At 39.5% G+C, this 117120-nt stretch overlaps 5 protein-coding genes and 1 non-coding gene across 8 annotated transcripts; 3 read left to right on the top strand and 3 right to left on the bottom strand.

Moving 5' to 3' along the window:
• Positions 1 to 13163: 13163 nt before the first annotated feature.
• LOC109402152 (tetratricopeptide repeat protein 39B) lies at positions 13164 to 76270 on the top strand. 3 transcript variants are annotated; one of them, XM_029875500.2, is made up of 10 exons: positions 13227 to 13404; positions 13876 to 14444; positions 34268 to 34296; positions 58347 to 58454; positions 58538 to 58879; positions 58942 to 59107; positions 74548 to 74876; positions 74942 to 75448; positions 75518 to 75658; positions 75725 to 76270. In XM_029875500.2, exons 2-10 carry the CDS (start codon positions 14394 to 14396, stop codon positions 75834 to 75836), a joined length of 1785 nt encoding a protein of 594 aa, XP_029731360.2. In that variant the 5' UTR covers positions 13227 to 13404; positions 13876 to 14393; the 3' UTR covers positions 75837 to 76270. The 3 variants fall into 3 exon arrangements, with proteins under 3 accessions (XP_062712217.1, XP_029731360.2, XP_062712218.1); XM_062856234.1 differs by having other exon boundaries at positions 13291 to 13309; positions 14120 to 14444; XM_062856233.1 differs by having other exon boundaries at positions 13164 to 14444.
• Positions 39364 to 48305, bottom strand: LOC134289772 (uncharacterized). Its single transcript, XM_062856232.1, has 2 exons — positions 44050 to 48305; positions 39364 to 40744 (listed from the first exon to the last, which is right to left on the bottom strand). Exon 1 carries the CDS (start codon positions 48187 to 48189, stop codon positions 47227 to 47229), a length of 963 nt encoding a protein of 320 aa, XP_062712216.1. The 5' UTR covers positions 48190 to 48305; the 3' UTR covers positions 39364 to 40744; positions 44050 to 47226.
• Trnaa-agc (transfer RNA alanine (anticodon AGC)) lies at positions 45355 to 45426 on the top strand. Its single transcript has one exon. It is a non-coding gene; the product is annotated as a tRNA-Ala (tRNA).
• Positions 76271 to 83812: 7542 nt separating the features above from the next.
• Positions 83813 to 86865, bottom strand: LOC115267893 (uncharacterized). The gene is made up of 2 exons (XM_062856242.1): positions 86711 to 86865; positions 83813 to 86136 (listed from the first exon to the last, which is right to left on the bottom strand). The coding sequence occupies exon 2, from the start codon at positions 86125 to 86127 to the stop codon at positions 84715 to 84717; it is 1413 nt and encodes a 470-aa protein (XP_062712226.1). The 5' UTR covers positions 86128 to 86136; positions 86711 to 86865; the 3' UTR covers positions 83813 to 84714.
• An 8811-nt stretch (positions 86866 to 95676) lies between these two features.
• LOC134289771 (uncharacterized) lies at positions 95677 to 101922 on the top strand. The gene is made up of 2 exons (XM_062856231.1): positions 95677 to 95831; positions 99753 to 101922. The coding sequence occupies exon 2, from the start codon at positions 99762 to 99764 to the stop codon at positions 101172 to 101174; it is 1413 nt and encodes a 470-aa protein (XP_062712215.1). The 5' UTR covers positions 95677 to 95831; positions 99753 to 99761; the 3' UTR covers positions 101175 to 101922.
• Positions 101923 to 108638: 6716 nt separating this feature from the next.
• Positions 108639 to 110434, bottom strand: LOC115268326 (uncharacterized). Its single transcript, XM_029876356.2, has 2 exons — positions 110344 to 110434; positions 108639 to 110166 (listed from the first exon to the last, which is right to left on the bottom strand). Exon 2 carries the CDS (start codon positions 110163 to 110165, stop codon positions 108762 to 108764), a length of 1404 nt encoding a protein of 467 aa, XP_029732216.2. The 5' UTR covers position 110166; positions 110344 to 110434; the 3' UTR covers positions 108639 to 108761.
• Positions 110435 to 117120: the final 6686 nt, after the last annotated feature.

Genomic DNA, 117120 nt, shown 5'->3' with positions numbered 1-117120 from the left:
AAGAGTTTTCAATTTATTGAAAAATTTACCTATAAATCCATTTTTTATACCCGGTTATGATTTCACAAAACATAAGATCTTTTCAGAAGGCCAATTATCGGAAGTCTTATGGCCTCTCTCTCCTTGTCACTCCCAAATCCAACCATCGATGAAAAAAGAAAACTCACTATTCTTCATTACATCAATAAAGCTAGCCATGAAAATGTTTGACACTTCTCAGGTCATTTTGACAGACCACACACATGCACGAAAAAGATGGATCATATATTCTACTTTAGCGATCTTGTTGCCGTTCTTTTCATGCTCATGTTACATCTGTCAAAATGACCTGAGAGTTGTCAGTCGTTTTGAGGTTAGGCTCGTTGGTGTAATAAAGAATAACTGGACATCTTCACTTAAACAAATAAAATTTTCCATATATTATAAAAACTAATAAGAAAAACTAATGTTAAAACTTTTCGGCGTTTAATTTTCAAAAACTGGAACTATGTTGCATACCGTCTACCCCCGTTGGTTTGAACAACATCTCATGCAAACCAACGGGGTTAATTTTTTAATTTGAACTTCTAGTAACCCTGTGAACATCGAGAAACACACTGATGCTTTTTGCTGTTTTGTTTTGATTCTGCGTTCTGTTTCATCCCGTTCCATGAGCGGAATGACGTTTGAACCATTTTTAGTTTGAACGATGCGCAGATCAGCGGGGGTCAAATTAAAAAGTGTTCAAAGCAGATGCGGTCAAACCAACGGGGGTAGCCGGTAACTTGATATAAAAAGCTATTTGCTCGCTCGCGAAGTTTAATTCTGACAAAAAAGTGTTAAACGTGTATTTCGGAGTCTAAAATTGCGACTACCCTTGGTGCAAAATGCGGTACAGACACGGTACACAGAACAGAAACCCAAAACCTTTCAAATGTGTATTAAGCGTATGAGCAATTAATTGAGCGTAAAAATCGATCGCATGAGTACACACCGTGAGTCATGGCAACACTCAAACCGCGAAATTTCTTGGCGTGTTTTTACAGCGTCCCCGTTTGGACGTTTCCCCCAAAAAATGCAAAACACATTTTTTGCCAACAAAGTTTCAAAAAATGAGAGCTTGGCTTCTACAACGTTAATTGACTACATTTTCCATTTTAGTAGTCGTTCGATAGCTGCAAAATACTAACGTTTGACTTAGCAGACGTAGTTCGATAACTGTAACGCCTGACAGATGTCAACAAGCCACGGTAGGCGCTCAATAAACGTGAATTTTATGCTACTGTTCATTTAGGCTTGATAGAAAACACGAGAAAAGCAAAAAAAACATAGTAACAAATAAAATAGTGGAACACAACCAATTTTTCTTTTTAAAAACACATCAAGTGTGACAAACGAAGGAGTCCTACAAATGCACCTGGGTGACTTATGTATAGCTTATTTATACGGAACACTTCACATGCATGCAGGATTAAGGATTGTGGGGGCCCGGGGCCAGAGTGGATGTGGAGGACCATCGCAGGGACAAATGCCATGAGCAAATAAGCTTTTCTTTGTTTTTGTTAATGTTTAGCAAGCAAAAAGGTTTTTGTGGGGGCCCGGGGCCCTGGCCACCGCGGCCCCCCCTTAGATCCGGTTCTGCATGCATGAGCTGTCTCACGGTGGTGGGCGCTTTGATACGAAAAATAAAATGCATTACAAGTGCTCCACAACTAACAAGGTACCGTAAAATGGGGTAACTTTGGTAGTTTTGCAGCGAATTTTCTCATTATTTTTCCATGTAATAGTATTTCCCCGACTTTTATATTTTTAAAACAAGTAATGGAGTATCAGTTATCAATTGCAATTGAAAGATTCGATAATTTGAAATATTTATGTTGGTTAACTTTTAGTTTTTCATATGAGCGAGAACCAGATTTTCATTATGGGGGGTAACTTTGATAATGCCCTGAAAAACACATCAAATCTCAAAAAATAATCACAGAATGAAAGCTTAGGAGTATGAACATGATGAGAGAAGCCTTGCGGAATATATCAGATAGAATTTTTATATTAAAACATTGATTTTTTACTAAATTCTACATATAAAAATAAGTTTGTGGTGTACTGAGTGGAAAACACAGTGAATTTAGCTATCAAAAATCATTATCTTTGTAATAATATATGCTTAACGGTACATCATCATATGCTAACATGAATAGCTTAGTTTTCTTTTTTTGGGTAGTTTTTTAATGTTTTATTATCACATTTTGAACAACTGAGATTTATTTACATGAAATTACAAGGGCATTGCATACTTTTAGGCGTTTATCAATGTATGGAAATTTATATCCTAATTTAAAAAATTGCTTCCATTTAGTAAAACACGCTTCGTTAAGAGATTCAAGGCCAAATTTGGAATCTACTATGGTAAAGCTATCGAGAATAAGAGCCTATTCATTGGAAAAATAGTTGTAACGAAGTCGTATAGCAGATTGTTTGAAGGGGTTGACAAATGACAAAAATATCAACAATTTTTATTTTTTGTCTAAGAAGTTGTATATAAACAAGGTTTTAATGAAAATACGTCTAAGATGAACTTCCATATGTATAGAATTGATTTACGTTTGCCTTTTCCTTAACTGGTTGAAGGAATCATAGTTATAAGATAAACTATACAATGCCTGCCGCACTATCAAAGTTACCCGCATTATCAAAGATACCCCATTTTACGGTAGTGCAAATAACATAAATTGTCCCCAGTTACCGTCATTCCGGGTGAAATTGATCAACGTGTGGTGCATTTTTATTTGCCACAAATTAGGGGGATTAGGGGCATAATGGACACCCTAAGCAAATGAGTATATTAGGCCTGTATAACAGACAAAAACTTAACATATTATCAGTTAGCTTACAACTTTAACTTGTTTCCTACGTATTTCAATCATTTACAGCAGGTAGAATGCCATTATTGTGGAGAAATAATGAATTGTAAACCGTGTGTTTTTTTGGGGCTGGCAGGAAAGGTACGGGGCGAAATGGACACTCCTGCATATGTTATGCTGTATCTTTGATAATACCGATCAGTTAAGTAATTTGCCGACGGAGATCAATACCACAGATATAATACTCCATCTTAGACGAGTTTACAAAACATCAAAGTTAATTAAATCAATTTTAGGCTAAAATAATCGGATTGATTTTTTCCAAACTCTCTAAAACGCCTAACAGTATGCAACGCGCGTACATCCATTCATAATTGACAGTGCTCATTTCGCCCCGAATCGATTACAATATTGAAATTGCTATTTTGAGTAAGTTCTGATCCAAAATATAATACTTCATCCATTGCTAAATCTTCGTATACATGAAGATAAGGTAACAATTCACTTGTTTTTATGGTGGACACACTCAAACACTCGCAATACCTAATTTGCTGCTTCTTCGAAATTATAAGAAATTCACCATATGAAAAACATACTTCATTTTCATTGATATTTTGGTTATTTTGAAGGAATATAAATGGAACTTTTGAAAAATATAACAATGCCTTGTTCCTTTACACTTGTGCATTAAAAGTGTAACACGGAGAAAAAATATTAGTAAACACAAACAAAAATTAGTTTCATTCAACCGGAATCGCAGTTTGAATTTGGCACAAACAAAATATTAGTTGTTTCAACTACCCTCGTTTGTTGAAACAAACTGTAAAGGAGGTAAGATTTTGCCATTAAAATCGACAAATTTTTAGTTGTTTTTACTATTTTGTAGGTTGTTCAGTTTTGACATTTTTCAGAACAAACCAAAATGTTTGTAGTTTCAACTAATTTGCGTAGTTTGATTATACTGAATTTTGAATTGAAATAAACTAACACTACAGTTAAAATCAAACAACAAATTAGTTGAAAATGCTTGATTCCCTTCCTTCCTCCACCCTCCCTCTACCCTTCTTGTACCCCTACCCTTTCCTTCCGTTCCACCAACCCTTTTCGCTTGAAAATTTAGATCTGAAAATGTTATGTTTCATTTTATTTTGTATTGAACTGAAACTAAATCAAATGATTATACATATTTTCCTAATCAAATTTCAATGCTTTATTCCCCGTCGAAATTTCCATCAATGTTCTTCGGGCAAGCCCCTGGGGATGCCTGCTTCTGCCCGCGTTTGAAAGACGAAGACCTTGAACGTTTCCTTCCTCGCCATCTGGAATTTGTGACGAAAGTCGATGTTCTTTAGCAGCTAAACTTTGTACAACAAATCTGTGTGAAACTCATACTTACTAGCTACTTATTGGAGCCATTCGTCAGAAAATGGAAGCTACATCTGCTGGATATTTCGATCGTAGTTAAAAGAAGGCACCTAAATCTCAACACTAATAAGCTCACTATCACTTATGCCTGATATTGAAGAAACCCGTTGCAAAATCAGTCCAAATGACTGAGGCAGTTGCGGCGGTGGGATGACAGAAATTAAATAACCCAAAATATTAGTTTGTCTCAAACGAAACATTGGTTTGTTATTTCTACAAATAAGATATTAGTTTGGTTCAACCGACAGGTCCGGTTGAATTCAACAAACACATTAGTTTGATTTTACAACACCTCGTTCGACATGAACAAACCACGATTTGGTAAAAACAAACCATATGTTTGTAAAACAAACAACAAATATCATAGTTTGAAATTACCATGACGTGTATATGTAGCTGTCAATTTGCCATTAGTAGAAACAACTAATTCCGGCGGTTGCTTCAACCTAATATAATGAATTAAGAACAACCAAATTTAGATTCAAAGCTACTATTTCTTGAGATTGAGAAACAACAAACATGTTTGTTGTTTCAAACTGGACTGATTTTTGTCCGTGAACATAAAAGTCAACGGTTTCGGCAAAAACAGGGGTGTCCATTATGCCCCTAATCCCCCTACGTTCTAATCTTGAAACAATATGTGGGAAATGGCTATCATCTAGCTCAAGGGTTATTGAATGATGAGTTTACATGTTTTACAGCCAACTAGTCACGTATTTCTGTATTAGATAAATTATTTTTTTTGCTCTAGTAGGCGAATTTCAAAGACACTTTCTAACTTTCCCCGAAATCACGGTAACGTCCTCTATCCCACGTGGAGAATATCATGTTCGTTGCTGGAATGGGCCTTTTCATTTGACGTCTTAAATCAGCTGATTGTTCGGGCGTTTGACAGTTCTTCTATGAAGATGACACGTTCTTGTTAGTAGCTGTTGTTCAAGCTTTGTAAACAAATGCATGCACGGATCTGTCACATGAAAAGGCCTATTATACATATGGGTGCCACATAGTCATCCACTACTGGTTGTTCATACTCCACCTCGAGCTGCTAATGATATGGGTCGGCACAACCCTATTGGGAGACCCCCAGATGTCCCATTTCTTCTACTGCCCGAGGATTACAGTGTGCGCAGCCATGGTGGATAAGGCTGTCACGAGCAGATGTTGATTGATAAATGAGTCAGCGAGTTTTTTGGGACGGCCTCAAGGTCTGGATCTGGACCGTTGGACCTGCACGTGGGTGGGAAACGTAGTTTCTATCAGGATTACCATAAACATCCAATGAGTGTAGAATTAGCATTTAAGTTAAAATACACATTAATAAAAAAAAAAAAATAAACATCCAATCCGTGCTACAACAAGTTGGGTCGACATGGGATTCATTACGCGCTTAAGTGTGAGGTGGGTCTTGAAGAGTACCGCCAACTGTTTCCCTATAGTTTCCGCATTCTTTATGTTTCGGGCTGAGCCCCCACGGTAGGCACCATACGATGTCCTGGACATACGTACATTGAATGCCTCTTGAAAATTGGGAAAAACGATTGCGACTAAGTAAGATCACTGCGCATTAGAGTGGGTCAACGATGCATGGAGAAAATTTAAAATTGATCGTATCAACCCGGAACAAAGATTTTTAAATCTGTATTAGCGTTCAAAACTACTGTGCAAATTTTGGAAGCGATTGGTTGGGTCTCCGTATTTCGCGTTGCGATTGAAATTTGTATGGAAATTAGTATGGGAAAACGTACTTTTTGCATTTTATTTATAAGTTGAATTCTTTTGTCTAATACCATGTAACTAATGACGTTAAAGTATAGTCTAGGATATGCCGAAAAACTTTGCCGAAGACTACAAAGTGATACGACGCATGTGAAAAATGTTATTGGCTTGGCAACTTAGGCCAAAAATTGAGATTTTATTATTGATGTAATTCCTTTACATGTTAAATGTTTAGCACCACCAGGCAATCTACTTATACGTTATAACTTTTTTCACAATTGTCGGATCACTATGCGGTCTTCGGCAAAGTTTTTCGGAATATTCTAGGCTATACTTCAACGTTATAAATTAGATCGTTTTAGACAAAAAATTTCAATTTAGGAGAAAAATGCAAAACAGCATGTTTTTTTCATACTAAATTCTATACAAATTTCAATCGCAATGCGGAATACGAGGACGCAACCAATCGCTCCCAAATTTTGCACAGTTGTTTGTCGCCAAAAGGAATCGAAAAAGCTTTGTTCCAAAAAAATCGACAATGTTGACCGAGTCTACTGCGCATGGACCCTTATTTCTGTTTCCGACTGCAGCACTCTGAGCATGATCGGATTCTCGAACCACACATCGAAAGTGACGATCACGTCCGCGATCAAGGACACACACCACCCCACACAATAGTAAAGGTCGATTTCTTTACCTCGGCTTAACCAGTAAGCCAGGCTTATCCATATAATTGAGGGCTTAAGCCAGGGTGAAGACATCGGGAGGGTTCATCCAATATTACGTAACGCAAAGGGGGGTGGGAGGGGGTCTAGCACTGTGTCACGCTTCATACAAAATTATAAAATTTTAAATTTAAATTACAAAAGTTGTTACGTGGGGGAGGAAGGGGGTCTAAAATTGTAACTTTTGCGCTACGTAATATTTGAATGAACTTACGTCAGCACATTGATCGTTTACTTAACCCTCCAGAGATGTTAGGCTGGGCACACCACAATAGCGCAGTGTTCGTTCAGCGAGCCTGTCTGGGTCATATTGACCTCAGCATCCTTCCTAGTAAATTTCACCTTTTTCCGTAAGTAATTTTGACAACTGATACAGTATGGGGAGAAACCGGAGAAATGTCACTTTTCCTCACGGAATAATAGCACGGACTATTTTTTCCGCGCGGAAAAGTGACAGCTTCATTTGATTTGCACGGGAAGCGTTACTGGCGTTACACTTTTTTCCTTTCTTGTCATCAACGAACAGCTCAAGTAATTTTGAAGCAGAATCATTACTTGATCATTACTTGTCTTATCTTTTTGCACAGTACGTACGAAGTGAAAACTAGCCATAAAGGTAGACAATTTCTTATGGAAGTAATAGACTACCTTTTAGGACCGGACAGGACGGTGGCTGTATAGTTCGCCATTACTTTGTTGTTAATAAGATGGAAATCTTATATTCTACAGTCGACTCTCCACATGTCGATGTTCTACATCTCGATATCTCTCCCTATCTCGATGGTTTGGTCGGTCCCTTCAACCTGCATACATTTTACCTTTCTACATGTCGATATCTCCGTATCTCGATATCTCTCTATCTCGATGCGATCTCGTTGGTTTTTGTTCTGGATTTTCTCTCCATATGTCGATATCCCTTTCGTGACGAACCAGCACAATTGTGCTGTTGAGCGGTAGCATTTTTTCATCTGTTTATACTTTGTTTTATGTGATGTAAACAGTTTCAATAATTCAGCCATTACTTATACTCGTTTGTGTGTAAGCAAACTTTTATTTACGTTGCCGTCAACAAAAAGTGGACAAAAACCGTTAAACCTGAAAAAGTTTTGTCTGTCGCATAATTTTTATTTCCGATTTGTCTAGTTATTCAAAGCAAGAAATCGAAAGATAAAGAGTAGTTCTTTCATATGAGGTAAAACAATTGTTGTTTTGTTGGGAAATCTAAGAGTTCTGGAGAGCCAAAGTTGAGCCAATTGTATGGAGATTTCAATTTTTTGCGATATGCCCGTTTTTACAGGTTAGGGTAAGAAATCAAACTTTGAACTAGTCAAATTGTAATCTTAATTTGAACCATTTCAAAATTCATTAAAACGACGTACTTTTCAGGCAAATATTGTCCCGAAAAAATTGTTAAACAGCTCTCCGTAATATAACCTAATAACATGGACTTTAAAAGCATTGAAAAAAGCGTTTTTGTCATGGAAAACAGACAATTGAAAAATCACTGTGATTTCACCCATTTCCCCCAAGAAAAAGCACATTTTCGGTGCACTCGTACAGCTCATGCATTGTATCACACGCAATATGTGAACACGTCAAATGAAAGCCTATTTATCGTAGAATCGACCAACCGAATAATATTCCGCATTATTTGTCATAAAATTATCAAATTAAAGTAATTCTTACTTGGAGAATGTTATCTTAAGTTGAACCATTTGTAATCTAAATTTGAACTAGTAAACGGATGTGAGCTTCTAGTGTTGGCCTGTAGATTGCGCTAGTGGTTGCTTTGTTTACTTTTGGGGGATGAAAAAATCCAAATTTAGTTTCCAAATTCCTAAAGAATTTCGAACATTCTGAGTTGAGATTCCACCACCTAATGAAAAATAGGTATGAGAATTAGCAGATTCATGTGATTTTTCATTGTTTAGCTTGGAATTGGCTGTTTTGTGAGTTGCTCGAGCAGCTGCCGCCAGTAGTTCAAATTAAGATTTAAATTGGTTCAAATTATGATTACGAAGGTTCAAATTAAGATTTAAATCATTGTTGATGAAAAATCAAATATTTCAATGAAATTCGGTGCAAATACAAACTTTTTACCATTTAACAGAAAGCTTATACCCGTGGCTTTCATGTACATACGATTTTGCCGTAGTAAATTATTTCCATGTGGGAGAAAAAATCACTTCAAATTTGCACTGCTTCAGAAAGCTGCAATTTGGTTCAAATTTTGATTACCTACCCTACTAGATCTCGTTTCTAAGATGCAAAACCTTGTGCAAAACATTCTGGGAAGGTAAAGTGACATCTGTTTGTTGACGGTTTTTCTTAGTTACGGACGGGTTTTCAATCTAGTGTGCATTATAAATTGGATCTTGAATTCGATCTCTCCCTATCTCGATGGTTCCTTCAATATCGAAATGTAGAGAGTCAACTGTATTCCATATCGAAAAATCGATATTTGGTTCAATTTTGAAATCCAAGATGACGGATCATAATCTATATAAGATGGTGACTATCAAATGGTAGATTGAGCTATGATACACTTCAATATGGGTATCTTTGGATCGGGTTATATCAAGCTGGTTTCATGGGTGAACGCGCTACAACGGACCAGATGTTCGCCATCCGCCAGGTGTTGCAGAAATGCCGCGAATACAACGTGCCCAGACATCACTTGTTCATCAATTTCAAATCGGCGTATGATACAATCGATCGAGACCAGCTATGGCAGATTGTGCACTAATATGGATTTCCGGATAAACTGATATGATTGATCAAGGCGACGATGGATCGAGTGATGCGCGTATTTCGAGTTTCAGGGACACTCTCGAGTCTCTTTCAATCTTGCAGAGGGTTACGGCAAGCTGATAGTCTTTCGTGCTTGCTGTTCAACATCGCCTTAAAAGGTGTAATAAGGAGAGCGGGGATAAACACGAGTGGAACGATTTTCGTTCTGCTGCATAGTTTGATATTGATATTATAGCTCGGCAATTTAAAACGATGGTGGAAACATACATCCGACTAAAGAATGAAGTAAGGTGAATCAGATGAGTCATTGATTTTCTTTGCTTGCTTGCGCTCACCTCGCTGACCTAGTGCACATTTAGGGGTCATAATAATCCCAATGCACGATTAGGGTTAATGTGTCGAAGACAAAGTACATGATGGCAAAAGGCCCTAGGAAGCCCGCCACTCCGAATTTCTATCGACGATGATGAAATCGTGGCGGAAGAATTCGTGAACTGGGGCTCACTGGTGACCGCCGACAACGACACCAGGAGACACATTCAGAGGCGCATTGTGGCAGGAAATCGAGTTTACTTTGGACTTCGATCGAACAAAGTTTAATTATCTACAAAACGCTGATTGAACCGGTAGTACTCTATGGACACGAAGCATGGACTAAAGGGCAGAGTACCAACGCGCCCTTGGAGTTTTTGAACGGAATATGCTGCGTACCATTTACGGCGGAGTGTAGATGGAAGACGGGACTTAAAAAGACGAATGAACCACGAACTGCATTAGCTGCTGAGAGAACCAACCATCGTCCACTCCACGAAAATTGGGAGGCTACGGTGAGCGGGTCACATCATCAGGGTGTCGGATAGCAACCCGACTAAAATGGTACACGAGAGTCATCCGACCGGTACAAGAAGACGTCGTGCGCAGTGAGCTAGGTGGGTCGATCATGTGGAGAACGAATTGCGGACCCTTCACGGAGTGCGAAACTAGAGACACACAGCCATGGATCGAGTAGAATGGAGACGACTTCTATGAATAACAGAGGTCACTCAGGCCATAGACTGACCGGTATGGTAAGAGATAAAGATAGAGATATAGATAGAGATAGAGACAGAGATAGAGATAGAGATAGAGATAGAGATAGAGATAGAGATAGAGATAGAGATAGAGATAGAGATAGAGATAGAGATAGAGATAGAGATAGAGATAGAGATAGAGATAGAGATAGAGATAGAGATAGAGATAGAGATAGAGATAGAGATAGAGATAGAGATAGAGATAGAGATAGAGATAGAGATAGAGATAGAGATAGAGATAGAGATAGAGATAGAGATAGAGATAGAGATAGAGATAGAGATAGAGATAGAGATAGAGATAGAGATAGAGATAGAGATAGAGATAGAGATAGAGATAGAGATAGAGATAGATATAGAGATAGAGATAGAGATAGAGATAGAGATGGAGATGGAGATGGAGATAGAGATAGAGATAGAGATAGCGATAGAGATAGAGATAGAGATAGAGATAGAGATAGAGATAGAGATAGAGATAGAGATAGAGATAGAGATAGAGATAGAGATAGAGATAGAGATAGAGATAGAGATAGAGATAGAGATAGAGATAGAGATATAGATATAGATATAGATAGAGATAGAGATAGAGATAGAGATAGAGATAGAGATAGAGATAGAGATAGAGAAAGAGATAGATATAGAGATAGAGATAGAGATGAAGATAGAGATGAAGATAGAGATAGAGATAGAGATAGAGATAGAGATAGAGATAGAGATAGAGATAGAGATAGAGATAGAGATAGAGATGAAGATAGAGATAGAGATAGAGATAGAGATAGAGATAGAGATAGAGATAGAGATAGAGATAGAGATAGAGATAGAGATAGAGATAGAGATAGAGATAGAGATAGAGATAGAGATAGAGATAGAGATTGAGAAGAGCTATTGAAGAAGATTTTGTTTTAAACGCAGTTACGCCATTTTGAAGTAGTGGTGGCAGCTTGTCATAAATTTGATGATTTTTTTTTAACTGTCTGGTTGCAAAACAACTATTTTTATAAAACTTCAAATTGCGAAGCAAGCAATCATTGAAAAGCAAAAAGTGGATGATTACACATTCTATAAAAGATTAGTGATGCACCAGATCACCTTAACGAGTTAGATAAGCACATTTTTTATTCAAAATTTCTTATTTATCTTTTTTTCACCATAATATGAGTCAAAATTATAAGCATTGCCACCCTTCTAACGAATGCATGTTTAATTTTATACAATTCCATGAAGCATGAAATTCAGTGTAGCTAAAATCTTCCATCACCGTTCCACCCCAACCCAATACAACTGCAACGAAAAGGTAAACAAGGGCTACGATAGTCTCTTTCTGGGAGAATATGTTCATGCTCTCCGTTTCCATCCACCAGCGCACAAGTGACGACTCTCACATCTCACTTTACATCTGTTCCGTAGCAAACACAGGAAGTAGAGGAGCGTAATATAATGTGCTCCCCTATTTGAGAGCTTTGACTATAAATACTAATCACTGAGAAGTACTTAGGCGTTGAGTACAATAATACTTTCAGCCAATAAAGAAACATAGAAGCTCCCAGATCTCACATCCTACCCTACTAATCCAGCTGTGCTGGTTGTGGGGATGCAGAATGCTCTCTCGGTCTCTTGCAGCAACAACCACCGCATTCTTACATTCCTTTCCCTTCCCAACTGACTTAAGGACTTGGCCGGCGCCGGTGTTGATCCAAAATATAGGAGCTTCTTAAGGACAGACTTGTTAGAATCCCAAAATGGCCGCCACAATGGCCGACTTTGGTACCTACTCACGATTTCGAGGGCACAAATCTCTTCGGGCCCATATAGCCGAGGCGGTAAACGCACGGGTATTCAGCATGACCTTGCTGAGGGTGACGGGTTCGATTCCCTGTCGGTCCAGGATCTTTTCGTAAAGGAAATTTCCTTGACTTGGGCATAGAGTATCTTCGTGCCTGCCACACGATATACACATGCAAAATGGTCATTGGCAGAGGAAGCTCTCAGTTAATAACTGTGGAAGTGCTCATAGAACACTAAGCTGAGAAGCAGGCTTTGTCCCAGGAGGACGTTACGCCAAGAAGAGGAGAGGAGAGGAAATCTCTTCGTAAACAAAACCAGCACACCTGAGCTTCTCATTTTAAGCTTACTACAAGTGAGCAAGAACAGAATAATAAAATGCACTGTTGTTTGAAGCTTACTTCTTGAGATTTGTGCGTCTGAAGTTCTGACTTTTGAAGCGGGATTCTAAGACGTTTGTCCTTAAATTGCAGTGGAGTGTCTCAGCTTGGGGCGTTTCATTATAGTTTTTGAACCTACGAGGTACCTTGCATCTCCTTTATATTCAGAACATATCAGTGTGGAGGCGCATAGTTGCTTATCTTAGCTCATCGTAAGGTTCTTTGAATGCGGATGCGATATAATGTAAAGTCACCACTGTCACTGCCTTTAGAGATCTGAAAGTGTTCAATTGCGGTGCGTTCTAGATCATTCCACCAGTATTGAATCTAAGATGAACCAGCGCGTGACTCTCCGTCTTTGCTCATTGATGCTTTCCTGTATGTGGTTGTTCGTTGGAGTCGCACAAGGTCTGATACTCGCTCTCCGGCTTCCGGACGGAGAGTGTATACGAGTACGAATGAAATCGGCGACCGCGAGAATAGACTGACTGACCATCAATGGAAGAAAAATTTGCTTCATTCGGGCAGTAGTGACGCTGATAGCCAGACGGATCTCTCACGCCTCGTGCGCTAGTCATTGGATTGGACGCTGCGATATACTTTTTGCGGTTGTTGCGGTACTATAGAAGATTTCCTTCGTGACAAGGAGTGCACGGTATTTCCTTCCGAATGTTGTGGGGCGGCGGAAATTTGTGACACGCTTGATATTTCGGTGAGGATTTCAACCTTGAAATTCGGTGAATCTGTTTTTTTGCGCGTAGATGAACAGTGAACAGTGACGGAGATTCTATACTAGGATTGTAGCAATCGAGATGTGTAATGGTGTGAAAAAGGGAATTCCTTTCAATCACGAGTGATTGATTGAGGTATCTAATAGGAAGGCATTGCATAAATGAAGAATTCGACGAAAACATTAGGATAATTATAATTAACATAATATCGATCCCAACGAATCAATAATTCAGTACAATAGAAGAACGATGATGTTATCCTTTTTCGTGTTTTCTTCTACTATGGACACAGGACGAAAAGCACTTTGAGTGAGGCAACTCTTTGGGATGAATAAGTGTTCGATTAAAATCTACATAATTGATAGTGACTGAATATAAATAAAGCCATTCTCAATAGTAATCGTGATATGAATCTTAAGAGCAAGACGTTATCTTATCAGTTGTGATCTTAGCGAGTCTGCAGGGAAGATTGCAGCGCCATCGACGTCAGTCAACAAGCAAGCAAGAAGTCGGAAGCCAACTGGCACCAATCGATAAACGTAATGAAGAGAGGTAGTAGCAAAATAAACAATAGCAAACTCAGGTTTTGCCACTGAATTTGCAAACAAAATAGCGTTTGACGAATGCAACTCGCCTCAAAGTGATGAATCGTATAATCGTGCAATAAAATACAGTGTGTCTTCAAATTCACAAAAGGTGCTGTCGTTGACGAAAAAAAGAAGCTCAGCACCATTAAAGTGGCGTAAATGGAATACAAAAAAGTGTGCCAGTAGTGAAACATCAGCAGAAGTAAAGTAATAATTGGTCAACCAGGTGATTCGGGGCATCGGAAAACACAGCGAAGCAAAGCAAAAACTCCGGAGATTATAAACACATGCAAAAACAAGGCAAAAATTAGCGGTGTTTGCGTTCTTTGACCAGTCACGACGACGACAACGTTCGCGGTAGGAAAGCGCGAATCAGTGCGACAATGGCTCTGAGCAATTCGCAGATGCAGAACATCGAGGATGATGATGATGATGTAAGTATCGAGTGCCTTCGTTTGGATTTGTTTTGATAGTTTTATTTCCTTGCTAATTCACAACCAAATCAACATGTAGCGGCAGCGACATCCGGTTCGGTGTCAAACAATTGTATTGACAACTCGTAATGTATTGACTTTTTGTTCGGCAGCCACAGTGGAAAGCTTTCACCCCCAACGATGAAAGGGCTTGGTATCTGCCATTATTGGTCAGTTGGTCAAACAATAATGATTCGCTCCTTCTTCTTGTGTCACCACGTGACTTGCTGTTCGGGCATTGTTGAACGGACGGCGAACAAAGAGACCGTCTGTTCATGTCCAGGTATGACCGGTCACGAAGGCTCATTTATTAAGTAAAGTAAGACGAACAACGCCGTTGAACTGTGCGAAGTTGGAGAAAATTGTCGACAGGGGGCAAAGTGGAAGAGGGACATATGATCAGTGAAAACTAGGGTGTTAGTTATTATGCTCATCGTTATGACCACTTTCTTGAACTACTGAGTTATAATAAAAGGAGTTTAAACTAGAAGCATTTTTGGGCATTTTTTTGCAGAAATTCATGTAAGATTTCTTCTTCCTGTAGATACTAAGATAAATGTAAAATTTACTATTGAACCATAATTGGAAATTCTTGGAAACAAAAGTTTACATGATCGAAATGGTCAGCAAATGCATGTTTTTTGTATAAATTTTTACAGTAATTACCCCCTTGTGTATTGGGGTCAATTTTGACCCAAACCCTACACTACATTAGCAAACTGTAGCCTACGTGATGTATTAGGAAGGTTAAAAAGAGTTTCTGATGGGATTCTTCCGCAAGAATGTTAGGTGGAGTTCTTGTGACAGAACATGTGAATAACTGTTTTGCGCAATTCGTTGTGGATGTTTAGCATTATTTGTATGTAGTTAAATTTTACTAGAACGAATTTTCAGATACTTTCCAGGATGAGGACATGGAATATTTCGTGAATCCAAAAATAAAAATTTCAGAATTTTGTGGACAGATCTCTATTTGATTTTCTGGATAACTTCCTTGTCTAGTCTGTGTTACAATAGTTGCGGCTGCGTCGTTAACCTTATTTAAAAAGAAATATGGGCGGAGGCGGGAATCAAACAAAAAAACGCCTTGCTATAATCTAGTACTCCGTGCTCTAACAGGGTGTCTACTCTTTTTTTCTATCTAAGGGGATTAGGGGCATAATGGACACCCTAAGCAAATGCATACGTTAGGCCTGTATAACAGAATAAAACTTAACATATTGTCAGTTGACCTACAACTTTAACTTGTTTCCTACGTCTTTCAATCATTTACAGCAGGTAGAATGTATTTATTGTAAAGAAATAATGAATTGTAAACCGTGTGTTTTTCAGGGCTGGCAGGAAAGGTACGGGGCATAATGGACTCCCCTGCATATTTTATGCTAATTCTTTGGTTACATCGACCAGTTAAGTAATTTGCCAACGGAGATAAATACCACAGATATAATACTCCATCTTAGACGAGTTTACATAACACCAAAGTTAATTAAACAAACTTTAGGCTAAAATTATCGGTTTGATTTTTTCCTAACTCTCCAAAACGCCTAACAGTATGCAATGCGCGTACATCCATTCGTAATTGCCAGTGTTCATTTCGCCCCGTATCGACTACAACAATAAAATTGCTAAGTAAATTCTAATTCATCCTCCATTGCTAAATCTTCGTATACATGAAGATAAGGTAACAATTTACTTGTTTTTATGGTGGACACACTTCAACACTCGTAATACCTTATTTGCTGCTGCTTCGAAATTATAAGAATTTCACCATATGAAAAACATATTTTAATTTCAATAATATTTTGGTTATTTTGGAGCAATATAAATTGTACTTTTGAAAAACCATGACTTTGTTCCTTTACACTTATGCATTGAAGGTTTAGCATAAAAGTCCACGGTTTCGGCAAAAACAGGAGTGTCCATTTCGCCCCGGGTGTCCATTATGCCCCTAATCCCCCTATTAACGAAAATTTTAGCCCTAGGCTAATTCATCTCGGTACCCCCGGTTTACTTCCCTTCCAAAGGAAGAACACACATTTTGTGAGTTTTAGGAGTGGGATTCGATCGGGTAAAAATTTTATCGAACTTGTTATTTTTTTTGCTGAACTTCTTCGAATATAGAACAAAAATCGGTTACGGAATATTTCTATTTTTTTCCCAGAGTTCTTTTAAAAAAAAAATGCAAGAAATTGATTTGACACTTCTACCGAAAATTTCCTTTAAAAATAAATCGTTTAATTGCTAACACAGTTTTCAAGCTGGGCTTGAATGTATATTTTCTGAGCTCGTGATGTAGTAATGTTGGGATTTCGATGAAAATCCAGTGGAAGACTTGATGATTCATTCTTTTGGTTTTCCTCCGGGATTCCTCGTTTAATTTTTTTTTATCAGTTTCCCTACAGGTTTGCTGTAGTTTTTTCTTCTTGCATTATCCAGTTCCCCCAAGTTTCTATCCAGAGGGTTTTTTTTTTACGAATTTACCCCCATGAATAGTTTTGACGTAGGACTACGTCTCTGTTTTCTATAGGGAAGTGGAACCATCTCGGCAGGGGTCGTATTTTGGGCACTTTTCTGCTATAACTCAGCCAATTCTGAACCAATTGACACAATTTTTGGAACGCGATGAGATATGTATAGTATCTAGCCGTGTACAAAATTTCAAGTCAATTGGATTGGAATTGACTGAGTTAAAGCGAAGAGTGCCCAAAATACCGGCCGCTGCCCAAGTGGTTCGCTACCCTACCCGGTGTCATTTCAAAATTTATGAGACCACGAGCGTTACGTTTGAGTGAAAGATTTTAAACGCTCACAGTATCTTTCCCACTGAACGAAATGCTAAACAAATCCCGTTATCCGAGAGATGAAACTCCCGCGTTCAATTTGTAATATTCGGTGAACCTAAAAATCATTGATAAATAGTTAAAAAGTTGTTTTAAAGTCAAACATTGAAATCGCTGAAATCTAAAAATATGGGTAGCGGACTAATTTTCTCGTTCAGTCTACCAACGCTCTCTGATTGGTGCGCATCGTGGGGGCAACTACGATGCAGGAAGAAATGCGATCATGCTAGAGCTGTTCGTCAGTTCCATTTCGACCACCGTCGAGGTGACACCTCGAGCTAGGCACATCGACTCAGCGACGACACTCGGCTATCGTACTGATAGCACCGAGAATCTCATTCACGGCAGCAAGCGGCGGGCCAGTTTTTATCATGTTCTTTCGGGATTTCCGAGTTTATTTTTTCTCCAGAATATCTACATGAGTTTTTCACGGGGTCTCTGCTAGAGTACCTAGAGACTACCTCAAACTATCTCGCTGGATTTCTTTTAAAGATCCTTCCAAAACTTATCCATTCCATTATTATCTTAGTGGTTTTCCATAAAAGCTTTCCAACAGTTTCTTTCGGAATATTTGCGAAGCTCTTGCAGAAATTCTTCCAGGAATCTTGTAGACAGTTTTTCGATATTTTTCAGGGATTTCCTCGCGGGATTTCGCACACAGTTCCTTTCGGGATTTCCCTTTGAGGTTTGTAGAGTTCCTCCTTGCAGTTCCTTAATATTTCCTCCCGTGATTACTCCCTGAACTTTTTTACCAAGATATCCCAATTTTTCTCAGGATTTATTACGAATATTCTAGAAAAATTTCACTTAGATTCCTTCCGATGTATCTTCAGGAATTTCTAACAAGGAATTTAGTAAGTTTTGCTAGGAGGCATTCCAGGAAAAACTCTGCAGGAACTTCGGGAGTAACGATTTCCGGTAGGGATTTTGAGAAGAGCAATGGGAATAATCCCGAGAAAGACTGTAAAAAAATCTCAAGAGGGTCACTGCAAGAAATGCGGTAAAGAACTACGGGAAAAACTGGAAAATGCTCTGAAAAGCAATCACGGGAAGAACTCCATAAGTGCATAAGAGATTTGAGCAAATAGCTACTGCAGAAATCTGAAAAGGCAATTCGGAAAAAAATCTTAGAGAAAGTCCAGGATTGATGCAGAATAACATTGATAGACATCCCAGGACCAACACCGGAATGAATATTATGAGAGAAGTCCCAAGAGAAACTCTTAGAGAAAATCCGAATAAATCTCAGGTGATATAGAAAAACATCTCGCGAGAGCCTTTAGGAAATATCCCTGAAAAATACTGTTCTCATTAAAACAGGCTGATGATCGATAGAATTTTCTTTGGAACGTAAATTCGTAATATGGAAGCCACGGATAAATCATTGCAGTATTTTTAGTGAATCTCTATTACTGCATACCCGCAGAAACCACAAGAGAGAAAACACACCTGTTTCTAATATGGTTTCCAGTGAATATCCTGAAATTGAAATATATTACTCTGAAACAATTCCAGGTTCAATTGATAAATTTAATGAAACTGATCAAAGTAGAGGTCCATTTTCATATCGACACTGATTCTTCATTAGGGCCTAACTGACATTTTCGTTTTCTCTTCATCGATCCTCTCTTTGTGTTATTACGGAAAGTGTATTAAGTTCCAAAGATTTTTTGGTTCAAATGCGAAGACGACGACTACATCTTGCTCCAGAAACGAAAAGAATAATGATTTTGTTTGTTTTGATCAAGTTATTAGCGAAAGAGAGAGTCGACGAAGAGAAATCGATCAAGTCAGTTAGGCCCTTAAGAAAAATCATTGTCGATATGTCAGTAATAACAGTTTAACCCTAGTCGTGCATTGAGGTCATTATAAGATTTCCGGTATCCTAGATAAATGTTTAGGAGAATACTCATACCCGAATAACACATATGTTGTAGATGAGTCTATATGACTCCTATATTACCAAATTTGGTCATATTAGAGTCATACCGACTCATGTATGACATGTGTGCTACTAGGGTATTTGTGCCATTACTGGTGAAATTACTATTGCAGTTAGGTATTTAACCTTTTTCAAGACAAACTTGTTACAGAAGTTTTGGGTCAAGATCTAGATATTTTTTCATGGTTCCATTACAGAAGTATTGGAGCCATATTCAGACATAAAGAGTAGTTTCAGGTAAAACTATTACGGTCGTTGGGGGTGAGAATAGGTCAAAAATGCATACTTCCACATTAATTGTTTGATAACTTTTGTTTCTTTTCATGAAACAGTCCTTTGATTACTGGAATGTGATATTTGGTAATGCATGCATTGCACAGTGGTCCACGAACCAGATTTACGAGGAAAGATGCATTCAACGCCTTCAAATGAGATTTTAGGCAAATATGGTCTTCTACAAAGTTGTCCCTAATAATAAGGCCCTCTTTTCAATATACATGAAAATTAGGGTGGTCCAAATTTTCAAAGAAATTGGGAACCAAACTTTTTTATTTGCAAGAATAACTGTACCCTTTATCTTTTTTGTTTCAAATTTCTCATCAAAGTTGTCTAAGAACCAGTTTTAGAGCTTTAAAAAACGCACATTTTCGTGCGCTGAGAATGTTGCTACGTCATTCCGTTCAAAAGATATTGATGATTTTCTAGAAAAAATAGGCACTTTTCAAGTATTTTTCACTTGAGTTACAAAAATAACACCCCTCTAATTTTTTGATATGTTTTAAAACAACAATTCTTCTTTTGAATGCGGGCAAAATATATTTTTTATGTTTGCCCCAACTCGTCAAAACACCTTTTTAAAAAACTATGATTTTTTAAGAAAAATGCCTATAACTTTTGAACCAAAAGAGATAACGATCATCTCAGCGCACGAAACGACGCGTCTTCAAATGCTCTACAAGTGTTTCTTGGGCGACTTTGATGAAAAATCGAAACTGAATAAGTTAACGCCAGAAAACCGGTTTTCCTTGAACCACCCTAAGCTTATTCAGAAAAATACCTCTAGATCGGTCAATTTTAAAGCTACATAAAAAGTGTCTTCGGCAAATTTGCTCAAAATTGATAAATCTACAACTATTCCAAAGAATGTATATAGTATTCTCGCAAATAAAAAAGTTTGGTTCCCAATTTCTTTGAAAATATGGACCACCCTAATTTTAATGTATATTGAAAAGAGGGCCTTATTTTTAGGGACAACTTTGTAGAAGACCATATTTGTCTAAAAAATCATTTGAAGGCGCTGCATGCATCTTTCCTCGTAAATCTGGTTCGTGGACCATTGTGCATTGCACAAATGATGAAAAAAATGGAGTTGGTCAATATTCCAAAACTACAAGTATACGAAAATTGACCCATTCTCACTCCATCGAGGAAGTGAATATGGTTCACGGGAACCGAATTTGTTCCGTGCTGACAACACAGCAAGTTAATAAAGTTCGGATCAAGGTTGATACTTCTTATCAATAATATATTATATGATGGATTTGAGTTTGAGATTCTGAAATGTATCAATCCACCTAACAGTGTGATCGAGTCTCAAATGTGGCGTTTTAAAAAGGCCATATTGTCAAAAATTAACTAATAGCTCTAGAAACCTAATTTTTGGTCAAAAACTGCTGGCAGCTACGTGGATGACACCATTAAATTTTAAATTAGATATTCACAACATTTCATGAGATAGTTTAGATTTTGTTTTGGCCCAATCTCGCCTCTCTGGCCATTGCCACTCCCAACGACGGTATACGAATATCTGACGACGTCCTAAAAGGAATGTAAATCATTGCTGCTCGCTACCAAATTGAAGTAGGGTATTTTAACCAATGGTAGCTGAATTTTGCTCTGATAGTTTAAAGAATATGGTATCCTAATATTGAATTGTCTCTATCATTGATTGCGTAAAAATTTCTATACCTTTATTACAATGATATAACACACAATACCATACAAATACACCTTATATTTCAGATAAAAGAATCATTTTGATCCTCCTAGTACATTAAATGATCTCGTTTTCAGGTTTAGTTCATTAGGAAAATTAAATCTGATCTAAACTATCCTAGAATGTTGGACATTCCCGGCAACACAAATGGTAGGTTGTTTCTTCATTGTGATACCTTTTCCATGTAACATAGGGTCTTGTTCCATTTAGGTAGGTGTACCTATTTTGGGCACTTGCCGCTATCACTAAGTCAATTTCAAACCAATTGATTTGATTTTTTGCGTAGGGTTAGATACTGTACGTATCTCACCGTATGTCAAAATTGAGTTATCTATATATATATTGCATTTATATATGCAGTGGCATACGTGGGACCGCGCATAACTTGCGAACGGAAGGTCCGATTTTGGTCGTCTTAGTTTTGTTCTGTTAGTTTTCACCCAAGGAAGGTTTATGAGTCCTAAAACATGGACAAATTGGGAGTTTTCGAAAATCGATTTTCCATACCTTTTTCACCGGGGACTTGGGCTTGGCTAGAAACTTGAAACGTCAAAAAACGCAGTAGGCAAGACAAAGTTTGCCGGGTACAGCTAGTTATGTATAAAATTGACTTAGTTATAGCTTGCAAGTGCCCAAAATAGGTACACCTGGCCAAATGGTACAAGACTCTATCGTCTTAGATTTTTGCAATAGTGGTCCCCGGACGTGTGCACATTTAAACAACATTTGTCCTGTCACGGTCGCCATGTGATGTTTCGGAGAAGATTTTCTCGGCAGATTCACGTTCATAATTTAAATGCTTCGTTACCGTTACCTCAGCACCAGAAAGCTTCGTCGAAGATTTCAAAGTGATCCAACGCCTGTGAAGAGTGTTTCACCAACCTTAAGGAAAAGCCGTTCCGGCATCCATTCCTTTGCAGTTTCTTGTGGGATTTCATCTAGAAATTCTAGCAGAAACTGCTTCATAGATTTCTTTGCAGATTCTTTCAGAGATTCTTGCAGAAATTCCTCTATGGATGTCTTCGGTTTTTTCCGGAATTCGTTCAAAATTTTTCGTAAATTTTTCAAAAAATAATACTTGGAGATCCAGTGAGTACCAGGACTAGTGCAGAGTGTTCTTCAGTTCTTCCTACAAAGAACAAAAAAGGGTTAATTTATGTGACATATAATGGGCATAATTGAGGCGTTAGATTTCACAGACGTTTACTAGTTTATATAACACCACAGTTGGAAGTTTACATGACTAAAATGAACTTTACATGACATGCAATCCTCATTATTTTTGTATGTGTAGTACATATTCCTTTAGATATTCCATAAATCAATATTTCCCTTAAGAAATTTACTCAGTGATTCCATAAAGAATTCCTCCGGGACTAATGTTCTCAAAAATTTCAACAAGCTTTTCACTCACATCTTGAGAAATTGAAAAAGAAATTCTTCGAAGCATTTCTCAGGACTGATGTATTTCTAGAAGTTTTTTCAGGAATTGCTTCAGAAAATTTCCGGGATTTTTTTTCTAGGAATCTCCACAGGTATCTCCTGTTCAGGGACTCAGTTCAGGGATTCAGAAAACCCTTAAGAATTCCTCCAGTAATATTTTGTGCACTTTCAGGAAGATATGCTGAAAAGTCTCTGGAGAAATCTTTGAAGGAATTCTAGGTATATTTCTGACGGAATCGCAGGATCATCTTCAAAAAGAACCTTTGTAGGATATTCTGCTGGAATCCCTGAAGGAAATTTTCAAGAAATTTAAGGAAGAACTTTTGGATTAATTTGCGCAGGATTGTTTCAAAGGTAACAGATTTTCATAAGGAAAAAATCCATCGAACCAACTTTTGAAAAAATCCTTGCCAAAATTTCTAAATAAAGCATTAAAATACATTAAAATACATTAAAATACTGAGTCCCTGGAGGTAATTCTGAGGAAATCCTGAAGAAATTTCAGAAGGAATCCATGAATTACCATGAAACTTCATGAAGGGTTTTTTGATGAAATCTTTAGTCTAATTCCTGTAAAAAAATTCCTGATGATATTTTTGAAGGAATCTCAGGGGAAATTTTTGAAGGAATAACAGAAGGATTTTTTTGCAGAAATTCCTGGGGGAACTCCAGGAAATCTTCTTGGGAAACGCTCCATGCATTTGGCAAAATGGCGATCGAAAAACTTGTTAATTTTTCGATTATCTAAAACTTTAATTCATCTTTGAACGGAAACTTATGATTTATGAGTTTCCATACTCACGGACATTTGTACCAAATCTTCAACACAGTGTTGGTAAAAACTCAAATTCTCAAATCTCATGGTTGAGTTTTTTCACGCGCGATTCTTGACGCGCCAAACTTACCGCCGAAAAAATCATGCATGAGTTGACTCATGATTTCACTCATTCCTATATTTCTTGGTGTTCAAAATGTTTACATCGAAGTTTTTAGGATTGTATGATAAAACAAAAGCAAATCTAGCGTACAACAACATTGACTGCCGTTCAAATTTATTTGGATTCGTTTTACAAGCGAACGAGATTTCGGCGCTTGACTCGTGAGTGCGAGATTTTGCATGAAGTTCTCGCGCATGAGAAAACGATTTAGAATCGCGTGCGAGTTTGCTCACGCAGGAGTGGTTCATGAGTGTGCTTTGAGTGTGAGTTTACCAACACTGCTTCAACATTTAAAGTCTTTGGTGAAATGAGTGAGTATTGAAGTTACCTACAAGAATGCCAAAAGTTTTATCAACTGACCGCCTACACCGCCACCTAGTGGCAAAAATCGAAATTTCTGTATGCATTTGGCCAAGGTTCCGCATACAAACTTCAAGCTCGTTGAGCGCTTAATAGATTTCGCTCAAATTTTAAACGTAACTGGTGGGAGTACAAAACAACTGATACAGGAGGTAAGACTTGGCATTTTACGAGTTTTATGTTTTCATTTTTTAAGTTTTTCTTCCAAGACTGAAAGCCATAACCTCAAAACATTTTCATATAAGTTTGAGCCACCCTCATGGTCAATCAAAAACAATGCGATAATAACTGTGAATATGAGAAGTAAGCAATGCTCTACACAGATAAAAATAATGAGATTTACACGTCATGTAAACTTCAGTTTAATCATGTAAACTTAGTGTTATGATGGTTTACATGATATATCATGTAAATTTGTGTTATATGTCATGTAAACACACAGAGTCATGCAGAATTACATGACATATAAGGGAAGTTTACATGATATTTTATGACTTTTACATGATATGTCATGTAAACTTATGTGATATCTCACGCTCCAATCATGTGCATCATATATCACAGAATTTTACACTCTTTTTTCGATCTGTGTAGCTGAGACAAAACATCAGAAGGAAAAAGAAGAATAAGAATAATAATAAGAAGAAGCTTTTGTTTCAACTGAGAGTTCGCTTTGCTTTTACCGCTCGTATTGACACTAGACCTCAAAAAATAACACGCGTAAAACTTGCCAGTGATGTTTAGGGAGTATTCAGCACTAATCACTGTGGGAGAATCTAACCTCTGAACTCTCCGTCAACGCCATAAAGAATGCTTCATTCGACCCACCTAGCTTGCGCTTGCTGTTTGCGTTACTGAAGCGGCGTGAGTTGTAGAACGCATCAGCTAAACTCTAGCGATTAGGCGAACCAATCGAGATGTATTATAAGCTATGCTAATTTGAATGCCATCGTCACACACTACATGATAGAAACTTGACATATGTATATTTCCATCAATTACTGTGATTGACTTTTCAAACACCGGAACTGGAAACGCTGCAAGATTGTGTAATTGGCGTCGTGTGTTGGTGTTACGACTAGATTTGCCGATTGGACAACGTTGTTGTTATCTACCTTGGAAACGATTGAAGCGTATCGCCCTATCGACGTGTAGGGCAATGATGATTTATGGAAATGAATTCCCGATTCCAGGGTTGTGCTATATTTACGTGTAATCCACAGCTGAATGATCAAAGTAATCATAAAAGTACGATTTGTACGGAATTTGTGCTTATCATTTAGCAAACAGTAATAAGCGAATATCATAGGTGCCTTTGATGGTCGCTTATGACGATAGTGCATTCAAATCTGCTGCCTGCAGTTGCAATGCAATCTTGGAGAGCACAACTTGCTGTTACTATGCTAATGAGAATTTGTTGCTATTGATCAAGTTCATGGACGCATAGGAAATGGCAAGTTTATTGCAGATGGTGATTTGAAGGAAATAATTGTTTCTTATACGAGGACGGTTTGATTCGCAGGTGTTCAATTCTGACGCGCCATGTCTTTCACGTAGTCTTCAAGTACCTGTCGCGCCGTTTGAAAAGTTGTATGACCCACTCACAATATAATCCGATTACGTGAGCAATGATGACACTTGGACACTTTCTTCGAGTCCAGTCACGTGTCCAGTTATTTATATAGCTTCGCGCCTGTAAGTAATCGAGTCAGGCTGCTTCCTAATCGAAACACACAAGAAACTTGTATCGTTTGAATTCGCTGCGAAGACATTGTGTATTTGTAGGTATAACAATTCAATTAGTCATAAAGTTTAATGCGTCACCGTATACATATCTCTCTATTAATAGATACAATACAACATAACCTGCTGCCGGCACCAGTCCGATGCTTATGGTACACACTAGTCAATTTAAAGTAGTTAACGTGACACTGAATGACCGGCTGGTCTTCTGGTGTAGGGAGCTTATGTTCTGCACGTATGCTCAGCGAGACGAACAAAGCAATGGTCAAATCCATATATGTAGGTGGAGTTTTGTCGCTGACACTGTGAGCATCGTCTGATTGTCTTTTGAGGGTCTTCCTCCCATATCAACGACGACGATAAGTTAAGGCTTCGAATGATATTAGTTTAGGCGTTTCTTAAACTACGTGCCACCACGATCGTGCGACGAATCCATTTATTTTTCCTTTCACAAATGCATGTTCTGATTTTTGTCGTGAATATGTCATCACACGTATCATAGCGGTAACATACATATATGTAAGCTATGAGTCCGTTTACCGAGACTTTATAAAAAAAACTTTTATTCACTAAAATGAACTAGATTCTACAACACTTCACTTAAAACTAAACCGAAATCATTCGTCAATCACCTTTTATTAACTAAACCTGCTGAATCGGCGTTCCTCCGGGTGGTGTGATTCCGATGCAACCTTCGTTCCCACGACAGGTGGAACTTGCGTAGCTCATCGATTTGTCCCTGCACGTGCAGTTGGCTGGGTCTGGATCTCTGCTGTTGCTATGGGCTCCGGTGAATGTATTGGTGTTGGGTGGTGGCGGGACCCGACATAACGTCTCCCCCCTAAGTGTCAGGCGTCCTCGGTTGACTTCGATGAACCGTCTATAAACGTGAATTTGGCCGGAAAAAATGATGTTGCCAATCTGGATGGTTTTTCTTTCTGTTGATTAGCTAGTTTTTCCTTTGGGTTCTCATCTGATAAATCTGAATTACTTCTCGAGATGCGTAGAGTGACTGTGTCTCCTTCCTTGGCTACGTGAGGTTGACTCCTATACTGACTTTTGTATCTACGAATGCAGAAGATGATTAGTGGTAATGACACGAGAGAGGCAATAACTATTCCTCCAAGTGTCTGAGAGCTGGTCATGTGGAATTTAAGGCTGTTGATCTCCTCCAGATTGTTAAGATTCATCTGATGCAGTTCTTCTATGTCCGTTCTCTGCTTGGTTATTATTATCTCTTTACCAAAAATTGGTGTAAGAAATTCTTGTTGTTCAGAGGGTTTAGGATTACTCTTGAATGTAAAATTCTGCGCTGTAACTGTGCAGTTACCTGTTTCGACTATTGTTGGTGTTGCAATGATGCGTGAATCGCCGCAGGAGTCTTCGACGTGTACCGATTTGTCTGTATCGATCAATATGGTTCCAAGGGTGATCTCCTTGATGATTGGTTGATCTGGTTGATTGTACGTTGAACATCTGGCCTTCTGATTGGTGAGTATGTTGAAGACGCATTCGTCGTTAACTGGGTAGCTATTGTCGCAGATGAAACACCTCTCCTTTTGCTCGTAAAACGTGTGTTGATGCTGAGCCACATAGCGTATATTTGTATCGATCCGGGTTCCGTTTGTGCTGATGGGTTCCAATTGCATCAATCTGTACTGCTTCTGCTCAATTATAGGAATTTTGATGATTATGATGATGTGGTTATTTTGCAAAGAGGCGATTGATTGAACGAATTTGTAGATTTCGTCTTCAAATTTAATATTAATTTGTTGGTTGTCTAATAATTTCCAAATATACTCTCTGTCTTTTAAGCTCAAAATATTCCTGTTTAAGTGGTTTGATTTTGAAAAGACTATCTGCTCTTCTAGGTCTTCTAAGGTTTTAATCAATATGTCAAGATTGAGAATAAGGTTAATCAGCTCTAGATCTTTTGTAAATTTTAAACTGTCTTGATCGATTTGAAGTTGGATTGATCTCAATGTTTTCGAAACTTTGTTGACCGTAGATTGAAGTAAATTGTTAATTTTAATCTGTTTTGACTGATTCTCGACAATTTTATTGTTATTGTATTCTTGTATTTCAAAATTTTGATTGATTAGGTCTAAATCTTCCTGATCCGGGTTACCTGCTATGAATTTAATGACTTTTCCCAAAGCGTTCACAAGTCCTCTTTTAAATCTTTTAGGATAAAAACCGGTCAATTTTTCGTGTGCTTTTCTGATTTTAAACTGGAAGGTTTGTTCTAAATGGTCTGTGATATTAAGTTTGGTTGCCAGATTCTCTATGTAGTCAATGTTCTGTCTTATGTGGTCAAGGTCAACTTTGTGGATGATTCTTTCGTAACCTACTCGTACTCTAACTGTGTCTAATTTAATTGTCAACAGTCCGTTCTTTGATGATACGTCGTGATACGTCGTCGCTATAATCGGTTGTACGAGTCTGAAAAGAGTCCAAGAAAATTATTTCTTAATTCTGTTTTTGTGGACTTTAACTCCAAACGCATCTCTAAAGGTCAACTCGTTATTTTCTTGCACTCTGGATATTTTAAATGGTTCTTTGTCTTTTGTGATTCGTTGGGTAACTTTAACAAAAATGTCCTTGCCCTGGTCTAGCTGTTTTGGTAATGATTTACTCTTGTTCTCCTCTTCTACTTGTTTTTTCCTTTTCTCCATCATTACTAAAATTGCTGACTGAGTCTTTTGGTAATTTTGGAATATGTCATCGGCGTCTGTTCTGTTCTGGTAATTAAAGATTACCTGGCGTGGTTTAAAACCCGTGGCAGAATGAACAGTATTGTTATATAAGTCAACCAAAATGTTTATTCTGTCGTTGAAATCTAAGTCTGTGTGTTTGTGATTCATAGTCCTGAACAGTTCAATAAGTGTAGAATGAAAACGTTCTACTATTCCGTTTGAGTTACTACAACTAGCGTGGTGCAACTCTATGTTCAAATCTTGGAGAAAACCGATAAAATCTATTGATGTAAAGCCAGGCTCTTGGTCGCAAACGATTATTTCTGGTCTGCCAAAAATACGAAGGTGCTCCGTAATTGCTCTTTTAAGATCAATGATTGTTCTTGTTTCAAGAGGGATCACGTTTGCAAATTTTGAAAACGCGTCGACGACAGTAAGCATTTTTCTACCTTTGATGAAAAATATGTCAATATGGATCTTTTGGAAAGGTCGATTTGCATCGTTCGTTTTTTGTATTAATTTTGGAGGTTTCCTGTCGTATTTGCATTTTTTGCAAATAAGACAGTTATTGATGTAAATTTTGAGTTTCTTATCGATTTCCGGAAAAAAATAGTCCGAAAGGATTTGTAATTTATTTTCTTTCATTCCTCTGTGCGCGTACTCGTGCACCTTTTGCACAATTTCGTCTTGTTCTTCCGATCGCCTGACGTCCTGTAAGAATACCTGTGAAATAAAAAGCTTAAAGATTTTGCTTTGAGAAAAGTGTTTCCTGTATGTCTCTTGTAATACTTGAGTTAGCGGTATGGGGCAATAGATGCAATTAACGCCCTTTGGGTTAAGCTTTTCCTTGAAAATTTTGACAAGTGCTTCTTCACTGTAGTCTGGTCTCGAAAAGTTGAATCTATGGTATTTAGGGAAGACTTGTTCATAGGAATCAATGTCTAGTGAGGAAATTTTGAATATCAGTTGAGTTTTAAACATATTAACTGGTTTCTCGGTTGTCCAAATATAGTGGTCGTCGCTAGTGTCGGCTGAGTGTACTGTGTCTCCGTCACTGTCGTTGTTGTCTTCGTCATGGTCATTTTCCGCCTCATTTTGACTATTGACGTTTACTTCGGTTGGTTTAATTCTTGAGAGGGCGTCTGCAACGACGTTCTCTCTTCCTGGTTTATAAATGGTTTCGAAATCGAATTCGCTCAAGTCTATTTTCCAACGCAAAATTTTTGGGTTCGCACTAGTCATTGAATAGATTAATGGCTGATGATCAGTAATTAGTTTAAAACGTCGCCCATAAAGATAAGGGCGGAAATGTTTCACTGCCCATATAATGGCTAGGAGTTCCTTTTCGGTAGTACAATAATTTTCTTCTGTTTTGCAAAGTGTCCTAGATGCATAAGCGATAGGGCGATCTTTGCCAATTTGGCCTTGTGACAGGACTGCGCCGATTGCGAAATCGCTCGCATCCGTAGTAAGTATAAATTCTTTCGCAAAGTCGGGATAAGCCAAAATGGGGTCCAAAGTTAGAAGAGATTTGCATTTTTCGAAACATTGGATTATTTCTGGGGTGAATGTAAAATCTGTATCACTTCGCAGTAATTGTGTGAGTGGTTTAACCATCTTAGCAAAGTCTTTAATAAAGCGGCGATAGTAGCCGATTGTTCCAAGAAATTGTTTAAGCTCCTTTTCGTTTCTGGGTATTGGCCAATTTTTGATAACTTCGATTTTATCACAATTTGGCTTGACTCCTTTTTCGGTAACGGTATGTCCTAGAAACTGAACTTCTCGTCTAAAAAAATAACACTTGTCTAGCTGTATTTTTAAACACGCTTCTTTGAGTTTTTGAAGAATTTTCGTAATATCTTTAACGTGCTCTTCGAATGAACTAGAAAAGATTATTATGTCATCCATGTATACTAGACAACATACTCCAACGAATTCCCGAAGAACGGCATCCATAACCCTTTGAAAAGTCGCGGGGGCGTTCTTGAGACCAAAAGGCATTCTGGTGAATTCGTATTTTCCAGAACTCACGGAGAAAGCCGTTTTCTCGAAATCATTTTTGTCTAGCTGGATTTGGTGAAATCCTGAAACTAGATCTATCGTAGAAAAATATGTGGCTCTACCAAGTTTGTCTAATATTTCCGTGATATCCGGTATTGGATATCGATCGGAAATGGTTTTTTCATTAAGTTTGCGATAGTCAATAACTAATCGAAACTTTTTTAGTCCTGATGCGTCAGCCTTTTTGGGTACTACCCACACAGGTGACGTATAAGGTGATATGGATTCTTTAATAATCCCGTCTTTCAGCATCTTTTGAATTTGCTTTTGTACCTCGTTTTCAAATATTTGCGGGTACCGATATGATTTGGTGTGGATTGGAATATTGTCCACCGTTCTGATTTTATGTTTAATCCGATGGGTGAATGACAATTTTTCTTCTTCGAAGTATAGGATTTCAGAGTTATCGGAAATAATTTTTTCTAAAGCCTCTTTTTCTAACTTGTCAAGGGAATCGTCTTGTATTTTGATTTTGTTTTTCGTGAGATATTTTGGGCCTTGAGTTTCAATAAATTCGTCGTTTTTAAAGCTGATTTCATTAACGTTGATTTCCAAATTTAATTTACTATGGTTTTTTACGGCTACGCAGGCAAAGTTATTTTTACTGTTGTAAATGCCAGGCAAAATAGAAAAATCTCCCATGTTCCTTTCTTCTCCTATAATAAAATCTCCTTCATTAAGTGTTTTTATCTTGATGAACTGAATTTCTTGCTCATTGAGATTAATTTTCTGTGTTTCCGGGAATCTTTTCTTCAATTCGATAGTTTTCCTCCCAATTTTCAATTTATTTTTCCCAATATCTAATTGAGCGTTTAAATCACGCAGTGATTCGTACCCAATTAGTCCGTCAAAAAATTGATGGAACTTAAAGACGTAAAATTTCAATTTTTTGTTTAATGAAAACGGGTCGAACGACACTGATCGGTCGATCTCGAAGGTACCATTGATGTTGGTGACCTTAAGGCCTTTTTCCAGTTTTGCGTTTTCTACATTAACATGTTCGGGAGAGATGTAATTTTTGTTAGCCCCTGTGTCTATTAAAAATTTCATTTCACCCTTCGTTGTAGAAATAGTAATGTATGGGATGAAATTGTTTAGCCCTTTGTTTTTTCGCATCCGACTATTTGAAAATTTATCTCATCGCCTACGAAATATTCGTCCTCGTCGGATTCTAACTCATGTGAAATATTTTGCTGTTCCTCCGGCTCTTCCCTTGATTCTACCTCATGTTTTTCTCGTTTTGATTCGTTATTGTTGATCTGCATCTTTGAAATATGTGTTTTCATGGACACGTCTTCATCGTTGTTTCTTTTAAACTTGCCGGAATATGTTTTTTGTTGTCCTGAGTTATTAAAATTTTGGTTTCTAGTAGTTTCGTTTTTATTTTGGGATTTTGTGTGAACATTTGCTGCGGAGGAGCTAGAGGAAGTTTGCCTATTTTCCATTTTTTGCCTAAAGGAGGCGTTTGAATGGGCGATTGTTATTTCGTTAGCCTCCTCCAAAGATTTTGGCCGGTAACTCCTCACGTACATCGCTAAGTTTTCCCCATTAAGTCCATCGATGTACCTAGTGAGGGTCATCAGACTAATTAATTTGTTTACTGCCTCGGTGAACCTTTTGTAGTCCTCCATCTGTGCAGCTGTTGTCTTGATTGCTGTGTCAATTGCCTTAACTTTTTGGAAGTACTCTTGGAGAGTTTTCTTCCCTTGCCTCACGTAAAACAAAGATTGTATATGAGACGTTATGTCTCGTTTATCCCCAAAGGCATTGAGAAGGATTTCCTTTATCTCAGCCCACTCCGAGGGATTTCCGGAAGCTATAAGCACTTCCCTTGCTTCACCGACTATCTTGGATTTAATAACCCTAATAATTTGCCTGTACTCAGGTTCGAGTTCGAATTCCTCGAATTGATCGATTGCCTCCTGAGTGTCTTCGATCCAGGCTAGGGCTTCCTTACGGTTTCCGTTAAATTGGGGAATGATCTTAATTTGATCGGGGATGTGGAAGCTCGTGAAGGGGTTCTTTGCCCTTTCTTGTAAAGCGTTAATTGTTGCGATTAAATTCGCTTGGGTGTTGGTCAGCTGAGCCACTTGCTGGATCAGCTGTTCGGGAGTGATTTCTGTAGCCCGAATTTGAGCAGATGGCTCGGACATGGTGTGTCTGTTTTTATCAAATTTACACACGGGTGAAATAAGATTCTTTCGCTTGCACTCCCTGCCGCCGTATGTTTTGACTGGGTTTCAAAGCGTGTGGTTGTTAGTTTGTCGTTTTATTTTGCACTTTTCGCGTGGGTCGCTTTATTGCGTTTGATTCGTTACCCTTTATGAGGGTTTAATTTTAGCACTTCAGGATCAATTAAGGAAGAACAATGTTCGAGTTCGATATTCCCTCTCACTCTAAAAAGCTTCACTATTAAATCACTTTAGCGCTTAGGGTTTCACTAAAAGGTCACTTAAGGTTTTAGTAATAAAATACCGTGGTGGTTTTTACTTACAGTAAGATCAGTATCATCTTCCTGGAGTTAAAAGTTGTTGTAGAAATCCTTTTTGGGATGTTGGTTCCTGTCCGTGGGTCTTCCTTCGCTCTGATGTACTCTACTCGGATGATGTTCCCTCACCGATGGTCTCCCGGTACATCAGCTGTTCTCACTGAACTTTGCTTAGTCGGGATTCGCGATTTCCTAAACACTTTTCGGAATTACACTACTTCCACAGACTACCGTTGACTGCGCCAGCTATGAGTCCGTTTACCGAGACTTTATAAAAAAAACTTTTATTCACTAAAATGAACTAGATTCTACAACACTTCACTTAAAACTAAACCGAAATCATTCGTCAATCACCTTTTATTAACTAAACCTGCTGAATCGGCGTTCCTCCGGGTGGTGTGATTCCGATGCAACCTTCGTTCCCACGACAGGTGGAACTTGCGTAGCTCATCGATTTGTCCCTGCACGTGCAGTTGGCTGGGTCTGGATCTCTGCTGTTGCTATGGGCTCCGGTGAATGTATTGGTGTTGGGTGGTGGCGGGACCCGACATAACGTGTATTATTAATCAAAATAGTGCTACACTTTAGCAAAAATTTTGGCCTGTCGTTGTAATGGCGTTTATTTATAATTTAGGTTAATCATTTCCTGTGATATTTTCTATAGTTTTGTAAAAGAGCATAAGGCGAGCAATAATTTACGAATCTATTACTGGACACACAACATAACTAAAACGCACTTAGCAAATACAATTTTTTGCACCCATTTAACACTTTTTGTTTCGTATGTGAACAAGAACGTATTAGGCTAACCCAAACTTGTTGAATTTTCAGATTTTCAAAATCGGAGAAAACCCAAATTTCTAGCATAACATATGAAAAGGGTCTAAGTGCTTTTTGTAAACAAACATGTTTTGGTCGCTGTAGGGCTCGTCTCGATCCACCCACGCACATCGACACCCTTATCAGAAAGAGAAATCTTCGGGATATCTGTTGAAATTTTCAAGTTGTAAAGTAAAATTATATGACTTTTGAACATTCAATCCAAATGGCCATAGAATCAGTTGATCGTTGATATTTCACGTAGCAAAGTGTGATATTTAATCTACTCAATTATCACAGTCACGTGCAATCTATTATGTTTAACTCGTCCGGGAAAGTCAAATTTGTCATAAAAGATAGCTCAGCGAACCTTATACTGCTTTCAAATACTCTGTACTTAGCCTTAAGTATGTTACGATCATTCCAACTGTCTCATAAAGCTTTTCTTTTTGTTTCAGTTCCAGGATGCATGTGATGAAGGTCCATCGTAAGTATTTTCTGCTTTTCTTTTATACTGAGGATGATTTAAATTAAAAAAAAAAATGTGCATAAATTAGAAAGGGTATAAAAAGTGGGAATGTTGTGCATAAATTAAATCAGAGCTTTGATGAGGAAACTTATAGTTAGCGAGACAGGGTTTGGTCCTGAGAATTTGACATGGGACCAAGGGCGTTTCCACAAAGTTTCCATAGAGCCCAAAAAAGTGACGTTCAGGGATTTCTTTCAGGGGATTTCGCGAACCTTTTACGGGCGTTCCGACAGGTTTCGATGGCGTTTCAATGCGATTACAGGAACTTCAGAGACGTTTCAATTGTGGATTCCAGTGACTGTGCGATTAGCGTCACCAAGTGTATAACCGTAGACCGGCCCACATTTGTATGAAGCGAAAAAAAAGTTTTCAAAATTCACGGGGCACCCTCTAGAATCGTGCCTTTGGATGAGAAGATCAATCTGTGAAAAATTCAGCTCAATCGGTTGAAAAATGAGCTGGCGCAAATGAGTTGAAGGTTTGTATGGGATGTTCAGTCCAAATATATGGGAAATTGGATGACCTCCAGTCTCTCATACAGCACGCCGGTTTGGCGAGTTCGATTCGGCTCAGAATTGAAAGAATAGCAGTTGATACCCTAATGAACAACTTTGTAGAAGACCATATCATGATAAAATTTAATTTAGTTGCGGTTTTAGCCAACGATATCAGGATTAGGACATCTTCCCCCGTTTACTCTCGGTTGTTACATGCAGCACGTGTTTGCCGTTCGAAACTTGTCCACTACATCATAGGCGGCTATGTTGTCCTTCATTTCCATTGCTCACGCATGTGGGTGAGTATCGAGACAATGTAGAATTACATAGCTGCCTATGATGCAGCGCGCAAGCTACGGCCGACCAACACGTGCTGCATATAATAACCGAGAGTAAACGGGGGAAGATGTCCTCATCCTGGTTTCTTTGACTAAGACCGTAACTAAATTAAGTTTTATCATGATAGGGTCTTCTACAAAGTTGTTCATTAGGGTATCAACTGCTATTCTTTCAATTTTGAGCCAAATTGAACTCGCCAAATCGGCGTGCTGTAGAAGAGACTGGAGGTCATCCAATTTCCCATATATTTAGGCTGAACATCCCATACAAACCTTCAACTCATTTGCGCCAGCTCAGTTTTCAACCGTTTGAGCTGAATCTTTCACAGATTGTTCTTCTCATCCAAAGGCATGATTCTAGAGGGTGCCCCGTAGAATTTTTCGACATTTTTGTACTTGGGCCAGTCTAGTATAACCGCGCTATTTCATAGCGTGAGGGTTTCGGTTCCCGCTTCCCGATCAGAAAGGCATAACAAAAACATAACATAATTATATCAACGGTTGATATCTATATCAAGGTTTGTTATATTTAGATATATTTGTTGGAACCGGTACGAAAACTAGTTTGTATTATTTCAAGGTTCTAACAAAGCCAGTTACAATAAATGAATATGTGATTTGATCATCATTACATCAACATTATAACAAACTCAGTAATAATTTTTAAAATGCAATGTGTAACTAATCAATATTTTTTTTGGTAGTGTTTAGTACGTAAATAAACCGCTGCATGGCGCCATTGTGTTTAAAAAATACACAATTGTTGATATCATCCTTCATTATATGAACTACCAAAAAAGCTCATGTCTTCATCAAATTTGTACAGAAAGCTTGTGACTTTGGAAGGTGGAAAATGTGAAAAGCAACACCACCATTACGTGATGATATTGGGTAATTTTAAATGGTTCTTATCATGCTTCAGATCACCTGCACAGTTCGTATGTTCAGCAAAGTTGTTCATGATTCTTGAAATTCTCGAATGGTGTAAAATTTTATGCACAATTTCACTACTACGAGCTATTTGATATGTTAAATCTCATTATTCTGCTGTCCTGGGAAGTTCGGATCATCACTCATCAGCAAAGTTGTCGAGAAGTCCTTGGCTCTCAAGTGGAAAATGTTACATGTAATAATTGAACCGCGGCGTTTACATTTGTTCAGAGGATTTTGTACATGTCTTACAGGTTGAATGTTTATTATGGATGGCGGAGTACTTTCTGGGAATATTTCTAGAGATATTAAAAGTATTTCTCTTGTAGTTTTTCTAGGGTGCTCACTAGAAGTTCTTCCAAAGATCTCTCCGAGAGTTTTCTCAACGATTCTTACGTGAATTCTTACTAACGATCCTCCAGTCAAATATTCAAATATTTCTCCAAAAGTTCTTAAAGAGATTTCCCCTAGAGTTCCTCTAGAAATTGTGGTTGTAGAATTCTTCAGCAACTTCTCCAATGATTTCTTAAGAAAGGCTTCCGATGATTCCTACAAAAAATTACTCTAAAGATTTCTACGGTAATTCCTCCAAGGAATTCTTCTAGAGATTTTTTCCAATAATTTTCAAAGAATTCCTCCAGGAATTTCTGCAAAAAATCCACGCAATTCCTCCACGTATTCTTCCGGGTAATACTCTAAGGAATTCTTCATCAATTCGTCCATGACTTTTTCCATGACCTCCTCTTTGAATTCTTCAAAGAACTTTGCCCCAAGGATTTGTTGGAAGATTATTTCATGTACATGATCTCAAGGAAACCACTCCTATGAACCTTCATCTCTGATCATAGAACACGAAAACACATTTCTATTCACCAATTATATTTCACCGACCAGATCACGTCGCCTTTGATCTGTTGGAGCACTCAACTTAAACTACTAATATGATTTCAAATGTACAGTATACAGATCATTCGTAATAGGGATTCCCCGCAAGGTTTAACTTAAGTTTAAAATCCAACATACATTTCCTCCCTTGAGAATTTCTTCAGAGAATCCAAAAGGGAGATTCTTTAAGACATTCTTAGCAAATTACTCCAGCCTATGTATCACAAATTCCTTATAGGATTCTTCATCAGGGAAAATCCATCAGAAATTCTGAAGGATCTCAGTAATTAATTAAGTTCTAGTTTTAAAGTTAAACTTTTCAATCCAATTCCAATTTCTTCGAAATTTCTTAGTATTTGGTCACTCAGTCTCTGTTGTGAATATCACTACAATCAACTACAGCTTTTTCCGCATAGATAATCGGTGTATGCATATCTGCCGACCGAAATGGTTATGTACTAGCAAATGAAGTGTAGTTGTTTTGTTAGAGTTAATAAAATATTCAGTTCAACAGCGAAACGAAATGTTTTGATACCCCTTTGAATTTCCTGAACGCTCTGTGTTCGAAAACGAATTACTTGAAGTATTTATCAAAAGGTTTCTTTACAAATTTTACCGACAATTACACCAATGACTCATTATGGGAATGCTTTTTTCTATCCTTTTAAAAATTCATTCATAAATTCCTCCAAGGGAATATTCCTGCAGGAATCCATTCCTACCGAAACATTCATTACTTAAGCGCCATAATACTACTGAACAACTTTGCAGAAGGAATAGCCTTAATTAATAATAATGAAATAAAGCATGCCAAAAAACGCTTTAAACATTTAAATAAACGCTGCACAATGGGAAAAAAAAGGTATAAAACGCGAATAAATTCAATATCTCTTCTCGGAGTGAATGGATTTGAATGATTTTTTGACACAATCTGTAAAATTCACTATAGTTTCAGATAAGGAACGTGTCATTCGCCGCACCATGCTGGAAGTCAATGTATTTAGCTCGTTTTACCCCACTCTCTCCCTTTTTTACCTTTCTCGAAAATTTCTGAAGTGCAAAATAAATAGTTTTTTAAGCCGTGATTGTGTAAAAACTTCCGTAGTATCGAATGGAGCTGATTTGGCTCACCGCACGGCTTTAAAAATTGAAATATCTTCAAATAACCCCGATATCCTCTATTTCTTTGAAATTTCACATGTATCTCCGCCCGGAGTGGAACGCAATCGATAAGAGCAGTACCAACCCTATGTTAAATTGCCGATTCTATGGAAGTTTTTACACAAATACGAGTTAAATAAGTAATTTATTTTGAACGCCAGTCGGGAATAGATGAGGATTTTCTCAAAAATGTGTATGATAGAGAGAGTGGGGTAAAACGAGCTAAATTCACTGATTTCCAGCATCGTGCGGTGAATGACACCCTCCTTATCTGAAACTGTAGAGATTTTTGCAGTTTGTGTCAAAAATTCATTCGAATCCATCCACTCCGAGCAGAGATATTGAATTTATTCGCGTTTCATACCTATTTTTTCCCACTGTGCGCTGGCGCAACTAGTGCTTAGTTCCACACTTTTCACTATTTGATAGTCATTAGCTATCTGTTCAACTCAGTTAATAACACGAAGATATAATTGCTATCAACTATATTAAAAACAGTTTCGTATGACGTCCATTTGCGTAGGTACAGCGATGTGGGCTCCAGCTTCGAAGAAGTGAACACTGGCTCTAGTGCACAACGAGCGCACACGACATCGAAGCTGAGGGACTAGATGGGCTAGATGTGTATGGTGACATCATAACTGGGTATGGTGACGTCATACTTTCCCTCTCCGGTATGTTGGATCGGCGAGTCTATTTATAGAGGAGCTACCAATATGAAGAACCATTTCAGCTTATATCGCCCCTCACTTCAAGTGTTGCGATGGCCTCACTGGTAAAAACGACGAGCTCCTGTTCTAGGTTCTAGCCGTCCTAGGTTCGAATCCCTGGGTTTTATGTATACTATGTGGAGAAGTTTTTTGATGCCAGTAACTTTTTACTAAAAATAAAATGTCACTCTAAAAATTGATCACCCAAAAATGAGTTAATTTGTACACTACTTAATTTTTACCCAATATATTTATATCTGGTTTATAACAACATGTGATATAATTTGATTGATTTTTTATATCACATTTTGTTATAAGCTTGTTATAATTGTATCAAGATCAGTTATAATTATGTTATGACTAGAGCAATTTAAGTTATATTTTTTGTTATTTTAACACCTAACCGGCGATTTTTATAACTCATTCTGTTATGAAAAATCTTTGAAATAAATAACTTAATCGGTTATAATTTTGTTTTGCCTTTCTGATCGGGTTTCGAGGCATTTCAGGGAGCTTTCAGGATCGTTTCATGGGGGTTTCAGGGTTGTTTCATAGAGGTTTCAAATGGATTACGGGTATTTCGAGGGTGTTTCAATGTGGAGGTTTCAGGGGCGATTCGAGGCATTTCTACAAAGTGGCAAAAGCCACTAAAACCCCCTGAAACGTCCATGAGACCCTTGATGCGCCCCTGAGGCTCCCATGGAATCCCCCAATGTTGCGTGAAATCGACCCAATAAAGGTAGTTGGTAATATTCGTGTATCATGTAACACTTTATAAACCACGTTTTAGACTTTTTCTTTTCATTTTCTGTGGTGATCAATTTGCTGCTGTCAGGGGCACCTGCTTTGCAAGGATATACTGTACGCTAGCACACCTGGAGAAACCCAAACGGCGAAGTTTGTAACCAAATCGACCATGAGCTGGTAGATGGCCGACAATTCTCAGACGTTGTTAATGTTAGAACTTTTAGGGGGCCCAACATCGACTTAGATCACTATCTCGTAGTTATCAGGATTCGAGCTCGGTTATCAACCGTGTCGGACTCTAGGAACCGGCGATCGATGCGTTTCAACGTATCTGCGGTAGCTAACTATCGCCTAGACCTGGACGAGTAGATAAGTGTGATCAACAAGAGCGATAATCTCAACACTTTGTGGGAGACTATCCATGGAGCGGCAACGCGTGAGATGATAGGCGCTGCTGAAGGATGAGACGACCTAGGAAAGGGGTGGTTTGAAGAGGATTTTTTTGTGTATTTTACGAGGAGTGCCAAACCCAAGCAACACACATGTCATATAAGAGTTACGGCAGTGCAAGTTTCGAAAGTATAGAAGTTAATTAAACGTAATTCTAGTAAAGACTAGATTTAAAAAAAGTGGGACACACAAAAATACATTATGTGTAGCTCATACCTTCAAAATTTCATCAAAATCGGTTGAGTGTTGGCGAAGATATTGTCGAAACAAGAGTCTTACCATTTGAAAACCTTGTGCAAACAAAAAAATATCACTTTTTTTCCCAAAAATACTGAACCGATTTAAATGAAAATTGTTCTGTACGTAATTTATGTATGTAGATTAAATTTGATCTAACCCCCAAGCAACCAAAAGTTCGGATTTCACTTGAAGCGCGATCTCAGAAGTTTAAATTTGGTTCAATTCTGGCTTCGTCGAACCTGATACTACAAAAATTACTCATGCATTGTTTATGAACTTCGAAGTACATTTACATGCTTTTGACTACTCTTCAAAACGACATTAAAGTCGAAAACAGGTTCAGAAAGAACTTACGTTGAACTTTAGAGCAGAGTTCAATCAAATGTTAACCGATCTCACGTTGAACTTTTGCATGCCTCTATAGTTCATTCGGACATGTTCCAACAAACTGAGGAATTCCACGGAGTCATGTCAGTCGATCCTGAGCGACCATTTCAAAAATATCTGAAACTTTGCACAGTTTTTCAATTTCATATAAATCGCCATTTTTTGATATTAAACCTTCATATTCACTCACGACTAACTTTTCAAAAGGGTGTATGCGAAAATAGTTCTAAAATATTCTAAAAGCTGTACAGCAAAAACGGATTGTTCGATTGTTATAAATTTTTCAGCAAAGTTAGATAACAAAATGATGATTCCTTAGAAAATATACACTGTAAAAAATTTCTTTTTCTACTTTGAAAAAATATGATATTTGTCACAAAAACTCAAATATCTCAAAACCCTATCTTTTTACCAACTTCAATTTTTTAGGGGAAATAGCCCATTATATCAGCTATCTACCATAAAATTTTGGTGATGGTAAACTGATAAACAAAAAAGTTATGACATTTCAAACATTTCACAATTTTTACATTTAGTAACAAAAAAAAATTTTTTTCTGTGTAAATTATTTCGAGAATTATATTTTGATGCTGATTTTTTTGTAAAGGCTACCGCCTGAATTAAACAAGTTGTTTTCATGATACTTTAGTTTGATTATTCGTAATTACTATAGTATCTATTTGAAACTTAGACGCGATCCAGTGTTGTGATCAAAAATATTGAGATTGTCATACTTTTTATTGTACGTGACTGGTGAAAAAATCCCTTGATAGTGTTGAAAAGCTGTTGATTATAAGAAAAATGGAATTGAATTTATTTTTAAGACAAAAGCTGTATAATAAGTTTTTTTATACGCGTATACGTCTAGTTTATCCGCAAAAAAAAATCCCTCTTACACACTTATTTCTGAATTGCCTGTTCGGTACTTTTTTGACGAGATTATAACAGCAGTACGATCTCGGTAGTTTCGGTAATCGATTTTACTGAGGCTCAGTAAAACAACTGTCAAAATCGTATGGAAAAGGTAAACAATGCATTTTTGCTGAACGAGTTCGGTGCTCAGAAGTTTTAATCTCGTCAAAAAATTACCGAACTCGGTACACGGCGTGTGTATGGGAAAGGTTTATAACAAAAAATTGGGCATCGCCAAATTTTTCGCTATTCAAAAATAGAGACTTCCAGCTTTCATTTGCACGGTCCCTCAAAAAAATCCACCGAGGGATCTCGAACAACTTTTTCAGAATACTGTTTTTCCCCATACAAAATGAACGGTTCCAAATTAATCCCTATTTCTACTTAACAAACATACCCAATTTTTGTATGAAAAAGTTCCCCCGATGGAATATTTCGATGTTGGGCTTGAATGAAAGCTAGTAGCGTCAACTTTCACGTAACGTAAAAATTAGCGATGCCTATTTTTTTGTAATAAATTTCTTATACCAGACACACCGTGCGGTAATCAAAATTAAGTGTGTAGAGAACAGACTTTATGATCGGAAGAATGCGAGTAACTTCAACAACAACAAATGCATAAGAGGTACATACCACAGACAAACAGACGAAACGCCTAGAACAATTTTAGTGAAAATTCATCGCCCAGTTCACACTATCACCACCTGGTGGAAATGTTTCACGAAACACTGCGTTGTGCAATATCGTCATCAGAAGGCGCTAGTGTGAAACGTCAAACGCAAAGGAAAACGATGAGCGCTCTTCTTGCTATGAAAGCCACAACCAAGATTCAAAATGATCGTTGAAGGCGTGGTCAATGAAAATTTCGCCAGTGTTACGTTTGTTTGTCTGTATACATACCTGACAATGCTCACGAAAAAAAACAAAAAAATACTACCGCTATGAATATTAAAAATTGTATAGTATTTTTTTTCTTCAGCCACCAACACCAAACAAGTAAGTTAAAATTAATAAGTGATTTTGTTTATTATAATCTAACGAACAAGATGAACAGTCGCTTTCTCAAAGGTCTTCAACTCAACGCTCTCTTGTAGACCGTTTGATGAAAAAAAATGTTCGAAAGAGTTACGAAATCTCACCGAAAGCACCATAGATAAACTGAAAGAGACTGGTTATGCCCAAATGTCCACATTGTGTACAAAATTACGCATTTGCACGTCCTGCCGTCTAGAATTTGACAAACGAGCCATCTGTATATCATCGGTAAAGCAGGGCGCAGGAAGTTCGAAAACGACAACAACTGAGAAATTGCCATCAGCGACATCTGTTTAAACAATTTAATTACGCCCCTTTTCAAAAATGCCCTGTAATATTCTTCAACATCTATACCCATTTCAATATTTTTAACGTTGCAAAACACGCTTTCAACATTCATCTTGAAGAAGAGGGAAAACACTTGTCCTCAAATGTAACAGCAAATTAATGAATAAACGACTAATGCGCGGAGGGCGTGATAAAATCGGAACATTACGGTACATAGTATATTATATTATATGTATATATAATATATAATAAAAACAACTTGTTTTACTCACGCAAGGCCATTAACAATAAAATCAGCATCAAACTTCAATTTCCGGCCGAAATAATTTACACTAAAAAAAATTATTACTAAATGTGAAAATTGTGAAATGTTTGAATTGTCATAACTTTTTTGTTTATTTTCATGGTAGATTGCTAATACAATGGACCGTTTTCTCTAAAAAATTACGTTGGTAAAAAGATAGGGTTTTGAGATATTTGAGTTTTTGTGACAAAAATGATATTTTTTAATGTTAAAAAAGATTTTTTTCACAGTGTATATTTTCTTAGGAATCGCCATTTAGTTATCTAACTTTGCTGAACAATAAAATCAGCATCAAATCACGATTCCCGGCCGAAATAATTTACACAGAAAAATTTTTTTTTACTAAATGTAAAAATTGTGAAATTTTTGAAATGTTATAACTTTTTTGTTTATTAGTTTACCATCACCAAATTTTTATGGTAGATTGCTAATACAATGGACCGTTTTCCCTAAAAAATTCAAGTTGGTAAAAAGATAGGGTTTTGAGATATTTGAGTTTTTGTGACAAAAATGATGTTTTTCAATGATAAAATAGATTTTTTTTCACAGTGTATATTTTCTTAGAAATCACCATTTAGCTATCTAACTTTGCTGAAAAATTCATAACAATCGAACAATCCGTTTTTGCTGTGCATATTTTTGAATATTTTTGAACCATTTTCACATACACCCTTTTGAAAAGTTAGTCGTGGCTCTAAATAAAAATTTGATATCGAAAAATGGCGATTTAGATGGAACTGAAAAACTGTGCAAAGTTTCAGTTCAATAGAAAATCATGAATTAAAATTTTTCCTTAATTTTGATGCTGTTGCTTGGAATCGCTCAACTTGAAATGTTCCGTTCCGAACTTGTTTCGAACTTTGAACTTACTACTCAAAGTTCGGATAAATATTAACCGTACCAAAAGTGAACTTCACTTGAACTTCGGCGACAACGGAGCTGGGGAGAAGTTCTCATTCAATTAAATCACTTGGGAATCGAACGAAAGAGCCACAGCTTGTGTTATTTTCACAAGTACACTTTGTTTCCCTATAATATTTCAACATACTTACGCAAAACATCCATATTGTGTAGTTCGAAAGCTGCCCGAAGCGGACTACTGGTAAAACAGGATTCTGCCGGAGTTTTTTTCGGCAGCAGATAGAAGTCTTCCATGTTTTCAACGCTGTCTCACAAGTCGCACCAGCGCGCCGGTAATCGGCGTGATCGTAGACACTGAAAACTAATATTTTTTTTCTGAATTATTGGCACTGGCACTAATTTATTGCTTTGCACTTGTTTAAATTACGAACCAAAACAAACTGAAAATGTCACACTGTGTAAGTTCACAAAAAGTTCCACGTAAACTTCTTTCGAACCTTCGGCTTCAGGTTCAGAGAAAGTTCACACGCGAACTTGAGCTCTACTAAATGATATCAGCACATTAAGTAAAATCCAACAGTGCCTAACAACACATACACGGAGTAGTGGTTAGGCGACGGCTTTCAACGAGGGGAACCCGAGTTCAAATCTCAGTAAGTAAAAAACATCAAAAAAATTTTCAAGGTATTAGTCAATTTGGATTCCACATGTACTTAATGTGTCTTAAAAATAAATTACTTTTGAGGATTAAGCGCATTTTTTTTTCATTTTTTTCGAAGCTTATTTTTAAGCTGAATAGCGTTACTTTCAGCAACACTAGTGTACTTTTTGTGAACTCAAGTTCAGTTAATTACTGAAGTGAGCAGAATAGAATGCTATTCATCTTCCTTCGAATAGCTGATTAAGCCCAAACATGCTATTTTATCCGAACTTTTGGTTGCTTTTTTTTTCTCTGTTCGAGACATAACCACTGCGACCAATATTTTATCTATTGTGGTATACCCCGTGTCCTTTGTATAGTGCATGTCGTATTACTTTATCACCATTGAGAAATTATAAAGTATTCGGTAGCAATTGTTCTTCCTCTACAAGTGGTTGAGGAAGCGGTGCCTGTATGATAGGCATACAGTTTCAAACAATAAACAAATCGCTTTCGCTCTTCGTACATATGTACAACAGAGATGGTTATATTTGCGGTTTAGGGGAAGATGATATAGATCGATGAGATTAGAATTGAACCTTATGACAACTAAGTTGCCGGGTCATTAATTGGCTCGGTAGCTTAGTTGGTAAAGCACTTGTCTAGCGAATAAGAGTCGTGAGTTCAAATCTCACCTGAGCTGTGGATTTTTCCCAATTTAACTAATAATTTACCCATCTGCACATATGTACGTTGAGTTATTTGAAATTCATATTCGGTTTTGTTACAGTAGTCATTTTCAACTTAATCGTAAGGAAGGATTCTGATTGATAGGTTCCGCTTTTAAAACGCTCCTTTTTCAGTCATAATCGGATCCCTTAACGAGAATGTCAAAAAATGATACCGATATTGACCATGCATCGGAACCCTAGTCCTTTCTGTTTCAAACCAGTGAACACCGAATAAAAGATTAGGAATACTAACCCATTTTTCCTTGTTTCAAGATCCATCTCGGCCACACCTAAAACCGTGGCCCATCACTTTCAACAAGGTGTGAAATGTAATAAGGTCCAACGTGTTTTCCTTTGATTACTCAAATGTGCTGCTCCACTAGCTGGAAGCGGTTAGGACTGGGGTTCGGTATGGTAGATCTTTCGCCGCAACGCAACCCAAAAAGGTGATCTTACCCACGCTACGGGCTCCGTTAAAGATCGAGCATGTTTTAAACCCCCTCAACCATTCATCTATTACACTAGTTTACAGCATTTTTGAACTCGGTAAGCTGATGATCATTTTTGGTGTAATATCAAAAAAAAATACAGTAGAGCGGAAATGATTTGAAATCGATTTTTGTTTTATTTTTAAGCATAGTCGCTCACTTCAAACATCTTATTCTGCGTAATCAATGCTCCGATTGAGCTGAAATTTTTACTGTAGCTCGCTTACATATGATATGTCAAATAAACGTCGAGAAAGAATTTTTTAATTTTTTTTCTTATTGAAAAAAATACATATCTTCAATTTTTTTTGGGAATTTTGCTAAAATTTAAGGAGAACGTCCCTAAAACTCGCCAATATCTTGAATTTCATCAATCTGACGCAAAACCTGTATTCAGATGATCGAATGGTATTGTATTCAGCTTTTAATTTATGGAAAAAGATTTAAAATTGGTTGAACAAAACACAATATATTTGAATTTTAGTAAATTACATATTTTGAAAAGTTGTAAAACTCGATATTGAGCTAAAACTCAAAAACTGTTCTACTTCAAATTTTTTGAAGGTCGGTTTCGAAATCAGCGCTAAATTGTGCTTCAAAAATTTTGGTCGTTGACAGAAGTTCACGACTTTCGTTTTATTTTGTAAACTAGTGTTATTGATGAATAGAGATCCTGAGTTACAGTATGTGACTCCCCCATTCTGGCGAGACTAGCTTTATGAAGCCAACCACGTCCTTGGGAGATAAGATCCATATGTCTGCAGGCCCTAAAAAGGGCTTACTGAGAACTTTGAACCTACGTTGGGTGAGTGCATTGCAATAGCAGAGGATGTGTTCTGATGTTTCCCTCTCCTCGTCACAGAAGCGGCAATTTGAGGTTTGGATTGCTCCGATCTTTTGTAGATGGTATCTGCAGGGGCAGTGTCCAGTTATTAGACCGGTGTAGATGTTGAGATCCCTTTTGTTGAGACCTAATAGTTGTTGGGTTTTCTTGGGGTTAATCGTTACGAGCCTTTTGGATTCGCTCGTATGGGGAAGTGCATTCCAGTTTGATGTGATTTGACTGACCATATTTTTGTTCAGTTCCATTTTTACAGAGCAGTCTGAGATCCCGCAGAAGGGCTCAGGGCCAATGAACCTTTCATTAGATCCATTTCTGGCTAGCTCATCAGCAATCTCGTTTCCCTCTAGACCCGTATGTCCTGGGATCCAATATAGGTAGACTCGATTGCGTATGGATAAGTTTTTCAAAGCCAGAATGCATTCCCACACTAGCTTTGAGTTTCAAGTGTAGTTATTAAGCGACTTAAGTGCCGCTTGGCTGTCACAGAAAATACATATTTTTGCAAACCTATACTGTCTCCTCAGGCATAATAACACGCATTCTAATATTGCATATATTTCCGCCTGAAATACTGTGGGCCACTGTCCTAAGTGGACAGAGATTTTTGTTCTAGGGCCATAGATTCCATTGCCTGTCAGATTATTCATTTTCGAACCATCTGTGAAGAAATTTATAGAGCCTGTGGGAACGCTGGGTCCACCTCCTTCCCACTCCTGGCGGGAAGGAATGAACACATCGTAAGGTAAGTCATAATTGACTACCGTTTCCATCCAGTCACTACAAATTCCTATTGCGGGATTTATGGCAAATTCATTTAATATGCTGAGGTGACCCGTAAGGTCTCCCGACAGCAGTGTTTTTGTTCTCTTTAACCATAGAGCACTTTTTTCCGCTTCCAGCTTTATGAATTGATCTAACCGGGGCAGGTGAAGCATTGCGTCTAGGGCCAAAGTGGGTGTACTACGAACTGCACCAGTGATGGCTATGCAAGCGGTGCGTTGGATTTTGTTGAGCTTATCCCTTGCAGCAGCCTCATTAGTTTTAGGCCACCAGGCAAGGGAAGCGTAAGTAGTCCTGGGATGGACAATGGTTTTATATATCCACATGATCATACTTGGTTTTAGGCCCCATCTTTTACCCAGGGTTTTTGAACAAACCCAAAGAGTATTGAGACCTTTCTGCACAACTGATTGGAGATGAGAGTTCCAATTCAGTTTTGCGTCGAGTATGAAACCTAGATATTTTACTTCGCTTGAATAAACTAGTTGTGTTTGATTCAAGAAAAGGGGTTTCAGTTGGACTTTTCTCCGTTGGGTGAAAGGGATAATGGAAGTTTTTGTAGGATTTATGCCTAGTTGTTCCTTTTGACACCAGAAAAAAGTGTGATTTAGGGCAGATTGCATTCTTTCCACGATAACACTTTCGAATTTGCCTCGTACAATAATGACAACGTCATCGACATATCCAACCACTTCAAAGCCTCTTCTCTCTAAGCTGTCTAGAAGCTCATCCACCACCAGTGACCACAACAAAGGAGAAAACACTCCGCCTTGCGGACACCACTTTTTTTTTTTTTTTTTTTTTTACGGACACGTTCAATGCTTCCAGTGAGCTATTTGCTCTTTGAAGGAAGCACGACACTAGACAACGGACTAGCATGCAACGCCCAGTGGCACAGCCGAAAACTTTTCCTGACAGCTGCGGCGGGAATCGAACCCGCGCTCCTTAGCACGATGTGACTAAAGGTTTGGTGACCTTAGCCGCACGACCACGAAGCCACACCTTGTTGCTTTAACAGTAATGTACAGGGGATACTCAAAATAACTGGGACAGGTAAAATTTCCACTTTTCAAAAAATGTTCAACTCGCTGTAACTTTTCGAAAAGGGCATCAAATATTCTCAAATTTTTACTGTAAGTTCATCAAATAGTTGTGTATCAGTGGTCAAAATTTGGAAAAGATCGGGCTATTCTACACGAAGTTATAAAAGGTTCTAGAAAAAGGTATAATTATTTGATAGCCAACTTTGAGCTGTTATATCTCCGGATTCAATGAACCAAATGCAATGAAATTTTGATCATTCATGACTAATATAATGAACTTTGAAAAACATTTGACTAAACTTAAAATTCTTAACACGAAAGAAAATTATAACGATTAGATATTTTTTCTAATATAACACCATTTTATCCAAAAATTCATCATCGTTTCTAAATTCGAGATAGTAATTATTGTTTATTCAAATTCCTTCTAATTGAATTGAATATATTTATGTTTCAAAGGAAAGCAACCAAATAGCCGGCATAAAATTGAAAAAGTATGAACCGCTAAGCTCAGAGGAGATTTTTCGATTAGCCAGCATAGCATGCACCCAGGTAACAATGCATGGATCGAATTTTCTCCTCAACATTGCTGACCCTATAGACGAATAAGAAGCGTTATCGAATGCGCCCTCAATATCAAGAAATGCTACAAGAGCAATTTCTTTTGCATTAAGTGTTTTTTTGATCTTTTGAACTACCGTATGTAGTGCCGAGATCGTAGATTTTCCACTTTGATAAGCGAATTGGTTTTTTGACAAAGGCATTGCTTTCATAAATTTGTGATTTATGTACTCGCATAGTACCTTTTCCATAATTTTGAGCATTGCAGAGGATAAACTTATCGGCCTGAATGCTATGGGGTTGGTTTTATCTCTCTTTCCTGCCTTCGGAATGAAGACAGCCCGGGTTTGACGCCAATCGTTAGGTATATGCCCCAAAATCAGACTCGCCCTAAAAATCTCAACCAAGGGTGGAACCAGTGTTTTCTCCTCTTTTTGGATCAACGCTGGGAATATTCCATCCATGCCAGGGGACTTAAATGGCTCAAAAGATCTCACAGCCCTCTCAACCCAAGTGAAAGCTTCCTTTGGGTTCATTCAAATATTACGTAACGCAAAATTTGCCAATTTTAGACCCCCTCCCTCCCCCACGTAACAACTTTTGTATGGGATTTTTTTAAATTTTGTATGAAGCGTAACACAGTACTGGACCCCCTCCCTCCCCCTTTAGCGTTACGTAATATTTGAACGAACCCTTTGCAACCTTTATTGTGTCTTTTTTAGATCCAGAAACCCATGATTGGATCTCTTGTGGATCTGAGACAGCAATTCCAGTGCCTCGGTCGCCGATGCTCGACTCAGGGATTGAATCAAGGAAGTGGATCTCTAACAATTCGCTCAGTGTATCGCTAGGCTCTACAGTGAGCGAACCATCCGTCTTTCGGAGGCTACCCACACCATTGGAGTGGTCTTTTGAAAGAGTTTTTTGGAGTCTGGCCACTACGGGTGTATTCTCTATGCTTTCACACATTAGAATCCACGATTTCCGTTTGGCTGACCTTATTTCTTTGTTGTAGTTCGTCAGGACCTTTCTGTATAGGCTCCAATCGCCGGTTCGCTTGGCACGGTTGAATTCCCTACGCGCAGTTTTCCTAAGCTTCTCAAGAGTTTTATTCCACCATGGAACGTCTCTACTCGATCTAATTGATTTAGTTGGACAGCTCTCTTGGTAGGCATTAAGGATTTTGTTTTTAATGAATTTGGACGCATCTTCCAATTGTGTTATGGACTTTCTATGATGTACTCTTCGGATTGTAGGATAGCTGAGTAGGATTCCCAATCAGTTTTCTTAGGATCTTTAAACGTTTTTTCTATCGTTAGACCCCCTTCCCATTCGAAGATGATGTGTTTGTGGTCTGACATTGATATTTCTTCAGAAACATGCCAGTTTTTTTTATTTTATCAGAGATAGACCGACTACATAGAGTCAAGTTCAAAACTTCCTGACGAATGAAGTTTTCAAACGTGGGCTTGTCACCAACATTACAAATGTCAATGTTCTTGGAAGAGAGAAACTGTAACAGGTACTCACCTCTGGTGTTTATATTTGTACTTCCCCATACGGTGTGATGTGCATTTGCGTCACACCCTATGACGAAGGGGATGTTGTGTCGGTGGCTGTAGGCTACGAGCGCAGCTATTTCTGGAGGAGGGATTTCGTCCACGTCACCTGGGAAGTATGCCGAGACCATCAAGATCTCTCTACTCCCTCTAGCGGAAGGTACCTCCATCCTGACAGCTACGATGACCCTTTTTGTGAATTCTGAAATTGGAAAGTATTTACAGTTGTTATGTAATAAAATAGCCGCTCTAGGAGAAAGCTGGCTGTCATCATATACCAACTTACATGAGTGTTGTGGAATACCTTGTATTCTGGATTTATTGACCCATGGCTCTTGAATGAGGGCCACGGTTAGATTCTCTTTGGTGAACCTCCGACAGAGCGCACCCGTGGCGCTCTCAGCATGGTGGAGGTTCACTTGCAGAACTTTAGTCGCTATTTCCGGGGTTCCCGCTTTTTCCGGACGACGACTGTCCGGCTTTGGATGTTGCGGATCATCAGGATGTCGTTTGATGTTACAGTTTGGGTTGTTTCTCTTCCCTGTAGCGACCTGGCCCGCCAGTTTCGCCTCTGTGGTCAAACTGTCGCTTTTTGCACTCTCTTTGCCCTGTTTAGATACCTTTGGTTTGGTACCACTAGAGCAGGGAGTCGCATGTAAGCTTCGAGTTTTTCCTTTAGAGGCGGACTGACTAGCCTTTATGGTGCTTTTGGGTTACTAACCTAGCCCGAACCGGAGGCTTCCTCTGATTTCTCTTGGGTCGGCCTTTCAGTTAGCCGAACCTTTCCCGAATAGGAGGCCTCCTCAGATTGCTCTTGGGTCGGCCTTCCAGTCGGATTGGCGGTTTCGGCAGTCGGTTGATCTTTAATTTTCCTTAGTTGGATTTCACCAAATCGGTAGTTGAGGGTGTATTTGGACTTCTTCAACTTTTCCATCGACGCACCCTCTACTGTGAAGATCCATTCGACATGAATGTCTTTCAGAATGGATCGTTTCACAATACGCCAATTAGTTGTTGTGATGCCATTTTGGCTTTCTATGAGAGCCTTTATTCGGTCGTCGTCTTAGCTGGAGCTTTGTGGGAGGAATGCTCGGATCATCTCTGGACGTGGAATCGCCACTTCGTCCATTGTCATCAACTCTGCACCTTCCCAGGGTTTCATGGATGGGGATATTCTCTTTAACCACTCAGCAGTCTCTTGATCCTTACAGATTAGAACCATGTAACCGGACTTGTAGATGAGGTTGTTGAATTTGGGTTTTATTGGCTCGTTTCGCTGTTGAACTACTCTGAGCAGGAGTGCTTCTTGTAGAAGGTCTAGCTGGGCTGTAGTGAGTTGGACGGTGGGAAAGTCTTTGGGTATTATCCCGACCTTCATGCTTTTGGCCATATCACTGTAGCTGATACCAGCTGTTTTCCTCATGGGTGTGTTTTGTTGTCCAGACACGTTTTTCTGAGGCGCGCTGTGTGAGGTCTGTTGGGCGCGCTCTCTCGGATCCAGATGGTGCTTCACCCTTTTTTGTTTGGGGTCCTCTGTGGCGCATTTGTCTAGGTCGTTTCTCGAGCGTTTTGAGGAAGTGGGCTCGTTCTCCTTATTCAGGATTATGGACAAGGCCTCATTCCGGTCTTTTCCCTTCTCCCGGAGAGTTCTAAGCTGCTTCCTCTGCGAGCGTGTGAGTGTGGGGAATTTCTTGCTCGGAGCCCCCTTGGCTTCCGTAGAACCCTTGTTATCTTCGGATCCTTTGTTACTTGCCAAAGATTCTTGGGGGTTGATGACGATCCTTATACCATCATCTTCGTTATCTTCCATGTCCAGCAGGTTGGAGTCGGTCGATGAGGGGGGTTGTAGATCTGGATCAGCTTTGTCGAAACATGTGCTGCTCCGGGTAGGCGTTGAGGGGCAGGATATTTCCATCTTCTCCTGCGAACTACTGAGTAGCTGGTCTTCGGTAAGGCCAAGCTAACCCAGAGTGTTCTCCACTTCGCTCTCACACGACTGAGAGAGGCAGTCGTCAACTTGAAGGTTGTTTGTACTCATTTTTGGTCCCACGAGTAGCTAGGGAAATAACTGTCCGCTGCACCAGTGCCCCGCCGTAGTGCAGTAAGGGCTGCTTACTGGGGTATTCGCCCTGGTGCACCCCAGGCTCCGTTCGCGGTTGAGTATGTTTAGAACCCCCTCAACCATTCAGCCCTCGGCACGGGTCGCATGATACCTTGGCATTGGACTTTATCCATTTTTGCTTTACACGATGGCCATGAATAACAGCCATCGCAACCTTCCTCCTTTACCAGGGCTTAGGACCTGTAGCTCAAGTTCTCAATAGTTTCACAATCTTTCGGACATGCAACTACGGAGAATCTTCAGCTAGCGGAGTCCCGAGCAGAAGGGAGTACCAACAGCCTAATAAAATGTGTTATTTTGGCAAAATAACTGAGTATCGCAAAGAGTTATTTTCATGTTATTAACATTACATACCATGTAATAAACTGGCCTGTCATAAGCGGCAAAATAACAAAAATCATAACAAAAAAATGTTCCTGGAAGACCAGATAAACAACAGGTTTTGTTAGTTTCATAACAACTTGATAACAGTGAATTTATACAATGTTTCAATAACAAATTTTGATATTAAAAAGTTATTGATAACAATATGGATGCAAAATGAATTATATTATCAGATTCATAACAAAGATTTATTTTATCCTCGCAAGGTAGGTAACCTAAATTCGAGCCATGACAGAGGAAAAATGAATTTCTTTTGGTTCCATTTTGAAAATAAAAAGTAATAAACAGCCATGCCTAAGGCCATAACCCACTATAGCTCATAAGCCAGTCATTCAAAGAGAATGGCACGCTTCCAGTCTTCCTGGTCCAAACGGCCTTGAGATAATTTCAAAATTAATTTTGTTTATGAGTTCTGGTGGATCATGGTTGTTAACTTTTTTATTTCCAAAATAGAACCAACAGAAATTCTACATTTTTCCACTGAAATGAATCGAACTAAAAAGAAATAAAAATTACAAGTAATTCTTAGTTTCATGTCAAAAGTTCAGCTTAACCGATTCATAGACACCGAAGATATGGCTCATGCATAGACTCCAAACATGGTTTTTGGTATGGAAATCAGCAAATGTTATTTTTTTCATTTTTTGCTGTATATCTTGCATGGGCCTGTCCATAAACTACGTAGACTCTTAGGGGGGGGGGACGGGGGGGGGGTCTGGCCAAAGTCTACGCTCCATACAAATTTCGAAAATTTTGTATGAACTAAAGTCTACGAGGGGGGAGGGGGGGTCTGAGATGGTCGAAAAAAGTCTACGTAGTTTATGGACAGCGCCCATGGTGTAGTTGTGATTGCAAAACTTTATTGTTGCGCTATTGATGATCAAATAATGGTACACTCTCAATAATAAAATAATAACAGAACTTGTTCTACAACAAAACATCTTATTAAAATGTTATTTAAAGAACATATATCAATAGCAGGATCATAACAAAATCAGATTGCCCAACAAAACTTGTTATGGAAAAGTTATGCCTCAATAAGATAATAATAACAAACCAAGATATAAAAACAGGTTTTGTGATGCAGTTATTATTTTGATATTCTCCTCTGCTCGGGGTTCTTAAGAGTTCAAGGAAACACATGCGTTTTTTTTCACTCTGCTGCCCATGACGAACGAAGATAAAACTCGCGTTGCACAAGATTCTGATTGTTTAGGTCGCTTTATACGGCAGTGAATCGTGGAAGTTGAGAGAAATTGATCAGAGAGGCTTTGAGTTTTTTGAACTTTAAGTGCTGCGAACAATACTTGACTTTAAATGATATCTGGTGGCGTACAACGAACTTTGAGTTGTACCAAGTATATACAGAGTTGGATATAGTGAAGCGGATTGAACATGGCAGTCTGCGGTGGGCTTGATACGTCGCTTATATGCAGGATTAACGACAAGCTAAAATCAAATTCAACAGAGAACCAGGAATGGGCCATTGGCTTCGTGGAAGGCCGTGCATACGTTGACTTGTCGCAGTTGATTTTTTATGTTTTTATTGCAACATAACTGCCGTTAAGAAAATTATCTGAAGATTTTAACTGTGTGATGCTTTGACCGTTATGGGTAGTACGCAGATCTCAAGAAATTTCTTGGCCTATCTCGATGCGTGGAAAATTAAGGCAAGGAATCGCTCAAGAAATGATAAAGCGTCGCTTTATTCCGGATCCTAGTACGGAGCTTAAACGAAACGTCAAATCAAATGGGGCTTCCTGTGTTAAATTTCTTGAAAATTACTTCAGCGATTCCGTTTGAAGTGCATACCTTGCATTAATGGATAAAATATCAATCATTCATTGAAGCTTTGTATGCAGGAATATAAGCAGCAGGCCATTTGTACTTAACGTTTTCTTAAAGATGTCAAAAATAAAATTTTCAAAGTGTTCAAATTGAAAGTTTTAGGTGAATTGTTGTATAAATTATAACAATAAATCGTAATTTTGTGTGAAAAGTTATTATGAAGAGTACAATCAGAAATGCTGCAGTCTTCTTGTAAAAATTCCATTTCAACATAATATGAAGAAGTTGTGATAGTTAACTGTGAATTTTCACAGTAAGTCTTGCAGTAAGTACCGTTGTATTGGATCACTTAAGTATACGAAAGTGTTATGGTTAATAGGGGAAATTGTGCATTTTCGGCAGTTTTGTTCTCTTCGTATTGTGGGTATTTTTGAAAGCTGTTGAACTCAGAGTTAGTCTCAAATCCTTCCCAGCCAAGCTGGATTATACGTCCAAGTTTCAGAAAATTTGGCTAATAAAAACCCCTCATGACAAAGTGAACAAACCTGCCGATAATACCCATCGTCACCCTATATAATAAAGCCAAAAATTGAGAGAACACAATCCGACAACGCGACGTTTGGTTTTTTAGATTTGTGGTCTTGCAAATTCGTGATATTAATATTAACCTTATGATGAAATCTAGACTAACATTTAAAAAGAGCGTAACAACCATTGCGAATTTCTGCTTTTTCCGTCCCTCCTGAGCATATTTCCCATTATTCATGTTATCTTTGACCAATAACAGTTAGAGTAGACTCCCTTCTATCAGATAACTGGAAAAATTTGCATAAATAAATTGAAATACGCCTAGGAGAGACGGAAACAGCAGAAACGTGCAATGGTTGTTCCGTCATTTTTAAATGTTGGTCTAGAAATAGCATCATATCTACTAGCCTGGGACACGGTTATATGGGAAATGAAATAAAAAAAATCTTGTTTCTTTATATTTTTTGATCTCTATGTTGATTTATTAAGCCAGATCTGATCGATAAAATAATGAGATTTTATTCTTTATTCTGTATTCTGAAATATAGTTTCTCCGATCGCGCTGACATTTTGCATGGTTAACATGGGGCCAAAATGGAACCCAGTGAAGGAGTAAAATGTTTTTTTCTCTGTCCCAGGCTAATTTTACACAACTTTTTGGAGTCACATTTTAAAGACTACGAATTGTATTACCCATGAAGCAGTCACCTAGGAACATATTGACAATATGTTCACATAAGAAATCCTTCTATAATCTTAGAACGTGAACCTATTGATTAAAAAAAAATTTTTTTTTGTAATTATTGATAACTTCCGGTCCCTACTGGTTCTACATAAAATTTTGGTAGTTGATGCTCGAACTTACTTTTAAATTATCATTATAAACGGCTACGCAGTCTTGAAATTAGTAAACGATGTTGTTCGTGATATGAAAACTTTGACTGATCTGACTGAACAGTGAACATACGCAGTGGCGACCGATGCTAAATATCAAAACTTCAAAAGTCCAAAAATACTATTCGATTTCTGTTATATCCACAGCGCATTAATTACCCATCACTTACATTGAGTGCTGTCCTTGCAGAGGACAGCTTCTCTAAGCCAGGTGATACGTTCTTATGCCATGGTTATTGAATTACACACGTGTCGCGCCTACCTATACATACCTAGTCGCATCACCGTTGGAAACCCAGTTCGAAAATGAAATTGAAATCCATTTTCCGTTCCGTTTGTTTCACACCACCACCGTACCGTATCAATTGTCCTTCGCCGTGGTTGCACTGGCACGGCGACTACGGGTGACGACCGCCAATCGGCTCCGGAATGCGCATTAGTGGTTCATTCGCCTGCATGCACGTCTGACGCGAAATGCCACACGGAATTGATGTGTATCCTGTTTTATCCACCACCGTACGCCCTATTTCCATTGCACAGTGGCTGCTTTGTGGGTCACAATTCCAAAAAATGAAAAACATGACAACAAAAAAAAAATAATGATAAATTGCTACTCCAGTATCACCAGGTAGGCTACAATGTACCGGTAGACTTTTTCGGCTTTCAGTCTTTAGAGCAGTCAGAACTAAAGCAAATTTTGTACGCCCGACGTTTCGATTGTATAATCAATCTTCTTCAAGGGTTAGACAAGTTCCGTTGAATATACAATCGAAACGTCGGGCGTAGAAAATATGCTTTAGTTCTGACCGCTCTAAAGACTGAAAGCAGAAAAAGTCTCCCGGTACAAACTCCCAGCAGTCGAAAGCATCCAAGTAGGCTACAATTACGCAAGGAACCAATGAGATAACTGCTTGGAACCAATAGGCTCTTCCAGTGCGTAGGCTAATGTTGATGGTCATCTTCTAATCTTTTCCAAGGCGACAATGCCGCCTGCTATGTCAGATTGTTGGTCAATGTGAGTACACACCAAAATTTTTGAAATGCTTCCAGCACGCCAAAATTCAGCAAAAGAAATTGCTGAATTTCAGCAATATTTTTGCTGAATTTCAGCACAACTTTGCTGATCAACTGTCAAAATTGCTGGATGGTTCAGCAAGTTGAAAAATAATTGCTGATACTCAGTAATTTGTATTGCTGAATGCAATCAGCACGCCAAAAATCAGCAAAGTTTGCTGATTACCAGCAAAAATATTTTGCAGTGTAGGCGGGAGAAATAAAGTGATGGTGCAATCGCTCGCCTACGGCAGCTCCTCCATACCACTGCGTCTGCGCAAGTTCATGCGGATGTCGGAGTTTTTAGGAGATGTCTGTATGACAGAGGGTTCACGTTTGTGTGTGGATTGCCGTGTGGAATGCGTAAGATGGTTAAGATTATTGTGAAGATGGTGCAGCACAGTTCGTGGGTTGCTGATTTGCAGGAGTAATATGGTAATTTGCTTACCCTGTGCTGTGAATTTGGAAGGTGGTTTCTGGTACTAGCAATCACTATGAACATAAATATTATATCAGTTGTGTATGTAGAGAAGAGGGCAACGTTCTATCCCATCTCTGTGATTCTATCTTTGATTGAGATAAATAGTAGGTGGAAATAGAAATAAATCCAGGACCTTTGCGTATGAATCAGAAGCGGTAGCCTTTTGACCACCAACTTGTCTGTAAGCACACATGTTTGAAGTGATAAGAAAAAAAGTTAGAAGTTATGTATGGGCCTGAGAACTTGTCAAATTTATATGACCACCTACCTCTAGTTCCAGAATCGCTGTGCATCGGCGAGCAATTCCTGTAAACATCGATTTAATTGATTTCCACCTTGTTTCACCCTATATCTTCCCTCCCTTTAGGCCCCTCTGCGCCATGGACCTGGAGGCGGCCCTAACAGAAGCCAAGCTGGCCGTCAATCTGTTTTTCAACAACAAATTCACCGAAGCGGAAGCACTGATGAAACCATGGTATGTGTGTCACTGTCGATTAGTGTATGGTTCCGACGGTTGGCTGATAGTGTTTCTTCCCTTCCCTTTTCCTGTCCCCACAGGGCCACCTCAAGCATGTACCACTCGGTGGGCCACAGCGTGTTCGCCTACCTGGAAGCCATGCTAACGTTCGAGCAGCAGCATATTGCGGCGGCTTCCGATGCGCTGAAGCAGTGCTTGGGCGTGTGCAATCGCTACCGGAAGAAGAACACCCTGACGGAAACCATCGGAAAAACGTTCAAAAAGGTAAACTACGACCAGTACACGGACGTGGAGGCCCACGCAGAGCTGTGCACGGCGGAGGCGATGCTACTGAAGGCGATGCTAACGTTCATCGAGGACGAAACGTTGACCAGTTTGATCAAGGGCGGCATGAAGATCCGGAACTGTTTCGCCATGTACAAGTAAGTGTGATTGGTGGATGATTTTATGACAGATATCTTAAAGGTGATTTTTCTGCGAACAGAGAATGCAACACCATACTTAATCAGAGGCGATGGGAGTCGGAAAGTTCCAGAGTGCATTTCGAAAGTGGAGTCCGGATGGGCTTAGGGACATTCAATCTCATGATCTCGCTGCTTCCGGGAAGGGTAATCAAACTGTTAGAGTTTATAGGATTTTCCGGAAATAAGGTGAGTTTCTTCAAGAACTTAAATAGAAACATAAACTTAATACTCAGTTCAAAGCCAACCCGAATCAGATTCAAAGCCAACTTAAAGTATGTATAATATTAAGCAAATCGATTGCATAAATAATACTTAGTAGATCCAATGCCAATAATAAGCCGCAAATAATGTACACTGGAACCTCTTTTTATGCACCTGGTTGGGGGGTGCATAAATTAAAAATGTGCATAAATCAAAAAAGGCATAAAAAGAGGGAATTTTGTGCATAAATTAGGTTGAGCTTGTAATGAGGAAAATTAGTTCGCAAGAACTGGTCTTGCTCCTGAGCGTTTGAGATGGGGCCTAAGGGATTTCCCGGAAGTTCTCGGAAAATGGGGTTGTAATTGGCTTCAGGGGCTTTTTAACCCTAAAAGGGATACATGGGGTCCATTGGACCCCAGGCACCTTTCAGAGCTTGTCTTTGATGGAACACACTCAGCGAGGTGATGAAACTGAGGCCATGAATGTATCCCTTTTAGGGTTAAGGGCGTTCTGTCAGGTTTTGTTGGCGTTTTAATGGGATTACGGGGATTTCAGGGCCATTGCAATACATAGTATTAATGATTACAGGGACTTTAAGGGCGATTTAGGGGGTATCAGGAGCTTTTAAAGGGCATTACAAGGGGTTTCGGGGCGTTTCAAAGAGTTTCCTCTAAAACTTCCTGAAATGCTTCCAAAATCCCCCTGAAACCCCCTCGGACCCCATGTAACGCACCTGAGGCTCTCCGAAACCCCTGGAAACGCCCCAGTAACGTCTTTGTAATTCGCTGAAAATCCTCTGAAACCTCCTGAAATGCTTCCAAAATCCTCTAAACCCCATCGGACCCCATGTAACGCACCTGAGGCCCTCCGCCCTCCGAAACTACCGAAAACGCCTCCGTAATGCCTTCAAAACTCGTCAAAGTCCTCGGAATCTCTGCAATGCCTTTGAACCCCCCCTCAGATCACCGAAAATGCCCCTGAAACCTACTCCGAAAATCAATGTCTTCATAACCTAACAAAATCTCCACCCCTGAGACCTCTTGAATTGCCACTGAGACTCCCTGGAGCCTCCTGAAGCCCTTTGATTGGACCCTGGATTGAAATGCTTCTGAGATTTCCTTGTACCCCACTGAAACTCCTTGGGATCCCTGAAATGCCCCTACAACCTCCCTTTGCTTTTACCTATGAACGTATCCTAGTCCTCGTTGCCATAGTGACCGTCATTATTAATTTTTTTATGCGAAATATTGGTGCTGAGTAGTTCTCCCTCTTATTAAGCAGGGCATATAAAAGGTGCATAACTTATAAGTGCATAAACATAACCTGCATAGAAAGAGGTTCTAGTGTAAAGCCAATTCTAAACCATATAAGAATCCAAAACCAACTTTCAGTCAATTCACATCTCATAAGGTTTGCGTCAGAAATACTTGTAGGGAAATACCTTCAAAGATTCATTCCAAAATACGTAGAAGGGCATATAAATATCATAATGCCTACATGGATTTCTTCAGGAATACCTCGAAGGATTTTTCGCAAATTTCTTCAGGAATACCTCAGGGATTTTTTCAAGTATACTTCTAGCTATTACTCCAGGGGTATTTCCAGGGACTGCTTCAGAAATACCTCCCTTTTTCATGAATACCTCCAAGGATTTCTGCAATAACATATTCAACCTTGTATTCAACGATTATTCCAAACCAACACGAGAGGTACCTTTCAGAATTACCCCATGTTTTTATGATATGTTTCCATAAGTTTTTCTTTTGAAAAAATATCATCGAAGATTATCTTCAAATGTTGAAGGTTATTTTCACCGGAATCTCATTTTTTTACAGCAGTAACTCCTTCTTGGGAATACCTTCTCGTATTTCTTCTGGGGTACATCCACCAATTACTTCAGGAACCCCTCCTCAAAATTTCTCAAGGAAGTCTTACAAGCGTTTTTCCAAGAATCCTTTCAATATTCAATATCTACGGATATTCCTAGAATACGTTTAGGGGTGTCTTTAGATATATTCATAACGAGTGTCCACGATGAAATTGGCACACAGAAAATATTGTATAACTTTTGATTGCGTTCGCCAAAATAGCTAATTTTTTGACCATGAATAGTATATTATGTGTAGCTAATACCATAAAATTTTCATTAAAATCGGTTGAGTATTGGCGGAGATATCGTTGAAACAAGGGAATTGGCACATGAGAATCTTGAGCAAACAAACATTTTGGAAAATATCACTTTTTTGCCGTTTCAACTCTGGCGCCAAAAATACTGAACCGATTTCAATGAAAATTTTTATGTACGTAAAGTATGTATGTAGAAGTAATTTGTCAAAATTTCATTCAATTTGATCATACCGTTGAAAAGTTATAGCCATATATGTCGCACTGTGTCACAATAAGCAGATGTGGTTTTTGGTATAGTGAAATTCAAACTGATCTTACTTTGAAAGTACTCAACAAAAATGGCTGAAATTTTCACTGTAAACAGTTTAACACAACAATTTTACACTGTCAAAGTTTTATAAAAATCGGGTCAGTGTTACCAGTTCTACAGTCAAAATAGTGCACGCAAAACTAAAAAGGGTCAAAAAGTACCTAAAATTTACTTTGAAGCGATTAGAGCTTTGGATATTTACTAGAAAAAAAGTACTGAACCGATTTCGATCAAATTTTTACCACTTTATTGATACTGTGTTAAGAATATCGAGTGGAATATTCAAACGTTTTGATGAGGTAACAAAAAAGTTATAGCCTAAGCAATTTTTTGAAATGGGTGCCCACATTTTCTGAAATCTCATTTTATGATATCGACAATATCTACGCCAATACTCAACCGATTCTAATAAAAATTTTATGGTATTAGCTACACATAATATACTATTCATGGTCAAAAAATTAGCTATTTTGGCGAACGCAATCAAAAGTTATACAATATTTTCTGTGTGCCAATTTCATCGTGGACACCCTTTAGAGTTTTGTTCGATTTTTTTCAGATAATATGTAAATAAAATGTTCAAAACTAGCTACATGAATTCCTCAGGTGATTTTTCAGGGATTTCTGTTGAACTTACATTTGGAAAGCATCCGAAAGTTCCATCAGAAATACCAACAGGAATTTATTAAGAAAAAACTATCAAGATTTCTCCGGGAAAATCATCAAGAAATTTCTCTAGATAATTTTCTTAAAAAATCGGAGAGAAATTATCAATAAAAAAATCTTGAAAATTTCTACAGGTATATATTTAGGGATATCTAAAATAACACCTGAATAACATCAATCTAGAATAATGTCAAATGCCAAGGGTTTTTTTCAGAATCACTTCCTGGGAATCCTTTTAGAGTGCCTGTTTCAGCATAATTATTTGAAAATCTTCGTGGATCTTATGGAATAGTTTTGTAGAAATCTGTTTAAATAAAAATCTAACTTGCTGTCTGGAAGGAAATGAAGTTTTCTTAGTAAGATAAGCGAAACCAATATCTGATGATATAACAATGGCAAAAGAGAACAATTTTAATACAGATTTCCAAAGAAATTTCTGGCTTGAATTTAACGTTCATTATCCAGATTTTCTTTTTATTTATTATTCTTAAATTTCTAGGAATATTTTTTCATGTTGGTATTATGTGCTACATTAAACCATTGCACAATGAACAAAGTAGAAAATGTGTTACAAGAAATTGTACATAGCAGAATTCTTGAAGAATTCTTGAAGAAAATACCGATGGCAGTCCCAGAGGAATCCTTGACGGAAATCCTGAAAAAAATACCGTAGGAATCCCTGAAGGAATTCCGGAAATTTGGCCAGTCTACGCGGTTTATGGACAGCCCCAAAACTCTTGTATGACTGAATTTGGTCATAAATAGTTATATGCATTTCTAGAATATGTGTGCTACTAGGGACCGAATCCCTGAAGGAATACCTGGAAGGGTTTCCGAAGAAAACCTTGGAGGAATTCCGGATGGAATCTGTTTAGGCCTAGTAATATCAGCCCTTCTGGCAGCACGGACGAGTTCCACAGAGCCTTATCACCAGTGGTCTCGTTTTATCATTCGTAGATTGATCCCTTCCTTATCACTGCTAGCAGGTAGAGTAATAGGAGCGATCGGCTCTAGATCGTATGCGATACTCACCACTGTCCCTCGGTATTACTGTGCATACCGGGCAGTAGTCAGTTGAAAAAGCACCGTGCGCGAGATCGCATCGAATAGATTGTCGTACCTACCAAGCAATAAATCACGTCGTTTGAGTTTAATAAACAGTAGTGTAGTCATTGCAAATTACGTCGCGTGTTTTTTAGTTCGAAGAACGAAAGTGCCTACGTGTCCGAAGGGTTTCTCCGCGAGCCGGTCCGAATAGTGTACATAAATTTTGGTCCTTCGAGCCGGATTCGTCGACCGGTGACCAACGCGCTGTGCGAGAAAACCGCGGACAATAGTGCGCATAGTAGTGCCGGACAATATCGTCATCGCCATCGCGGTCCGTGTGTGCTTTGTAAACGCGGGTATTGTGCCGTGTCCAACGGGCGCCATCGAATAATCGAAGAAAGTTGGAGGAGCGACGCCGTTCGACATCGTCTAGAGGAAGGCAGGACTACAGGGATTCGAGTGGAGCAGCCAGGCGGCGAGAATCGGCAGGATCGAGACGGAGCTGGACAAGACGACCCACTGGACAGGCGGTTCCAAGATAAAGGGAAGTAGTGTTGCATGTGTGCATGTGGTTAGTAGTGGCGCCAAGCATGAGGGTCACTGCCCTACTGTGATGTGGTAATAAAGAATAGTGGTTGAATGAAATCAATGCTGTTTTCGTCTTTTGCATGCGAACTGCGAGTTGGTCCTTGAGTTGGGTTCTCCGATTGACGGTTGGTCTTGATTTCCGCTGGAATTTCTTGTGCTTGTTGTTCGCTTGGTCGGTTCCCCTCGCTGCAGTCAACCTATTCTGCCTGTCTTCTGTCATACGTGGGACGTCGAGTTGAATCGCGAGTCGCGGGTGAATGTTCGAGTGTGCAGTAATAGTGCTGATTTTCTAGTGCACAGTGGTCCAAAAAGCTGTTTTGTGCAGTGTTAAATTAGTAGTTGATTGCACCTGCAAACAATTACATTGTACCAGTGACTTGATAGTGCTCGACTACCCATCAGTGAAAGTGTTTCCATTTATTTGGCAAAATTAGTGAATGCAGCGGAAGAAAAGGGTGAAAATGACCAGCGAGTTGAAGGATCTACTGAAGCAGGAGCGGCAGCTTCGCAACACCGTCGATGGAGTGCGGAAGTTCATTGCCAAATATAAGCCGGAGAAACATCTTGACCAAGTGGAAGCCCGACTAGACATGCTGGAAATTGCTATGAAGCGGTTCTACGTAGTTCGCCGGAGAATCGATGTTCTTTTGGAAGAAGCCGATGAAAAACAAGTGTCCGAATCAAAGGAAGATCCAGACGAGAAGGCCAATACTCTAGCAGATCTTATTGAGAAACGGCAGACCGAGAGCTTCGAATTGGTTGAAATGGTTGAGGATACCTACTGCGAGCTGAAAGCCAAACTGCGCAAACTGTCAGCTACTGCAGATCCTCCTGCAGCGACCGGTCAGCAGGCAGCTCCCGCTGCTTCCAGTGCGATTTCCAGAGTGAAGCTTCCCGAAATCCGTTTACCTAGCTTTGGAGGTCGCATCCGTGAATGGGTCACATACCGTGACATGTTTAGGAGTCTGATCCATCGGAATGACCAGTTGACAGAAATGGATAAGTTCTCCTATCTACGTTCGTCCCTAACCGGTGAAGCGTTGCAAGGAATTTCGTCGATTGAGATGACTGCTGCCAACTACCCTATAGCGTGGGACAGCCTCCAAGAGCGATATGAGAACAAAAAGCTCATCGTCAAGGCACATCTTGATGCTTTGTTCAGCGTGGAATCAATGAAACGTGAAAGTTATGAAGCGTTAAGCCACGTTATCAACGAATTCGACAGAAACCTGCAGCAGTTGACGAAAATCGGCGAAGACACGACCGGGTGGAGCACAATATTGGCTTACATGGTGTGCTCCAGGCTTGACACCACCACGCTTCGTCAATGGGAGTCGCATCACTCTTCTACAGACGTCCCTGGCTACGAAGATTTGATGGAATTTTTGCGAAAGCAGGCCTCCGTTTTGCAGTCTTTGTCGTCGTCGAAGCCGAGTCAGCAGATCGAGTCTAAGAAGCCTAGATATACGGTTAGTCACGCCACATCGCAATCTCCGAGAAATTGTCCGTTTTGTGGGGAGAGTCAGCATTCAGCTTTCAGATGCCAGAAGTTCCTGAAAATGAAGGTCCAAGAGCGTTACGAGAAGGTGAAACGGAGCGGATTGTGCTTGAACTGTTTTTCGTCGTCTCACATGGTTCGATACTGTACGAGCGGAACTTGCCGGAATTGTCACCAACGGCACCACACCCTATTGCACATCGGATCAACCAACAGCGGAGCAGCGTCCCCGCCGGCAGCGACCGGTTCCTCCGTCCCACTTGTACAGAACCGACCACAAAAAGCGAATAATCAGAACACACAAGCTCAGAATCAGACCACACCCACTCAAAACCCTGGATCACTCACGAACTCACACCCAATAGCCAGTACAAGTTCGCATCAACCACATTCACACCCATCACACGCCACAGATCGCACACTAGTTACGCAAACAAACTCACTACCCTCCAGCGCACCCTCGCCCACTCGGCAAGTGTTGCTGTCTACCGCTATGGTGATAGTAACCGATCGAAATGGCAACTCGAAAATTGCTAGAGCACTTTTGGACTCCTGTTCAGAGTACTGTTTCGCCACTTCAAAGTTCTGCCAAGGTCTGACGTTGGCCGGAGCGGACAGCCATCTCGCAGTTTCTGGAATTGGTGGCTCCGTTGTACGGTCGTCGAAGATGGTCGAAGCAGATATATCTCCACGGTTCCCCAGCATATCGTCGTATACCGAAACCGTTCAGCTTCACGTTCTTCCCAAACTCACGGCTACATTACCAGTTGATCGAGTTGATGCTGGATCGTTATTAGTTCCTGAAGACATTGTTTTGGCGGATCCTGGATTTCACGAGCCCGGGCCAGTAGATTTGATCATTGGCGCCGAGTTTTATTTCGATCTGCTGAAGGAAGGCCGCAAGAAAATGTCGGATGATGGACCCACCTTTCAAGAAACTGTCTTTGGATGGGTAGTCTCTGGTCGTGTTCCTGGCAAAGCGGAGGAGGTTTCGAGAGCAGTGGCTTACTTGTGTTCAACGGTGGATCTTCGAGAATTGTTAACCAAGTTCTGGGAATTGGAGTCCTGCTACCACAAGAGCACACTCTCCGTCGAAGAATCAACGTGTGAGGAGATTTTTCAGCGAACTACAGTGCGAGATGAAGATGGAAGGTTTGTCGTCACGCTTCCCAAGAAGCAATATGTCATCGATCAGCTAGGAGACTCCAAAACAACTGCACTTAGGCGCTTCTACGGACTGGAACGTCGTTTCGAGATGAACAACACGCTGAAGGCTTTGTATTGCGATTTCATTCAAGAATACTTGGCCATGGGTCACATGCGCGAAGTCTCTGCTGAAAATTGCGAACGTCCATCGTACTACTTGCCACATCACGCCGTCTTGAAGCCGGAAAGTACGACAACGAAGCTGCGCGTCGTGTTTGACGCTTCATGCCGCACGTCTACTGGAATGTCACTGAACGATGGATTAATGGTCGGACCCGTCGTCCAGGACGATTTGTTGTCGATTATCCTACGGTTCCGGTTCCACAGATTCGTTGTTGTTGCGGACATTGCCAAAATGTACCGCATGGTCAACGTGTGTCAAGCCGATCAGCCTCTTCAGCGCATTCTTTGGCGAAGCTCGACCAGCGACCCTGTGAAGGCCTACCAGCTTACTACCGTTACGTATGGTACTAGCTCTGCTCCGTACCTTGCAACAAAGTGCCTTCAACAGTTGGCAGCAGATGCCGAAGCAACGCACGGAAAGGCAGCTACCACAATTCGGAAGGGATTTTACGTTGATGATCTTCTAACGGGAACAGACGACGTAGAAGAAGGAAAGGCCCTAGTAATTGAGATCTTGGACCTCATGAACTCCGCTGGTTTCACTCTACGAAAATGGAGCTCCAACTGTGCCGAGATCCTTTCAAGCATTCCCGAGGAACTACGAGATGAACGAGCTACTCTGGAATTGGATTCGTCGTCATCACCAGTCAAAACTCTCGGCCTCATTTGGGAACCTGCTACCGACATGTTTCGATATGCTGTGCCACAGTGGAACCCTCAAACTCCAATCACCAAGCGAATCGTGCTTTCTGACACTGCACGGATCTTCGACCCGCTTGGTCTTATTGGCCCAGTAGTGGTACAAGCCAAAATATTCCTCCAGTCGTTATGGAAGCAAAGCTGCGATTGGGATGATCCGCTTCCGGAAGAATTCCAGAACTATTGGCTTGAGTTTCGTCGGAATACTATTGCGCTCGAATCACTCAAGATTCCAAGGTGGACCTGTTACACTCAAGGTCTACTCAGTGTAGAAATACATGGATTCTGTGATGCATCGGAGGCAGCATATGGTGCATGTTTGTATCTTCGCTGTGTGTCGAATAGCGGAGAAATCAGCGTTCGGCTGATTACGTCAAAGTCCAGAGTTGCGCCATTAGAAGACCTGACCCGCAAAAAGAAGAGACAGTCGATACCGCGCCTTGAATTGTCGTCGGCTTTGTTGCTGAGCCACCTCTATGAAAAGGTTACTGGCAGTCTTCAACTCCCGCATCAATCATTCTTCTGGACCGATTCGATGATTGTCAAATGCTGGTTATCGTCATTACCTTCCCGTTGGCAAGTTTTTGATGGAAACCGTGTTTCTGAAATACAGCACATTACCAAGGAAGGCGAATGGAACCACGTTGCCGGGGTCGAAAACCCTGCCGACATTCTCTCTCGTGGTACAACGGCTGCTCAAATACAGTATCAGCCGTCGTGGTTCGAAGGTCCCATTTGGCTTCGTCAAGATCGTTCAACATGGCCGAAACCCTCGTCAACACAACCACCAATAGATAGTGCACTGCTGGAAGAACGTAGCACGATATCTCTCCCTTCTCGCGTGACTCCGCCAAACGAACTTTTCTCGCTCCGGTCATCGTTCACTGATTTGGTTCGTCTAGTGGCATGGCTTCGTAGATTCGTGCACAATAGTTCACCACGCAATCGCTCAACTAGGCAGGAAGGACGCCTGTCCCTGAGAGAGTTGGATGACTCGCTAACTCACCTCGTGCGCATCTCTCAAAAGGAGAGCTTCCCAGAAGAATTTGCGGATTTGACGCGGAGTCGGCAGCTGAAATCATCCTCCAAGTTGTCGCTTTTGAATCCCGTCGTCATAGATGGAACACTCCGCGTCGGCGGCCGGCTGGCAAATGCACCGATTTCAGAATTTCGAAAGCACCCGATGATTTTGCATCACCAACATCCGTTAGCTGCACTAGTAACTCGGCATTATCATCTAAAACTCCTTCATGCTGGTCAACAACTTCTCATCGCTTCAGTCAGAGAAAAGTTCTGGCCTACAAATGCTCGAAATCTGGCACGCAAGATTTGCCACCAATGCGTGGACTGCTTCCGCAGTAAGCCAAAGGTGCAGGAGCAGTTAATGGCAGATTTGCCGGCTGTCCGAGTAAACCCCTCAGCAGTCTTTTGGAAGGTAGGAGTAGATTTGTGTGGTCCCTTCTACATCAAGTACCCGATCCGTCGAAGTCCAGCAGTCAAGTCCTACGTAGCGATTTTCGTTTGCCTAGCGACAAAGGCGGTCCATATGGAGATAGTTGCTGATTTGTCTACTCAGGCATTTCTCTCCGCCTTCAGGAGATTCGTCGCGTGCCGTGGAAAACCACACACGGTAATGTGCGACAATGCGACTAACTTTGTCGGCGCCAACAGAGAGCTTGAGGACCTCCGTCGTCAATTCCTGGATCAGCAATTCCAGCGCACCATCACTCGTTCAGCAGAAGACGATGGCATTCGGTTCGAATTCATTCCTGCACGTTCTCCAAATTTCGGAGGATTGTGGGAGGCGGCCGTGAAATCGTTCAAGGGTCACTTCCGGAGGACCATTGGTACTAGGCAGTTGAGCTACGACGAGCTGAACACTATCGTACAACAAGTTGCAGCCATACTGAATTCTCGCCCGCTAACGCCTCTGAGTAACGACCCCGACGATTTTTCGGCACTGACTCCCGGCCACTTTCTGATCGGAAGGCCTCTAACCGCTGTTCCGGAGCCCGATCTACAAGGAATACCGGAGAATCGTTTGGCTGTGTGGCAAAGGTCCCAAGATTTCGTACAGAGGCTGTGGCAAACATGGAAAACCCACTATCTGTCCGATCTCCATAACCGGACAAAATGGACCAAACAGCGCGACAACCTGAAGATAGGCACAATGGTGCTTGTCAAGGAGGACAACCTGCCACCACAGCGATGGCAGCTAGGACGAGTAGCAGAAATCTTCCCTGGATCGGACGACAATGTCCGAGTAGTAACCGTCCGCACAAAGGATGGGTCCTTCAAGAGGGGCATTTCAAAAATTTGTGTGCTCCCAATCCGGGACAACGCGTCTACATCAGAAGAGTTCTAACACTCTTTCGTCGCCGGGACCCCGGCATCGCGGAGGTCGTCCAAAAGGAGGCCTCCGCTTCCCAGTTAAGTATATGTATTATTTTGAATTGCAAAAAGCTTAAGGAATGTTTGTCCCCCATAGTCGCTCCACATGTCCCACAATTGGGACATTCATCGAAGACGTCATCACCAACACCATTTCGTCCATTCCGTCAATCGCTGGGAGAAGGTCGTCCCGTCCCGTGTCGTCTAGCATGATCGTTGTGTGATGTCCCAAGAACCAATTAATCTATCTTCAGTCCGTCATCATCACGTCGTCGAGGAGAACTTTCTCCAAGTTGTACCATCATTAACTTCCCCACTTCTTCAGCACCACAGTTCGCCATCACAACTCGGAGTAAAGCACCAGAGCATCAGGTACCGATGCTCGACCCGCTGTTGTCGCACCGACAAGCCTTCATCAGGGAGTGATCAACCCATATCGATGGCCCGTCAACCGCAGCAATGGCACCCAAGAACTCCAGTGATGCAACTTGTGACCACTATTTTCGTAGTTCGAACGACATTCCAGTCGCCCTCATCGGTGCTTTGGGCACCCGCGGAGGCCAGGAGGCCTCCGCATCAGGGAAGTCTTGTTAATGTTCATTTTTTCAATTTAAAAAGCAGCCTCTCATCTGCAGATTCGAAAGATTCCCGCCACGTCCGTCGACGACGATGGCAACGAAATTGATGACGACACTGACGACCACTACCAAGAGCTCCAGACGACAGCCCAGCGAGTAGGAAATTCCTCCAATCGACCCTTTTCGAAGCAGCAGATGCCCAGCAGCAGTTCTATACAGTCCACGTTCATCCTACAACCATCAGCGAAGTTTCCACCGTCCACCGTCGCAGCAACCACCCTCGGCGAAGGGTGAGGTTCCATCCAGCGTTCAACATCCGTCCAACAACCCGGCAGCGGCGAAGTATTTATCGACAGCCCGCCGGCTTGCAAGAAGCTGCAGCCATCCACTAGCGGAAGCACCCAACGTCTATCGTCGCATCTACCAAACGTAGTAAACAACCCAACCAAGAACTCGATCGGCAGCCACCGAGGACAAAGGCCTTTGGTGAAGACTAGGTCAAGGTCATCGAAATGTTATCGAAGCAATGTTGTGAAGCAGTAGAAGTAGCAGATTTAGATACAAAAACAACCCGAAGAGAATTGTTGAAATTTCGTAGCCGAACGCAGTAGGTAGTTTGCTAGGTTGTACAGTGTAGGCCAAATTTGTTGAATTCCATTTGAATTGAAATGCAGAGATTTCAAGGCGGCCGGCATGTTTAGGCCTAGTAATATCAGCCCTTCTGGCAGCACGGACGAGTTCCACAGAGCCTTATCACCAGTGGTCTCGTTTTATCATTCGTAGATTGATCCCTTCCTTATCACTGCTAGCAGGTAGAGTAATAGGAGCGATCGGCTCTAGATCGTATGCGATACTCACCACTGTCCCTCGGTATTACTGTGCATACCGGGCAGTAGTCAGTTGAAAAAGCACCGTGCGCGAGATCGCATCGAATAGATTGTCGTACCTACCAAGCAATAAATCACGTCGTTTGAGTTTAATAAACAGTAGTGTAGTCATTGCAAATTACGTCGCGTGTTTTTTAGTTCGAAGAACGAAAGTGCCTACGTGTCCGAAGGGTTTCTCCGCGAGCCGGTCCGAATAGTGTACAGAATCTCTGGAGGATTTCCCGAATGATTCCGTGCAAGATTTTTCGTATAAATCTCCTGGATTCATAGATTCATCAGGATTTTTCCAAGTGCTCATTCCAGGATTCTTTCTGAGTTTTCTTCCAGGATTCTACCTACGGTTCCTCCAGGGGTTCCTCCCAGGATTCGTTGCACGATTACTACAGGAATTCATTTAGGGATTGTCCATGGGATTCACGTATGCATTAGAGATACTACATCAAACCATTGCATGATGAACAAAATAGAACGTGTTGTATTCTGGAAGAATTCTTGAGGAATTCTTGGAGAAATTCTCGGAGGAATCCCCGAAAGAATCCAAGAAGGAATTACCGAAGAAATCCTGAATCCCTGAAGGAATTCCGGAAGATGCTCTTAAAATTACTTGTGAAGGAAGAGAAAGAAGAGGAAGTTCTCGAAAATAAATCTGTGGAGAAAAACATTGAAGGAATCTCCGAAGGAATTTCCGAAGAAATCCTTGGAAGAATTCCGGAAGGAATGTCTGGAGGAATTCCCGAAAGAATCCATATAGTTTTTTTTTCGGATGGATGGCGGTAGAAATTCCTTGACTCCCTGGTGAAGATTTATCAAAGGAATCTTTACAGGAACCCCGATGGTGTTTACGAAAAAATCTCGGTAGAAATTCTTGAAGGAATCTTCGGAAGAATTTTTTAATGTATCCTCCGAGGAATTTCCAGTGCAATCCCTGGATGACCCTTGACCTAAGGAATGACTCGAAGAATTCCAGAGGGAATATTTGGAGGAATTCTCAAAGTAATCCGTGGACGGATTACCAAAAAAAAATCCTGCAGAAGTTCCCGAAAAAATTACTGGAGAAATTCTCAAAGGAAGAGTTTCCGGAAAAAAATCCTAGAAAAATTTCCGATGGAATCCCTGGAAGGAAGCATTGTGAAATTTCCAAAGGAACGCATCGAGTAATTCCCAAATGAATTCCTTCAGAAATTCCCGAAATCAGAAGACTTTTTGAAGGAATTTGTAGAGGAATTCACTAAAAATCCCCTGGAGTACGAAACTGCTAAATAATCCATGGAGCCCTGGAGAAGTTCCCAAAAAATGCACCAGATTTATTTCCTGAAGAAATAGTTTTAGGGATCCCTGGAGGAATTTGCAAAGGAATCGCTGGAGGATTGGTAATCGAAGGAATTACTGGAAGAGTTCTCGTAGGAATCTCTAGAAGTATCTCTGAAAGAGCTCCAGAAGGAATCTATGTTAAAATTCCCGGAGGGATCCTTTAAGGAAGTCGTTAAGAAATTCCGGAAGGAATCATCACAGAAATTTTCGAAGGAATACCTGATGAAATTTCTTAAGGAATCTCTGGAGGAATTCACAAATGAATCGCTGGAGCATGAAATTCTGAAGATATCCCTTGAGCTGTGGAGGAATTCTTAATGGAATCTCTGGCGATATTCGCAAAAAATCACTGGATGATGGATCCTTGAAGGAATTCCTAAAGGAATTCACGAAGGCTTTTTTGGAGGAAATCTCGAAGGCATCCCTGGAAGAATTCCTGAAGGAAATAAACTTACTTCAGAATTGGATCCCCTGATGGTGCCAATAATGTGGTTGCAAACATAACATATGACTGCGTTTTATGATCGAATTTTCCCGTGGGAAAGATGACACAACGCCGGTTGGCGGTATATACAACCTTTTAGCTCCCTACAGATTGTTTTCCGAGATTTCTCCCATGGTTCCTTCATAGATTCCCCAGAATTTTTCCAAGTACTTGTTTCAAGATTTTTTTTCTCCCAGGTTTCTACCTACGATTTCTCCAGGGGTTCCATAATATATCCCTTGACCTCTGATCAAATTCACGAAGGAATCTCTGGAGATATTCGCAAAAGAAACGCTGGATGATGAACTCTTGTAGAAATCCCTAGAGGAAATAATGGAGGCAATAACAATGGAATTTTTGGAAAATTTTCCCGAACGAAATACTTCAGAAATAGAGTGATGTTGTAAATGTGATGGCAAAGATTACATATGACTGCGTTTTATGTTCGAATCTTCCTTCTAGCTCCCTACAGATTTCAGTCGAAATTCCCACCACGATTCCTTCAGAGATTCCTCAAGATTGTTCCAAGTACTCATTTCAGGATTCCTTCTGAGTTTCCTCCCGGGATTGCTCCCGGGATTACGTCTATAATACCTGTAGGGGTTCCTCCCAGGATTCGTTGATGATTACTACAGGAATTCCTACAGGAATTGCCTCTGCGATTCCTCCCTGAATTCCGACTGGGACACCTCCAGGGATTTTCCCGGTTTCCCAAGGATTTTTCCAGGGATTTTGCTCAAGATTTCCTCATGACATTTATTCTAGGATTCCTTCATGGATTCCTTTTGGAATTTCTCATAGGGTTATTCTAGGAATTTCGACCGGGATTCTTTCAAGAATTCCTCCCAAGATTACTTCGGGGATTCCTCCCACGTTAAATCCAGTGATTCCTCCCAGGATTCTTCGCAGAAATCCTCCTACGATTCCTTCAGAACTAACTTCAGATAGTCCTCCAAGTACTTATTTCGGAATTCCTCCTGCAATTTCTCGAAGTTCTCACAGCGATTCTTCCCAAGACTCTTCCTGAGATTCCCTTCCAGGATTTCTTCAGAGATTACTCTCGCAATTCCTCCACAGAGATTCCAGCGTTCCAGGATTCCTGGCACGATTTCCCCTTGGAACTGCTCCTGGGACATCTTCAGAGATTCCTCCAGGGATTCCGGTCGGTGATTTTCCAAGGATTCCTCATGAAATTTATTTTAGGATTTCTTTTGGAATTTCTCGTTGGATTCTTCTAGAGATTTCGATAAGGATTCTTTGAGGGATTTCTTTCGAGAATCTTCACGGGTTTTCTTCTGGGACACTTCCCGGGGGTTTCCCAGTTATTTTGCCAGGGATTACTTCAGGGTTTTTCTCCAGAGACAACTTTTGAATTGATTCTCGTATGGAAAATGAAACAGTCGAAGCAAATAAATCTTGCGAGCTTGGGCGTTAATGGGTCAAATTCAGGCTGGATTGAATCCTTTTTTGGCCTTCAGCACCATGACTTGGAAATTCTCTTTTTTTGCAGCAATCCGGCATGCAAGACTTAATCATAGGGTCGCAGAGCCTTGGCATCCGACAGGTACTCTGCGTTATGACCCTCCTAGGGTACAACCTAATCGTATGCTACGTCCTGAGTCACAAGGAAGGTGACCTGAAGTACTGCGACGAACTGCTGGCCAAACAGCTGAAGCAGTACCCGGACGGTGTTTGGTTCCTGTTCTTCAAGGGCCGGCTGGAGTTCATGAAGGGCAACCTGGACGATGCCCTGATGTGGTACAAACGGTCCTGGAAGTCGCAGAACGTGTGGCCCCAGTTCCACCATTTGTGCTTCTGGGAACTGCTGTGGGTGAACTGGTAAGCTTGGGAGGGGGAAGATGTGAAGGAATGATGATAACTAACATTGAATGTTTGTTTTACAGCTTACGACTAGACTGGCGAGAATCGTTGCTCTTTGCCACGTACCTGGTGGAGCACAGCAAGTGGTCACGTACGATCTACACATATCAGAAGGCATCCATCATGTGCATGATGAAGCGATCGGATCTCACGTCCGTGGAACTGCGCACCCTGGATGGACTGATGAAGGAGGTTCCCAAGTATAAACAACGAATCGCAGGAAAATCCCTACCGATGGAGAAGTTTGCCTGCAAAAAGACTGACCGTTTCTTCGCCCAGCAATCGTTTTTGTACGTGCCAGCGCTGGAGCTGATGTACGTCTGGAATCTGTTCAAAATTCTTGGTAAGCATTTCCATTTGGCCGATGGGGTGTTCCGGATAGTGGAAGAAAACTTGAACGAATTGGAGGAACGACAACGGAAGAAAACTAGCAGTCCATTGAATGCGTACGATGTGGATAATAAGGCGCTACTGCTGTTACTTAAGGGAGCCTGTCTTAGGCAAATGAATAGTCCACTTCAGGCGTTGAGGTAAGCTCAGATTCGATTCGTTCAGAATTAACGAAAACCTTCATCACTTCAAACTTCTTTCGCCAACAGCTGCCTCGAAACCGTGGTTGCGATGTTCAAAGATCTCAAAGAAGACTTCTACCTAGTACCATACGCCATCGTGGAAATTGCTCTCATCTACGTGGATCAAGGCAAAAAAGAACAGGCCATTCTGGCCCTGGAAGATGCCAAGTAAGATGCAAACAAAACCAACTTCCATCAAATGCTAATGTTTTCCACGATTTCTGAATTCTGCAGGAAAAACTACAGTGGCTACTCGTTGGAGTCTCGGTTGCACTTCCGCATCCACACGGCCCTCATCGAACTGAAAGGCAAAAGCTACGAAAACATTCCGGCCGGTGGAGATTAGGCTTACGATTACGATTTCAACTCTAGTGAAACAAATTTTCTTTTACATTTTGGGAACTGAATCAAAGAAACGCAAAGGAATCTAGTCCAGTAGACAAATTGATGGGTGATACATACGTAAAAGGACAAATCGACAACGCGTAGTGTACTTAGACAAGAATTGCATTTATGAAATGGGTGGACAGAACCATTTGGATCGAATTTATCGCAGACGATACAAAACATATTTTGTAAAGATGATTAAGAATGATAAACGCTTGATCGTAGAACGATTTGCATATAGAGTAGGTGTTAGTTTTCTGTTATGTTTGAAACGGTTGATTTCTGTTAAAACTCACTTATAGCAATGGCCACGACGAGAGTAGTAAGTCTAAATGAATGGATAAATCTACCAACAAAAAAACATCTGAATAAAGTGCACTCCATTGATGTTTAGTTAGGAAATTTAACGGTTTTTGAAAGAAAATCCACGGTAACGAGGTTTTCCCTTTTTAGATTCAATGGAATGATTTGGTTGCTGCCATCCGATGGAGTTTTCCATGTAAAGTGTTTCGCAAGTATATCTAGTATATCTACATTTTTGGGTGAGTTATGTTCCTCCTCAGTTGCATGTCAGACTACCAATTCGCACGTATGACCCGGTTATACGTACTTTTATGCGGTAAAATACATTGCATAAGATACAGCAAAAGTGGACGCGATATACGTGCATTGGCTATATGATGTGAAGCGATATCTTATGCGATTTATGGTGTTGCGATGTAATATACCATCTTTATTTTATTATAAAAAAAAAACAATCCTTGTCACTTCCATGTTAAACTAATAACTTTTGGATTATCGAGCCATATGTCATACTTAACACCAAAAACTACTTATGAAAAAAGCGAATTAACTATCAAGTGCTGTCCATGAACTACGTCGACTCTTTTTCGGTTATTACCGGCAACTCTGACGGTGAAACCACCGTCTGTTCCTTCACAAGTGAGCGGCGGACAACACCCGAACGGTGTTTGTTCTGACGATCGAAAAAAAAGCAGTTATCGTAGAACCTCCCTCCCTCCTGTAGACTTTTGTCCACAATATTTTTGAAATTTGTATGGATCGTAGACTTGGGACCGAAACCCCCCTCCCACCCCAAGAGACTACCTAGTTTATGGACAGGTCCTCAGGACATCCCAATCACCTCAGTGTTTGTTTAAATGCCTTGGTTTACTTGCGCTGTGCGTGTTTGGCAACTCTCTGAAATTGAAAACGACGAAGCGTGATTTCCAGTTTAAACGACGAAGCGTGATTCCTGTTTTCACAACCCTTATTTGGACCACAAACAAAAATGATGACTTTGTTATCATAACGATGGCTGTTCTCTTTTTGTAGCATTGTGAGACTGCAGCTGCAATGGAACAAAAGCTCTTTCATTAGTATCACTTAACAAATCGCATTACGAAAACATAAGTAAACGATTCTAGCTTATGCGAGTTTATATGTACACTTTAACGAGTTTATTTGTACATTTATGCGATTTCATTCATACAGCAATATGAGTTCAACTGGCATAATAAGAAAAGTACCAAGTGAAGTCGTATAATTATTGTAGCATGCAAATTTGCACTTTGCGGGTTAACTTATGCGAAGAAGTTGAGTTAATTGCAATGAAACATCAGAATATCGTTTTCAACGATGTATTCATGCCTTCGTATTCTTAAAAGACTATATCAGATATATATAAAAAAAAAACATCATATGCGATGAAAATTGTCCCTTCGCCGTACAAACTCTACCTGCCAAAAGTATTCCATCACCCCCTTCAAACATTTTAGCATTGCCTGAAAACTAGTAAATTCATGCTGCTATATCTCGAAATCCTGATAATATGTATGCAAAAGATAACGTCTTCTCACGGTCCCGATAAAAAAAATATATTGAAAATGACTTTTCCAGTCTTGACAAAATTCAAATACAGCTATTTAATTTTGTCCGACGTTTCGGTCACATTTAGGACCTTCGTCAGGGACTCTAAAATTGATTATTTATTTAATGGACGTTTTTTACATAAATAATAATTACAACAATTTTTACCAATTATTGCCGATTCTTCGTGCAGCGTTGTTTTATCGAACAATGATTGTCGAACGATTGAGATTAGACCTAGGATTAGACCTTATTTAAAAAAAAAACTTTCCTGCGCATTTTGCACTTTTCCCACCATACTTTTTTCCACACAGTTTTTTTTGGTCTCGGTGAACACTCATTCACAATTATGGGTCACTCAAGAAGCAATCATTTCATAATATGAATCGTTTTCCATACAAAAATAACACTTTCATAATTTTTATTTTATTTTCTTATCATTGAAACTCCTTTTTATTTATTTTATTTTATCTGTATTATCGGGATTTTTAGCCCTAGGCTTGTTCATCTCGGGACCCACGCTTTATTTCCCTGCCGAAGGAAGAAACTTTCCATTTTGTGAGTTTGTCGGGAGTGGGATTCGATCCCAGGTCTTTTATTGCTTTATAAAAAAATCTGCTTGTAAAATTCACTTTACGTGGTGAAAATTACTACAAAGTTGGTATATAATGAAAACCACAATAATGGATGGCTTTGTGGCTCCGTGGCCTTCGTGGCTTTGGTTTGCAATTCTGCCGCTAGGTGACGCTAGTGAGCAAGTAAAATTATCATTTTAACCAGCTCTATCTTGCGATTCCGATAAGGGAGCGTCCATAAATGACGTAGCATTTTTGGCCCATTATTTACTCCCCCTCCCTTCTCATAGCATATTTTCCCACCGCTAGGTGACGCTAGTGAGCTTGTAGAAATACGCATTTTAACCAACTGGTCTATCTCGCGATAGAAAGTTTAAGTCTTCAGTAAAGTTGTTTAGAAAGATGTTTGCTTCATAAAGACAAGCAGTTTGGTTCACAATTCTGCCGCTAGATGACGCGAGTCAGCATTCTGGTCCGATTCATTTCACATTCAAGTGATACAGGTTTGACGCAATTCATATTCAAGTGATACAGGTCTGATTCACTTTATATTCAAGTGATACAGGTCTAATTAATTTCATATTCAAATGATATTCAAGTGATTCAGGTCTGGTTCACATCATATTCAAGTGGTTTAGGTTCGATTCACTTCATATTCGAGTGATTATGGTCTGAATTTATTTCATACACATGTGATTTACGTCCGACTCACTTCATATTCGAGTGATTCAGGTGTGATTCACATCATACTCAAGTGATTCCGGTCTGATTTACTTCATTTTCCAGTGATTTTGGTCTGATTCACTTCATATTCAAATGAAGCAGGTCTTGTTCACATCATATTCATGTGATTCAGGTATGATTTCATTTTCATTCATTTTCAAGTAATTCAAGTCTGATTCACTTCATATTCGAGTGATTCAGGTTCACTTCATGTTCTAGTGATTCTTATATGGTTCCATAATATTCAAGTGATTCAGGTCTGATTCACTTCATGTTCAAGCGATTCAGGTCTAATCCACTTCATGTTCAAGTGATCCAGGTCTGATTCACTTCATATTCAAATGTTTCAGACCTGATTAATTACATCTTGAAGTGATTCAGGTTTGGTTCACTTTTATAATCAATTGATTCATATTCATGTGATTCAGGTCTGATTCATTTCATATTCAAGTGATTCAAGACAGGTCCACTTGATATTCAAGTGATTCACATGTGAATTACATGAATATGCGATACATAAAATTGCCCCGATTTTTTGTAACCATTACCATGATTGACTAACTTTGTTCCGGAGCTCATCAATGAATTTCAGGAAATTCACAATGTCGGTTCAAAATTCAAAATGGCAGCCTAAAATCCAAGATGGCGAAGATGCTTGTTTATGGAGTTTCAAGCTATAAAACAGAGCAAAAATGGCATATTTCAAGCTTAACTTTACCAAACACCGTATGTAACATATGTAAACAAAAAAGAGATTTTCTCATGAGGCGCTGAATTTCATTAAGGACTACTTTCATCACTCACCTTTGGGGATGACTTGTGAAAAAATACCCGGATTTTTCACGTTTCTGAAATGCTCAATGTATGAGTTGCTATGGGAACAGCGAAGTTCCCCTTCGATTTTCTCCGTTCGTAGATATTGTTACATACGGTGTTTGGTAAAGTTGGGCTTGATTTGATATAGGAACATGTCCAGAGTTTGGGAATGTTGACCAGAAAATCCAAGATAGCGGCCCTAAATTCAAAATGTATATTCAAAATTCAATGTGATGGCTGTTTTCTGAAGTTTCTGGTTATTACACCATGAAATATGGGTGTATTTGGTATGAGAAAGATGTCCGGAGTCCAAAAATGGCAAACAGAATTTCCAAGATTTCCAAAATAGTGGCCAAAAATTCAGGATGGCGCCTGTACTTTGAATAGATGCCCACACATGATAACCAGGCGCTGTTGTAAGCCGCTCATAATCAGGAAAACAGACGTTCAGGTTTGCAGAAACAAATACATTGTAACCGTTTAGTTACAATTATCCCAATATTGTTTAGAATTTGTGCATTTGTTGACAAACTATATTGTTTTTATAGATTTCATTCCATGTTGGGTTTTTAGGGTTTGATAGATATTGTCAGGCCCGGAATAAGGATTGTGGTGGCCCGGGGCCCGAGCGGATGTGGAGGTCCCTCGGAGAGATGAGCATAAATGTTTTTTTCCTTGTGTTCGAACAGTACTTGAGCAATATGAAAAATAAAGCTAATGTTAGCAACCAAAACAGGTTTTTGTGGGGACCCCTAAAATGTGGGGGTTGTTCTGCGTAGCCCATCCGAATTACCCAGTAGGATGCCAACCCTGTAGACCCAGCTCTAGGGGTCTCATGCTGCTGAGCTAGTTATCTGGGAGTCTTGGCTTAGCCACTGGGTCGATTGAGCAGTCTGTAAGTCTCAGTTATTCTCAACATCTTCCTTCTCTGTTTGCCTACGATCAAATTTCCCACCGAAGTTGGTTACCCGATCTTTCATATGGTTGCTCATAGCCCGACCGGTGCACATTGGAGTAAATCATATCGAAACTTGATCATAAAGTGGAAAAAAAACTCATAATGAATCAATTGGGTTTTCCGTTGTGTTTTGGTCCAGTGTAGTTTTCAAGTAATCATTTGACAGCTAAGCAGTGTGCAAATGTTTTGTTAACGCTTATCAGAAGAGGTTTAGTGAAGCTGAATTTTAACCGTGTTCTGTTATACATATAACTCACAGCGCGTGCAAGTTTTGACCGTACAAAGTGAATAAAATTGATTTGAAATCAATTCAACGATGCAGTTTGTTAAAGAAGGTTAATGTTGTTATTGCGCATTTCCCACCCCACTGGACCCCTTTCGCAGTTAGTATAAGTGCGGGATCGTGAATAAAACTGCGATTTTGCATCGAATCGTGTCGGTGTCTTCTGCGCACGTATGCATTACAAGGTGCTGAATAAGTGCGCAGAAGACACCGAAACGATTCGATGCAAAATCGCAGTTTTATTCACGACCCCGCACTTATACTAACTGCGAAAGTGGTCCAGTGGGGTGGGAACTGCGCAATAGATATTCTGTTTATTTGAAACCCAAAAAATTGACGTTAAGTTTTCGATACAATGTACAGGGTGTTAGGCTCGTGAGTGCAAACTTTTTAAAGAGTGATAGAGGACCATAAATGGTGAAAAAAAATGTTCTAGGCATATGGTCAAATCTCAACCGTTACGTAGTTATTGAACTTTCCATGTTTTTGATTATGATTGCCTTAAATGACTATAACTTTAAAATGGTCAAACTTATCGCAGTTTTTTTACCCTTATTCGAAAGATTATTGAATTTTCTATCAAATGACTTCTTTGAATCGATTGGTTTATTTCAATACCTAAGTTTTCTAGAGCAAATAGCTCAAAAGTAAACACGCTACTACACCAAACTTCTAGCTCTTATTGTTTTCTTGCAATTTCGATTTAAATGTGCGGCACAGTGCGCAAAAAAGTGCTTACCTTGGCAATTGCAAATTTATGATCTGAAATGCGATGTTTAAATCAAAATTGCATGAAAACGATAAGAGATAGACGTTTGATGTCAAAGAACGAATTGTAGAGTGAAGCAAGAGTCACAACTTTGCCTAAGAAGAAATTTTAATTTATTACGCATTTTTTCAAAGATAATTGACAAAAACAAATTAAAATACACTACTTTTGAGCTATTTGCTCTAGAAAACTTAGTTATTTAACTAAACCAATCGATTCAAAGAATTCATTTGATAGAAAATTCAATAATCTTTCGAATAAGGGTAAAAAAATTGCGATAAGTTTGACCATGTTCAAGATATAGCCAGTTAAGGCAATAAGAGTCAAAAACATGGGAAGTTTAATAACTACGTAACGGTTGAGATTTGACCATATGCGTAGAACATTTTTTTCACCATTTATGGTCCTTTGCACTCAGGTTTGCACAAAAGTTTGCACTCAGGAAACTAACACCCTGTATGAAAAATAATGAAAAAAAAATATTAGATGAAATCTTTTACCGTACATTCAAAATAAAATAAGTAGATTTTCCGGCTGTTTCCGGGAAACCTTTTTTTAGTGTATGATAAAACTATTGTTCCTCTTTCAAGTGCAGAACGAAAACCTTCCGGATGCTTCCGATTTCAAAAGTTGCAACACTTTGATAAAATCGTGATAATTATATTATTATATGACATTATTTGCCTAGAAACACTATTTTGCCCTCTCAAAATATTTTTGCTGGAAACAAGAATTCAACAGCTTTCAAGCAAAAAAAAAGAAGTTTAAAATCAGTCAACTGGTTCAAAAGCTGTGATTTTTTGAAAAAAAAAATAGTTTTTTTTTCTCTGTTCGGAACATAAACCACTGCGACCACTATTTGATCTATTGTGGTATATCCCGTGTCATTTGTATAGTGCATGTCGTATTACTTTATCACCATTGAGAAGTTATAAAGTATTCGGTTTTATTACAGTAGTCATTTTCAACTTGATCGCAAGGGAGGATTCTGATTGATAGGTTCCGCTTTGAACACGCTCCTTTTTCAGTCAAAATCGAATCCCCTAACGATAAAGTCAAGAAATGATACCGATATTGACCATGCATCGGAACCCTAGTCCTTACTGTTTCAAACTAGTGAAAACCGAATAAAATATTAGGAATACTAATCCATTTGTCCCTGTTTCAAGGTCTATCTCGGCCACATCTAAAACCGAGACCTATCACTTCATCAAGGTGTAAAATGTAATATGGACCAAAGTGTTTTCCTTTGATTACTAAGTTATGCTGTTCCACTAGTTGGAAGCAGTTAGGACTAGGGTTCGGTTTGGTAGATCTTTCACCGCAACGCAACCCAAAAAGGCGATCTACCCACGCTACGGGCTCCGTTAAAGATCGAGCATATTTTAAACCCCCTCAACCATTCATCCCTCAGCACGGGTCGCCTGACACCTTGGATTGGGGTTACCTGTTTGGTGGACTTTTACCCGGAACAGGTGGTCCGTAGTGCTATTCTAAGCCGGCAGCCACACGGGCAAAAAAAAAATAGTTTTGAAAGATCTTGATTTTTACAATTATAAAATTGGTCACCCTAATGACGAAATAAAAAAAAATACGGGTCTAATTATTTTCGATAAACTACAAAACCGCCATGTATCACGATGATCGGAGACAAATTATACCGATTTTCTATGGAATGGTTGTATTATTAAAAAAAAAATCTCGATGAAGTCGGTTAGATTGGTTGTTTCTCACTGCTTGGTGAAATTATTGTTATAAAATTCATTGAAAACTATGAAATACGTTTCATTACTAATTTGGGTATTATTTGGGTTGTGAAAATACGTCAAAATAATTTTGATCAGTTTTGATGTATTAGGTGCTCCACTGTGCGGTGCCACGAAGGGAAGTTTTTACAGGCATTCGGTATGTTCAATTGGACTAGATTCGAGTATTTACATGGTTATATTTTCTAGTGAAAAGTTTAAGTAATTTATTCGGTGATTTCTACCTACATAGTCAAGCCATGATTAACATTGATCGAAAAACAAAGAAAAACTTCAAGTTATATAATATCGATAAGTGAAGAGTTGACTGTATAAAGCACATGCATTAGACACATTCTACCGTGACGTATTAACGTCAAAACCTTTACTGTCAGATTTTCCACTATAAATCGTAAATTTGACCGTAAACCCTCAAAGCCTCAAATATTTTTACATATTCGGATTCCTTGTCACGGTAGAATGTGTCATTAGTATAGTTTTCAGATATTGAATTATTTGTTGAAGAATTTATAAAATTTGCTTAAAAAATAAAGCCTTTATCTAACGATTACTGGTAATGAAGAGGTCGTTATATTTGTATTTTGAAAAGATTAAATTTACAATTCAAGACCAACAATTGAAAAGGTCGCATCAACATTTTGTAAACAAATCAAGACCAACATTTGAAAAGGCCTCATCAACATTGCGTAAACAAACACGTTTCTGTCGACTTAGAGTCGTCTGACATCCACCCACGCATCACCACCATAAACCGAAAGCTTGATGTTTGCGCTTTCTGTTAGTGGTGTTGAGGTGTGTGGGTGGAGTTCAATAGGCCTCATGTCGACAGAAACGTGTTTGTTTACGCAATGCTGATGAGGTCTTGAAACATGTTTCTGTCGACATGAGGCCTTTTGAACTCCACCCACACACCTCAACACCACTAACAGAAAGCGCAAACATCAAGCTTTCGGTTTATGGTGTTGAGATGCGTGGGTGGATCCCAGAAGGCTCTAAGTCGACAGAAAGGTGTTTGTTGACGCAATGTTGATGTGGCCTTTTCAATTGTTGGTCCTAAATTTGAAAATACATCTGCCATTCATGACTGTTGAATGAATTCGGTAAGGCTGTCGACATAATTCAATCGAGCTTTAGCATCAGCTGTGCCGGCGGTAGTTGCTATACTGCGCATCTCATTCAGAATGGTCATGAAGACGTTCGCTTGCTCCTCAGTAAAATTGCTTTGGGATCGTAATTTCCTGAGACTCCGACAAGAGTTTTGGATTTTTTGGACTTGTGTGTCAAAGCTTTGCTTTAGGGACTCAATTTTAGCTCTGAGTTTGGGCAGTTCGTCTTCAATTCTAGCCTTTGCTTGTACATGTTTGTCATACAGTCGCTTCATGCAATCATTAATTTCGACCAGCACTTCACACTTTTTCCTTGGTTTGTACTTTTCGAAGTAGTGAAAGTCCAAGCTGCATTTGCATATCGTACATTCAGTATAATGAAACTTGCCACAAAATTTTACGGCAATCGCCTTACAATCGTGACAACACTCGCCACCCCGATTGCAACTTCTGCAAACTACATTCCAATATGGAGTGTGTATCAACACAATTTCTTCCTTCGTCACCTTTTTGGAATAATTGGAGTTTGCATTGATACCGACAGTTGCTTGATCGAGGGCCTTCAGGGAATCATGATAATGTTTTTGCGTAGTGTGGAGTTGTTCAATAAGCATTTGGCATTCATTGAGCTGTTGTGTTAATAAATGTCCCAGTTTGCGCATTTCACCAAACGCATTGGAAGCCACGTTTCCGAACTGATCAATTTGTACTATCATTTGCTCAATTACTTCCATAGATGTTTTCCATTGAGATATTAGTCTTTCCTTCTTTTCCTGGTTATTATACCAGTCCTTTTTAGGAACTCTTAGAGCATTGTTGTCCATGTAGAATATGTTTTCTTCTGGAATCGTCCACGGTTTTAATACGGACAGTTCAAAGTTGACAGTATCTACGGAACAGTTGGTGAACACAACCACAAGGTTTGACAGTAGAACGTCCGGCACAGCACTTTTCATTCGATCTATTGCATTTTTCAGATTCGATGTAACTCGTGCTACTGTGCCATTAATGACAAGGACAATGGCTGCGATGGATCCGATGCTCTCAGCAGTGGTCATGATATTTTCAATATGCTCGATGTCTTTGTGCGCTCCGTTTGTGTCGCTTAGCCCCGGAACATCGATAAAACCGTATTGTTTCCCATTGTAAGTAAAATTATACAGAGTACACTTCTCGGTTTTACTTTTTGTTTTATCGTGGATGTCCTGTTCAGAGTGTATAGGGAAACCTGGTATATTTTGTTTGTGATGTTTCATTGGGATCGCAATTTTGAGATCATCGAGAGATCCATCAAGAAAATAATTAGCTATATAATTGATGAGAGTAGACTTTCCGGATCCAGTTTCTCCCAATAGTAAAATGTTATGGTTGCTCGGTTGAACCATACTGCGAGGCTGAAAATTTCGAAGGTTCAAAATGTCATAAAAGTATTCAATAATCATTTTATTTATGATCTATAGCAGAATGTTAATTTAAAAAAAGACAATTCACACCGTCTTCAGCCAAAGGCTACGCACAGACTGAATATATCACATACATTAGACAACGGACAACACACAGAACACCCAGTGGCCCAGTGATGAATTTTTCGTTCGACGAAAAGTTTTCACCGACTGGAGTGGGAATCGAACCCACACTCCGAAGCTAACGATACGCTTAGACGACTGTCGCCGCTAACCGCACGGCCACGAAGCCCACTTAATTCATTTTTAATTTAAACATTTTCACTGAGAAGCAACATACAAAATTCATGCATGTACAGTTGAAACTCCTACTACACAGTGCCTACCGCAATTTCAGCTCGCCTTGCATCAAATGAAATTGTTTTTTTTTTTTTTTCAACGCAGCCACAAAGTAAAACCAAGCCTTGAACCAAGCTCATGTGCTCAAAAACTTAGCACTTAGTAATTCTTTATAAGAAAAAGAATTTTTATACTATCAGTTGCAGGCACTATAAAAATGACTTACCTGTCTTCGATATACCGAAATCGAGAAAAAATATATCAAATTTTGGCTATTCGCAAGCCAAAGGAAATCAAACAGTTTGTCATACACAAGTTGTATGTGATGTGCTTAATATGCCTAATCCTAAGTCAAAGTAGAACACACTGTGCAGTCAATTCGATGGGTTGGTTGCATTTATATCAACGAGTTAGCCAGGGACAGGATTGGACTACCTCAACGTTGTGGAGTGGATACACGTGGACGCAGGAGTTTCATCGTGTGCTCGAGCGGTTAAGTCTGATGGCCTTTGCAAACTCGTTGACGCCATTGAAATGTTTGACTCATGGATTTCAATCCAGCTTAAAGAACGACACCGACGTATACCAACAGGTAGGGAGAATGGTGTTGACTATGGCTATCTTCTTATCGACCATTTTGCCACTCAAGAGTTCCCAACAAAATGTAACACATTTTTATTAGCCATGGTGTGTCTGACACGACACCGTTATTACCAAATGAAAGAATTTATTTATTTTATTGCAAAAGTGAAGATGTGATGACTTCATTTTTTCATTTTTTAAATTTTACCCAGTATTACACCTGGCATTTGAAAGACAAGGCAATGTGGTGTAAAAAAGGTGAAGAGATCATTTTAGTATTTTAAATTTTTATGGAGCAACTTTTGTTTTCTATGGAGCATTTTGATAATACATACTAACAGAGCATTTTCCTAATTTCTATGGTGCAATTTTATTTTTCTATTGAGAAATCAGGCCGAAATTTCTGTAGGTCCTAAGTGCAGATGAGAGGCTCTCTTTAAGTCTCCTCTCTTTCTAGTATAACGTGCTTGTATTTATAAATTTTGATTTACTTCTTGCATCGGAAGGTAGATTAAATAATCCTTTTCCGATCTACACATTACAAATTGTCAAAATGTTCATTGTGGCATCTTAATTATTGAAAGAGAATCGTAACAAAGAGAGCCTCTCTTTTGCATATTGGACCTTTAGATATGTTTGTCGCCAAATACATATTCATTTTTCTATGGGTACAATTTTAATTTTCCAGCATTTTCAGTTTATCGTGTACTAGCTGTCCCGGCAAACGTCGTACTGCCTGCCTACTGTGTTTATGGACACACAGCTCCATCGGGACGTTCCCGGGACCTGAATCAAAATTTATCTGTCACGGTTTTTTTCGTTCTCGTGAATTTTGTACTTTTACACAGCGAAATTTCATTTTGGTTAAGGCTCTGAATATCCTGGATTTGAATACCTATTTAATTTTATTCTGCTGAGGACGCAAGGATCTTACTGGTGCCTTTAGTGCGCGAATTATTTTTCGCTTTTGTGTTGGTATTTTCGGCTGGCAGTAGGATACATTGGTGAATGAATATCGATTCGAATGTGCTAAGGAGCAAGTTTTTACCATTTGTGAAGAAGCTGCAACAACGCGAAAGAAACAATGGAAGGTCAAAGGTCCAAGTAGATTCGGAATTCCGGCTCGCCATGTTGCCAATGGAATACTGGAAGTCAGGATTGACGTGTGGCCGTTGCAACACCTTTTGGACATTCATCATTACAACCGGTGAGATCTTTCTGATTTGATTGCTTTGATTTGTTTTGAGTAACGTAATTGTGAAACATATAAGTCATGTTCAATGACGTAGGTTGAACTTGCTCGAAGTTGCTGCATCCCGCTCTTACCCGTTTGATGACAAATAGGTAAGAGCGAGATGCAGCAACTTCGAGCAAGTTCAACCTCCGTCGTTGAATAGGGCTATCGATAATGGACCAAAATATGTGACAACACGTGGTGGACACGCCTCGCTGGTTGTACCCAGATACAGTGTGTTGCTCGACTTTTTTTCAACTTTTCTGTAGTGATTGCTGTATAACTTTTCTGTTTCTTATAATGTGGCATATTTCATTCGGTACCATAATTGGGGAGTGGGTCATCATACTTTTTCTCGTTTCAGAGAGCGAGTAATGGCGCTTAAGCCTAGGCTTTCGAGCTTGGACATGAGGCTCAAATTCCTATGTCCCATCCCAGGAAGGAGAACAACGATGGAGTGACATTAACCTTCTTAGCAAAGTCACTCCCAACGAATTTAATTAACATTTATACTATATACTATGCTGAGCGGTTGGTACGAGATGTCCCCGTTCTATAGCTTTATTGTGGCATCAATGTCCACATCAAGACGCTGCACAGTAGGCCTGGCCGCTTCAATTCTTGTACTACATCTCCGATGTGCTGCAAGCATTGATAATGACAAGAAAAATGATAGAAGTAGTCGATTCTATCATTTTCCAGGATTCTTTCAATGAATGGCTGTGTATGTGTAGACTAGACTAGACTAGACTAGACACAGCTCCATCGGGACGTTCCCCGCAAAGTCATCTGTATGGGAGCCGCTCGTTACAGAGACCGGGGAGGTCTCACACCAAGCTAAGAACCTTCCCCGGCCCCAAAAGCACTAACATACAAAATTTCACATCGATCGGTTCAGTAGTTTCCAAATGCATAAGGGTCAGACAGACAGACAGACAGACAGAAATATAGATTTTATTGTGGAACATTTAAGTATTAATTATTGGGGCAAAATTTCACTTTTAATGAGAAGTTTTTATGTTTTACCAGTACATTTCCTATGAAGTATGAAACGTTTTCAATTATTTAACATTGTACATTTTCATTCTTTATGGAACGCTTTTTGATTCTCTTTGGAGCATTTTCAATTTGCTATGGTTGCAATAACCTTTTGCCAAAAAATATGCAGTGATTCTGCATATGGGCTCATCGAACATAAATTGATACATCATATTGGTGAAAAAAAAAAATGCTTTTGTTGATCTTCTAGATGAGCCTTTACCAAACTTCTTTGCCAACGCGTGTATTTCGTATCGGGCTGGTGGGTCGCGAACCACAGTTTAAGAAAAGCGGTTCTATTTTGCCTGAAGGTACTAATAGACCTAGACAATCTCCCAAACATCACGGTTATGCATAAATGAGCCATTTTGCTTCGAATAACCTGCATGGGTTCCGTTAGCCGGAGTAACGTACAGAGCTCTGGTTGTTGTGGTAGATCGTATGACTTTATGTACAAGATGATTTGGATTGTTTGGTACTACATTCTGACGTTTTCGGTTTTGATGTAGATCTGTTGAAACTGATCTAGATTAGTTTTATCTTTCAATTCGACGCTCTAGTGTTCTCGATTTGCATCCTAGAGTGTTGGAAGCTTCGGAAAAGTGCTTTGGAATGGTTTGTACTATATTCTTAAGTCTTCGCTTTTGATCTAGATCTGTTGAAACTGATCTAGGTAAGTTCTATCTTTCAATACGATGCTCTAGTGTTCTCGATATGTATCCTAGAGGGTTGAAGGCTTCGGCAAAGTGCTTTGGAATGGTTGGTACTACATTCTTACGTCTTCGGTTTTGCTCTAGACCTGTTTTAACTATTGTAGGTCAGTTGTATCATTTGATGTGATTATGTAGTGTATTAGATATACATTATGAAGGGTTGCAGTATTTGAAGAAATGTCTTCGATTTATGGGTACCACATTTACAAGCCTTCGATTTCGATCTAGATTGGCTGTAACTCTAGATTTTTATGTGTGTGTCAATCAAGTGTTCTGGATTTGCATCCTAGAGGGCTGCAGTCTTCGACAAAGTGCTTTATGTTGATATATGCAACAATGTAATTTACATTCACCGCGTGGAGAGTTGCCTTCACAGCTCGCTCACGACTCTGGTATACGTTTGCGACCCCAATGTAATTCGGCAAACTTTCAGATAAAACTACAAGGTTAAATTCATCCATACATTGATTTTCGATAGCATGCTTCAGAACTGAGATAATAGAAAATGAATGTAAATCTTTGCAAATTAATGGTCGCACCCTTGATTTTGACAAGGTGTTACTTTTTTATAAAATACAACCAATATGCTCAAATTTTGACTATTAGTTATCTGTATTTTACTAGTTAGCTGTAATTGGTACCATTTTGGGCTTGATCGGTTAACTCAACTCGAAGTTAGAGCACTTCAAGATATATTTTTGACGTCGACTCAAGATTTTTTTTTTTAAATTCTACTTCCGTCCTTTAAACTGCTTTGTCTCAGGATTAAGTGCACCGAATTTTTTTTTTTTTACATTTGTGTCTAGTATATTGGTCTGTTCGTTATCTACACTAAATGCCGGCCGTATACAGGCTTTCTTTGCAGCCTTTCGCTGCCCGGGACCGCTGACCACACTTGCACTCGGAAAATAACCAACACGCGGTGTGTTGCCAGGGAAATCAGCACACTTTTTTGCGCCCCACGGTTTGCTATGGACGCCTAGTTGTTTCACTTTCTTCGTCAAAGTACTAAACTAATTCACGACCATACACTTCAACCTTGTAATCGTACCGTTGAAACTTGGAAGAACTTCACTATAAGGGGGGCATCGGATAGCCAGCGACCGTAATGATTTCGGATCTAGTTTGAAATAGGTGTTTCCACGACGGCAGAGTATATTATACTGATTTCGTATTTCGCTCTGTAGTTTTTCTACCTTATAGATTTCATGTATGCGTACATATATATTGTGGTTTGTGGAACTAATTCAATACATATATAGATATTGTTGTGTTGAAACTTTTAGATCTAATTCAAATAGTGTAAGGTAAAATGCAAAAAATTGACAGTTTAATAGAAATTCAAAAAGTAATTTACTAGTTTTAATAATTCACTAACAGGTCTATGAAAAACACTTCACTTAACTTAAATATGTTTAAAGGGGGAAAAGTTACCACATTTTCAATACTTTTCGAGAAACTTCAAACAATTAAATGCCATTGGAACTGCGTGACTAAAGCCTAGTGGCAAAACTTTACATCAAACGACCCATCAACTGTAAACTCTTGACCTACCAAACAACTTTGCCGAAGAAACCAACTTTCTGTATATCAGGATTCTGAGATATACAAGTTATAAAATTTGTGTACTCACTAGCGCCGCACGGTGTGTTGAAACAGGATTATTATCGCACTTTCATGAACCTAAAATATTTTTTCGTTATTAGTTAGCCTTAGCTGTATATATTAAGATTCGGGAGGTTAAAAAATCTTTCATCGGGGAAAATTAAAATAAATTCGATTTTAGTAGTTTACCACTTTTCCTATGTGATGTGGTATTACGCAAATCTGATGAACCTAAACTCCGCTAGAAAAAGTCCCCTTTCTATCAATAAATTTGAAACCATTTAGTGAGAAACGAATGTAAAAGTCTTTACAATGAGTTTAAATTTGTTTGGCGTTCGTTTCTTGTATCCAGCCCACTACAGTCTGCCGAAAGTCATAAATCATTAAAGTCTACATTTCTTCCATTTGTCTGGCACACAGATATTTGTAATGAAGGTAAACAAATACTTCCCATTAGTGCGGCTCATACATTTGAGGAGGCGCAATACACCTGTGACTCATACCATTTGCAGCACATACCCTTCATGTGCTAATTTACCTGAAATGGCGGTGATTTGTTGCACATACTTTACATGTCAAACCACATCCACATGGATATTTGCCAAAAAGTATTAGTCGACTATACTGAGCGTGCATGACTCATTTGTAAAAGTTCTGCCTCCGATCTGTTGAGGACTTTTGTCCATACAAAATCTTAAAATTATGATACCTTTAGGGTTTAGTGGGCTGTTGAGTCACAAACAACAAAAAGTTGATGCAAAAAACATATAATTGGCGTTGTCATGTTATGTTAATGCATCCGAAACTATTATTCAACATTTGGTTTAAATTAAGGCACACCGGGCCAAGTTAAAACGGGTGAGGTAAGAAGAAACAGCGGGTTAACGTGATATTATCTAGTCATGATAAGCAAATTGAATGTCATAACATTTTTTTAATCAAACAATCATTTGGTCAAGAATAATTATAGAAATTGTATTGAAATCTTTTTCAAAACATCACAAGTTTTTATTAAGAATTTACCGAATGCAACGCATGCTTAATATATGTCAATGTGAATCACATCTGGGGCCGTTCATAAGCCACGTAGACTTTTTGGGGGGGAGGGGGGGGGTCTGGCTAAAGTCTACGCTCCATACAAATTAATTTTTTGTATGAACGAAAGTCTACGAAGGGGAGGGGGGTGGGGTTCTGAGATGGTTAAATTTTGGTCTATGTGGTTTATGAACAGCCCCTCCCTCAAAGAATAAGCCTAGAATATATTGTAAACACATCAATTTGCAAGTAATCTGATGAATTTCAATAATGGTAGTCTCGTGCAGTGATTTTTTTCTATGTTCGTCTGGGTTATCTGTAGTTTTATTTTATAACACACTTTGGTCTTGATAAAAACTTTATGCATTTTAATGGTATCAATGTTATGACTGCGTAAAATAAAATTTCTTTTTCCCAAGTAAAATCCCTACATATTTGCAAAGTGAGTTTGACAGCAGATTCAGTATGGGGAGAAATTGAAAAAAAACGAATTAAAATGCCACCCGTACACTCGATACCTTTCAACCAAATTCTATGTGTTATAACTATTCAATTTACCAATCAAAATCTATCCAATGATTCCGAAATGAAGCATAAAGTAACTAATAAAAGTTCCTTAAAAGGTTTTATTGAAACCTCAAATTGCGTCAATCTTGCCTCACTTTACACATCACTGTTGTTGTTTTTTAATATATTTTATGACATTCCCAGAACATTGATGTTCTACATTTTTAATTTTCATTTCATCTGTAGATTTAGTCAAATTTGTTCTCAGCATAAACAACAATGAACATATCCAAAACTAAGTAAAAAAGAAAATAGAGCTAAGGACTGTTCCTTTCAATTGCACTACGATTTTGTATTTTTTGATAGATACGTATTTCAACTTCAACTGTGAGTCATCTTCAGTGTCCCGTACTTAATCCGATATTCTGTTTACGTACATGTATTCCGCTAACATGCCCAGGTTCATCATTATCAAATCTAAAACTGTTTCAATCAAACATTGGTTGATTTCACAATAAAAAAGTGATTACATATGCTTACCTTAAAGTACGTGTATCATGGGCGTGTACCGAAGGAGTAATCAAAAGCTATTCTCTAAGGGCTGATATCTTCACCTCGGATTAACCGGTAAACCAGGCTTACCCATATAGTTAAACCTGGTTTTAAGCTTAAGCCAGGGTGAAGAAATCGGCCCTATGCGTCCTACATGCAAACAAAAGTATTCATAGAATGAATTTTCACTTGTTAGTAAAACATCAAGCCCAGCAAAATCAGAGCACAATATACATGAAAGTTCTTATTATATTCGAAGAGCTATCAGTATATCTGCTAAACTAGCTCAAAACAACAGTTAACATGAATGTTAAAAAAAATACGCGTGATTAAGTCACCATATTTGTTTAATGATTTCCCAATCGAAGCATCTTTCGTGGCCGTGTGATCGTCGTTTAGGTGTATCGTTACATGGTTTGGCATGTAAAGTATGTGCAACCAATACCCACCATTTCAGGCAAATTAGCACATGAAGAGTATGTGCTGCAAATGCTACGAGTCACAGGTGTATGGCGCCTCCTCAAATGTATGAGCCGGAAGTATTTGTTTACCTTCATTACAAATATCTGTGTGCCAGACAAATGGAAGAAATGTAGACTTTTATGATTTATGACTTTCGGCAGACTGTAGTGGGCTGGATACAAGAAACGAACGCCAAACAAATTTAAACTCATTGTAAAGACTTTTACATTCGTTTCTCACTAAATGGTTTCAAATTTATTAATAGAAAGGGGACTTTTTCTAGCGGAGTTTAGGTTCATCAGATTTGCGTAATACCATATCATATAGGAAAAGTGGTAAACTACTAAAATCGAATTTATTTTAATTTTCCCCGATGAAAGATTTTTTAACCTCCCGAATCTTAATATATACAGCTTAGGCTAACAAATAACGAAAAAATATTTTAGTTTCATGAAAGTGCGATAATAATCCTGTTTCAACACACCGTGCGCCGTCTAGTGGCAAAACCGTGAAAGTAACGGCCCATCAACTGTGAACCTTTGACTTTAAAAATACTTTGCGAAAGAAACTATCTTTCTAAATATTTTTTTATTCCTTGCACATTTAGAGTACAAGTAAGTCATATCGAAAGATAAAACTGATGTAGATATAGTTGTTCTTCTATACCAACAACAAAGACGTAAAAATGTAGTAACAACCAATTCAAAGCACTTTTCTGAAGACTGCAACCCTGCAAGATGCATATCCAGAGCTCTGGAGTAAGATAAAACTGATCTAGATCAGAACCGAAGACGTAAAAATGTAGTACCAACCAATTCAAAACACTGCCATCTCGCTGACGTAGTACACATAATGTGGGGTCATAATGACCCCAATGCACGACTAGGGTTTACTGTTAATGCCATTTCTTGGAAAATGTATTGCTACTGATAATCTGAGATTATTGGTAGACTATCACTTTATGTCCAAGATAGATTAAATTGATTCATACTCACCTTAGATACGCAAGTGCAGTTCATTGAACACCTTCTGATAAAAATGCAAGGTGATATATAGACTAGACTGGGTCAATATTGTTTTTTTTTTTTATTTGTATTAACGAGATTTTTAGCCCTAGGTTATTACATCTCGACTGCATAGTTATTTTTTGTAAATCGTTTTCGTGAATATGTGGGGTTTAGTATGGGAAACGTTACTTTCCAACAGTTCCACAACGCAACGCGATCTCATTTTAATTTTCCCATACAAAGTTGACTCACCCTGATAAATATCTTCCATCGTTTGCTTTCCACTCAGCTGGCCACTGTTTTCGGCCCTTATCAAATATGAGCAGTTGACCTACCTCAATGGTGGTGGATAAAGTGCAATAATGGGTACGATTTCTACTTTGGGGTACTTTGTGTCATCCGCCGTCCAGTTCGGGCTAACTGGCTATCTGGTAGATATAAAAACAACCAACCCATCGAATTGACAGCACAGTGAGTTCTACGTACACTTATTAAGCATATCAGAGCACACTTTTTACAACTTTTGTTTAACGAGCTGTTAGTTTTTTCTGCCGAATTTGTGAATTCTCCAAACTTGATAGTTATTGTTTTGTTTTCGGAATATACCAAGCGGTAAGTTCGCGGGATCACAGCGAAATCATGCTGATAGTGACGAGTTCGATTCCCGGTCGGTTCAGAAACTTTTTGTGATTGAAATTTATTTGAAATCCTTGACAAATATACAAATGCAAAAACAGAGAATGCTCTCAGTTAATAACTATAGAAGTGCTCAAGAATACAAAGCTGAAGAGCAGAGTTTGTCCTAGTGGTGACGTTACGATAAAAAAAAGAAAAAAGTCGTTGTTATCATTCGTGTCCTCAACTGGTCATTTCAAAATTTCTTTTGTTATAAAGAATTCAATTTTAAAATTAAATGGCTCACACATTTCTAAAAGTATGCGTAATTTTACGTCATTTTACGCCGACATATTGCAGCGAGTAGATTGATGGAATAATACGTCAGTTTCAAACGCACAATTACGTTCGTTCTTAAAATTACAAGAAGCGAACAACGGTAAAAAAATACACGTCATGACGTAAAAATAAACTTTACGGCATGACGTCCATTTCAAGGTTATGTTCTTGTTCATTGTTCAGCACCCAATCACAAATTATTGTCATCGTCACTTACCTGCAGAGCCGTAGCGTGCGGTTGGCCAGGTTGGTCCCCGCCAAGGGCGCCAACCTCAAAGGGGCGCCAAAAAGGCCAAAGGCTAGAAGGAAACAGGATGACATTGTTTTTTACGTTCTTCCGTATTTTCAAAAATACGGTTTTTTTGTAGATTATTTACCATGACATAACTTGAAAATGTATCATCTATTTTATTTGAGAAACTGTTTTAGTTTTTTAGTGAGTTAAGCACAATCAATATGCTTTCGAAATTCAAGTGAAGGTTTAATTTTTAAAAATTCCTGCACATTCTCACTGGGGAGTGTCTCCAGTAAATAAGCCCAAAGACATTTTTAGTGGAGATAACAATTGTATGAACTGAAAGAGCATCATCTGAATACTATGTACTGAACTCTTGTAAATCTAGCAGAAACCATTCATGTCGTATTCACCGCAAGAAGTCACCAATTCCTATTTTTATTTCCTCAAAACAAATTAAATATTCCAAAAACTCCTTAATAAATTTCACCAGGCATTCGAAATTTCTTACTGGGTTTCTTTCGAAAACTCATTCAAAAATTGTTTCGGAAATTTCTGGAGAGATTTCTTTGAAAAATTTCCAAAGAATTCAACCATCAATGATTTTCTTTACAAATTTTCCTGCGTTTCCTTCAAAAACGCATTAGAGATTCCCTTAAAATATATATATAGGGATTACTTAGAGACCCTTTAATAGATTTCCTCAGTTGTTCTAAATAGATTCCCATAGAAAATCCTGCAGGTATTCCCTTAGAAATCAATTTTTCTCTGAAAATCCATTCAGTAACTTTTTGAAAGGTTTTCTATAGATTTCTTTACAAATTCTACCAAAGTTCCCTTTAGAAAATTTTCAGAATATTCTTTTAGGAAGAAGAAATTACTCACTTTACTCAATCTCAAATTCTAGAATTCCTTTAGAAAACCCTTCATGAATTTGCTTATAAATTCCTTCAGAAAATCATAAATTTTGAATGCCTTTCAAAAATTTCTACAGGTCTTCCATTAGAAAACCTACCGTTGATTTCGTCCCAAATTTCTCCAAAGGTTTCTTTTGAAAGTCTTCAATGAAATCCTTCGAAAATTCCTCCCGGGATTTCTCTATAAAGCTTTCTTGAGGTTTATTTTAAAAAATCCTCTAGACGTATTTTGAGAAACGTTTTTTTTTCAGAGATTTCGTCAAATTTCTTCCAAGTATTTTTTTTCAGAAATTTTCCCAGGCGCTTCTTCATGAACTGTTCCAGAAATTTGTGCAAGAATTACTCCATAAACTCCAATGAAAATTCTTGCTGAAATGTCTCCCGGATTTTCATCTGGTATTCTTCCGGATATCCCTGCAGAAATTCCTCAAGAGATTCTAGAAAAAAATATTCCAGAGCTTCCAACAAAGCTCATATACAGATTTTTTTTCAGAAATCCCTTCTGGCATTCCTCTATGTCCATTGTCCATGGTTCGTCTAATGGTTTCTGAAAAATTTCTTACAGATCATCTGAGAAATATTCTGATTAAACTTCAGAAAAAAAACCTTTGGTAAACTTATTGCAAAACTCTGGTAAAACCAATTGAACAAATCACCGGAAATTTGTCATATACATTTTTGAGGATTCTTGCAATCCCCTGATACTCAATCAACCCTTCAGAACGCACGCCGTTGTAAAAAGTACAATATTACCAAAAAATCTCGATCTTAATATACAAATTTCAAAGAAACTTTGAAAAATAAAAAGAATATAGCGCATTTAGTTCACCACTGGACTATCGCACTAGTTTTCACGAGTGCGAAAACGCTAATAAAAGTGCGCGTTTGCATCAAATCAACTCGGTGTCTTCAGAGCACTTGTTCACCATAGATTGAAGAAATAGTGCGCCGAAGACATCAACCTGATTTGATGCAAACGCGCACTTTTATTTACGTTTTCGCACTTATGAAGTCGCAGTTCGCAGTCCAGTGGTGAACTAAATGCGGTATAACTACATTTTTTTTCCAACATTCCAATGTCCAATTGTCGAGGGGCGTCAATCTGGAAGCTAGCCAAGGGCGCCATGCGACCACGTTACGGCTCTGCTTACCTGCAGGTTCTTACTGCTGCATATTCATCACAACATTATTATTTACAAATACTTCCACGAATAATAAAATAATCAATGATCTACATATTATTCGCACTATCGACATCTTAAATTCCCACCGCTTCCCAGTGATGAATCACTGAAGCCATCACGGAGCATGTTGAAAACACTGCCGCTCAGCTCTTTGGAGATCTCTTATTTTGCAACTTCTGGACTGGAAGGCGGTATTTTTTTCACTACTCTGTATTGAGTCCAATGCAGTTCTGCTAACGTATATTTCGTATATTCAACAAATTCAACACAAACGCGGGATGAAACCGTGAAAATTTACCACCGAAACTAATCAGCAAACACGAGAACCAAAACGGAAAGCATTTTGACGTTTGACACGCACATCGCTGTTTATGCTGTTTATGACCGAGGACGTGTAATTTTATGTCATTCCATACTGGAAACTAAGGCTTTGCCTGCAGAAAACAGTGAGAGCATCCTAAAATATTGGGAATGAGCCATAAATAAACTATTTTTGGCGAAAGTGTGTGAAAACGTTTAATAAAACACAAAAATCAGTCTCATTTTATTTGACGGCTTATGGCATTACGTCATTTATAAACATTGTGTCAACTGTAATATTGAGATTTTTTTAGTGTGCATCTTCGCCCAATTTTCACGAATTTCGATATTTGCAATTCATAATCAAGCACATTTTTCCAATTTATTGCTAGTACATACTTATGAAATTTACTTCTTTTGTTTTAACTGACATAACGAAATATACTAATAAAAAAAGAGGTTTTAGCACGTGCATTACATTACTATTTCAGACCAGATAAACAATATATTTATAGTAACTAGGTCTTGAACGAATAAATTAGGAGTTGACAACCTTTAGAGTGCCATTATTATTATTTCTAATTATTTCACATGATAAGCTTGTATCAGATGCTAGTTGAACCGCAAAAAAATAGCTTCATTGGATGCAAGACAACCTAAACTTGCTGTTGGTATTTATGGGTAGCACCGTGTTCACCCTTTGATGCCCGGTGGATGAAACAGGACATAACAAACATATTCAAGGCCAGGGAGATTACAGTAGCAGTGGTGAAACGATCCGGCTTCAAAAGGTTAAAGGAGTTCTGACTGTTTGTATGATGATAACTATTGAAAAACAAAACCGAAAATTAGAAATCAATTTATTAATTTACTATGAATCATGAAAAAAGATTTTAAATTCTCGATGATATTCCCAAAATGGCTAAATTTTCTCAATTTTCAGCTTTTCAGTATGAGTCAACCGATCAATCACAACATTTTACTGTTGGGAGAAACTGGATCCGGGAAGTCTACTCTCATCAATTATTTGGCAAATTATTTTCTCGGGGGATCACTCGATGATCTTAAAATTGCAATCCCAATGAAGTATCACCCGCAGAACAAACCAGGCTTTCCTATACACTCTGAACAGGACATCTCCGATAAAACGAAAAGTAAAACCGAGAAGTGTACTCTGTATAATTTCATGCATAATGGCAAACAATACGGCTTTATCGATGTTCCGGGGCTAAGTGATACAAACGGAGCGGACAAAGACATCGAGCATATAGAAAATATCATGACCACTGCTGAGAATATCGGATCCATCGCCGCCATTGTGCTTGTCATTAACGGTACAGTGTCAAGAGTCACAGCGAACCTGAAAAATGCAATAGATCGAATGAGATGTGCTGTGCCAGATGTTCTACTATCGAACCTTGTGGTTGTGTTTACCAACTGTTCTGAAGATACTGTCAACTTTGAGCTGTTCGTATTGAAACCGTTGACGATTCCAGAAAAAAACATATTCTACATGGACAACAATGCTCTAAGAGTTGCTAAAAAGGACTGGAACAATAATCAGGAAAAGAAGGAAAGACTTAAATCTCAATGGAAAACATCTATGGAAGTAATTGAGCAAATGATGGAACAAATCGATCAGTTCGGCAGCATGGCTTCTAATGCGTTTGGTGAAATGCACGAGTTGGGAAATTTAATAACAATACAGCTCAATGAATGCCGAATGCTAATCGAAAAGCTCCAGACCACGCAAAAACAATATGATGATTCCTCAAAGGCCCTCAATGAAGCAACTGCCGGTATCAAAGCAACTTCCAATTATTCCAAAAAGGTGACGAAAGAAGAACTTGTGTTGATACACACTCCATATTGGAATATAGTTTGCAGAAATTGTAATCCGGATGGCGAGTGTTGTCACGATTGTAAGGCGATTGCAGTAAAATTTTGTAGCAAATTCCATAATTATCAATGCACAAAATGTAAATGCAGCTTGGATTTCCACTACTTCGAAACGTACAAACCAAGAAAGAATCGTAAAGTTGTGATCGAAATCAATGAATTCATGAAGCAACAACATGATAATCATGTACAAGCAAAGGCTAGAATTGAAGTCGAACTACCAAAACTCAGTGCTAAAATTGATTCACTAAAGCAAAGCTTTGACACTCAAATCCAAAAAATCCAAAACTGTTGTCAAAGCCTCAGGAAAATACGATCCCAGAGCAATTTTACTGCAGAGCAAGCGGACGTCTTCGTGGCTATTCTGAAAGACGTGCGCAATATGGCAACTACTGCTGGCACATCTGAAGCTAGAATTAGATTGAATTATGTTGAAAGCCTGACTGAATTCATTCAACAGCCATGATTGGCAGAAACATTTTCAAATCATACTATTAGCCTCGCCACTGTTTACCGTTAGACAAATGCTTTACGCCATTTATGAATACATTATGTATATTCTTTAATAGCTTAATGTTTACAGAATAATTAAATATCTGAAATTCATACTGCTAAATGTGTGTGCACTAAAATTTAAACTACTCGATATTATAACTTGGTTTTATCTTTAATATTTGATCTATGAAAATCTTGGCTTAAATTTGTAAATATACATATCCTAATAAATGACTTACACCTAGCCTTACACTTTTCTCTCAAGAATAACTACTTGAATCCAGTTCAAAGCAACATACCGAATGCCTGTAAAAATTCGAATTCCGAAACGGTTCAGGAAATTATATCAACTTTTTTGGACAAAAGGGGTGTTTGCACATCAAATGGATTTTTTCGGCCTATCTTTAGGAGAGACTGGGTAGACTTGATCCCTTTTTCTTAATTTGCGTCAGGGAAACCACAAATTTAGATCCGATTTTCACACAGAATGGCAGGTATACTTGCAAGTTTACACACAACAGAAGGATTGCAAATTCTTAGAAGGTTCAAAGTAGAAATATTACGAAAACAACAACGACAACACTGTAGCACACTAGAAGTAAAACGAATTAGCCTATTATTTCATCTGAAAACCACAATCCCAATCAAAAACACGCTTCAACGTCAAGGATACTTCACGTGGTACACATAAGCGACAACACACTTCGGAACCTATTGTGTAACCTGAAAGTTGAAGTACCACCACAAAAATAGTCAGAAATATATCGTGCGAGGAACGCACTCAAAACAATGCGCTCTCGCCTAGGCTTTACATATACAATAGATGCGTAGTGTGCAGTGAATATGCATCTTCTTCTTCTTTTTGGCTCTACGTCCTCACTGGGACTTGGCCTGCCTCTCTTCAACTTAGTGTTCTTTGAGCACTTCCACAGTTATTAATTGAAGGGCTTCCTTTGGCTGCCATTGCATGAATTTGTATATTGTGAGGCAAGTACAATGATACACTATGCCCAGGGAGTCGAGAAAATTTTCCCAACTGGAACGGGAATCGAACCCGCCGTCTCCGGATTGGCGATCCTTAACCTTAACCACTAGGCTAACTGGAGAATATGCATCTAATTTATCTGAATTAAGTGCGGTCTGCGGAAAAGATAACCTCAGTATTTCGAACTGAATTTGAATTCAGATTAGTCACAACATGTTCGAGTATTCTCGTGGTGTTGTTGGCAACTCGCTTGTCTAGTGAGTAGAAGTCGTGAGTGCGAGTCTCACCGAGAGCACGAGTAACTTTTTCGCAAATTCCACTCCAATTTGTTCATTTCTCACTCACACCAGTATTTGTAAAGTCTAGCTTTCGGAGTTCTCTTTGGAGCTATACATATGTCAAAAAAACACAGTAGGCAGGCAGTACGACGTTTGCCGGGACAGCTAGTAAATAATAAAATGACATCATTTTATCAATTGGGTAGGTATGTTCATGTTCATTGGCGTAGCTAGCTTTTTCTTTTCTCTCACTCACTCTCCTAAACAAACACGAGAAAGAGAAGGATGCCAGAGCCAGAGGGGGCACAGGCCCCCTCTTTCATCCCGCTCGTTCTCGTGTTTGTTTACGAGAATGAGTGAGAAACAAGAAAAAGTTAGCTACGCCAATGTTCATATTCTAACAACTTTTTCCATGAATGTCTCATTGTTTTGTGGTCTTCGGAGGGCTGATTCCTCGTGGAGTTTCCTACAAAAATCATTCATCGATTTACTTCGAAAAAATAATTTATCTCATAGAAAATCGTAAGAAAATTCGATCTGAAATTTTGTAGAGTTGATGTGTGACATTAATGGAACCTAAAAAATATACCGGAGCGAGAGTTTTTGAATTTTAGTATTTTCCCATATTATCGTGTCCCGGACATCCCAGTATCTACATTCAATGCAGAAAGTGAAAGCAATATCAGTGTGCTCTAGTTGAATAGCTATAGCTTTAGCTATAGTCTATATAGTATATAGACATTGACAACATTGCCAGGGAAGAGCTCTAAGCCCAAAACTCTCCGTCATCAACAATGTACGGTACCGGTGTCCTCCACGGTCTAGTCCACGGTACAACCAAGAGCGGTTAAAGCAACCGGATGTCGCCTCAGAATACGAGCAGAATCTCGAGGCCGCGTTGCCAGACGAGCGCGAGCTCGATGAGGCCCTCTAGAGCCTAGCCCAGACAACCAGTCATCGTATAAGATGTTGCATAAGATGATAAAGTGGAGGCCTTATGCGTGCATGCCTCCATTTAGGCGCATGTAAAATGTACGCATATCGCCTCCACTTTAGCATCTTATGCAACATCTTATACGATGGCTGGTTGTCTGGGAGAGGACTACTGGAGTACAGTGAAAGCAGCCATCAACGACACAGCCGAGAGCACCATCGGGTACGTGGAACGGAATCGACGGAACGAATAATGGTTCGACGAAGAGTGTAGAACGGTTTTTGAGGAGAAGAACGCAGCGAGGATTACCGGCCTCGCAGCAAGGGACCCAACAGATCGTGGAACGTTACAAACAGAAGCGGAAACAGCAAACCGCCTCTTTCGGGAGAAAAAGCGCCGCCTGGAAGAAGCGGAGTGTGAAGAAATGGAACTGCTGTGCCGTTCCCAAGAAACACGGAAGTTCTATCAGAAGCTCAACGCATCCCGCAACGCACAGATAAAAATAATGAGATTTACATGTCATGTAAACTTCATTTTAGCCATGTTAACTTACTGTTATGATGGTTTACATGATATATCATGTAAATTTGCGTTATATGTCATGTAAACACTCAGAGTCATGCTGAATTACATCACATTTAATATAAGTTTACATTATATTTTATGACATTTACATTATATGTCATGTAAACTTCTATGATATCCCACGCTCCAATCATGTGCATCATATGTCACATAATTTTACATTATTTTTTCGATCTGTGCGGCTTCGTGCCGCCGAAATATGCAGGGATAAAGACGGAGGCCTCTCGACGGACGGACATGAGGTGATCGAAAGGTGGAAGCAGCACTTCGATCAGCACCTGAATGGCGTGGAGAACGAAGGCACGGGAGCCCACGGCAACGGAGAAAACGACGAGACCAGTGCAGCGGAGGACGGAAATGAACCAACTCCCACGCTGAGGGACTGTTCATAAACCACGTAGACCAAAATTTGGCCATGCCCTTCTTCGAATATTCTCAACCGCGATTGCTTCCCAGACTTCTTCAATTCCACTATAGGTTTTGATCTGACCATGAAGCAAGAAATCCGTGGAATTCCAGATCAGCTCCGATCGGAGCACATTCCAAAAATTTTTGCAAGCAAGTTTGGTCATGTCAGCTGCGACAGAAGATTTTTCACCGACGGGTCAAAAACAAATGATTCCACTGGATTTGGTGTATTTAATGAGCTTCATTGCGCCGCCCACAAACTTCAAAGTCCTTGCTCAGTATACGTCGCAGAATTGGCGGCTATACACTACGCATTAGAGCGAATCGCCTCTCTTCCCTCTGATCAATACTTCATTTTTACGGATAGCCGCAGCTCGATAGAGGCTATCCGTTCAATGAGGCCGGTAAAGCACTCTCCGTATTTCCTCAGTGAAATACGATCTACTCTGAGTGCTTTATCGAATCAAGCATATAATATCACCTTGGTTTGGGTCCCTTCGCATTGCTCGATTCCGGGCAATGAGAAGGCGGACGCGCTTGCCAAGGTGGGCGCTATGGAAGGCGATATTTATGACCGACAAATCGCCTTTGATGATTTTTTTTCAATTGCTCGTCAGCATGCCTTGATCAGTTGGCAACAAAAATGGGATGATGGAGATTTGGGCAGATGGTTACATTCCATTCTTCCGCAGATGTCGAAGAAACCGTGGTTCAAAGGGTTGGATATAGCTCGAGATTTTATCAAGGTAATGTGTCGGCTTATGTCCAATCACTACTCTCTTGGCTCACATTTCTATCGAATAAAGCTCACTGATAGCAATCGTTGTAGCTGTGGTGCAGGCTATCAAGACATCAACCATGTTGTGTGGGAATGTCCCGAATACGGTATTGCCAGATCCGATTTATGTGCATCCCTCAGGGCCCGAGGGAAACCAGAAAAGCAAGACATTAGAGATGTGCTGGGTAAGCGGGATCTAGAATACTTGAGGCTCGTTTACGAGTACTTAAAGAACATTAATGTAGTTGTTTGATCCCCCTTGTCGCTTTGGTTGTCCACCTTGTTTCCCCTCGAAACCCGTTTGTTTGTATCGTTACAGGTCGTCTGTCCACTCTTCGTTTGACCAGCAGTGAAACGCCAATATTCTACGCTGCTGAATGTCAACGGAAAGATCCCATAATCCCATCCTTCCCAAAGAAAACTTTGTTCTCCCTAACCTCGACCAAACCGCGAGTTTTACGGTTCCCCAAAATTAACATAGTATATAAGAATCCAACATGAAATTGTTAAAAAATATTCAAATGAACTCGGCTTCGTTATGCCTAATGGCGCATAAGCCTGCAAATAAATGATTAAGTAAAAAAAAAAAATTTGGCCATCTCAGACCACCCTCCCCCCTCCTAGACTTTCGCCTATACAAAAATTTTGAAATTTGTATAGAGCGTAGATTTTGGTCAGGCCCCCCTCTCCCCCCAAAAAGTCTACGTGGTTTATGAACGGCCCCTGAGGGAAATTAAGGATGCCATTCACCAGCTCAAACCCAACCCCAGAAAAGTTGGCCACCTGTCTGCATCGGCTGATAGTCAGGATCTGGGAAACCGAACAGCTACCGGAGGAGTGGAAGGAAGGGGTAATCTGCCCCATTCACAAGAAAGACGACCATTTGGAATGTGAGAACTTCAAGGCGATCACTATTTTAAATGCTACCTACAAAGTGCTATCCCAGATCATCTTCCGTCGTCTGTCACCTAAAACGAATGAGTTCGTGGGAAGTTATCAAGCCGGCTTCATTGACGGCCGGTCGACAACGGACCAGATCTTCACCGTACGGCAAATCCTACAGAAATGCCGTGAATACCAGGTCCCAACGCATCACCTGTTCATCGACTTCAAAGCAGCATACGACAGTATCGACCGCGCAGAGCTATGGAGAATCATGGACGAAAACGGCTTTCCTGGGAAGCTGACTAGACTGATTAAAGCTACGATGGACGGTGTACAAAACTGCGTAAGGGTTTCGGGTGAACTATCCAGTTCATTCGAATCTCGCCGGGAACTGCGACAAGGTGATGGACTCTCATGCCTACTCTTCAACATCGCTCTGGAAGGTGTGATGCGACGAGACGGGCTCAACAGCCGGGGAACGATTTTCACAAAATCCGGACAATTTGTGTACTTTGCGGACGACATGGACATTATTGCCAGAACATTTGGAACGGTGGCAGAGCTGTACACCCGCCTGAAACGCGAAGCAGTAAAGGCCGGACTGGTGGTCAATGCCTCAAAAACAAAGTACATGCTGATAGGCGGAACAGAACACGACCGGATCCGTCTGGGTAGTAATGTTACGATAGACGGGGATACTTTCGAGGTGGTGGAGGAATTCGTCTACCTCGGATCCTTACTGACGGCTGACAACAACGTGAGCCGAGAAATTCGGAGGCGCATCATCAGCGGAAGTCGGGCCTACCACGGGCTCCAGAAGAAACTGCGGTCAAAAAAGATTCACCGCCGCACCAAATGCACCATGTACAAAACGCTAATAAGACCGGTGGTTCTCTGCGGACACGAGACATGGACGATGCTCGAGGAGGACCTGCAAGCCCTCGGAGCTTTCGAGCGACGGGTGCTAAGGACCCAAGTAACCAGTAAGCAATAAAAAGTTGCTTTTATGACAAGGCATTTAATGCTAATTGGCCGTATATACGCCTATAGTGCTAGCCAACGGCAGGTATTGGCAAAATAACGGGCTGTCTGAGTGCAACACTTTCAGGAACGTCGTATCAAAATGTCAAAGAAGCGTAACGCCGGTAACGTTTCGAAGAGCAAAACAAAACAAAAATAGATTTACGTCTGCTTCATGCTCTCTCGGCATTCCCGCTTCCTCCACACTTCTGTTAATTTAGGTGATACTTTTTTGCATGTTTTTGTAGTTTTTGGTGTTTGAACTAACGTTCCGGTGATTCCTGAACCATTTATGCTGCTCGAGTTTCTGCTACACGCTCCAGGATAGGCTACAGCTGTTCCGATGGCGTGCGCTGATTTTAACACCAATATAAAGAAGTGAGTGGAAAGAAATTCTAGTTACAACACCCCAAAAATTGTTTTCAAAGAGATATTCTGTTAAGTACAAAGCAATTGCATTACACCACTTCCATTTACCACAAAATTCCAATTTCTCACTAATTTGATGATCCGCCAAAGCATCCACCGGTTTGCCACATATTTTTCGAAGAAGTCTTGGACGAAATGAAAAATGATAATTTTTCCATGGCCATGTTCCCAATTCAAACCAGCTGTGCAATGTTTGCTGCGAAGCTTTTGGATGAGAAAGGGAAACACGAATATGCAACTCAGATACACAAATTTATCATCAGAGGCATAGACTCTGTAAGAGAGAGACAGCATGCGTAGTCAATCACATTACATATCCCTCATACTCTTTGCTCCTAGCATTGCAATAGCAGTTAAAAAGCATTCTGAATGCTTCCAAGCAGAAACACCTCAAGCAGTTGAAATGCTAATCAACAGCCAAAAGCTTTTGAACAGCACAGTTTATGCTAATTCAAGGCAGCTATGCATTCGAACTGCTTATGTAGGGCATCGAGCAGTTCAAATGCATAATACGGTCTGCTTTACGGCTTGTTCAAATACTTAGTGGTTACCTGGGGACGATCTTCGGCGGTGTGCAGGAGATCAGTGTGTGGCGGAGAAGGATGAACCACGAGCTCGCTGGCCGAAGCCGGAAGGATACGGTGGATAGGGCATGTTGCAAGAATGCCGGACAACAACCCTGCAAAGCTGGTGTTTGCCACTGATCCGGTTGGCACAAGAAGGCGTGGAGCGCAGGGAGCACGATGGGCGAACCAGGTGGAGCGTGACCTGGCGAGCATTGGGCGCGACCGAGGATGGAGAGTGGCAGCCACAAACCGAGTATTGTGGCATACTATTGTTGATTATGTCTTGTCTTAATTGACGTTGAACAAATAAATGTATGTAGTTACATAGATTACATAGTTGAGCTTCTTCTCCTTCTTTTTCTTCTGTACGGCTCTACGTCCCCACTGGGACTTGGACTGCCTCGCTTCAATTTAGTATTCTTTGAGCACTTCCACAGTTATTAATTGAAGGGCTTCCTTTGCCTGCCATTGCATGCCATTGTAACGGGAATCGAACCCACCGTATACCAGTATTGATATTATGTTTAAGGCATTCGGTATGTTTCATTACAAAAGAATTTAAAGAGCTTGTATTAAAATTGAAAAATAAAGCATTCTTCTAACGATAACTACTGACGATGCTAATATCATATGTATTTATTTTGAAATGTTTGGATTTACCATTATAAAGTAAAGCCACTCACATGCCTGTTATATGAACTCGGTTAGGCTGTCAACATAATTTAATCTAGCTTTTGCATCAGCTGTACCGACAATACTTGCCAAGTTGTGCATGTCTTGCAGAATGTTCATGAAGACGTCCGCTTGCTCTACAGTAAATTTTCCCAGGGATCGTATTTTCTTGAGGCTCCGGCAACAGTTTTGGATTTTTTGAACCTGAGTGTCGAAGCTTTGTTTCAGAGACTCTATATTAGTACTGAGCTTGGGTAGTTCGCCTTCAATTCTAGCCTTTGTTTGTGTATGTTTGTCATACTGTTGCTTTTTGTTAGCATCAATTTCGACCACTACTTTATACTCTTTTTTTGGTTTGAACCGTTCGAAGTAGTGAAAGTTCAAGCTGCAGCTACATTTTGTACATACATAATTATGGAATTTGCCACAAAATTTTACTGCGACCGCCCAACAATCGTGACAACACTCGCTACCTCGATTACAATTTCTACAAACTATATTCCAATACGGAGTATCTATCAACACAATTTCTTCCTTCGTCACCTTTTTGGAATAATCGGAGTTTGTTTTGATACCGATAGTTGCTTGATCGAGGGCCTTCAGGGAATCTTGATATTGTTTTTCCTTATCGTGGAGCTGTTTAATGAGTGCTTGGCATTCATTGAGCTGAACTGTAAGCGCATTTCCCAGTTTGTACATTTCACCAAACGCATTGGAAGCCATGCTTCCGAACTGATCGATTTGCTCCATCATTAGTTCAATTTCTTCCATAGATGTTTTCCATTGAGAGATTAGTTTTTCCTTTTTTGTCTGGTTATTGTTCCAGTCCTTTTGAGCAACTCTTAGAGCATTGTTGTTCATGTAGAAAATGTTTCTCTCAAGAATCGTCCATGGTTTCAATACAGACAGTTCAAAGTTGACGGTATCTGCAGAACAGTTGGTGAACACAACTACAAGGTTTGTCAGAAGAACGTCTGGCACAGCACTTCTCATTTGTTCTATTGCATTTTTCAGGCTCACTGTGACTCTTGCCACAGTGCCGTTAATGACAAGGGCTATGGCTGCGATGGATCCGATGTTCTCAGCAGTGGTTATGATGTTCGCAATATGCTCGTTGTCTTTGAGCACTCCGCTTGTATCGCTTAGCCCCGGAGTATCGATGAAGCCGTATTGTTTGCCATTTTTCTCAAAACAATACAGAGTACACTTCTCGGTTTTACTTTTTGTTTGATCGTTGATATCCTGCTCAGAGTGCTTCGGAGAGCCTTGTAGATTTTGTGAGTGGTACTTCGTTGGGATGGCAATTTTAAGATCATCGGGAGATCCATCAAGGAAATAATTTGCCAAATAATTGATGAGAGTAGATTTCCCCGATCCTGTTTCTCCTAACAGAAGAATGTTGTGATTGCTCGGTTGACTCATTCTGTCAATTTGAAAATGGAAAAGATGTAGATTTATAAAAAAAACATCAAGAATTGATTAGTTATATTTAATATTCATGAATTAAATTATTGATTTATGCATTTCCAGACAATAACACGTTTTGGGATCAGAAATAAATAATTATCACCTGAAGGCGCGAAAGATAACAATAGCTTACCTGACTGCAATTATACCGAAACTAATGAAAAACTATCAAGTTTAATCTTCACAAGTTCTACTGAACTTGACAAGCTCAATCACTGTGCTCTCGATGGTGGGTTGGAAACATCTATATCAATGAGCTTGCCACAACTGACCACAACGTTTTATGTATAGGGTATAACACCCCTAGCAGCACTAAGTTGCATATTTCATTTTGACGTGGATTCCTGAAGAATGAATGGGTTTTGCCAAAAGCTAACATTTTTTTTCGACTGATCTAAAAAAACATGTTTCAAATTTCATGTACATTGTGCTTATTCTAGGCAGTGTCCGAAATCGGCATTACTGCCAAAGTGGTAATTGTTACAACAATCGCAATGAGCTTTTTTCACCATAATTTAGATTAGGTCAACGGTTCAAAAGTGATAAGGGCCGAACACATTCAGCAGCAGCTGAGCAGAAAGAATTACGGCAAAAGAAGTTTATATGATTCATGTACTTTTATCAGACGGCGTTGAATTAAAAGTATGTACATGATACCGAAATTCCTCCAGTCTCCAGTTAGTCTGGTGGATGATTCTTTGCAAATGCAAATCCGGTGAAAGCGGGTTCGATTTTCAGTCCGGGCGGGAATTTTTCTCGACTACCTGGGTATTGTGCTTTGCCACACATTTTTACAACTTTATGCAATATGGCAGGCAAAGTAAGCCCTGGAAAGCCTGTATGGGAACCCCTCCCCCTTAAACCCTTACGTAATTAATGAAAATCCCCTTAATTCAAGAGAGGTATAGGCCAGGTTCCAGCGGGAACGTAGAACCATTAAGAAAAAGAAGAAGAAGAAGCAAACAGAAAAGTTTGCACTGCCATATCCGGGTGGCTTCTTCTTCTTAATGGCTCTACGTTCTCACTGGATCTTGGCCTGCCTCTCTTCAACTTAGTGTTCGTTTAGCACTTCCAAAGTTATTAATTGAAAGGACTTTCTTTGCCTACCATTGCATGAATTTGTATATTGTGAGGCCAGAACAATGATACACCATGCCCAGAGAATTGAAAAAAAAAAATCCCAACCGGAACGGGAATCTAACCCGCCGTCTCAGGGTTGGCGATCCACAGCCATTGCCACTAGGCCAGCTGGAAACCCCTGGCTCCGGGTGACTATGAATCCATTTTTATATATCTAGGGTATGCTGATGCGGTAGTCTACTGATAATCTCATGTAATCAGTAGGCATATCTTTTCTAAGAAATAATTGCATTCAAACTTCTTTTGGTGCCGGCTCCCTGAGAGTGGGACAGTGAGAATACTCATTTCGGAAGAGCTATAAAAAAGCGGCTTATAGTAACACACACCCGTAACGCAGGTAGATCACCTTAGAACGGTGCGTTACGGTGTAAGATCTACCACATTGCATCAAATTTTAATCTTGCTATTTTTTTGCCGAAAGTGGTAGCATACCAGATTAAAATTTGATATATTTTGTAATGGTTATGTTTTAATTTATATTTTGTTTTTAACTGCTAATAAACCTTTTTGTTTCAGGAGGATTCAGGTAATTTTATTGTATATTAATACCATGTTTCAAAAATAGTAACTGTAACGAGCGTATCACTTATGCCTTATTCAGTATATATTGCTTAATCCTTTATTCTCTTTTCAGTGAAGAATCTTACCACCATTCCTGGCGCACTTATCAATATTTTTTAGCAAATCACCGTATACATCACCATATTCATACAACATATCTATATCGTTATCTGGAAGCGTTTGGTACGGGAGGTCCACGCTTCCATCTTTCCCCTCGATTTCAAGGTTTAGAATGTTTTCAAATATTGACTATGTTGAAATCTTTCCATCCCTTGAAATCTTCTCTGCGGTACATGCTGCGCAGTTGGCCTGGCCGATTGACAAGAAAAATGATAGACTTGAAAAGTCTTCATTTTCCAGGATGCATTCAAGTAATGGCTGCGTTAGTGTGAGATTAGATTAGATTAGATTATAGTAACACACAATAGGGGAATTCGAAGTTTTTGCAGCTTTATCAGCATATGGCTGCAACCCTGCCTTCCATGGGAATTATTTCTCTCTTGATGGCTCAGACCTTTTGATCCATAAATATCAACCTATATCAACGACAACAGTGTTTCGTAAAATAGACTTGTTGTTAAAATTTAAATGATCGTAGCACGCTGAGCGCACAAGCGGCAACGGTATCAAAACTGTCACGCGTTTTCTTCGTTCCGCGTTGTTTTGCATATGGCCGGCCGAATTTGGAATCGGCTGGTGGTGTTATGCCTTCCGCAAATTTTACCCCAGATAGTTCTTGCAAATTGATCCTCGGTGTTCAAAATGACGTAGTGTTGTTGAGTAGCATAATTCGCGATTGTTGGGGTTGGATTTCGGGGAGACGCATTTGGAAGTAAACAATTTCGTCTTGGAATTTACTGAAGTTAGTACTTTTTGGTGAGTTTGCTCCTTTTTTGCCTTTCTCGTACACTAAGTGTACTGGAAAGGCTATATGTTCACTCCAAAAACGACTTTTTAATAGAAGGCCCGGAGGGTCAAGTCACATATACAAATCAACTCAGCTCGACGAATGGAGGTGATGTCTGTGTGTATGTATGTGTGTAGGTGTGTGTGTGTGTATGTGTGTATGTGTGTGGACAAAAAAACTCACAACACTTTTTGGCAGTAAACCTCAACCGATTTTAATGACCGACGGTTCATTCGACGCGGAATCTGGTCCCATTGTTTCCTATTGAAAATGGTTCGGATCGGTCCAGCCGTTCCGGAGTTATGGCCATTTACGTGTTCCGGACCATTACCCTTGGAAGGGGCCATACATAAAAATGTAACAAACACATACATGCGACACATCAAACTGCGGCATTTTGGATAACCTGATGAACAAATAGCAAGAAAACAGTCTCAGACCATATCTGAACCGGTTGTGTTCCGCAACCGGTTCCGGATGTCCCGCCGGAAGTGGCCAAATATAAAAGTGAACCAAATCCATGCATGCGACACCTCAAATTGTGGCAATTTCGATAACCTAATGGACAGTAAGCAAGAAAACAGTCTCAGACTATATCTAAACCGGTTGTGTTCCAGAACCGGTTCCGGGTGTCCCGTCGGAAGTGGCCAAATATAAAAGTGAACCAAATCCATGCATGCGACACATCAAACTGCGGCATTTTTGATAACCTGATGAGCAGTTAACAAGAAAACAGTCTCAGACCATATCTGAACCGGTAGTGTTCCGAAACCGGTTCCGGATGTCCTGCCGGAAGTGGCCAAATATAAAAGTGAATCAAATCCATGCATGCGGCACCTCAAATTGCGGCAATTTCGATAACCTAATGGACAGTAAGCAAGAAAACAGTCTCAGACCATATCTGCACCGGTAGTGCTTCGGAACCGGTTCCGGGTGTTCCGCCGGAAGTGGTCGTATATAAAAGTTGACATAACTTTTGAATACGGCACATCAAATCACGGCTTTTTCGACAACTTGGTGACCGGTTATTGAGGAAGTAGGCTAAGACCACATTATGGACTGTCAGTAGTGCTGAAACTAGTTCCGGGTTTCTCTCCGAAAGCGGCCAAATATAAAATTGAACCAAACCCATGGCTTTTTGATAACCTAATGAACTTTAGCAAGCAAATAGGCTCAGACTATTTAAGAGACTATCGGTAGTGTTCCGCAACCTGTTCCGGACCGGAAGGGACACCAAACCCATGCATGCGATAGCTCAAATCACGGCTTTTTAGGTAACATGTTGAACAGTTACAAGAAAATAGACGCAAGTCATATCAGTGTGTTACGGAACCGATTACGGGTGTCCCACCAGAAATGGTCAAATGTAAAAGAGAATCAATACATGCGACATATTAATGACTTATTCAGTAACAAGATAAACGGTTAATCAACAAATAATCTCAGACCATATTTGGGAGAACCGGTAGTGTTCCAGATCTGGTGACAAGACGAGTAACGCGTCGGAAGTGGTAAAATATAGAAGGGAACTAAACCATAGCGGCGTTTTTGATAATCTGATGAACGGTCAACAAGAAAATAGTCTCAGGCCACATGTAGAGCTTGTAATAATATTCCAGAATCGGTTGCGGGTGTTCCATCGGAAGTGATTTAATAGAAGGGAACCAAAATAACGCATACGATACATAAAATCGCGGTTTTTTTTTCAAAAATTTTCCGAACGGTTAGCAAGAAAATAGCCTCAGAACACATTAAATTTCGGCTTTTCAGGTAACCCGATGAACAGTTGACAAAAACATAGTCTCAGACCATATTTGAGACAACCGGAATTGGTTGCAGGTGTCCCGCCGGAAGTGATCAAACGCAAAATTTAACAAAACCCATGCAAGCTGCACATCAAATAGCGGAATTATAAAGGTGAACAAAATAAAAGTCAAAGCGATAAATCAAATTGTGGCTTTTTGATAGCATGTAAACGTTGGGTAAGATTATAAGATTATATATGCAAGAGAACAAAATCGTGACCGAAGCGATCTCTTCAAGTCACATCATTTCAGATTCCAGCGGTGTAAATGTATAGTAGGATGGATCAACGTTTTATGGAAAAAAAAATATAATTTTATCGCATCAACACCTTATACAGTTTTTCAATCTCCAATGCTGCAATCTCCTTATGCTTCTAAAATTAATGCTCACAATTTGGATGCGACTGGTTGAGCCCTCACTTTTCTTATTGCGATTGAAATTTGAATGGCAATGAAATTCAAGAATTTGAATGCATTTTTCTCGAAGGAAGGTCAAATTTTACATGAATCATGTTACCAATGATAATAAAATATAGCCTAAAGTGTGCTGAAATAAACATTGGCGAAGATCACAAAGTGATCTGTGATTGTAAATAAAGTTAACCTTCTTCATGCATTAGCTGACGCTCACCCCGCTACCGTAGTGGATGGAATGGGGTCATAATGACTCCAATACACGACTAGGGTTAAGGTGGTCAACCAGTCAACTGAGAGGTCTGATATTTTTCAGCTCAGTTTTGCTGTTGAACATAACATTAATAAGTTTCGAAAATCGATGACGGCTTCGTTAAAATTGTTGCTTTTCTATATGAAGTGTTTTCAGGATTCAGGAACATTTTGGCTAACGCCGACGAAAAGTTCATGAGTACATATTCGACGAGAAAGGCACTATCACCACTAGGTGGATTAATCTGGGTTTTTGTCTTTATTAACGAGATTTTTAGTCCTAGGCTAGTTCATCTCGGGACCCACGCTTTACTTCCCTTCCCAAGGAAGAACCCACATTTTGTGAGCATTTCGGGAGTGGGTTTAGATCCCAGGTCCTCGGCGTGATAGTCAAGTGTTCTAACCATCACACCAGGTCACCTCCACAAAAGTTTGTTCCTGTTTTTCGTTTTGGGTGCCTAAACGTTGACCATACGTATCCTTTGGACATAACCCTTCCACTAACAACAGATAAACTCCCGCGACACCTAGGCTTGAGAGGACGTAGAGGCGTAGAGGTCTCTACATACTTTTCTTAAGTGTCCCACTAATCTTTCTTTTCCATCCCTCAGCTACCGCAAGGGTGTGGCCTGCAGTCTGCACAGCTTACGACCATTGAGGAATTGCATTAATCTTTTCGTAGTCAGTGGTTTTCTCTCTCTTCTCGAACGAGAAAAAAGTAACTCTCATAATAGCGGCCTGGAACTGTACTATCTACGAGTTTGTGCAACTTGCTAAAAAATGTGGAACTTTTTTTTTTTGCCGTCCATATCTCAGTAGTTAGAGATCCAAATTTAACACTTTGGAGCCGGAGAAATCATATATGACCCCAACATAGAAGCGGCTGTATAGATTCACACATTTTATAAAACTGAACAATGTCTTCGGCAAAGTTGTTGCAAATTGAGTCCTCTATTGAGAAAAAATGGGAATATTTGTTAATTAACTTGCGCCTTAATTAACAACCTAGAACATCCTGCACACCATTAAGTTTGGAGAATCGAAATAAGTGACATACTGCCGTTCTACGCATAGTTGTCCCATGTCATATGGGATTCCCATATAACATGGGACAATTGGGCGTAGAACGGCAGCATACCAGTTGTTCTAAAAGTTGATTTTGGATATGTATTCATTTAACCTTTGTCAAGAATATTAAAAGGTGTTTTATATTCAAGGATGTTCTAGGTATTCCAAACTGTCTTATAGTGAAGCCCTTCAAATCTACAAGAAAAATTTTATGTGTTTTAGCTATAGCATTGCATAATCTACTGGGATCCGTGAAGCTATTGAGCTCTGTAATGTCTTTTATAGTCACTATAGGGATATTGCAGGTCAGCCAAACTACGTTGGAGCTCAGAACTTCAGATCTACACTCGCAACAGTAGCTGTATCTGTTATACTGAGTAACGTTGCAAATAAACCACAGAAGTCTGCTGGATATTATGATATACTTTTGGGACAATCAGGGTCATCCAAACTGTTCTAAATGAAGTCATTTAAATCTACAAATAATTTTATGGGATTTCGCCATAAATAATAACATCGCATAACCTGTTGGGATCCAATATAGAGATATAGAGATATTTCAGGTCAGCCAAGGAAGTTCAGAACTTCAGGTCTACACTCCTAGCAGTAGCCATATCTGCTTGACTGAGTAATGTTGCATAATCAATCTCGGTTACTGGACCAACCTGAAGCTTACTAGATATTATTCTAAACCTTTGGAACATTCAGAGTCGTCAAAACTGTCCTATAATGAAGTGCTTTAAATCTATAAGACAAATTTCAT

The sequence above is a fragment of the Aedes albopictus genome, chromosome 3, assembly GCF_035046485.1.
Source record: "Aedes albopictus strain Foshan chromosome 3, AalbF5, whole genome shotgun sequence".
In the NCBI taxonomy this organism is placed as follows: domain Eukaryota; kingdom Metazoa; phylum Arthropoda; class Insecta; order Diptera; family Culicidae; genus Aedes; species Aedes albopictus.
This window is presented reverse-complemented; position numbering and strand designations above follow the sequence as displayed.

Coding starts and splice junctions, on each gene's coding strand:
- LOC109402152 (XM_062856233.1), top strand. CDS start 14,394: ATGGCTCTGAGCAATTCGCAGATGCAGAACATCGAGGATGATGATGAT. Junction 58,880..58,941: donor AACTGTTTCGCCATGTACAA/GTAAGTGTGATT, acceptor TTCTGCGAACAG/AGAATGCAACACCATACTTA. Junction 75,449..75,517: donor AGTCCACTTCAGGCGTTGAG/GTAAGCTCAGAT, acceptor TTTCGCCAACAG/CTGCCTCGAAACCGTGGTTG.
- LOC134289772 (XM_062856232.1), bottom strand. CDS start 48,189: ATGCAATCTGCCCTAAATCACACTTTTTTCTGGTGTCAAAAGGAACAA.
- LOC115267893 (XM_062856242.1), bottom strand. CDS start 86,127: ATGGTTCAACCGAGCAACCATAACATTTTACTATTGGGAGAAACTGGA.
- LOC134289771 (XM_062856231.1), top strand. CDS start 99,762: ATGAGTCAACCGATCAATCACAACATTTTACTGTTGGGAGAAACTGGA.
- LOC115268326 (XM_029876356.2), bottom strand. CDS start 110,165: ATGAGTCAACCGAGCAATCACAACATTCTTCTGTTAGGAGAAACAGGA.